We start from the raw sequence: 144179 nt of genomic DNA on the forward strand, positions 1-144179 counted from the left end.
AGAGTAGGGTCCGGCCAAAAGTGTCTACCTTGTTATGGTGGCGACTTAAAAAATCTTTTGGCCAAAACAAAAGCTGCAGCTATATGTGTGATCTGGTGATGGGAACTGTCAATGTGTGATTGGTGAGAAGTGGAGATTTTCCAAGAGAGAGCGGTGGGACTGTGGGCAGTTCGTGGGGTGGAGCCTGGAGGCGGGGCTGGGGTGGAGCCTGGGCGGAGTTTCAAGGGGGCCCCGAAAATTTTGCCAGTATGGGGCCCCAAAAATTTCTAGTGGCAGCCCTGTTTGGGCTCATGTGGTGGACAATTTGGTGTTGTCTCAGGAGGAGGCTCAACGTTTTGCTAACCGTCGTCGGTGTGTTGGTTCCCGGCTTCGGGTTGGGGATCTGGTCTGGTTGTCTTCCCGTCATGTTCCTATGAAGGTTTCTTCCCCTAAGTTTAAGCCTCGGTTTATTGGTCCTTATAGGATTTCTGGGATTATTAATCCGGTGTCTTTTCGATTGGCACTTCTGGCCTCTTTTGCTATCCATAATGTCTTCCATAGATCTTTATTGCGGAAATATGTGGTGCCTGTTGTTCCCTCTGTTGATCCTCCGGCCCCTGTGTTGGTTGATGGGGAGTTGGAGTATGTGGTTGAGAAGATTTTGGATTCTCGTTTTTCGAGGCGGAGGCTTCAGTACCTTGTCAAATGGAAGGGTTATGGCCAGGAGGATAATTCTTGGGTTTTTGCCTCTGATGTCCATGCTGCTGATTTGGTTCGTGCCTTTCATCTGGCTCGTCCTGATCAGCCTGGGGGCTCTGGTGAGGGTTCGGTGACCCCTCCTCAAGGGGGGGGGGTACTGTTGTGAATTCTGCTTTTGGGCTCCCTCCTGTGGTTGTAGGTGGTAATGCAGTTGTCCCTGGATTGCAGTCCTGGTCAGGTGTATCTGCTGATTGCAGTTCTGACTGGGGTATTTAGGTGTGCAGGATTCATTAGTCCTTGCCAGTTGTCCATGGTTGTTGGATCTCTTTCTGGTTCCTCCTGCCTTTCTGCCAAATCAGCAAAGATAAGTGTGGTTTTGTTTCTGTGGCACACATGCTGTGTGCTTTATAATTCAGTGCTATTCCTATTTCCATCTATAGGGGTATTTAGTCTTCCGGCTGTGTCGAGGTGTCTAGGGTTTGTTAGGCACACCCCACGGCTACTTCTAGTTGCGGTGTCAGTTCAGGATTTGCGGTCAGTACAGTTTCCACCTACTCCAGAGAAAGTTTCATGCAGCTCCAAGGTCACCGGATCATAACAATGGTGACTCATATTGTATGTAGGGGCTATGTGGGGACTCATATTGTATGTAGGGGCTATGTGGGGATGCATTGTATGTAGGGGCTATGTTGGGAATCATATTGTATGTAGGGGGCTATGTGGGGACTCATATTGTATGTAGGGGCTATGTTGGGAATCATATTGTATGTAGGGGGCTATGTGGGGACTCATATTGTATGTAGGGGCTATGTGGTGAATCATATTGTATGTAGGGCACTATATGGTGACTCATATTGTATGTAGGGGCTATGTGGGGACTCATATTGTATGTAGGGGCTATGTGGGGAATCATATTGTATGTAGGGCACTATATGGTGACTCATATTGTATTTAGGGCTTTATATGGTGACTCATATTGTATGTAGGGGCTATGTGGGGACTCATATTGTATGTAGGGGCTATGTGAGGAATCATATTGTATTTAGGGGCTATGCGAGAGCTCATAGTGTATGTAGGGGCTATGTAGGGAATCATATTGTATGTAGGGGCTATGTGGGGAATCATATTGTATTTCGGGGCTATAATGTGACTCATTGTATATAGGGAGCTATGTAGTGGGTCATACTTTAAATAGGGGGATGTCCTCATGCAGCGCCCCAGAGTCCTGGCTCGTTGCAGTAATGCTGTTCTTCCACCAGGGGGAGTGATGATACGTCTGAAGGCAATGAAAGAGATCTCCTGTTCAGGTATCACGGTCCACCAGGGGGAGCTAATGGTTCTATCTATTAGGCCACTCCTCACATTGGGTAAAACTGGAGGGTTGGTTAGGAAGTGAGTCAGTTCAGAAGGAGGAGAGGAGAGTTCCTGGCTGGGGACCGACGAGGAAAGGTCTCCCGGTCGAGCTGGCTGGGGTGATCCCTGGTCAGATCCAGACTGAAGTTTCGGGAAGAAGGGAAGAAGGACACGGAGCTGTGCCTGTAGCCCATGCGGCAGCATCCTAAGAAAGGACACGAAAGGAATTGTGCTGTAGTGAGTGAGAAAAGAAGTCATAGCAACAGGAGTGAAACATCAGTGGGAGAACAGCTAGAAGCAGGCTGCCTCCATCTGAAGTGCAGATCCGGTGGCCAGAATACCGAGGGAGTAAACAGCTCTATGCCGTTACTTCAGAGACTGGCAGGGCAGTTAATTCCAAGCTGGCTGTCCGACCTTTATACCCAAGACACAGTGGCAACTTGTGGGGGTCAAGGCGTCTCTAGGGTCCCTATAAACAAGCCTCAGGCCATCAGTCATACGGGTTTTGTCCTATCCGTACCATCTGGGGGACAGAGATGAGTAACAACAGTGAGGACCTTATGGTAGCTTATGCAAGTAGGGACCTACTACATTACTGTGCGCAAGGGGAAGGCTATTGAATTCCTCCTGGACAAGGGGACTCTGGATTTGCCTTCAGACCGGCCGGACTCTGCCTGCCCTGTGGTCCCTACTCTGGACTGTGGATGCTGAACCTTCAGTAAAAGGTAAAGAGACTGCAACCCTGTGCCCTCGTTATTCACTGCGCGTTGCACCATCCACCACCTACACTCTGGGAAACCCTGGGGACATACTTCACCTGTGGGAAGGTATACCATCTAGCTGCCATAACATCACCCCAGCGGACCCCTAAGCAGCGTCGGTCACCCTGACCGAATACCACAGGTGGCGTCACGAACATTATCCCTTTAAAGACCTTTCCCCAATTTACAACGGACGTTCCCCTAGGGCCACGGACCGGGTCAGCCACCGTGACATCCCCACTGAGTACTGAGAACCAAAGGACCCGGTACCGAGTACCCCACGGCCCCTGGGGGCGATCCACTCATACTTAATTCTGCCCAATATTATGTCATACAATTATTAATAATTATTTTTTATATTATATTAATATTAAGCAGAATTCATGTCAGCCTATTGGTTCGGCCTCCACAATAGTCACAGTCTGTCATGTGGCCCCTAAGGAAAATTAATTACCAACCCCTTCTCTATCTTGTATAGTGCTGCACATAAGGTAAAAATTAGCGCTGCTTGCATCTCTATCTCTGTCATTTTCCTTGTACGGATGTGCACTAGATCACCTGTGTGTTACTCGCATGACCTCCTAGCTTCAGGTGTTTTAATTATAGTAGGTCCAATACCCCTCCACATAGAGAGAGAATTTGAGTCCAAGAAGAGGTTTTTACATGTACCCATTCAGATGGAGACGTTTATTCTCATAGAGGTAGGTCAAGCGTAGGACCTCGTATAAGAGAGATGCCTTAACGTGGCTACGAGGTACACATAAAATTGGCCATTTTTGTGCGCTAAAAGCTCTCATTTTTCATATTTCTAGTGCAGTAATGCAGTTCAAATTTCGTTTTTTCAAGTTTGCATGTTTTGGCGCTGCAGTGTGCTGCCCTATTTAACTATATACGAGTTGGCGACTCTGGGTTCAGCACCTGTTCACACTCAGTCTATGTTTGGATGTGCAGGTCAGGTTTTTGAAATGTATTCTCTAGCCTTCTGATCGTGCACTCCCCGCCTCCTAGCTTCAGGTGTTTTAATTATAGTAGGTCCAATACCCCTCCACATAGAGAGAGAATTTGAGTCCAAGAAGAGGTTTTTACATGTACCCATTCAGATGGAGATGTTTATTCTCAGTGAGGTAGGTCAAGCGTAGGACCTCGTATAAGAGAGATGCCTTAACGTGGCTACGAGGTACACATAAAATTGGCCATTTTTGTGCGCTAAAAGCTCTCATTTTTCATATTTCTAGTGCAGTAATGCAGTTCAAATTTCGTTTTTTCAAGTTTGCATGTTTTGGCGCTGCAGTGTGCTGCCCTATTTATTTAACTATATACGAGTTGGCGACTCTGGGTTCAGCACCTGTTCACACTCAGTCTATGTTTGGATGTGCAGGTCAGGTTTTTGAAATGTATTCTCTAGCCTTCTGATCGTGCACTCCCCGCCTCCTAGCTTCAGGTGTTTTAATTATAGTAGGTCCAATACCCCTCCACATAGAGAGAGAATTTGAGTCCAAGAAGAGGTTTTTACATGTACCCATTCAGATGGAGACGTTTATTCTCAGTGAGGTAGGTCAAGCGTAGGACCTCGTATAAGAGAGATGCCTTAACGTGGCTACGAGGTACACATAAAATTGGCCATTTTTGTGCGCTAAAAGCTCTCATTTTTCATATTTCTAGTGCAGTAATGCAGTTCAAATTTCGTTTTTTCAAGTTTGCATGTTTTGGCGCTGCAGTGTGCTGCCCTATTTATTTAACTATATACGAGTTGGCGACTCTGGGTTCAGCACCTGTTCACACTCAGTCTATGTTTGGATGTGCAGGTCAGGTTTTTGAAATGTACTCGCATGACCTATCACATGATCTATTTGGAGGTTATGTGGCATGTCACGTGATACAACGGGTACCTGGGGGGCCCTCATGACTTCTAAACTGCCCGAGGGCCCTGGCTACTCTTAATCCACCCCTGGGTTGGCAATGTATAATGTCTGGACTATCAAAGCCCAGGGTGCACTTTTTAAAGCAGGACCTTTGCGTTGCCAGTGTTTAGTTTAGACTGGTGCGTTTATGTATACCTGAGATATATTGTCACTCAAAGTGTTTCCTCTATTGCCTTCAGGTTGCCTTTTCGGCAGATTAGGGATCCCTGAACAAAGTCGCGCCCGGTTTCAGCTGTCTGCGGTTCCCCTTCTGTTTGCTGGTAATTAAAATAAATGTATTGCAAGATTTATTTTGATGTCTTAAAAGGATTGTCCAGGACTCAACAATTTAAGACTTATCAACAACCCTTAATATTTACATTCCCTGCAGGGGTGGGCTTGTGCCCATGTGGGGTTGGTGGGGGCAGGCTGCTTAGCTCAGCTTGCAGCTGATTGGTTCTTTTGCTGCAGCTTGGATTCAGCCTACTGCTATTGGTCTATTGAGCCGAGCCTCTCAGCTCAGACTTTGCCAATAACTGGAGGAGTGAAGTATGGAGTATTTAAAGCCGACAGCTGTAATGCCAAAGGCGGCTAAGAACCTCGCTACAATGCCGCTCATCTGAGAATTGGATTATTGCTTTGGCTATGCCCTGATGATACAAGGCAGCTATAATGTTAGGATGAAATGCGTAGGGTTATTGGTGAAGACAGATTCATTGTACTGTATTCATGTATCTTTATTCAGCTCTCCTCTATCAGTCTTTTCCTATCTGTGACTTGTCAATAAAAATGGCTGATAATAGCTAGTTAGCGATCACTTGTCAATAGAGAGGAAGAAATGGTGATTTATATATAAGAAGGTGCCATATCTACAGTAACAGACTGCTCTCCAATTACTTTTCACCTTATACATTTCATACATTCTCATCCTGATTAGCTTTTTAGATGATTAATAAAAGTTATATTTTCATGACTTGAGAGACCCCTACGTAACAAATACTGAGCCCCTAGGCAGTACACACATTGCATAGTGCACTTATCTGCCTTATAGTGCAAATATTTGTATGATTATACCTTCAACTTTGTCTTTAGATTTCTGACTCACTATGTACTTACATAAATAATAAGGGGAACCTGTCACCAGAAAAACATTATTGACCTGCAGATATGGGGTTATTCTGCAGGTCAATAGTGTTATTAGCTGGTGATGAGCGAATAATGAAATATTTGGATTCAGGAAAATCGGCTCAAATAATTTCTAATATCTATGTATTCGTACCGAATAACGAATCCAATGCAAGTCAATGGGAAAGCCAAATATTTTTCTGCTCGACTCAACAAAAAGGTCTGGGGGCCGGAGAAAATAGCTGAAATGGATGGGAAAGAGCTAAAACTAAATGAGAACAGCATGGAGAAGATGCCTCCATGCCTTTCTGACTCACATATGGGATCTGGGAATAATGTTGTCTGGGTATTGCATCAGTTTTAGAGATTTTTAAAAAGACCTACCAAACCAAACCTAATTTTTTTTAAAGAAACATTATTTCCTTCATAATTACATGTATATAATGCAAAATTAAAAAAAAAAAATCCCTCCACTTTAGCATATGTTCACACGGATTGTTTTGGCTTTAGTTTTTCCTTTTACATTTGTGAGGGCTCTCACTCCTACATTTGGGAGGTCCCTCCCTCATTCCATATACTGTAGTTAGCAAGATAGTGGAATACATATTCCCCATCCCTTTACAATGCCATTTCAAACATGTGTGGCCCCCCAGGAATCTGGTTGCCAGAGTGGCATTGCCTCCCTCACAGGGAGTAATGTGATGCCTGGAAGCAAGGAGGGGTCCCCTTACCAGGTGTCAGTAGGTGAGAAGTAGAGCAGAACCTGGGGAATGGAGCTGTGATTAAAGTCGTCCCAGAGCTGAGCATAGGAACCGGATACCGGAGTCCGTGGTTGCGTGGGTACTGAAGTTCCAGCAGCTAAATCTGCAGGGCAGGGGACTGCAGGTCTCCTGGCCTGATCTAATACCTGGCGGCACAGCAGCATACCAGAGCCTGGAACCGACACAATGGAGCGGCACCTGTGATAGGCTCGAGCTGCCTGCCATGCGGGCAACAGTTTGTTTTTAAAAACAGAGAGAGACAATTAGCAGCAGGAGGGTGAGCTGTTATGCAGCAAGGAAAAAGGGAGGACAGCGCAGAAGGAAGACCTCCTTACCTACCTGGCCAGGTGTATCTAAAATTGCTTCCAGGCTGCCCGGCTCTCCATCACGATCTGTTACCAGTACCCTGGTGTGTACTATCAAATATCAAGTAAAGGAAAAGAAAACTACAGTCCTTGTGTGATCTCTTGCGCCCTGAGTCCTGCACCACAAGGTACACGAAGCCTGACATAAATGGGACCAGTAGCCCTGAGGCCCTGCTCCACCTGTGGGGAGCAGAACCATCCCAGCTGTGTCACCATCAGCCCCAGCGGTCTCCTTTAGCAGTGTCAGCCATCCGTTGCCGAACACCACAGGTGGCGTCACATTAAATCCCCTTTACATATTCCCCATTTTACGGCACAGCCAGTACCACGGAGTCGGGTCATGGCCCTGTGACTTCCACAAAGAACTGTCTGACCCAGGTCCGAGTATCCTACGGCCCTGGTGGGCGTGTCACATGCCCATTTTAATTTTGGGAATCGCCCACCACTAACACTATGTCCACCGCCAAGTCATTATGCGACTGTCGCTGACAATTAGCAGAGGGCCAGCAGGTGCTGTGAAACCTGAGTTTGGTAAGGGCCTTCAGGTGGTCCTGTATCATAGATTAGGGAGAGCTCTCACTCCTACATTTGGAAGGTCTCTCCCTCATGCCAAATAGTTAGTCAGATAGTGGAATAGATAGTCCCCATCACTGTACAATGCCAGATAAAACATGCCCATTTGAATTTTGTCCTTTTCCCGCCACCACCATGTCCACCGCCATGTCCACCACCATGTCATCATGCAGCCCTCGCTGACAATTAGCAGAGTGCTAGCAGGTGCCATGAAACCTGAGTTTGGTAAGGGCCCTCAGGTGGCCCTGTATCATACATTTGTGAGAGCTCTCACTCCTACATTTGGGAGTTCCCTCCCTCATGCCAAATAGTTAGCCAGATAGTGGAATAGATATTCCCCATCACTTTACAATGCCAGATAAAGTATGCCCATTAGAATTTTAGGCTTTGCCCACCACTACCACCATGTCCACCGCCATGTCATTATGCGGCCCAAGCTGACAATTAGCAGAGGGCCACCAGGTGCTGTGAACCTGGCATTTGTGTACTCTAATGTCTTTGAGGTGGCACCGTACCTTCAGCTGGATTAAGCAGATGACATTTAATGGAGAATTTGTGGTATTCTGACCATGTCATCCGTCATTGGATTTTCTTATGCAAATACTGCAGAGAATAAAGCAAACTGCTGTCCATATGGTCAATGGATCTTAGTGTTGCAAGTTGCTCAATTAGTTCCAGTACTTGGGCTCCCAAATGCTGAATGTGCACTGATGTTATGCACCTTCTATGGCTGGTCAAGGCATACAAGCTGTAGACTTGATGGCACAGACATTGATGGAGCTCATTTTTCTGATAAGAATGGCACAGGTAACAGACAGGAATTCATGCTAAACAATCAATGAACAAATACTCCCTCCTAAATTCCGGGAAAGGCTTATACAAGGTGTACAGGCAGTTTTTTATGGAGATTTTGGAGCAGAAACTGAACTCAAAACTCCTCAGAACTCAGCAAAAAGCTCTGTGCGCAGATAGCGTAAGACTTGTGAACCCACTAGGGTGAACCCACCGAGTCAAGAAGAAGATGCTTTCAGAAATCTTTTGCCCCATTTTCTCAGTCTTGAATATTTTTCTGCCAGTTTGGAGCAAGTGGTGGTTTTTGTGAGCGTTCTCCCATGGCTTTTTCCTGTCTATTTTTACTGTATTTTTCTAGTAATTCTTTTTTCACTCTATATAATAATGAAGAAGCCGCTAGCGTTTTTTTTTTTTTTTTTTTAAACGCATGTCAAACCGAGCACAATCAATAAAAAATATTTCATGTCCAATACAAAGATTTAAGCAATAATCATCGGGAGTGACAAGAGCCAGACACCCATCAATCTAATATCGATCTCGTATACCACCATCCATGTTTACAACCTGATTAATTTAATTAGCGCTGGAAAAATTGGTAAAATACAAGTCAGGAGCCTTTAGAGTGGAAGCAGCATATATTATATTCTATGCATTATAAGTCCACACACATAAATTTATCATACACTTATAGAATAATAAGCACAGCGTGATAATGAGCTCGTCCTACGGCGTATCTGCTACTAAGTTCACTGATAATATAACATCTACATTTTTCAAACACTTTTCACATCTTCCGTATAAACTGTCTGGAACGGTCGTGTATAATGTCAGACACTGCGACAGAAGCGCTGGAATCCTCGTCCTAATCAAGTAGAACATCCGCTGGAGACATCCACTTATTTGTGCCAACATATTCCCTCATTAGTTATTGTTTGCTTTGCTGTTCCACTTGGTCTCTTCTTGCATCAGATAAATCTTTGGGAACTCGAACTGTAATTCCATCAAGGGCTTTGGTCATACATATCTGGCATCCCAGGCGGGACCTGTAACATAACGAAGGGACTTTATTACCAAATGTTAACATTATTTTTCTCAATGAATCGATTATTGAACACATTGATATTATGGCGCCTGTGCCGAGCCTACTGTACTCACACCTAAAAACACCACAAAAATTGTTTAGAAAACGCTCAAGTCATATTCATTTCAATGTTAATCCTCTTTGTTGTTCAAATATAGATTTTTGAGTGTTTTTTCTCTACCTTTAGAGTTTGAAAAATTCTTGATGGGCTGAAAATAAAATGTGCAGGTCTCTTTTTTTTCTTTTTTTTTTTTAACAGGCTCCTAGTAGGCACCGTCCACTCAAAAACCTGCAAAAAAACTTTGGGAATTTTTTTTTTTCAAAAACGCTTTAATACAGCTTCACTAAAAGAAAAACTCCTCCAAAAACTCCACAAAAAGGAGTGCTTGGTGAAGCAGTTTTCACTTGAAATACTCATAGTTTTTTCAATGCCTCAAAAAAAAAAATCCATATTAAGTGTATGTATGCAGGCACATGGAAAACGTGCAAGTACCGTACATCCTACAATTTATAATCATTTATTATCATTGTCTTTGGCCTTCGTTATAGGGTTAAGGCCAGATTGCTTAGAAGCCGTTTTGACCCAAATTTAAAGGGTTTGAGCCATGAATGTTTGATGGATGTGGAACTCATGGTGGGATATCTTGTGGATTCAAGAAGCAAATGAATGGATGAGGTAAGGTCAATGTACGTATTTGTACACCGAATGTTAGAGCCTTCCATCACAAGTACAGCTGTGTTCAAAAGTTTACATACCCCGGCAGAATTTTTGCTTTCTTGGCCTTTTTTCAGAGAATATGAATGATGACACCAAAACTTTTTCTACACTCATGGTTTATGGACGGGTGAAGCCATTTATTGTCAAACTACTGTGTTTTCTCTTTTTAAATTATAATGACAGCCCAAAACATCCAAATGACCCTGATCAAAAGTTCACATACCCCATTTTGCACATCCACCTCCTATTGATTTGGATATGATGTGCAGTACCCGACTGTGGCCACTATAGAGCAGAGGGAGCTGTGCTGTTCACCTCCATAACTGGTCAGGTGCGGCCAATGCCAACACCAAGAACGGAGTGCCGGGTTTCGCACCCCCACTGATCACACATCATTAAAGGGGTCGTCCAAGACTTAGATAATCATCAATATGACAATATAACATTGGTAGGTTTCGACTCTCGCTACCACCACTGATCAGCTGTTTGCCAACTCTACAGCAGCCAGATATATACAGTGATCAGAGCCAGAGCAGCACACTTCTGTATGCTACGTCGTGGTCATTCTTGGTATTGCAGCTCAGCTTCCATTCACTTCAATGGGAGCTAATATGCAGAACCTGACACATGGTAAACTGCTAATCTGTGGAATATAAGGATTGCTCACCAGTATCAAAGTCCTGGACCTTCCCCTTACATATGTCCATTTATTAGCAATAAAATATTTTTTTCTCAATCAAAGAACATGTAGTAATTAACAACTTGCCCAAAGTTTAAACATATTCAGCTGGTCCACATATGACCGCAGGAACATTTTATAATGGTATAGAACCATGGAGTCAGCAGCTGGAGGGAGATCGTGAAGCTGCAAAAGTAGGGAGACATCTGGTAGAGTTGTCTGGATTTCCCATAGAAGGCAGAGATGGTTTATTACCATCTCTACCTTTCTGAATGCTGTATACACAGCACTAATCAAAGCTGTGCGCACACTTTAGGAAGCAGAAACATTTCTCCTCCTATCCTAGTGATGAAATGATCACCTGGCGCCAAGAGTGATCGAGAGCTGCTGGTCATAGCTGGTTTCAATTAGCTCTATGGCGAAAGCAGAGAGCTGAATTTTCCCTGTAACCATGGACCAACCCCAGTTACAGGGGTGATCAGCATTAAAACTAATGTTGTTCTGTCTCCGCCATCTAATTTGTTACCCAGATTATCTGTTTGCATAATTTCAGGTTTCTCAGTATTGATATATTCATACCTTTATTTGTTTGTAGTGCTTTGGTTCCCTTTAGCGGTCAGAGTTATGTTGGCAGTTCCATTTTCTGTTTTTGGTATTTTCCATTTCTCATTCTCCTCCCCCTTTGCAATGCATTATGGTAGCTCAGCCTCCATTTCCCTCCATTTCCCTTTCACTTCCTCCAGTTTGCTTCCAAGGAAAGACGCTTGCACTTCATCCCCCTTGTGATTGCATTGCCGGTATGTCTTTATGCTTTCTGTAGATATTTCTGCTCTATATTAGCCTAGTTTAACCAGTTGTACTCCTAGTTCAGTTACTAGCTTTCTAAATGTTATGCATAATGTACATCATGTGTAGTATGTATCTGTTCTATACCATGCACTGATTCTATGTACTGTATATCATTGTTCACAGTTTCACCGCATCAATATACCACTACGTTTAATAAAGCACAGACTCAACCACAGTCTCCTTATTGGACCCCGGGTATAGCGGTTTAGCTGACTGTATAGCTACGTATGAGCCTGCCTCATCTAGTGAGGACAGAACAAATGTATTTACATTTTGAAATGTGGAATGAAAAGAGAAAGGAAAAGGAGGGTGGATGTAGGGAAGGAGGATGAAAGGAAGGAATGAAGGGACTGAAGGAGGAAGAAAGGCAGTGTGGGAATCGGGAAGGGTAGGAAGGAAGGACTGAGGGAAGGAAAGAAGAGCCAAACCTAACCACAGTTGATAATGCAAAATATCCTCATGTACTATGCTTAAAAACAAATGTAATGGTAAGAGAAACACAATTTTAATTATAATTTAATGGCACTTTGTGATCGGAAAATATAGCAAAATTGTTAAAAATAATATTTAATTTTCTTTAAATTTTTACTAAATCAGCAAAAAAAAAAAAAGAATATAAAAAATACATAAAAATAAGGCCCCACATAACATAGAGGCAAATATGATTTCAATGACAAAGTGATAAAAAAACAAGCAATTCAACTGCGTATATGACAAATAATGAAAACAAGCCTGACTAGTAAGCTGCAAAATTGGTTGTCCGGTCCAAATCAATAAATCTGCAGTCACTCTGTGTGACTACAGACTTATGGATCCCCCCCAGGGCACCCACTGTGCACTGCAAGGATTCGCCTGTTTCAGACCCAGGATCGGAGGGTATGTATGAGTTATACATGCTCCCGGGAAGTGGGCATGGCCTCTCTGTCTCCATACACTTGCACTGAGTGACGCTGTGCCCTGTCTAGTGATGCGGTGGACAAGTGGGTGTGGCAAGCTAGAAGGGTGTGGCCTCGCTCCGTACACTTGCATTGAGTGAGACTGTACCCATTTTAGTGACGTGGTCGGCCAGTGGCCATGGCTGACTAGAGGGCGTGGCCTCACTCCATACAAGTGTATGGAGAGCGAGGCCATGCCCACTGCCTAGGAGCATATATAACTAATACAAAGCCTCCAGTATCGGGTCTTAAACATGCAAATCCCCGCAGACAGAGTGACTGGAGACTTATCAGTTTGGACAACCCCTTTAAGTAGCCTTATATTCATAAATACATGAGTACATACGTTTTAGTCAATCCAAAAGCCAAATCCAACATATCCATCTCCTCATCTGTAATGGGACTGAGCTGGTCAAAGGTCTTCTGATCAAATATGAGGTGACAAGTGGAACAAGCTAAAGTTCCTTCACAGGCACCTAAGAGAACAAAGGATGGAAAGAGTTTAGACAATTTGAGCAATTTATTTGGAGGTCAGCTACAAGATGGTGACTATTCTATTGTCAGTAGCCCCATTATACAATATCTATGAGTCCTGAAGGACTTACCAAACCCATCAATGCTCAGATGGTGCCGGATAACCAGCTCCAGTAGACTCTCCCCTTCTTTAGCTGTGGCTGTCAGGGTCTCGCCATCACGGTTGATGAAATTAACTTTTAAGTTTTCTTCTGAGGTTCTGCAAAAAAGTTGTGAATTATTTCTTTGGAATACAAATCTGCATTATATGGATCAGCACCTGTCAGCAGCTCTAAGGGCTCATACCCATTTGCGAGAAAGAAACGGTCCGTAATCTGGACCGAAAAAAATGGACGAGGGTCATGCGAGTACAATGCGATTTTTCTCACATTATTATTATTTATTGTTATAGCGCCATTTATTCCATGGCGCTTTACATGTAAGGAGGGGTATACATAATAAAAAAAAGTACAATAATCTTAAACAATACAAGTCATAACTGGTACAGGAGGAGTGAGGACCCTGCTCGAGAAGGCTCACAATCTACAAGGGATGGGTGAGAATACAGTAGGTGAGGATAGAGCTGGTCATGCAGCGGTTTGGTCGATCGGTGGTTACTGCAGGTTGTAGGCTTGTCGGAAGAGGTGGGTCTTCAGGTTCTTTTTGAAGGTTTCGATGGTAGGCGAGAGTCTGATGTGTTGTGGTAGAGGGTTCCAGAGTAGGGGTGATACGCGAGAGAAATTTTGTATACGATTGTGGGAAGAGGAGATAAGAGGGGAGTAGAGAAGGAGATCTTGTGAGGATCGGAGGTTGCGTGTAGGTAAGTACCGGGAGACGAGGTTACAGATGTATGGAGGAGACAGGTTGTGGATGGCTTTGTACGTCATGGCTAGGGTTTTGTACTGGAGTCTCTGGGCAATGGGGAGCCAGTGAAGGGATTGACAGTGGGGAGAGGCTGGGGAATAACGGGGGGACAGGTGGATTAGTCGGGCAGCAGAGTTTAGAATAGATTGGAGGGGTGTGAGAGTATTAGAGGGGAGGCCACAGGACAGGAGGTTGCAGTAGTCAAGGCAAGAGATGATGAGGGCATGGACTAGGGTTTTTGCAGAGTCTTGGTTGAGGAATGAACGGATTCGTGAAATATTTTTGAGTTGAAGTCGGCAGGAAGTGGAAAGGGCTTGGATATGAAGTTTGAAGGAGAGATCAGCGTCAAGGATTACCCCGAGGCAGCGAGCTTGTGGGACTAGGGAGAGTGGGCAGCCATTTACAGTAATGGATAGGTTCGTTGGGGGGTCGCGTGAGATGGGGGAAAGATGATGAATTCTGTGTTGTCCATGTTAAGTTTGAGAAATCTAGCGGAGAAGGATGAAATAGTGGACAGACATTGAGGGATTCTGGTTAGTAGGGAGGTGATATCTGGTCCAGAGATGTAGATCTGTGTGTCGTCAGCATAGAGATGATACTGAAAGCCATGAGATTCTATGAGCTGTCCCAGGCCAAAGGTGTAAATGGAGAAGAGCAGAGACCCAAGGACTGAACCTTGTGGGACTCCAACAGATAGGGGACGAGGTGAGGAGGTGGTGTGTGAGTGGGAGACGCTGAATGTCCAGTCTGTTAGGTATGATGAGATCCAGGATAGGGCCAAGTCTGTGATGCCAAGGGATGAGAGGGTCTGTAATAACAGGGAATGGTCCACTGTGTCAAAGGCAGCCGACAGGTTGAGGAGGAGGAGGACAGAGTAGTGTCGCTTGCTCTTGGCAGTTAATAGGTCATTGGTGACCATAGTTAGGGCAGTTTCAGTGGAATGGTGTGACCGGAAGCCAGATTGTAAGCGGTCAAAGAGGGAGCAAGAAAGAGATGGGAGGACAGTTCAAGGTAGACGTGTTGTTCCAGTAGTTTGGAGGCATAAGGGAGAAGTGATATAGGGCGATAGCTAGATACAGAGGATGGGTCAAGAGAGGGCTTTTTGAGGATAGGTGTGATGGAGGCATGTCTTAATGACAGCCAATACGTCTTTTAACTGATATAAGAGAATAGCCTCCCCATACAGATGACAGTCCTGCAGCTGTCAGTTGTGCACTATAGCTGACAACTTGCTGTATCAGCCATGATCAGTATTTGCACCGTCCAAATCTGTTTAACCCCTTAGATGCTGCTGTCAATAGTGACTACATCATTATAAATGGTTAACAGAGTGTGGGGGCTTCCTCTTTATCCAAACTGGTGCCCTCAGATCATGATTTTGTGTTCCTGATGTTTGCCATGGCAATTCACGACCAAATAGCGGGCTAAAGGTACCTTCACACTGACCAACTTAACAACGATATCGCTAGCGATCCGTGACGTTGCAGCGTCCTGGATAGCGATATAGTTGTGTTTGACACGCAGCAGCGATCTGGATCCTGCTGTGACATCGTTGGTCGGAGGAGAAAGGCCAGAACTTTATTTTGTCGCTGAATCTCCCGCAGACATCGCTGAATTGGCGTGTGTGACGCCAATTCAGCGATGTCTTCACTGGTAACCAGGGTAAACATCAGGTTACTAAGCACAGGGCCGCGCTTAGTAACCCGATATTTACCCTGGTTACCAGTGTAAATGTAAAAAAAAACAAACACTACATACTTACATTCCGGTGTCTGTCGCGTCCCTCGGCGTTCTGCTTCTCTGCACTGTCAGCGCCGGCTGGCCGTAAAGCAGAGCACAGCGGTGACATCACCGCTCTGCTTTATGGCCGGCGCTTACAGCGGCCCTGCGCTTAGTAACCCGATGTTTACCCTGGTTACCCGGGGACTTCGGCATCGTTGGTCGCTGGAGAGCTGTCTGTGTGACAGCTCTCCAGCGACCACACAGCGACGCTGCAGCGATCAGTATCTTTGTCTAGATCGCTGCAGCGTCACTAAATGTGACGGTACCTTTAGAGTCTGACGGCTGTTGTAACCTGTTCAGAAGTTAGAGGCATTTAGGTGGTAAAAATACACATTTTCATTTGTCATATGACTTTGCATTAATTCCTGTAAAGCACCTGAAGGGTTAATAAACTACCTGACAGCAGTTTTCGATATGTCAGGGGGTGCTGTTTTTAAAATGGTATCACATTTGGGGGTTTCCCAATATATGGGACCCCTAAAGTCACTTCAAACATGGATAAGTCCCTAAAAACATAAATTTTGTAAATTTCCTTGAAAAAATGAAAAATTGCTGCTACATTTTTAAACCTCCTAAAATGCTAACAAAATAAAATAACATTTTACAAATAGTGCTGATGTATAGCAGACATGTGGGAAATGTTATTTATTAATGGTTTGCTGTGGTATGACCATCTGGATTAAAGGGATAATCATTCAAATTTAGAAAATTGCTAATTTTGTAACATTTTTCTCAAATTTTTGATATTTTTTATAAATAAACACAAAACATATTGACCTAAATTTACCATAATCATAAAATATGTGTCACGAAAAAACAATCTCAAAATCACTGGGATTTGTTGAAGCATTGCAGAGTTATTACCACATAAAGTGACACTGGTCAGATTTAAAAAATTTGGCTCCATCACTAAGGGGTTAAAGCTTGAAGGGAAAACACCAGTTGTTAGTGATAGGTTGAAGAGATGGGTTAGGGTTGGGATGAAGACTGTGGTGAGGTTTGGGATAAGGTGGGATGGGATCGGGTCAAGTGCACAGGTGGTGAGATGCGATCTTGAGAGTAGAGTGGAGAGTTAATCTTCTGTAATGGTGGAGAAGTTGGTTTTGAAGGTGGAGGGCTGGGAAGTCGGGAGGAAGGGTGTTATGACCTGGTGGTTAGGAGCACCCGGCACGACCTGATAGTTAAACTCACGCAGGACAAGCTCTGGGATGTGGGAGCTCTGCTGACCGCAGGCCCTAATCCTATCACAACAACTAGAAATAGCTGTGGAGCGTTCCTGACTCTCCCTAGACGCCTCTTCACAGCCTAAGAGTTAGCTAGCCCTAGAGATAGAAAATAAAGCCTACCTTGCCTCAGAGAAATTCCCCAAAGGAAAAGGCAGCCCCCCACATATATTGACTGTGAGTAAAGATGAAAGTCACAAACGCAGAAATGAAACAGGTTTCAGCAAAGGGAGGCCAGACTTACTAAACAGACAGAGGATAGGAAAGGTATCTTTGCGGTCAGCACAAAAAACTACAAAAGACCACGCAGAGTGGGCAAAAAGACCTCCGCACCGACTCACGGTGCGGAGGTGCCACTCTGCATCCCAGAGCTTCCAGCTAGCAAGACAAAATCATGATAACCAGCTGGACAAGGAAACAATGAACAAATAATAACTATCAGGAACTTAGCTTCTGCTGGAGAAGACAGGTCACCAGAAAGATCCAAGAGCAAACTGAACCAATGCAGGAACATTGACAGCTGGCATGGAGTAACGATCTGAGTGGAGTTAAATAGAGCAGCCAACCAAAGGATAAACCACGTCACCTGTGTAAGGAACCTCAGAAGCAGCAGCTTCACTCACAGCCACCAGAGGGAGCCCATAGACAGAACTCGCCGAAGTACCATTCACGACCACAGGAGGGAGTTCGACAACAGAATTCACAACAGAAGGGCTCTGGTGCTTGTTGACCAAAACTGTCTCTGATGCTATCAATCTTCTGCTTGAAAAATAAGGCAAAGTCTTCAGCGGAGATAAGTGGGGAGGGAGGAGGAGCTGGGGGACGGAGGAGAGAATTGAAGGTATTGAATAACTGTTTAGGGTTGTAAGACAGAGAGGATATGAGAGATGAGAAGTAGGTTTGTTTAGCTGTGGCGAGTGTGGTCTTGAAAGTAGTGAGGGACTGTTTGAATGCGATGAAGTGCTCGTTGGAGTGGGATCTTTTCCATCTGCGCTCAGCAGCCCTGGAAGCTCGCCTCAGTTCTTTGGTCAGGCTGGTGTGCCAGGGCTGTCTGTTGATTTTGCGAGCTTTGGTATGTGTAAGTGGGGCAGCAGATTCCAAAGCTACAACTATTGTGGTGTTATATAGAGCGGCAGCGTCATCCGCATTGTGTATGGAACTTATATCTGTGAGAGGGAGGAGGGATTCAGAGAATGAATGTAGGTCAAGATGTTTAAGATTTCTGCGAGGGTGTGAAAGTTTGTGGGGTGGGGATTGTAGACGTGGAGTGGAGAGAGATTAGAATGTGAGAAGGTTGTGGTCAGAGAGTGGAAGAGGTGAGTTAGAGAGGTTAGATAGGGAGCAGATGCGGGTGAAGATGAGGTCCAGTGTGTGACCATCTTTGTGAGTGGCTGCAGAAGACCACTGAGTGAGGCCGAAGGAGGAAGTGAGAGATAGAAGTTTAGTGGCAGCTGAGAGGGAAGTGTCAATGGGGATGTTGAAGTCGCCCATGATGATAGTGTGGATGTCCGCAGAAAGGAAATGAAGTAGCCAGGTGGTGAAGTGGTCAAAGAAGGTGGTGGCTGGCCGGCTGGGGGGCGGTAAATGACAGCCGGTTGGAGGGGGAGTAGATGCACACAGAGTGCACCTCAAAGGAAGGGAGGGTAACAGAGGGTGGCAGTGGGATTGGGGTGAAGGAGCAGTTATCTGACAGGAGAAAACCAATTCCTCCGCCATGCTTGCTGCTGGGGCGGGGTGTGTGAGAAAGGAGGAAGCCACCGTCAGAGAGTGTAGTAGGGAAGGCTGTGTCAGAAGGGGTGAGCCAGGTATCGGTGATGGCGAGGAAGGAAAGTTTGGTAGTAACAAAAAGATCATGGATGTAGGAAAGCTTGTTACAGACAGAGCGAGCGTTCCACAGAGCTCCTGTTAGTGGGACTGGGGAAACGGGGGCTAGGCAAATGGGTATAAGCTTAGAGAGCATCCATATGACATCCGTATGTAATGCATTTTTTTTCTCTGCTACTATTTTCCTACAATCATTTACAGGACCATTTACAGTGTTCTATGCAGTGGCGGATTATAGTGAGGTCAATCTGGGCAGCAGCCCAGGGCTCAGTGGTTTGGGGGGGGGGCCCAGTGGTGTGGGGGGCCTTGGGCTGCCGCGCAGATTGCCCGCCGCCATCAGGGTATTACTACCCTGACTGGCGTATGGGCCCGGTGGGCAGAGGGGGCCCGCATCAGGTCCCGTCTCATCTGCTCACCGGGCCCCTACCGGTGCTGCGGCAGTTTAACGCTATTGATGTGCGGGCGCGCACCTTCACGTCAATAGTTAACATCAGCTGCAGCATGCACGTCGCCGGCGTCTGATGTCATTGTCAGTCGCCAGCGAGTGCGCGCATCAGCTGCAAGGAGGGAGCTTCGCCAAAGGAGCGAGGACAGGTGAGGAGACACAGGTTTTTTTTTATTGCGAACGGCAATCCCGGGGGCCCGGGCCAGAATGCTGGAGATACTGGGGGCAGAGATGCTGGACACACTGGGGGCAATATGCTGGACAAACTGGGGGCAATATGCTGGACACACTGGGGGCAATATGCTTGATGACACTGCGGCAGATTGCTGGACACACTGGGGGCAATATGCTGGACACACTGAGGCAGAATGCTGGACACACTGGGGGCAATATGCTGGAGACACTGGGGCAGAATGCTGGAGACACTGTGGGCAGGATGCTGGACAAACTGGGGGCAATATGCTGGATACACTGGGGCAGAATGCTGGACACACTGGGGGTAATATGATGGAGACACTGGGGCAGAATGCTGGACACACTGGGGGCAGGATGCTGGACAAACTGGGGGCAATATGCTGGACACACTGGGGCAGAATGCTGGACACACTGGGGGCAATATGCTGGAGACACTGGGGGCAATATGCTGGAGACACTGTGGGCAGAATGCTGGACACACTGGGGGCAATATGCTGGAGACACTGGGGGCAATATGCTGGAGACACTGGGGCAGATTGCTGGACACACTGGGGGCAATATGCTGGACACACTGGGGGCTATATGCTGGACACACTGGGGGCAGGATGCTGGACACACTGGGGGCAGAGATGCTGGACATCGGGGGCAGAGATGCTGGACACATTGGGGGCAGAGATGCTGGACACTGGGGCAGAGATGATAGACACTGGGGCAGAGATGCTGGACACTGGGGGCAGAGATGCTGGACACTGGGGGCAGAGATGCTGGACACTGGGGCCAGAGATGCTGGACACACTGGGGGCAGAGATGCTGGACACACTGGGGGCAGAAATGCTGGACACTGGGGACAGGACTGGAGACATGGGCAGAATGTAGATACGGGGCATGATTGGAGACACGGGGCAGAATGAAAGACATGGGGCAGGATTGGAGACAGATCTGGCTGTATGAAGTGATGGCGGTCTGTGCTGGATGAAAGATGAAGGACTTCACCTAGAGACGTCACTGGTGAGTGAGTGTTACCTATACACTGACACTATACATGGTATACTATATACTGAACTGAAGGGTAAATTGACTAGATCAGTGGATGTTTGACAGGTTATAGTTTCACACAGCAACTATTTTTCTGGAATAATCTGGTTCAGGTATATGATGACCCCGTCACATGACTGGGGGGCCCACAGTGTCTGAACAGCCCGGGGCCTTGGTTACCCTTAATCCACCCCTGGTTCTATGCCACAGAATTGTAAAGTATCTGTAAAAAACGGATGGCATATGGATGGTCCGCATGCCGTGCAATTTTTTATTTTTTTTTCTCACACCCATTGACTTGCATTAGCGAATCTCATCCGAGATACGCAGCAAATCGCAACATGCTGCAATTTTTTTCTCAGTCCGATTTCAGCTGAGAAAGAAAATCGCAGATGAGATGTCACCCATTGAATAACATTGGTCAGAGTGCAATCCGATTTTTTTTTATCGGATTGCACTCATCAGTTTTTCTCACAAATGAGTATGAGCCCTAACCATGCAAAACTGATGGGAGGGATAGGTAGGACAACTAGTGAGCAGTCACCAATCTGGCAAAGAGTGGATAGATTGCGGAGCACTCAGTACAGAAACTGACATGTGATACCGAGCCAAAGCCCACATCCAATGCAACCGTGAGAGCAGAAAAACTTTATATCAAACGTCAGGCTGGCACTAAGTGCTATTTACAGGGGTATTTCTGATCCCCAGTTCTCCCGTCTAACCCGGCCAGGTTCCCTTTAGCAGCATGTTATTTAAAGTAGATACTATATCCTACTATTCTATATCTACAAAAACCACTAGACGAATGGAAAAACTATATCACGGTACCTAGTGCAGAAGTTATTACAGTATCTTCATAAAGCCTAATTTAACCCCTTAGCGACCGCCGATACGCCTTTTAACGGCGGCCGCTAAGGGTACTTAAACCACAGCGCCGTTAATTAACGGCGCTGTGGAAAAAGTACATAGCGCCCCCCAGAGGCCGATTTTCTCCGGGGTCTCGGCTGCCGGGGGTAGCCGAGACCCCAGAGAACATGATTCGGGGGGTTTTTAACCCACCCCGCATTTGCGATCGCCGGTAATTAACCGTTTACCGGCGATCGCAAAAAAAAAAAGCGATCTCTTTTTAATTTCTCTGTCCTCCGATGTGATCGCACATCGGAGGACAGAGAAAAGGGGTCCCAGGTGGCCCCCCAATACTCACCTAGCTCCCCCGATGCTCCTCGTGTCTCCCGGTGGGCGCCGCCATCTTCAAAATGGCGGGCGCATGCGCAGTGCGCCCTTCGGCCGGCACCGGGAGAATCTTTGGGGTCTCGGCTGCTGGGGGTAGCCGAGACCCCAAAGAGCATGATCGGGGTCGGTTTTACCGACCCCTGTTTCGCGATCGCTGGTAATTAACTGTTTACCGGCGACCGCAAAAAAAAAAAAAAAAAGTAAAGTGTAATTCTCTGTCCTCTGATGTGATCGCACATCAGAGGACAGAGAAATAGGGGGATTCGGGGACCCTACAATACTCACCTGTGTCCCTGGATCCTCTTGCTGCTCCTCCTGGCCGCCGGCAGAAGAAAATGGCGGGCGCATGCCCAGTGCGCCCGCCATCTGTCTCCATCTGCCGGCCGGCAGGAGAACAGCAGTTGGGGCTAAAATTAGGGCTAGGGTTAGGGTTAGGGTTAGGGGTAGGGTTAGGGGTAGGGGTAGGGTTAGGGGTAGGGTTAGGGTTAGGGCTAGGGTTAGGGCTAAATTTAGGGTTAGGGTTGGGGCTAAATTTAGGGTTGGGGTTGGGGCTAAATTTAGGGTTAGGCTTCTTTCACACTTACGTCGGTACGGGGCCGTCGCAATGCGTCGGCCCGACATACCGACGCACGTTGTGAAAATTGTGCACAACGTGGGCAGCAGCTGTAGTTTTTCAACGCATCCGCTGCCCAATCTATGTCCTGGGGAGGAGGGGGCGGAGTTACGGCCACGCATGCGCGGTCAGAAATGGCGGATGCGACGTACAAAAAACGTTTCATTGAACGTTTTTTTTGTGCCGACGGTCCGCCAAAACACAACTGATCCAGTGCACGACGGACGCGACATGTGGCCATCCGTCACGATCCGTCGGCAATACAAGTCTATGGGCAAAAAACGCATCCTGCGGGCACATTTGCAGGATCCGTTTCTTGTCCAAAACGACGGATTGCGACGGAATGCCAAACGACGCAAGTGTGAAAGTAGCCTTAGGGCTAGGGTTAGGGTTGGGGCTAAAGTTAGGGCTAGGGTTGGGGCTAAAGTTAGGGTTAGAGCTGGGATTAGGGTTAGGGTTTGGATTAGGGTTGGTATTAGGGTTAGGGTTGGCATTAGGGTTACGCTTGGGATTAGGGTTAGGTTTGGGATTAGGGCTAAGGTTAGGGTTGTGATTAGGGGTGTATTGGGATTAGGGTTAGGTTTGAGGTTAGGGTTGAGATTAGGATTAGGGGTGTGTTGGATTTAGGGTTTTGATTAGGGTTATGGTTAGGATTGACATTAGGGTTGTTTTGGGGTAAGGGTTGTGATTATGGTTAGGGTTAGTGATTAGGATTATGGATCAGGTTGGGATTAGGGTTAGGGTTGGAGCTAGAATTGGGGGGTTTCCACTGTTTAGGTACATCAGGGGGTCTCCAAACACGACAGCCAATTTTGCGCTCAAAAAGTCAAATGGTGCTCCCTCCCTTCTGAGCTCTGCCGTGCGCCCAAACAGTGCGTTACCCCCACATATGGGGCATCAGCGTACTCGGGATAAATTGGACAACAACTTCTGGGGTCCAATTTCTCTTGTTACCCTTGTGAAAATAAAAACTTGGGGGCTACAATATCTTTTTTGTGAAAAAAAAATTTTTTTTTTTTTTCACGACTCTGCATTCCAAACTTCTGTGAAGCACTTGGGCATTCAAAGTTCTCACCACACATCTAGATAAGTTCCTTGGGGGGTCTAATTTCCAAAATGGGGTCACTTGTGGGGGGTTACTACAGTTTAGGTATATCAGGGACTCTGCAATCGCAACATAATGCCCACAGACCATTCTATCAAAGTCTGCATTCCAAAAAGGCGCTCCTTCCCTTCCGAGCTCTGCCGTGCGCCCAAACAGTGGTTTACCCCCACATATGGCGCATCAGCGTACTCGGGATAAATTGGACAACAACTATTGCAGTCCAATTTCTCCTGTTACCCTTGTGAAAATAAAAACTTGGGGGCTACAATATATTTTTTGTGGAAAAAAAAAATATTTTTTATTTTCACGACTCTGCATTCTAAACTTCTGTGAAGCACTTGGGCATTCAAAGTTCTCACCACACATCTAGATAAGTTCCTTGGGGGGTCTAGTTTCCAAAATGGGGTCACTTGTGGGGGGGTTACTACAGTTTAGGTACATCGGGGGCTCTGCAATCGCAACATAATGCCCACAGACCATTCTATCAAAGTCTGCATTCCAAAAAGGAGCTCCTTCCCTTCCGAGCTCTGCCGTGCGCCCAAACAGTGGTTTACCCCCACATATGGCACATCAGCGTACTCGGGATAAATTGGACAACAACTATTGCAGTCCAATTTCTCCTGTTACCCTTGTGAAAATAAAAACTTGGGGGCTACAATATCTTTTTTGTGGAAAAAAAAATATTTTTTATTTTCACGACTCTGCATTCTAAACTTCTGTGAAGCACTTGGGCATTCAAAGTTCTCACCACACATCTAGATAAGTTAATTGGGGGGTATAGTTTCCAAAATGGGGTCACTTGTGGAGGGTTTCTACTGGTTAGGTACATCAGGGGCTCTGCAAACGCAACATAATACCCGCAGACCATTCTATCAAAGTCTGCATTCCAAAACGGCACTCCTTCCTTCCGAGCTCTGCCGTGCGCCCAAACAGTGGTTTACCCCCACATATGGGGTACCAGCATACTCAGGACAAATTGGACAACAACTTTTGGGGTCCAATTTCTCTTGTTACCCTTGTGAAAATAAAAACTTGGGGGCTAAAAAATCTTTTTTGTGGAAAAAAAAAATATTTTTTATTTTCACGGCTCTGCATTATAAACTTCTGTGAAGCACTTGGGCATTCAAGGTTCTCACCACACATCTAGATAAGTTCCATGGGGGGTCTAGTTTCCAAAATGGGGTCACTTGTCGGGGATTTCTACTGTTTAGGCACATCAGGGGCTCTCCAAACGCGACATGGCGTCCGATCTCAATTCCAGCCAATTCTACATTGAAAAAGTAAGACGGCACTCTTTCTCTTCCAAGCTCTGCGGTGCGCCCAAACAGTGGTTTACCCCCACATATTGGGTATCGACATACTCAGGAGAAATTGCACAACAACTTTAGTGGTCTAATTTCTCCTGTTACCCTTGTGAAAATAAAAATTTGTGGGCAAAAAGATCATTTTTGTAGAAAAAATGCAATTTTTTTTTTTCACGGCTCTACGTTATAAACTTCTGTGAAGCACATGGGGGTTCAAAGTGCTCGCCACACATCTAGAGAAGTTCCTTAAGGGGTCTAGTTTCCAAAATAGTGTCACTTGTGGGGGGTTTCCACTGTTTAGGCACATCAGGGGCTCTCCAAACGCGACATGGCGTCCAATCTCAATTCCAGCCAATTCTACATTGAAAAAGTAAAACGGCGCTCCTTCTCTTCCAAGCTCTGCGGTGCGCCCAAACAGTGGTTTACCCTCACATATGGGGTATCGACGTATTCAGGAGAAATCGCACAACAACTTTTGTGGTCTAATTTCTCCTGTTACCCTTGTGAAAATAAGAATTTGTGGGCGAAAAGATCATTTTTGTGTAAACAAAAGCGATTTTTTATTTTCACGGCTCTACGTTATAAACTTCTGTGAAGCACTTGGGGGTTCAAAGTGCTCACCACACATCTAGATAAGTTCCTTTAGGGGTCTAGTTTCCAAAATGGTGTCACTTGTGGGGAGTTTCCACTGTTTAGGCACATCAGGGGCTCTCTAAACGTGACATGGCGTCCGATCTCAATTCCAGCCAATTCTGCATTGAAAAAGTCAAACGGCGCTCCTTCACTTCTAAGTTCTGCGGTGCGCCCAAAAAGTGGTTTACCCCCACATATGGGGTATTGGCGTATTCAGGAGAAATTGCATAACAAAATTTATGGTTACATTTCTGTTTTTACACTTGTGAAAATAAAAAAAATGGTTCTGAATTAAGATGTTTGCAAAAAAAAGTTAAATGTTCATTTTTTCCTTCCACATTGTTTCAGCTCCTGTGAAGCACGTAAAGGGTTAATAAACTTCTTGAATGTGGTTTTGAGAACCTTGAGGGGTGTAGTTTTTAGAATGGTGTCACACTTCATTATTTTCTATCATATAGACCCCTCAAAATGACTTCAAATGTGATGTGGTCCCTAAAAAAAATGGTATTGTAAAAATGAGAAATTGCTGGTCAACTTTTAACCCTTATAACTCCCTAACAAAAAAAAATTTTGTTTCCAAAATTGTGCTGATGTAAAGTAGACATGTGGGAAATGTTATTTATTAACTATTTTTTGTGACATATCTCTCTGATTTAAGGGCATAAAAATACAAAGTTTGAAAATTGCAAAATTTAATATCGAAGAAATGTTACCACTATCATGAAGTACAATATGTCACGAAAAAACAATCTCAGAATCAGTGGGATCCGTTGAAGCGTTCCAGAGTTATAACCTCATAAAGTGACAGTGGTCAGAATTGCAAAAATTGGCCTGGTCATTAAGTACCAAATTGGCTCTGCCACTAAGGGGTTAATATTCTACATGTTTTTAAAAGCAAATAATGTTTTATTTGGTGCTTCCTAAGCAAAAAATCCATCTAAAATAGTTCAGATATTTGAATCAAACTAAACGACCCCTTAAAGGGAACCTGTCACCTGAATTTGGCGGGACTGGTTTTGGGTCATATGGGCGGAGTTTTCGGGTGTTTGATTCACCCTTTCCTTACCCGCTGGCTGCAATATTGGATTGAAGTTCATTCTCTGTCCTCCATAGTACATGGCTGCACAAGGCAAGATTGCTTTGCGCAGGCGTGTACTATGGAGGACAGAGAATGAACTTCAATCCAATATTGCAGCCAGCGGGTAAGGAAAGGGTGAATCAAACACCCGAAAACTCCGCCCATATGACCCAAAACCAGTCCCGCCAAATTCAGGTGACAGAGTCCCTTTAAAGCAACATCGGTCACCCTCATCGAATACCACAGGTGGCGTCACGAACATATCCCTTTAAAGACCTTTCCCCTTCTACGCGGACGTCCCGAGGGCCACGGACCGGGTCAGCCACCGTGACATCCCCCTTGAGAACTGAAGGCCCCTGTACCGAGTACCCCACTGCCCACGGGGGCGATCCAGTTGTATTGTCACATCCACAATTGGGTACGTCCAGCAGACAGCACAACATATAGGTACAACGGGATGATAAAGGGAGAGGAACGCCCCAATGGTAGTGAGAGGGGGGATAGGGCACCTCCTGACACCAACCTGTGCCTGTCCCTAAGCTCTCCTAACACCCTATGCAGGTCTTTCCCTCCTCCACTGCCATCACGTGCCTAGTCCACGACTGTCAGCTCTAACCCTGGCAAGTGCTCTGGCCGATTAGGATGCCAGCCTCCCCACTGCAGATGATATAACACAGGGAATAAGACAAATAAGGGACTGACAAAAATGATGCAACTAGGTCAGAATCTGCTGCTGCGCACCACAGCAGAAGAGTAAATGGCACCTGGGAAACAGGTCTCCAACAGTGACAACAACACGAATGACACAGGAGAGCTCCACACCCCAGCTGATCTGCATAGAAGTATCTCTGTAACCGACGATCAGCTGATGGGTCATGTGACTATTTAAAGGAAGGTGGGAGTGGTTACCAACCAACATCAGCTGACCAGCCTAAAAGAAGCTGCCAGTAAGAGACAGACATTAACTCTTGCTAGACCAAAGGAAAAAAAAAAACATTTTACCCCTTACGTCGGACAGAATATTACATCCGACATCAGTACCCCCGCTTTGAGGTGGGCTCCGGCAGTGAGCCCACCTCAAAGCCGCGACATGTCAGCTGTTTTCAACAGATGACATGTGCCCGCAACAGATGACATGTGCCCACGGGCACAATTGCGATCCGCCATCACCTATTAACTAGTTAAATGCCGCTGTCAAACTCTGACAGCGGCATTTAACAATTGCTTCCGACCATCGGGCTGGAAATACGTGCACTGCTGACCCCCGTCACGTGATCGGGGGTCAGCAGTGCGTTGGCATGACAACCAGAGGTCTCCTGAAGACCTCTATGGTTGTTGATGCCAGATTGCTGTGAGCGCCACCCTCATAGCAATGCTGCAATTATACTACATAGGTGCGATCTGAGCATCGCTCCTATGTAGCAGAGTCAATCGAGTTGTGGCAGCTTCTAGCCTCCCATGGAAGCTATTGAAGCGTGACAAAAGTAAAAAAAAAAATGTTTAAAAATATGAAAAAAATTAAAAAACATAAAATTTCACCTCATCCCCATTTCATCCCTTTCAAAATAAAGCAGTAAAAAAAAAATCAAACCTACACATATTTGGTGTCGCCGCATTCAGAATCGCCCCATCTATCAATAAAAAAAGAATTAACCTGATTGCTAAACGGCGTAGCGACAAAACAATTCAAAACACCAGAATTACATTTTTTTTAGTTGCCACGACATTGTATTAAAATGCAATAACGGGCGATCAAAAGATCATATCTGCACCAAAATGGTATCATTAAAAATATCAGCTCAGCACGCAAAAAATAAAGCCCTCCTGCGACCCGAGATCTTGAAAAATGGAGACGCTATGGGTCTTGGAAAATTGCGCCAAATATTTTTTTTTTAGCAAATTTTTGAATTTTTTTCACCACTTAGATAAAAAATAACCTAGACATGTTTGATGTCTATGATCTCATAATGTGAGAGAAAACACCGTGTGCACAGCTATACTGTGGTGCTTAGACTAGGTTCCCAGACCTTCAATACAAATAGAAAGAAGTCTAGCACTCAACTTAAGCGGCGAAAGATTTGATTTATTTGTAGCACTCGAAACGTTTCAGTCCATAAGGACTTTCATCAGTCACGTGCCGTTAGAAGCCCGTAGGGCTGGGTTCAGAAAGAGCAGGGATGCACAGAATGTGCAAAAAGCGCCGCCACAGCTTGCGTTATAGAGAATTGAGGTAAAATAGAGCTTAGTTAGAGTGCTGTAATGGTGGGGCAATGGCCGCACATCAGGATGTAGCACCCACAAGCTGAAAGCGCTGGTGTTCGGGGTGAGGGGCACTGCCTCCAGACACGGTATCTAGGATACCGTGTCTGGAGGCACCGTGTCTGGAGGCAGTGCCCCTCACCCCGAACACCAGCGCTTTCAGCTTGTGGGTGCTACATCCTGATGTGCGGCCATTGCCCCACCATTACAGCACTCTAACTAAGCTCTATTTTACCTCAATTCTCTATAACGCAAGCTGTGGCGGCGCTTTTTGCACATTCTGTGCATCCCTGCTCTTTCTGAACCCAGCCCTACGGGCTTCTAACGGCACGTGACTGATGAAAGTCCTTATGGACTGAAACGTTTCGAGTCCTACAAATAAATCAAATCTTTCGCCGCTTAAGTTGAGTGCTAGACTTCTTTCTATGATCTCATAATGACCTGGAGAATCATACCGGCATGTCAGTTTTAGCATTTAGTGAACCTAGCAAACAAGCCAAACAAAACACAAGTGTGGGATTGCACTTTTTTTGCAATTTCACCACACTTGGACTTTTTTTTCCTATCTTCTAGTACACGACATGGTAAAACCAATGGTGTCATTCAAAATTACAACTCGTCCCGCAAAAAATAAGCCCTCACATGGCCATATTGATGGAAAAATTAAAAAATTATGACTCTGGGAAGGAGGGGAGCGAAAAACGAAAATGCAAAGCTGAAAAAAGCTCTGGGGGTTAAGGGGTTAAAGTATGTCCCACAAATAAAAAAAATTGTAGGCTCTCCTGAAACAAAAATATATGCTGATGTGAATGAAAGTATTCCCAATTCCCTTCTTAGGACATGGAAAGTGGCAGTACACACAATGGAGAATATAAATTTACACAAGAAGATTTTTCAAAAAGGTCTGCAGTAGAAACTGGTATCTGCGTGCACAGAGTTATGCACTCATCTTGTGGAGTTATGAAAGTAGTGCAGAACAGCCATAAGGATATGATGTAAGAAGGGCTTGCTGCCAAGTTTTTTTTTTATACTGGTAGGTATGGTTGGATAAGGCAAGGCTCACACATACTAGACAACGTTGAGCTCTGCCTTGGGGTTACCATCGGAATCCTCGAATAACCAAATTCCAAGAGTCATTTACTACTAGGAGGCCCACAGGGTCACTATGAACTTGTCTGGCCCAACAGTGTTATAGGTCATGCTGATGTACATGAAACTGAGTCCATGGACAGCAATGCAGAGACTGTCCACTGATCTTCAGACTCATGACTGCATATTCCAAGATGGGACCTCCGAGATACCAGGCTTCTCTTACCCCTTCGATCCTTGTACCCCAGAACTATTACTACCCCTAAATTAAAAACACGACAACTATTTCTTTTGATTAATTTGGCCACAGCGGCCATTTTATTAATAACAAACATAAACAACCATTTATACATTTGTATAAAAAACTGGAGGGGAGGGTTCTTGGAGCTATTAAGTCTGGCACCTAATAGGCAAAAGCCCAAAACCAACATGAAAAACCCTTCTTTACCCTTAGCCGTAACCACCAGCTCGAGGGCACCATGTAACCCGTTTACCGGGCAAACCAACCCCAAAGCTCCCGAGGTAAAATCCCCGTCCGGAGCCAGTAAACCAAAGCCAGATCAGCCCCATGAAACCAACTCCAAGAACCCCGCCCCCCGCCAACCAGCCACTGTGACAACAGTACAACAAAAAAAAACCCCTACAAAGGACAAATTTAGCACCTAATTCCCCTACCATTCCCTCATTACCCCTATAAAGCGCCAAAAGCAAGGACCAAAAACAAGGGAGGGTGGGTGGGCTTCTCAGGTCGGATATCCAAAAGTAATGGCCCCCTTTCCCGCACTTTTCCCATAACCCGCCCCATAACTCTGGACCACCCCCCTAGTCCTCCCCATCCCTTAAACCAATCCCCTCTCCCTGCATTATTATTTAAAAATTGCTCCCCTGCGTTCCCTTGGCAACGCAGTCATGGGGGGCTTTCTTTAACTGCGTTCCTACAGCCCCCCCCTCTAGCTCATCAGCCTCATAGACATATACAAGCTGTCGATTTTCAGTTGGGAATACCCCAGACAGTCTGTGCATTGCAGTCTGTGCTCGGATCGAGTTTGATGGATGTCTGCAGGAACTCTTAGTCTTTTACAGATGTGCACAAAAGCATGGCTTCAGAATAGTGAATGGCTCCAGTTGGGATTTCCTTCAGAATTTTATTTTTTTTTTCATTTCTGATTGGAAACATGATGTAATGCTGAATGGTCAACACTGTATGCGTGGCCTAGCCTTAAAGGTATAAAAAAAATAGGGAAAAACATCAAAAAATATTACCTGTCACCTTCTAATAGTGCTTTCCTTTGAATGCAAAATGGAGTAGATGGATACAGTCGTTAGAGTGGATAAGAGTGTTTTCCCATTGCGTTTAGTTACACATTCATAGGTTCCATTGGGGCTTGTGTCTGAACCCTCCTGCAAAATGGGTTCCGGACACATGCACTGATGGGGCCATAGACCATAATGGTACCGACAGAGTGAACGTGCCGACAGAGCGAACTGGAGGCAGACACTCAAACGCAGTCTACTACATCTGAGTGTCCACCTCTAGTAGGTGGACACAACCGAAAATGATGCATGGCAGGGTGCACCTTCACTCTGCCGACACCATTGTAGTCCATAGCCCCGTGGGCGCATATGTACGAAACCTGTTTTTACGGAGGTTCAGACGCAAGCCAAGATGGGGCTAAACGCAATGTAAAAGCACCCCAAGTCACCAGTATCTAAGCAGGGACAACCCCTTCCATGTTCTTGACGTTGCTTTATGTAGTACATAACGTATCAGGTTTTGAGGCTGAATGAACCTCCGCATCAGACACAATAAGGACAAGTGATGGAAATGTAACACACTTTTTAAAAGTAAAAATAAAATACAGAGAAACCATTGCGGCAGGCTAAAGGCAGGTGTGAGAGACTGAATCTAAAACATTGCATTGAAAGATTTGTACAATGAAGGAGAGAACATTGGCGCTGTGCTGGTGTGATGCATGAAGGGAGCAGCATCCCTGATACATTATATAACCTAGGTACAACCTCCAGACGTCATAAATGATGGAACATTATGTTAGAGTAGAGTTTGTGGAGATATTCAATGTATATTGGATGATTCGATGTAAAATACTAATGCTGAGATCAGTAGGGAGAGAGAAAGGAGGAGTACACAGAGCAGACTGTGGACATGTCCAAACATTGGTGGGTAACCATACTGTATGTAACGCTCATGTACGGAACACAGACATTTACATAAGGCAAAAATGATGCAAACACCAGACAAAAACAGTCACACACTAAAATGAAATTAAAAAAAACCCAATCAATGTAAAATCCCCAACTTATTCAGTCACATCTTTATCCATAGGAGATGACTATCCTTCTGTCCTACCGCCTAGAAGCGATGGCCGGGGGACCACCACGGTGCAGTAAGACTACTGTACACAAGATGAGGTGCAAGCAACAAAGGGTAGATTTATTGGAAGGCAAGGAATGAAGTGGATGAGGAAGATGCAAACAGGGGTATGCAATGGCAAAAGATAATTTACAAGAGTTATATTCTTTAGCTTGTCCGTAAAATAGCACTGTGCTCCAACTGTTACAGACTCAATATATGTTACACAAGTAAATGCAAACAATAAACAAAGAATTATGCTACTCTACGTATAACCTCCCTGGCCTTTACTAAGCAGGCCACACAGCTGCCGTGTTCTGACTATTGAAGTCTACACTAGGCCCTGATATGTGCACAAAACAGGAACAAACTCACGGTGATGCTGGGGATTCAGATACAGTCCCGGGGGCCCCCAGCAGTCTAGTATGGTGGTGCGCACGGCTCTCTGCAAGCTCCGTTAAACGTGGTCTTCTCCTTGCTTCTGGGTCCTGGAGGTGCTCCTGGAAACTGTAAATCCCTTTCTTGGTATCTTCGTGGTTCCTCAAACTAACACAGGACAGCTACCCTCGCTGCACCCGGAAAAGCCTGTCAAATCTCACAAGTCCACTCCGTTACAGGCTGGGGGTCCTCTCTTGCAGCTATATCAGGACACCGTTCTCCTCTCTTGCGGCTATCAGCACAAAGTTCTCTCTGCAGAAGCCTCAGCTCACACAAACTTGATCAGTTAATGAGAACATTTTCCAATGAACGTCGCTTTCATCTAAAGGGAAATGCTGAAGATCAAAACAATAAACTTCTGCCTCTAATCAAAGGTTCCACCTACAGAACCCTCTACATTCCAACTTCATGAGAGTCAAGCCCCTTTCCCCTCAAAGTTTTACCCAATTAGATCTACTGACAAAATAGAGGGGGTTTACTACTGTTAGACAGGGTCATCAGACCTATGTTGAAAAAATTTTAGAAATATTTTTTCATCCAGTTTTACGTGGACACAGCATCTCCAGCACTGCTTCTCTGCCGCTGCCTTCACCCTTTGTTGACAAGCTGCAGCGGTGACATCACAACTATAAAATAGATCATATTTGAAAGCGACTATAAAATGGATAATATTTGAAGGCAAGTAATAATTGGTATCTAAGACGATTTTGATTGCTTCCTTAAATGGTCAAAGTCATCTCAACAAACTTTTGACTTTGGATGTTACCAATATTAATAGTGGAATATTACATTTCATTACCAAAAATATTTTTTAGATTAAAACTTGTTCTGCTGCCTGCTTACAAACTGTTACTATATTGCAACCTACTGACTGCTGCTTGCCTGTCTGCAAAAAGGTACAGTTACCTGTCTTAGGGGATATTCTAGTAGCCTAATACTTATCCCTTATACACAACATATGGGATAGTTATTTGGGCCAGTTCACATGGCAGATCTTGAAGCAGAAGTTTGACGTGGACAGCCACGGCAACATTCTGCTGAATACCCATGATGGCTGCTTCTTTCATGCCTCCCATTCATCTCTATGTGAGATAGCGATGAAGATTATGGAACAGCCAGTTTTAGCCTCAGCCGTGCCGAGAAAACACCTGTCTGCACCAAAATTCTGCTTGAAAATCTGCCTTTTGAGCTGGCCCTTGCAATCGAGTGGTTTAATCAACTGCTCTGCTCATTCAGGCGATGATGAGATTTCAATCCCGAGAACAGGGGCCCCATAAGTCTAACCGCCCCCTGACATGAATGGAGCACTTGGTCAGTCATATGTGCAGTCGCTCAATTCATTTGACTGGGAGTTAAGGAATAAAGAAAAACTGATGGCTATGTGATATGGGAACTGTTAATATGTGATTGGTGAAGACGTGGTTCAGAACTAGAGTTTTTCCAAGAGTGGGCGGTGGGACTGTGGACGGTTCGAGGGGTGGAAGCAGAGCTGGGGTGGAGCCTGAGCGGAATCTCAAGAGGGCCTGAAAATGTTGACAGTATGTGACCCTGAAATTCCTGGCAGCAGCCCTGACCACAAGGTGTCTTCCTTGATAAGCAACTCGATGTCCCCTGCCTGCTGTAAAGATTGATCTATCTATAGGTACAGACTAGCAGAACAGATTAAAGGAGCTGTGCGGTGTCCTTATAAGTCTGAGGCTGCTCTGGAGTCTTAGGCCTCTTTCACACTTCAGTTATTTGGCGTCAGTCTAAAACCACCATTTTCCTCAAATAACGGATCCGTCATTTTTTTGACGGATCCGTTATTTTCCCATAGACTTGCATTAGTGACGGATTGTGACGGATGGTCGTCCGTTCCATCCGCCATGCGACGGATCCGTCGAAATTTGGCGGACGTTTTCTGAAAATAGACGGACATTGGAACGTTTTTTGTCAACGCCGAAATGGCGGATCGCGACGGATCCGTCGCGTCCGCCATTCCATAGAATGGGCGCCTATGGGCGACGGATCCGCCGCAACCGTTTTTTCGGCGGATCCGTCGCCCCAATCCGTTTTTTCAATTGCGCATGCTCCAAAAAGTAGATACTTCTCCCAGACAACCCCCAAGTAACGGATCCGTCAAAAAAATGGATCCGTTAGAACCGTTTTCGCAACAATTGTGAAGGATCCTTCAATCCGTCACTATGTCGGTAGTGACTGACGCCAAAAGACTGAAGTGTGAAAGAGGCCTTACACTGACACAGGACCTCATGGTACAAACAGCCTCAGCACAGATCACAGTAGGAAAGTTGCAACACTTTTATCATGTCTCGGTTTATGGCTAGATCATCAATTAAGAATATGGCAATTAACCACATTTATGACCCCGTCATTTTTTATTCACAATTTTTTGCTCATTAGGGTACGTGTCCACGTTCAGGATGGCCGGCGGTTTGGAAGGATCGGCAAAATCGCTCCGCCCAAAGCTCCGCCCCCTTCTGGAGACGCGATGATGCCGGATGTGTTCATTTCACACATCCGGTATCATCGGACCCCACACATAGGGCCCTGTGTTATACCTGCTGCGCCGCCGCAAGGTAAACGGACATGCTGCGATCTAAAAAGACGCTCTGCATGTCCAAAATCGCAGGGCCACCAGATGCGTGTTACCACGCATAGTGGAGACGGGATTTCATGAAATCCCCTCCACTATGCTGTAACATCTGGACGATGCGTGTTTGACGCTGCGTCTCTATGCAGCGTCAAACACGCAGCGCTTCCTGAACGTGGAAACATACCCTTAGATTGCCAAGGTACCCGCTTTCAAATATATAATATATGTTCATAGCCAAAAATGTTCTTGGAGTGAAAAAAATGGTCAAAAGTTAACTCCTTCATGACATTTGGAGATACATTTATGGTATATAATGTGTCACTGACTTTGATCTGGGCTCAAATGCCAAACCCGCCACTTTCCCCGCAGATGATGGCTGATTTAATCAGCCATCATGTGCCTTTAACAGCTGTGGGTAGATCGGAGCTATCTTGTTAAATTTAGCTGTCAATCTCTGACAGTAGAATTTAGCACACAACGGCAGGGGGCGTATCATTCCTTGCCCCCATTGACGCATGTAACGTGATCGTAGGGTGCTTATGGGTTGCCATGACAGCCAGAGGTCTCCTGAAGACCCCAGTGCTGCTCATGACTATTCTCCAGTGCTTAGCTGGCATTGATAGGAGATCGTGATTTTTGCTATACAAAGCAGTGCTGAAGAACTGCTACATATAGCAGCAGTGATCAGTCGATCGCAGCTTCAAGTCTCCTAAGTGGATTATTAAATACAGTAAAAAGTAAAACTTTTAAAAAATATGAAAAAAGTAAAATAAAGAACAAAAGTTCAAATCACCTCCTTTTTGCCCCATTGAAAATAAAACAATTAAAAATAAAACCACATATTTGGTGTCAATATATTCGTAAAAGTCTGATCGATCAAAATATAAAGTGAATTAATCCAATTGGTAAACAGCGTAACAAAAAAAAAATCAAAATGCAACAATTAAGTTTTTTTGGCCGCTGTAACATTGCAATAAAATGCAACAAGAGGAGAGCAAAACATCAAATGTACCCCAAATGGTACAGTAAAAATGTCAACTCGGCACAAAAAAATATGACCTCACCCAGCCTCTGATCCGAAAATTTAAAGCATTACAGATCTCGGAAAATGGAGACACAAGCAAAATTTTTCCTTTTTTTGTACCACTTAAATTAAGAATACTATGCTTGGTATCTGCGCAATGGTACTGACCTGCAGAATCTTATTGTCAAGTCAGTTTTACCATATAGTGAACATGTTAAATAATTTTTTTTTAAATTTCACTTCTTTTGCAATTTCAACACATTTGGATTTTTTTCCACCTTCCAGAACATCACATGATAAAATGTATGGAATTGTTCAAAAGCACAACTCATCCCACAAAAAAAAAGCTCTCTTGAGTCTATATGGATGGAAAAATAAAAAAGTTATGGCTCTTCGAAGAAGGGGATGAAATAACGAAAACGGAAAATCGCTCAGGGGTTAAAAAGGTTAAAGCACTTGCTGAGCAACTTGATTTACACTCACTATTGCCAAAGCTTTACTTCAATGAGTATTAAATGTGACCAGAACATGATCCTCCAGGTCATTACGATTAGGAAAATGCCAAAGTTATATGTAAAATTCTGAACTTTCAAGAAAAAAAGTTGTTTTTTGCCACTAATTTCTGACACCCAGAATATGTGCCTTTATTATGAGATTGGAAAAATAGAAGCAATTAAATGATTAAAATTTTTATTTTTTTAATATTTAAAAGTTCTTAATGAACTTGAACCTGCAAAAGTTTAATTGATTCTACTTTACCTTATCAGGGCAGTCCCACACGTCCAGATAATTCCGGTACCGGAAAAATCGGTACCGGAAATATCTGTGTCCGTGTCCGTGTGCCCGTGCGTTTCTGTGGCACATCAGTGTGGCACACGTGCGGCACACGTGTGCCGCCCGTGTGCCCACTGGGTACCACACGCACCATGCAGGAGACAGCGCTGTCCCCTGCATCGTGCTGAAGCCTCCATTTATATCTTCTGTGCAGCAGCGTTTGCTGTAGAGAAGATGTGAATAATCCATTTTTTTTGTTGTTTCTCATGTTTAAAATAAAGGTCCATGTCCCCACCCCCTTCCCACCCCCTGTGCTCCCCTCCCCCCCCCCCCCCGCTGTTCTTAAAATATTCACCCGGCTCCCTCGCTGGCTGGCGCTGCTTCCTGTCCTGGCCGCACCTTCTACTGTATGCGGTCACGTGGGGCCGCTCATTTACAGTAATGAATATGCGGCTGCACCCCTATGGGAGGTGGAGCCGCATATTCATGACTGTAATCGGCGGCCCCACGTGACCTTTCATACAGTAGAAGGTGTGGCCAGGACAGGAAGCAGCGCCAGCCAGCGAGGGAGCCGGGTGGGTATTTTAAGAACACAGGGTGGGGGTGGGGTGGGTGGGGACATGGACCTTTATTTTAAACACGAGAAACAACAAAAAAAATGGATTATTCATATCTTCTCTACAGCAAACGCTGCTGAACAGAAGATATGAATCGCAGCTTCAGCACCATGTGGGGGGGACAGCGCTTACTGGAGCTCTGTCTCCTGCACGGCACACGGACTGCACACGGACAACGTCCGTGTGCGGTACGTGTTTTTCACGGACCCATTGACTTTAAGGGGTCCGTGTAATCCGTGCGCTCCCACGAACACTGACATGTCTCCGTATTTGGCACACGGAGACACGGTCCACAAGAATCAATGACATCTGCACAGATGCATTGATTTGAATGTGTCTACGTGTGTCAGTGGCTCCGGTACATGAAGAAACTGTCACCTCACGTACCGGAGCCACTGACGTGTGAAACCGGCCTTATAGGAATAGGATTGCAATTACCAATCTCTCATAAAGCTCAGCATTAACAAGTGGTGATACATGACTATCAGATTAATGCATCAGCAGTGCAGCGCCCCAGAGACCTTGTCGTTGCAGTAATGTCGCTCTGCCACTAAGGGGAGTGATGGTACGTCTGATGGCACTAAAGGAGTTCACCTGACCAGGCATCACAGTCACACACTACATTTCACACTCCGGCCACCAGGGGGAGCAAAAGGTTCTATTTATTAGGCCACTCCTCACACTTTGGTAAAACTGGGGGTTGGATAGGAAGTTAGTCAGAAGCTGGCTGGGTTTTGTCCAGGCAACATCCCGTGGCAGGGGGTGTTGCTGGGAGGATTCAGAGGGGTCCCTGTCAGGTGTGGGAACCTGGCAGTGACTTAGCGACAAGGACAGATCGTTACAGAACCGCGCCTGCACTACCTTGCGGTGGTATCTCAAGAAAGGACACGAAGCAAAGTATATTGTGGAGAAGTGAGAAACGAGATCAAAGCACAAAGGAGAACCAGTAGGAGTCGTGCCCCGAGATCGGCAACATCCTACTGAGGCACATAGCCGGTGGCCAGAACGCCGAGGAAGTAACTGACTCCAAGCATTACTTCAAACAGCGGCAGGAGAGTTGATTTTAGGTTGGCTGTCTAACATACATCACCTAAGAAGACATAGGGGGCAAGTGTGGAGAGGGGCGTCTCTAGGGTCTCAGTATAGCTCCGAGCCTTCCCGTCAAACGGGTGCGTCCTAGCCATAACATACTGGGGGACGAAGCAGAACATCAGAATAGAAACGACAGTTGTGAGGACTATCCCGAATGCTCAGCAGGGAAGGACTGCAACACTCAGGCGCTAGTTGGTAGGCACTGATTTCCACCTGCAAAGGGAACTCTGGATGTGCCTTCGGAGCGGCCGGTCCAAGCCAGCCCTGTGCTCCGGATTGAGGATCCTGAAGTCACCAGTAAAGAGGTAAAGAGACTGCAACCCTGTGTCCTCGTTATTAACTGCGCCTCACACCATCGCCATCTACATCACTCGGAAGCCCTGGGGATTTACTTCACCTGTGGGAAGGTATACCATCTGGCTGCTATCACATCATCCCCAGCGGACCCCAAGCAGCGTCGGTCACCCTGACCAAATACCACAGGTGGCGTCACAAACACCTAACAATTTTCACTACCCTTTCATTGGGCGCCCCTTAGCAGGGTCACGGTCCGGGTCCAGCCACCGTAACAACCCCAGAACTGAGACAGAGTGGACCGGTACTGAGTAACCTGTGGCCCTGTATCTGGGGGCGCTCCAAGCAGCACAACAATTTAAAGGTAAAGTGAGCTCCAAACTGTGCAAAATAAATAAAATAATAAAATAAGCAGGTGCTCAACCTCTCTGGGTCCTGCACTAGCTCGTCACATCAACAATGCGTGTCACCACTATAGCTGGTCTCTGAGCTCAGCAGCTGCACAAGTGTTATGCACCTGTCCCGGATCCGTGCTTTTCTTTCCTCTCTGTCTGCTAAACTCGGTTGTGCTCCCTATTAGGTTTTGCAGATGGCCTGTCGTGATCTCATGTGATCTCATTAGTGATGAGCGAATATACTTGTTACTCGAGATTTCCCAAGCAGGCTCGGGTGACCTCCGAGTATTTTTTAGTGCTCGGAGATTTAGTTTTTATTGCCGCAGCTGAATGATTTACATCTGTTAGCCAGCATAAGAAAATGTGGGGGTTGCCTGGTTGCTAGGCAATCCCCACATGTACTTATGCTGGCTAGCAGATGTAAATCATTCAGCTGCGGCAATAAAAACTAAATCTCCGAGCACTGAAAAATACTCGGAGGTCACCCGAGCGTGCTTGGGAAATCTCGAGTAACGAGTATATTCGCTCATCACTAGATCTCATCTCATGGCCTGAGCCTATATAATACTCACCAAGACACGACACACACCTGTGTCTTAGTATTAAGACTTTAGTGTTTCTGCAACCTGTCTGCGTTCTTCAAGACGTCTTCTCACTACTTGTAGTTTCCAGTCTCTTAATCTCCTGTCTGCCTGCGGCCTTTAGTATCTTTGCAACCTGTATGTGATCTCCAAGATGTCTCCTGGCTGCTTGCAGCTTCCTGCCTCCCAATCTCCTGTCTGCCTGTGGTCTTCAGTATCTCTGCAACCTGTGTGCAGTCTCCAAGACGTCTCTTCTGCCTGTGGCTTATAGTCACACAGCCTCCAGGTTGCTTGTGGCCTTCAGTATCACTTCAATCTGTCTGCGGTCTCCAATTCATCTCCTAGTGTCCTGCAGCTTCCAGTCCCTCAGTCTCACATACACCTTCAGCATTTCTGCAACCTGTCTATGGTTTCCAGGACGTCCCTTGGTTTTCTGTAGCTTCCAGTCCTACAGTCTCTGGTCTAAGTGCAGTCTCTAGTACCACTGGTATCTGTCTCCAGGGTATCTCACCTACCTGCTGCACCAATGTTGGTGGCCTGTTTGCCCACCCAGACCTTGGGCTTGAAAGAACTACCTCACCAGGTGAGACTAACAACAAGCACTGAGCTCAGTGACTGGCTAAAGTGCTGACAATTTCTGTTGATGTGACAGCTTCACTGTAGCTAAAGCACCAGGACTAGAGCAGCGGTAGTGAGATGGTGCTGCACAATGGAGGGTGAACACCTGCAGAGTTTGCTATTTTAGGCATTTTACATAGTTTTGGACCCTTTTTGATGAAAGAGGACAACCCCGTTAAATGCTGCTAATGGAGATTGGCAGTGTTCGGAGCCAGCTCCAGTTTCTGGTGCTAGAGGCAAGTGTTGGCTGAATAACACAGCCAGGACCCACCGAGTATGTATAGCTCATCTTCTGAGTACTTTACACCTGATACAGGACATAGTGGTTTAGATGGTACATACAATACAGATTGAAAATAAGAAATTACAAACGTATCCATTAACTGAGCTGGAGCTTGGGGCAATCTGAGATAAAGCTGTTTAAAGTGCAATGTGCACAGTGTAGGTGAAAGACATACAATCAAGAGAATCCCTTCTGATCAAGTTAATCAATTACACTGGTCTACAAAAAAAAAATAAGTTTCTGGCATGGACTTTAAGAACAGTTTTAGACTAATTTGAGGGTACTGAATTCAAATCTGATCTTATAATTTCTCTATCACATCACATTTTTGCGCTATAGGTATAGCCCATTTTCATGAATTCCATGATAAATATAAGTAGTGTATGAAAAGTGCCGGTTTATACGGTTCACTAAGGTAAATTTAGTTTTCATTTAGTCTCCCAATAAATATGAGAATATCTTTGTTTTATTTGAACATGCATAATTCCCTTGTTTTCTGTGCTACTGGGACAGTAGAGCTACAGCAGAGCATTGGGTGAAAACTGAATGGCCTCAGCGACAGAGTTTGGCATCTGGCGATAAGAATGTCATCCATGATCCTCTAGTGGATAAGAAGGACATTGTCTTTCCTCCCTTACACATAAAACTTGGATTGATGAAGCAGTTCGTCAAAGCTCTCAATCACAGTGGAGAATGCTTTAACTATATATGTTCAACTTTTCCTGGTCTTAGTGAAGAGAAGAAAAAGGCTGGAATATTTGATGGACCTCAAATAAGAACACTTATGAGAGACCCACATTTTATCACATCAATGAATGAGACAGAAGATAGAGCTTGGAATGCATTTTGTAATGTGGTGCAGAATGTTCTAGGGAATAAGAAAGACAACTATGAAGAGATGGTGGAAGAGCTACTAATGAGTCTGCGAAATCTTGCATGTAGAATGAGTATCAAGATTCACTATTTACACAGCCATTTGAATTTTTTTCCAGAGAACCTTGGGGATGTGAGCGAGGAACAAGGGGAGCGTTTTCACCAGGACATTAAAACAATGGAGGAACGGTATCAAGGCCGGTGGGACTCACATATGATGGCTGACTATTGCTGGAGCTTGATGAGAGACAACCCAGAAACTGAACATCACAGATCAGCCAAGAAAAGAAAGTTCAAATAACTGCCATTTGTCATTCATCTGTGTGCCATATATACCGGTATGTGTTTTTATATTTTGTAGTTTAATTCTGTAAGTATATTTGATTTGCTGTACATAGACTTTGTAATCTTTATTCCTTGATTAAAAATATACAAAATGTAGTACTGAAAATCATGTTTTTTATTATAAAACATTAGGAGTAATTTTCATCAAAAATTGAAAATATCTCGGAATCCTGATGTGATAGCCAAAAACAGAGTTCATATTGATAATCAGCATCCAAAATTGACTTAAAATATGTTTTAAAACCTTTTGCCAGAAAAATTGCATTGGCCAGTGTTATCAAACTGTCTATATTTCATTCTCAACATTTGAGGACAAAATGTTTAACAAGTCAGGGAATCTACTATAATGTTTGTTAGGTGTTGAGTTCCCACCGCTGCACAGGGGGAATCTCGAACCATCTCCGCTGCGGTCTCCCATTCTACATCAGCCGCAGTGGAGTCTGCTCAGCGGAGATGTCGGTCCCTTAATCTCGCTCAGCCTGATACTGTGCAAAGGGTTACTGCTGGCTCTGCTTTTGCAGCCAGCACTGGTCAGTGGTGAGCAGGCTTTTCTGGGACTAAGTCCGGCTTTGCACACACTGAGCATGCCCACGGGAGGACCTCTCATTGGAGGTCGGGGGTCACACGCTCTGATCCTGTTGCAAGCCCTTATGGACCACTAGGAAGGTCCTTGTCTGCTGCAGCTATAAAAGGTTCGCATGGCCGCACGGTCATACGCTAGTATTAACCTATGTTATTAGCCTTGTGGTCATGTATGCATGTGGTCAGGGTTGGCTGAAATAAGCCCCTAGAATACTGGCACCTCGGGTGAGGAGTTTTGTGTGTATGGATTCAGGGCTGGCGTATAGCTACCACTAGAATTCCGGCTCCACCGGAGAGGAGTTGTTCATGTGCTAGGCTGACTGCATGACCACTCTTTGCTTTTGCTCAGTTAAGTAGCTGTGATCCTCTGTGGGCTTAACAGGGCACAGCGTTTTCATATCTTTGCGATTCTGTGAAGTAACAGAGTTTGCTTATACCGCCATATAGCACCGCCATTTGCTAACAGCAGGTTTCTGTCCTGCACGGTGGACCCCGAGTTGCGAACGCACCTATTTAACATATATATTTACTCGGTGTGTTCAGCCAGCCCTAACAGTATACTAGCGCCAGGTTCTGGCTAGTAGTGGCGGACAAACAGCGATTGCAGGGGTACATCCAGCAGCTGAAGGGCAGGTTGGCGACTCTCGAGCATGCAACCTCAGCTGTGGATGTAACCGCAATAGCTGTTCAAGCTGCTAGCATGGCTGCAGCAACTATAACCACTGCCACCCCTGTTCCGACCTTATCCCATCTCCCGCTGCCAGAGAAATATTCTGGTGACCGTAAAACCTGTAGGGGTTTCGTGAGCCAGTGCGGTATACACCTCGAGCTTCTGGCTGCATGTTTTCCAACAGAGTGGGCAAAGGTGGGATTCATAATCTCTCTGCTGTCGGACAGGGCGTTGGAGTGGCCTGTGCCGCTGTGGGAGTGCAGCACCCCAGAGTCCTGGTCGTTGCAGTAATGTCGCTCTGCCACTAAGGGGAGTGATGTTATGTCTGATTGCACTAAAGGAGTTCACCGGACCAGGTATCACAGTCACACATTACACTTCACACTCCGGCCACCAGGGGGAGCAAAAGGCACTATGTATTAGGCCACTCCTCACACTCTGGTAAAACTGGGGGTTGGATAGGAAGTTAGTGAGAATGCAGCCTGGGAGAGCTCCAGGGAGGACCTGTCAGGGGTGGGTTCCTGGCAGGTACCTAGCAGAAGGACAGATTGCTACGGAGCCGCACCTGCACTACCTTGTGGCGGCATCCTAAAGAAGGATACGAAGCGAAGGATATTGTGGAGAAGTGAGAAATGAAATCGCAGCACAAGGAGATACCAGTAGGAGTTGTGCCCCGAGAACGGCAACATCCTACTGAGGCGCGTGGCTGGAACGCCGAGGAAGTAACAGACTTCAAGCATTACTTCAAACAGCGGCAGGACAGTTGATTATAGGTTGGCTGTCTACCTTACATCACCTAAGCAGACATAGGGGGCAAGCGTGGAGAGGGGTGTCTCTAGGGTCCCAGAATAGCTCCGAGCCTTCCCATCAAACGGGTCCGTCCTACCCAGATATACTTGGGGGACGGAGAGAGAAAGAACGAATACGAAAGTTGTGAGGACTATCCCGAATGCTCAGCAGGGAAGAACTACAACACACAGGCGCTAGTTGGTAGGCACTGATTTCCACCTGCAAAGGGAACTCTGGATGTGCCTTCGGACCGGCCGGACTCAGCCAGCCCTGTTAGCAGTGCTCTGGATTGCGGATCCCGAAGTCTTCAGTAAAAAGGTAAAGAGACTGCAACCCTTTGTCCTCATTATTAACTGTGCCTCACATCATCGCCACCTACACTACTGGGAAGCCCTGGGGATATACTTCACCTGTGGGAAGGTACACCATCTAGCTGCCATTCCATCACCCCAGCGGACCCCTAAGCAGCGTCGGTCTCCCTGACCGAATACCACAGGTGGCGTCACGAACCTTGACAAACTTACATCACCCTTTCATTGGACGCCCCTTAGCAGGGTCACGGACCGGGTCCAGCCACCTTGACAACCCCAGCACCGAGACAGAGAGGACCGGTACCGAGTACCCCGTGGCCCTGCGTCTGGGGGCGCTCCAGGAGCGTGACGATCATGTGCAGAGTGCTTCTCGGTTCTTGAGCACTCTGAAGCAGGTCTTTTTAGGACCTCAAGTCATCCATGATACGGCGCTCCAACTGCTGGCATTGACTCAGGCGTCGTGCATGGTCAGCCATTTTGCCGTCCGATTCCGGACTCTAGCCTCTGAGCTGGAGTGGCCGGATAAAGCTCTCATCTCAGTATTTTGGAGGGGGCTGGCTGACCATGTGAAGGATGCATTGGCCAATAGGGAGATTCCGCCACACTGGAGGAGCTAATAGCTGTATCCACTCGTATTGACCTCCGATTTAACGAGTGGAGGTTAGAGCAAGCCCAGTGTAAGCAGAAGTTTTGTCTGGCTCCCACCTTTGCTAAACCTTTGGAATCTCCGGTCCAGGCGACCGAGTCACATGAGGCCATGGAGGTGTCACGAGCGGGATCTAAGTCCCGGACCGCTCGTGCACCCAAGGTCTCTCATATCTGCCGTCAGTCAGGACATCTTGCCACCAGATGTCCCCAGCGGTTGGGAAAACGTCAGCGTCTAGTGGTAGTAGGTAGAGGTACACTAGACACGGCGATATTTGCCTCCAAATTGTCCTTTAAAGGGATAATTACAATAGGCACATCCACTCATTCGGTAGAGCTTTGAGTTGATTCTGGGGCGGAGGGCAATTTTATGTCATCTGCCTTCGCCCAACGACACGCAATACCTCTGGCGATGCTCGCCCAACCAGTGACCGTACGAGTGGTGAATGGGTCGACACTGCCCTCACAGATTACACACCAGACCATCCCTTTTACTCTATCCATGTCACCATCTCATCAGGAGATTATATCTCTGCTCGTCATTCCTGAGGGAATTGATGAGGTCCTGTTAGGGATACCTTGACTACGGTATCACCCTCCTCATATGGATTGGTTCTCAGGGAGAATTCTGGGATGGAGTAAATCCTGTGAGGGTAGATGTCAGAGGGAGTGTGTTCAGGTTGCTACAACTCAGGTACCCGCAGATCTTTTCTCTCTTCCCAAACACTGGTCTTACGCAGACGCGTTCTCAAAAAGGGCTGCGGAGACACTTCCGCCTCACTGTCACTTTGATTGTACTATTGACCTCTTGCCTGGTGCAGAGCCTCCCCGGGGTCGAGTCTATCCATTATCTCTTCCGGAGACGGAGGCAATGTCCCAGTATATCCGAGAGAATCTGGCAAGAGGATTTATTAGGAAGTCAGTGTCACCCGCAGAGGCTGGGTTCTTCTTTGTACAGAAGAAGAGTGGATAACTGCATCCATGCATAGACTACAGGGGTCTTAACGCCATCACCGTTAAGAATAACTACCCACTGCCCCTGATATCTGAGCTCTTTGATAGGCTACGGGGAGCAAGGGTATTTACTAAATTAGATCTGCAGAGTGATTACAACCTGATTCGCATCCGTGACGGGGACGAATGGAAGACGGCTTTTAACACCAGGGATGGGCACTATGAATACCTGGTGATGTCCTTCGGGCACTGTAATGCCCCAGCCATTTTCCCAGACTTTGTAAACGACATCTTCTGGGATATGCTCTCCACCTCGGTCGTAGCTTATCTGGATGATATTTTCTACTCTCCAGATATTGACTCCCACCGGAGAGATGTTTGCAAGGTCTTCGACCTCCTACAGGATAAGGCTACGTTCACATTGGCGTTCTGCCAATGTGCGTCGCTGTTGCGCCGGCGACGCGCCGGCGACGCAGCGGCGACGCAGCGGCGACGCGCCCCTATGTTTAACATAGGGGACGCGTGCGTCGTTTTGGTGGCGTTTTTCGCCACGTGCGTCGCTTCCGACGCTAGCGTCGGACGCAAGAAAACGCTACTTGTAGCATTTTCTGTGCGTCCGATTTTCGTCGGAAAACGACGCACGCGTCGCAAAACGCGCGCGTTTTTGCGCGCGTTTGCGCGCGTTTTAGCGTGCGTCACGCGTTGCGTCGCCGACGCACGGCGGCGCAACGCTAATGTGAACGTAGCCTTACTCCCTCTATGCCAAGTTGGAGAAGTGTGTGTTTGAGCAGGAGTCCTTAGCTTTCCTTGGTTACATCATCTCTGCCCAGGGTTTGGCTATGGATCCTGCCAAGCTACAGGCTGTGATGGACTGGCAGGAACCCCATTCTCTCAAAGCGGTGCAGCGCTTTATAGGGTTCATTAATTACTATCGCCAGTTCATTCCCCACTTCTCAACTTTGGTAGCTCCCTTGGTTGCTCTCACCAGAAGGGAGCAAATCCCAAGTGGTCGGAGGAGGTCTCCAAGGCCTTTCTCTCGATTAAGTCACACTTCGCTAGCACTCCCATCCTACATCGCCCCGATGTAGATAAGCCATTTATTATGGTGGTAGATACCTCATCTGTTGGTGCTGGAGCAGTTATCTTCCAAAAGGATGCTCAAGGTCGAAAGCATCCTTGCTTCTTCTTCTCCAAGACCTTTTCACCAGCGGAGAGGAATTATTCCATCAGGGACAGGGAGTTGCTAGCCATGAAGTTGGCTTTCTCAGAGTGGAGACACCTCTTGGAGGGGGCTCGCTTTCCCTTCCAAGTCTTCACAGACCACAAGAACTTGGTGTATTTACAGACAGCCCAGCGGCTAAATTCTCGTCAGGCAAGATGGTCCCTGTTCTTCTCCCAGTTCCATTTCACTCTCCATTTTCTTTCAGGGGAGAAGAAAATTCATGCCGACGCTCTCTCTCGCTCTTTAGTGTCATCAGAGGAGGAGGAGCCTTGGCTTATTGTCCCTTCAGAGAGCCTCTTGGGCTCACTCGTCCAGGGTGGGTGGATATTTTGGGACCAAGAGGACATCTGAGCTTTTGGCGAGGACGTACTGGTGGCCGCATATGACCCGTGACGTCGGGGACTATATTCGGGCGTGTGTCTCCTGCACCAAGAATCGGTCTCCTTGGCAACAGCCTGCTGGGCTACTTTACCCCCTGCCGGTGGCAGACAGGCCCAGTGAGATGGTTGGGATGGACTTCGTGGTAGGCTTATCCAAGTCTCCTAGCTGTACAGTTATCTGGGTTGTCACCGACCATTTTTCTAAGATGGTGCACTTGGTTCCGCTTCCACGGTTACCTTCTGCACAGGCTTAGGGGGCGTTGTTCGTCAAACATGTTTTCCTTCTACATGGCATGCCTGACAAAATTGTCAGTGACCGGGGTCCTCAGTTTGCGCCTCGGTTCTGGAGAGAGCTCTGTCGTTTACTCAGCATTGAGCTGAATCTCTCTTCTGCATACCATCCCGAGACGAATGGGTTGGTAGAGAGGGCCAACCAAACTCTGGTCACATACTTGCGACATTTTGTTTCCGCCAGGCAGGATGACTGGGCATCTTTGCTACCTTGGGCGGAATTTGCTTTGAACAACGCCGTAGCCGACTCTACCGGGCAGACTCTATTTCTCCTTCATTACTGCCAGCATCCACGTGTTCCTGTGCCCATGCCCGTGTCATCCACCGATTCTAGGGTGGCAGACCACTAGGAAGGTCCTTGTCTGCTGCAGCTATAAAAGGTTTGCATGGCCGCATGGCAATGCGCTAGTATCAACCTATGTTATGAGCTTTGCTATCTTGTGGTCATGTATGCATGTGGTCAGGGTTGGCTGAAATAAGCCTCTAGAATACCGGCACCTCCGGTGAGGAGTTTTGTGTGTATGTATTCAGGGCTGGCGTATAGCCACTAGAATTCAGGCTCCACCGGAGAGGAGTTGTTCGTGTACTAGGCTGACTGCATGACCACTCTTTGCTTTTGCTCAGTTAAGTAGCTGTGATCCTCTGTGGGCTTAACAGGGCACAGCGTTTTCAAATCTTTGCGATTCTGTGAAGTAACAGAGTTCGCTTATACCGCCATATAGCGCCGCCATTTGCTACAGCAGGTTTCTCTCCTGCACGGTGGACCCCGGGTTACAAACGCACCTATTTAACATATATATTTACTCGGTGCGTTCCGCCAGCCCTAACAATGTTGAGTCACTACTCACAGGCAAGTGGTGAGACAAGGTAGTCAGGAGGTACAATGTCAGATACCAGAAGGGCTCATTGTACAGAGGGGCAAGACAAAGGTATGGTCAGGAAATAGTCTGTGCCTTATGTTTTTAAAAGCTTTTTTTCCTTTTTACTTGCTTCAATAGTCTCCATGGGAGACTAGAACCTGTGATCATCCGATCGCTTGTGCTACACAGAGCGGAGCTGGTCAAATGCCAGGAGCCTACGTCAAGATCAGGGAGAACAACAAACGGATAGTCAGAGGCCAAGTCCGAAGTCAGATACCTGAAGTCATCATGTCAAAAGCAGAAGGGATAATCCATATGAATAGTCAAAGAAATCTGAGCTCAGCAACAAGATCAAGAAGTCAGACACAGAGCAAGTACACAAACCAAGCAAAGCTACCACAGACACTGGACTGCAGACAGCAACCCAGCTAAATAGTTTGCAAATAATTAAAGACGGGAGGCAGCTGGGGCTGGGCTGTCAATTAAAGTGCCGACTGCCCAGCACGCCCCAGAATCAGATCGCAGAGGTGGCTTAGCTGTTAATCAAGAGGTCCCTAGGCCACAGTCAAATATGAAACCATGACAACTACCATGAGAACGACGGTGGTGCTCAAATACGCTTTTTTTTTTTTTTTTTTATAGATATGTTTGAACAGCAATACATGCTCCATAATGATACTAATACCATGTGATGGAAACATAGATAATTTACTGCAATTACTTGAACACCTCAAAAAATAAGATCCGGAATATCTTATATTCCCAATAAGCTCCTTATATATGATATCTGTGAATATATTATTCACAATGAAACTAGAATTAATTGCTAGATCTATTTTTTCCTTTTCAAATCATCCCATTTATTATCTGACGCAGACAAAAAAATATGAAAAACATTCTTGAAATATCCCATAGGAACTGCCTGAAAAGGCCTGAAAGAAAAGATCCTCACTAAGGCCGAAGTCAGACACAACATATAAAATATTGGTCTGATTTTGTCTGTCGAGAATCGCACAAATGTTCTTTGTATGATCCGTATGTCATCCATGTGCAATGCGAGGATGCGATTTTCTCGCATTGAAGAATCTGTGTGACATCTGTGAGACATTCGTATGGCATCCGTATGGCGAGATTTTCTCGCCGACTTGCAAAATGGACATATAATGGATCCTGGCCCTGAAAATCATGAATAAATAATGTGGAAGCCTATTTATTGGCTCCACAAGTTCCATCCTACAAGCGAAAAAAATTGCGTGGTCTCCGGCTCAATTTTCTTCGCCAGAAAGGGAAAGCCGACGGCTGGGGCCGATATTTGTAGCATGGGAAGGGGTTAATACCCATGTATCTTCCCAAGCTATGAATATCAGCCCACAGCTGTATATTTAGCCTTTACTAGCTATTCTAATAGGGGGACCTCCCCCCAAAAATGACGTGGGGTCCCCCTATAATTTATAGCCAGAAAGGCTATACAGACAGCTGCGGGCTGATATTCATAGCCTAGGAAGAGGCCATGGATATCGACCCATTTGGCTAAAAATACCAGCACCCAGCCGCCCCAAAAAAGGCACATCTATAAGATGCAACAATTCTGGCACTTAGCCTCTCTCTTTCCATTGCCCTCTAGAAGTGGCATATGGGGTAATAAGGGGTTAATGTCACCTTGCTATTGTAAGATGACAATAGTCCCGATTAACAATGAAGAGGTGTCAATAAAACACCTATCCATTATTAATCCAATAGTAGGAAAGGGTTAAAAAAATGCACACACATTAAGAATAAAGTCTTTTAATGATATAATTAAACACACAGGTTTTCCATCTTTATTACACTCTCAATCCAAGCGAAGCCCTCATTCTCCTGTAAAAAATTAAAAATAAAACAGCAACAATATCCCATACCTGTCCGCCGAACAGTCAAGTCCCACGCTACAATCCATCTCAAGGGGTTTACAACCGGGAGCTGTGCTAATGCTACCGCCCCGACTGTAAACGTTTGAGGAGTGAATGAGCAGCTGCCTGCGCAGCCTCCCCGCCTGACTAGACATGAACTCATTAGCGTGGGAATGTTCCTGAACATTTTCCCCCATAAATTAACATTGGGCTGAGTGCTATGAGATTTATTCTCGCATAGCACTCGTCCGTATTACACAGTAGTGTGACTCCAGCCTAATATAAACTTCTGAAATGTCTGGATGTTGTACTGAATTGGTAAAACATGATCGCTTTCTTGCAGAAACCTATCGGCCACATATGGCATTTCAGTCCAGCTCCACTAAAGTGAATAGAGTGAATAGAGCTGAGCTTCAATATCACACAGGACTCATGGACATGTCTAGAACAAAGCAGAAATGCATTTTATGAACTTTATTTTACATGAAAATTAGACATTACCCATAGGAACAGCATTAGGACGGGGTCACACTTACGAGTTCAGTGCGAAAAAACTCACGCAAGTCTCTTGCATCAATACATGCAGCTGCACGCTCCGGTCCTGAGTGCTGGTGGCAGCGCCGAGTATTGATGATAGAGACTCATGCAAGTTTCTCGCATTGAACTCGCAAGTGTGACCCCGGCCTTAGAATCAGAATTTTAATTTAAAAACCTCCCCAAAGCCAAAACTCAAGAAACAGAGGACAGAGATAAGATATAAAAAAAATGAGAAGAGGTCCCACTATATCAAAAGAAACAATCCTCTTAAAAGTTGAGCGGCAGAAATTGCTCTCCAGTCAGGGACTGCATTACTAGATTACATTATGCAACTTACGTGCCATAACTTTTCATGAATTTGATTGGTGAAGTCACCCCCTCTTCTGCCTATGCTCCACTTATATTGGTGCAGGACTGATGTGAAAAAGCCAAAAGTCACAATATTTTTGGACAAATTTAGAGTTGCACAAAAATATTGTTCCTTTTTAAGGTGTTTTACTCCACCATTCTGATGTAATCACCTTAATAAATGGGCCCCCTTAATGCTACTTCTCACTTTATCAGCCTTGGTTGAGACCAGCCCCCCAGTGTGGCTAACCACACATATTGAAGCATCAGCGGGAACTGAGACCATCAATTTTACCTAGATTTTTGTTAATATATTTGACCAGTACTCACTAATAACTACACACTACCATACAGAAGTAAAAGCCACAACTACGATCAGATCCTACAACACTATCCCAAATATTCCAAAATCCACTACAATTATTGGTGTTGTACCTGATGCCTATGATTATCTAGATTGGATTTGTTATGTAACTTTAGCTTTTTACATGTGTTACTATTCTATGTATTGTTTTTATTCTTGGTTGTATTTCTGATCTAAAATCTATTTTCTCTCTGCAAGTCTTCAAACATGAAAATCATTTAATAGTTGCCTCCATGTGAGATACAGCCTTGATGTTGTAAGATTTGATATAACGTCTTTCCGTTTCCTTTAAAATAAATAAGTACAAGATGTTCAGGGCTCTAAGATATGGCAAAGACTGGGCCAAGAAATGTCTAGCCAAGAAGTTTATCTCATCCTTAATCATCCCAGCCAATAGCAGGATCCTACCTTCACCTTGCTGGCGTCTGAGTCAAAGTGGATGTCTGTGCCAGTTACTGATCCAACCACGGGCCCATCCAGTACGTCTAAAGTTACTCTCATCTCATCAATCTGCAGCGCCCTAGAGTCCTGGTCATTGCAGTAATGTTATTCTTCCACCAGGGGGAGTGATGTTACGTCTGAAGGCAATGAAGGAGATCTTCTGTCCAGGTATCACAACCACAAAACACACTTCACACTCCAGTCCGCCAGGGGGAGCCATGCTTCTATCTATTAGGGCACTCCTCACACTTAGGTAAAACTGGTGGGTTGGTTAGGAAGTTAGACAGAAGCTGACTGGAGGGAGTAGGAGATAGTCAGTGAGTCGCGACCGAGTTTGGCAGAAGCTGGTTGGAGTGGGTTCCAGCCAGCTCCAGACTGCGGCCTGCGGAAGACGAGGGTGCATGGAGCTGCGCCTGCATCCCATGCGGCAGCATCCCAGGAAAGAGACATTAAAAGGAATTGTGTTGCAGTGAGTGAGAAACGAAGTCATAGCAACAGGAGAGGAACATCAGCGGAAGACCAGCTAGAAGCAAGCTGCCTCCTTCTGAAGCGCAGTACCGGTAGCCAGAACACCGAGGGAGTAAGGATCTCTATGCCGTTACTTCAGAGACTGGCAGGACAGTTGATTCCACGATGGCTGCCCGACCATATACCCAGGAGGCACGGTAGGAACTTGTGGGGGCCGGGGCGTCTTTAGTGTCCCTATAAAAAGCCTCAGGCCACCAGTCATACAGGTTTTGTCCTATCCATCAGGGGGACAGAGAGGAAGAGATTTAACACCTACAATAGTTGTGAGGACCTCACCGAGTTGCTCAGCAGGGAGGAACTACAACACTCAGGCGCTAGAGGAAGGCTATTGAATTCCACCTGGACAAGGAGACTCTGGATTTGCCTTCAGACCAGCCGGACTCTGCCTGCCCCATGATCTGGTGCTCTGGACTGTGGACCCTGAAGCCTTCAGTAAAGGTAAAGAGACTGCAACCTTGTGTCCTCATTATTCACTGCACCTTACAACATCCACCATTATCCATCTACATTCTGGGAAGTGTTATGATCAGGTGACCTTGGAGCAGCATGAAAACTTTCACTGGAGTAGGTGGTAACTATACTGACCGCAAACCCTGATCTTATCACCGCTACTAGAAGTAGCTATGGGGTGTGCCTAACAAAACCTAGACACCTCGACACAGCCGGAAGACTAAATACCCCTATAGATGGAAATAGGAATACTATCTTGCCTCAGAGCAGAACCCCAAAGGATAGGCAGCCCCCCACAAATAATGACTGTGAGTAGTAGAGGAAAAGACACACGCAGGCAGGAAACAGGATTTAGCAAAAGAGGCCACACTAGCTAAAATAGGAAAGGATAAGACAGGATACTAAGCGGTCAGTATTAAAATCCTTCCAAAAATATCCACAGCAGAAAATACAAAAACTCCACCACCTAACTAAAGATGAGGAGCGTATATCTGCAACTCCAGAGAATCCAACCAGACTGAGAAAACACTGACATAGTCTAAGCTGGACAATAGAAAACAAATGAATAGCACAGAATATAAGCACACAGCATGTGTGCCACAGAAAAAGAAACAGACACTTATCTTTGCTGAATTGGCAGCTAAGCAGGAGAGGCCAGGCAGAGATCCAACACTTCCCAAGAAACATTGACAACTGGCAAGGACTAATGAGTCCTGCAAACCTAAATACCCCAGTCAGAATTGCAATCAGCAGATACACCTGTCCAAGACTGCAGCCCAGGGACAACTGCATTACCACCTACAATCACCGGAGGGAGTCCAAAAGCAGAATTCACAACAGGGAAGCCCTGGGGATACACTTCACCTGTGGGAAGGTATACCATCTAGCTGCCATAACATCACCCCAGCGGACCCCTAAGCAGCGTCGGCCACCCTGACCGAATACCACAGGTGGCGTCACGAACATTATCCCTTTAAAGACCTTTCCCTCATTTTCAACGGACGTTCCCCTAGGGCCACGGACCGGGTCAGCCACCGTGACATCCCCACTAAGTACAGAAGAAGGGCCCGGATCCGACTAACCCCACAGCCCTTGGGGGCGCTCGAAATCCATAAAACCTTTAAAAAAAATCTATCTTTAGATATTTCTTTGCTCAGTCTTGATGTTTGAACCGCTGTGTCTTGCTCAGTAGTCATCGGGCTCAGCCTCCTCACCTTGGCCGTTTCACTGAGCACTGAACACCTTGTACTTCTGTGTCTTGCTCAGTGGTGATCGGGCTCAGCAACCTCACCTGGGCCGTGTCTCTGAGCACTGAATACCTTGTATTTCTGTGTCTTGCTCAGTGGTGATCGGGCTCAGCAACCTTACCTGGGCCGTGTCTCTGAGCACTGAACACCTTGTACTTCTGTGTCTTGCTCAGTGGTGGTCGGGCTCAGCCTCCTCACTTGGGCCATGTCTTTGTGCACTGAACACCTTGTACTTCTGTGTCTTGCGCAGCCTCCTCACCTCAGCTGTAGAATGCCGTATATCAGCCTCGAAAGGTGGTGGCCCTGCTTCATTTTGGCCAAAACTGATGACAGATTTCCTTTAAAGGGTTTGTCCAGGCTTTGGGGCTCAAGCTTGTGAATCCTTACAGAACTCAAAGTATTCTCTAGTGCTGGGGCCGGAAGAAGTCAGCCATGTAACTTCAAGTATGTGATTTGCATGCTCTCTGCCAAATTCCAAATAGAATTGTCCAGTCTCGCTCCATTCATTCATATGGAGCGAGGCTGCACACATCTAGCTAGAACGTGACTGCATGTGTGCAAATCACATACCTCTGGTCACGTGCCCGTCCGCAAATGGGGCAGGTACCTGAGAGCGCTGACAGAGTGCAGACTGCGCGGGGTGAGAATTTACAAGTCTGCAGTCACACAGGGTTCCCTTGGAAAAAAGGGAAGGCAAAAATAAAAACGTAAAAATGAAAAATCACTTGGTGCTTAAGGGGGCTTAATCCCTTAGCTACCATTGTAACGGGGTCTACTGTGCTGTAGTACCTCTTTCAGTACCCCCCGTGTTTCAGGAGGTCCATTCTGCTTGTGCTGGATTCTGAATGAAGGACGCTGGCTGGAATTCCTTGATTACGTGAGAGCATATAAAAGCTGACTGCTACTCCACGTATTTCCAGTCTAAAAGAAGCCACTTTATTCACAGCACACAGAATATATAACACAGATACACAGGGCAGGCCAATAGAAAAAACAGGCCAGACATACATTACAATAGCCGCAGGGGGCCGGAGCCTGCTGATATTTACTGTGGGAATCACAAAGGTGGGGAGGTCAGAAGGAGATTATCTTGTCCCCTCTGACCAGGGGCGCAGCCTGTGGACTGATGCATTTCACATGGAACCTATTATACATAATATATACTGTATAACATATTCTTGGTGCTCGGGGTTCTGTAACACGGCTCCCCTTTTCAGCTACGCGATCGGCATACACAGTCTGATCCTTAACGGATCGGTTTGGGGATGACCAAAGTTTATGGGGTTGGTACAAGTTCCGTTTGTCCACTTAGTCCATCGGCATTACCGTTTTGTTTGCCGGGTCTGTAGTGGATGGTGAAGTCCAGAGGTTGTAGGGCTAAACTCCACCGCAGTAATCTGGCGTTGTCTCCGGAGACCCGATTAAGCCAGACTAGGGGATTATGGTCCATTAGGAGGGAAAACTGTTGTCCATACAAATATGGTTGTAACTTTTTGAGTGCCCATACTATTGCCAGGCACTCCTTCTTGATGGCCGCATAGCTCACTTCACGGGGCAGTAGTTTCCGACTCAGGTAAGCTACCAGGTGTTCCTGGCCGTCCGGCCCGACTTGGCTTAGTACTGCCCCCAATCCAAACATAGAAGCGTCTGTGTGAACCAGGAAACATTTAGTTGGATTGGGTGCGGCCAATACAGGGGTATTGGTGAGGGCGTCCCTTAACTGGCGGAAGGCTTCCTCACACTCTGGGGTCCAGGTTACCTGGCGGGGTTGGTTCTTACGGGTCAGATCAGTGAGGGGCTTGGCTACGCTGCTGTAATTGGGAACGAATTTCCTGTAATACCCCGCTGTCCCTAGAAACGCCATGACCTGGGTTTTAGTGCGTGGGGTGGGCCATTTGGCTATGGCCTCAATCTTGGCTGGTTCTGGTCTCTGTTTCCCACTTCCCACCCAATGCCCTAAATACTGAACCTCTGCTTTGCCCACGTGACACTTGTTTGGGTTCAGGGTGATTCCGGCCTTGTGGATCCTGTCTAATACTGTCTCTAGCTGATTTAGATGCTCTTCCCACGTCGAGCTGTAGATGGCGATGTCATCCAGGTAGGCACACGCATAGTCCTGGAGACCATCCAGAAGCCGGTCAGCCAGCCTCTGGAAGGTTGCCGGGGCAGTCTTCATCTCGAATGGCATAACTCGAAACTGGAATAAGCCAAACGGGGTGACAAATGCCGACTTGGGAATAGCATCAGGACTAAGGGGAATCTGCCAGTAGCCTTTGCATAGATCGATGGTGGTCAAATACTTTGCCCCTGCCAGCCGGTCTAACAAGTCATGCACACGCGGCATGGGATACGCATCCGTCACTGTTTTCTCATTGAGCTTACGATAGTCTACACAAAACCGTGTAGTCCCATCCTTCTTGGGCACTAACACTACGGGGGATGCCCAGGGACTATCTGACTCTTCAATGACCCCTAAACGCAACATCTCTTGTATCTCTTGTTGCATCCCTTCTCGCACAGACTCAGGGACGCGGAAGGGGGGTTGTCGCAGGGGGGTCTGATCCTGGGTCTCAACCTTGTGTTGTGCCAGGTGAGTGTACCCGGGTTTCCCCGAAAACATCCTCTGTCGCTGCCTCAACAACTCCTCCGCCTGCTGTCTCTCCCGGGGACCTAAGTCTTCACCCCAGTGTACCTGGTCCCATGTTTTAGACTGAGTCCTCTCCCCTAAGACATCAGGCAAGGGAAGTCCGGCTAAATCCTCTGCTTCAGGTGCACAGATGGCCACTACCTCTTCAGGGCGCTCCCGATAGGGCTTCAGCATATTCACGTGGAACATGCGGATAACTCTGGGGTCGTCACAATCGGTGACATTATAGGTGGTGTCGGCTATTTTCTCCACTACCTGGTAGGACCCCTGCCATGCAGCTTGGAACTTGTTCTGCCTAGTGGGCTCTAACACCAGGACCTTCTGCCCTATTTCCAAGGTGCGCTCTCTGGCCCTCCGATCGTACCATACGCGCTGGCGCCGCTGGGCCACCTGCATGTTCCCACGTACAGCCTGGGTCAGCTCCTGTAGGCGGTTCCAGAATTCCAGCACATAGGGTACAATAGGTACCCCTTCTATGATGCCCTCCCCTTCCCAGTGTTCTAGCACTAAGTCTAGGGGTCCCCTTACCCATCTCCCGTGTACCAGTTCGAATGGGGAGAACCCCGTGGATTCTTGGGGCACCTCTCGATAGGCAAACAGGAGGTGAGGCAAGAATTTCTCCCAGTCCCTGTAGGTCCTGGTAAAAGTCCCAATGAGTTGTTTTAACGTCCCATTAAAGCGTTCACACAACCCATTGGTTTTCGGGTGGTACGGGGCGCTTATAATGGACTTTACGCCGCACTGCTTCCACAGTTGGTTGGTCACCTCTGCTGTAAACTGGGTACCCTGGTCTGAGATAATCTCCCGGGGAAATCCAACCCGTGAGAAAACCTGGAGCAGGGCAGCCGCCACCGTCTCTGCCAGTATGTTAGGTAATGCAACCGCCTCTGGATACCGTGTGGCATAATCTACCACTGTCAATATATACCTTTTCCTTGACGGACTGGGTTTGGCCAACGGCCCTATCAGATTGACCGCTACTCGGCTAAGTGGTTCCTCCACAATGGGGAGGGGGTGTAATTTGGCCTTGCATCGATCTCCCCTCTTGCCAATGCGCTGGCAACTGTCACAGGTCTGGCAGTATTGACGAACATCATAGGTTACCCCCGGCCAAAAGAAGTTTTGTGTCAGACCATGCCTGGTGCGACTGACGCCGAAGTGCCCGGCCAAGGGTATGTCATGAGAGATTCGCAGTAACTCCTGCCTATACTTCTTGGGAACTACCAGCTGTCGTTTTATAGTGGGGCTCGTCCCTGTGTGGTGCTGCTCTGTGATCCGGTAGAGGAGTCCCTGCTTCCATATAATCTGTTCCCCTTCCAGTACCCCTCTCCCCTCCTGTGCCTTCCCACGATATCCCTCCAATGAAGGATCCTCAAGTAACTCCCTCTTAAATTCATCTGGGGTGGCCCAAGAAATGTGTCTGGCTATGGGAATGTGTGTAGGGCTGGGATGTCTTACCTGGGCCTCCTCTGAGTGTGATTCCACCTCCGCAGCTCGAGCTTGTCTCCGGGTGGTCACAGGATATGTCTCAGCCAGAGGGGCTATAAAGGCACAGATGATTGGCCTCAGGGAGACCAAAACATCCAACACCGCGGAGACACCATCACGTGTTTCTCAACGCAGTGATTCCAGAACACTGCCCCCATCCCTTATGGGAAATATGCAGATGCATGTAAAGAAGCTGCGGAGACACCATCACGTGTTTCTCGACGCAAGCAGTGAATAGCCAGGCCTTTCCCCGGGAAGGAACAACCACGGGAAGGGCAGCATCCTATGAAGGAAAGCCACCTATGCCAAGCATGGTATCCATCCACAGACCGCTGTTTCAGGGTTTTTGCCCCTCATCAGCGTGGAGTAGGAATCTGGCTATTAGGAGCAGTGCCTAGTAAAAAGGCTATAAAGGCACAGATGATTGGCCTCGGGGAGACCAAAACATCCAACACCGCGGAGACACCATCACGTGTTTCTCAACGCAGTCATTCCAGAACACTGCCCCCATCCCTTATGGGAAATATGCAGATGCATGTAAAGAAGCTGCAGAGACACCATCACGTGTTTCTCGACGCAAGCAGTGAATAGCCAGGCCTTTCCCCGGGAAGGAACAACCACGGGAAGGGCAGCATCCTATGAAGGAAAGCCACCTATGCCAAGCATGGTATCCATCCACAGACAGCTGTTTCAGGGTTTTTGCCCCTCATCAGTGTGGAGTAGGAATCTGGCTATTAGGAGCAGTGCCTAGTAAAAAGGCTATAAAGGCACAGATGATTGGCCTCGGGGAGACCAAAACATCCAACACCGCGGAGACACCATCACGTGTTTCTCAACGCAGTGATTCCAGAACACTGCCCCCATCCCTTATGGGAAATATGCAGATGCATGTAAAGAAGCTGCGGAGACACCATCACGTGTTTCTCGACGCAAGCAGTGAATAGCCAGGCCTTTCCCCGGGTGTCTCCGCGGTGTTGGATGTTTTGGTCTCCCCGAGGCCAATCATCTGTGCCTTTATAGCCTTTTTACTAGGCACTGCTCCTAATAGCCAGATTCCTACTCCACACTGATGAGTGGCAAAAACCCTGAAACAGCTGTCTGTGGATGGATACCATGCTTATCATGGTGGCTTTCCTTCATAGGATGCTGCCCTTCCCGTGGTTGTTCCTTCCCGGGGAAAGGCCTGGCTATTCACTGCTTGCGTCGAGAAACACGTGATGGTGTCTCCGCAGCTTCTTTACATGCATCAGCCAGAGGGGCAACCGAGAAGGCAGACAACATGGGTCCCAAGTCATTTCCCCACAAAACGTCTGCAGGCAAATCCTCCATCAAGCCGACCTCAACAAGGCCATCCCCAACTCCCCAGTTCAGGTGAATCCTGGCAGTGTGCAGTCGATGTATGGCTCCCCCTGCTACACGGACTGCCACTGTCCGGTCCGTCTTCTCTTGGTCCCGGACGAGATGAGGCTTCACAAGGGTTAAAGTTGCTCCGGAATCTCTTAGTCCCTGCATGCGTTTCCCATTAACCCACACGACCTGTCGATGCTGTTGTCGATTATCTGCCCGGGCTGCCTGCACGGGGTCTACTTCATGCAGCACTTCCTCCATGTATTCCACCCCTTGGTTAGTTGTAGCCCCCAATGCCGGGTCAGCTACGCCTTGGTAGCAGTGTACAGCGGCCCGGCGGAAGGTAGCTGTTCCCGCCTTTGGCCACTGGGTATGCTGAGTCCGGTTGGGACATTGTCTTTGCAGGTGGCCCAGCTGACAGCAGGTCTGGCATCGCGCCAGGGGAACTGTGGTAGGCCGGGTTTCTAGCTGGTCCCCCTACAATCTTCGGTGGTTTGGGGCCCTCGAGGTCCATGGGCGGACCCCTAGTGACCATCTTTGATCCAGGCAACTGAGGCCTCTTGGTGTCATGATGTTCATCGGCCAGACGAGCGGCTTCCTCAAGAGTTATTGGCCGCCTGTCCCGAAGCCATTCCTGTGTCTCAGGGTTTAGTCCATTAAAGAATCGTTCTAACAAGAAGAGCTGGAGGACGTCCTCCTTAGTGGTTGTTTGGCTCCCTTGTACCCACTGTAGCAGTGACCGCCGTAATTTACAGGCCTATTCAGCGTGGGTATCGGTTACTCGTTTTATAAGTCCGTGGAACTTTTGGTGGTATGCCTCTGGCGCATACCGGGCCAAGATCACTTCTTTGATCCGCTCATAGTCCATACAGTTCTCATCAGGTACCGTGCGATAGGCGTCCGCTGCCCGGCCTGTCAGCTTGCTGGCCAGAATCTGAACCCGTTCCTCCGGCTTCACTTGATGAAGGGCACACTGCCGCTCAAAGTCCTGCAGAAAGCCATCAATGTCTTCCTCTGCCTCCCCCAACTGTCAGAAGGCATTATACTGGATCTTTTTGTGGCTTACTGTTGAAGGTACCTGGGTGGAGGCCAGAGCTCCCCTTGCTCGCTGACTCTCCTCTCTCCGCTCCGCCATCTCCATCTTGGCCAGCTCCACTTTGGTCCGCTCTGCCATCTCCATCTTGGTTAGCTCTATCCTGGTCCACTCGGCCATCTCTTCCTTCAGATCAGTACGCACATCAGCCATCACCTCTCGTATGATCTCTACAGCAGGGTTTGGGCCATAGAACACCAGTCTGTTCTTTACCTCCCTCTGGAATTCAGTCTCCTCCACGTTCACATTGGGGGGCGCTGCACTGTCGTGTTCCATGATGGCTGATATCAAATCCGCTTTTGTTTTGTTGCTGGCGATTAACCCTCGGGCTTCCACCAGATCTTTTAATGTAGCCCTCTTTAACTTCTGGTAGTTGTCTTCCATTCATTCCTTTCCTCCTGTAGAAGGGGTATCACATCCCGCTGTCTGCCACCAGTGTAACGGGGTCTACTGTGCTGTAGTACCTCTTTCAGCACCCCCCGTGTTTCAGGAGGTCCACTCTGCTTTTGCTGGATTCTGAATGAAGGACGCTGGCTGGAATTCCTTGATTACGTGAGAGCATATAAAAGCTGACTGCTACTCCACGTATTTCCAGTCTAAAAGAAGCCACTTTATTCACAGCACACAGAATATATAACACAGATACACAGGGCAGGCCAATAGAAAAAACAGGCCAGACATACATTACAATAGCCGCAGGGGGCCGGAGCCTGCTGATATTTACTGTGGGAATTACAAAGGTGGGGGAGGTCAGAAGGAGATTATCTTGTCCCCTCTGACCAGGGGCGCAGCCTGTGGACTGATGCATTTCACATGGAACCTATTATACATAATATATACTGTATAACATATTCTTGGTGCTGGGGGTTCTGTAACAACCATGTCAACCCATTTCCACCAATGGAGTAATAGAGGAAGTTACTGACCGCAACAATCTATGGGGTTAAACAGCCAAGATCAGCATTATCTCTCATCCAGGCATCACCAGTCTGTGCTTGTGTTTGACAGCTGGTACCTGCTGCAGAAGGCACTGAGCTTGCGTTATGTCCACTTTGTAAGTGTACGTGGAATTTCCCAAATTCAATCATACCCTTGATGTGCAGTTAAATTGTGGTGCGGGAAGGGAATTTAGCCCCTTAATGGCCTATGACATGCAGTGTCCATCATAGGTCACCTCCCCCTCATCGCCAGAGCCTGCACCTTTTCCAACTGACATGTGCCACTAACAGCCACAGGTAGAATTGCGATACACTCACGGCTTTTAACTAGGTAAATGCCGCTGTCAATCTCTGACAGCAGCATTTAATTTGCGCAAACCGGATGCACGTCTTATCTTTGTCCATCAGTGCCAGTGTCACATGATGGCGGTCGCCGATGGGTTGGCATGGTTGGCATGCAGCCCTGCTCTGTGTAGCACAGACTATCAGATGATCACAGCTTCTAGTCTTCCATGGATACTATTGCAGCATGCAAAGAGGAAAAAAAATCTTCTTAAAACATAAAAAAATAAAGTTCAAGTCACCCCCCTTTTGCCCCATTCAAAATAAAACAATTTAAAAAAAACACATATTTGGCATCACCGCTTTCAGAATCGCCCGATCTATCAAGATATAAAAAGAATGAATCCAATTGGTGTACGGCGTAACAAGAAAAAATAAAAACAACAGAATTATGTTTTTTTGGTTGCAGCAACATTGCAATAAAATGCAAAACATCATATCTATCCTAAAATAGTTTCAATAAAACCGTCATCCTAAATAATCCCTCACCCAGCCCCAGATCCTAAAAAATGGAGACGCTACGGAAACATTTTTTTTTAGACAAACTTTGGATTTTTTAATCACCCCTTAAATAAAAAAGAACCTCTACATGTCTGCTGTCTATGAACTTGTAATAACCTGGAGAATCACAATGGCAGGTTAGTTTTAGCATTAAGTGAATATGGTAAAAAAAACAAAAAACAAAAACAATTGTGGAATTGCACTTTTTTTGCAATTTCACTGCACTTAGAATTGTTTTCCCGTTTTCCAGTACACAATATGGTAAAAGCAATGGTGTTGTTGATAAGTACAACTCGTCTCGCAAAAAATAAGCCTCACATGGCCATATTTATAGAGAAATAAGAAAGTTATGGGCCCTGGAAAGAAAGGGAGCTAAAAATGGAAATGCAAAAATGGAAATACCTCTGGTCCTTAAGAGGTTAAACTTTGAAATTGCAGAATTTTAATGAACCCTGTTATTATTTCTAGAGAACCTTGAATCTCCTGACATCGATGTTTTGAGCAGTCTGACCTTGGTGTATTATTGCAACCCTGAATTCTTTATCTGTAATATGCTTGTAATACATTACAGAAGACAAATGCAGTAATAAACAATGTATATCGTACTTAATTGGGTTCTTTACCTGGACTTACTGTACTGGTTCTGTACCTTAAACTTTCTCATAGGCAATCATAAAATAAGCGGGTAATTGTTAGCAAATGTTTACCTGTCAAGCACAAAAACCATTGCTCTAAGAAATGAGCAAAACATCAAATTTGAGGCGAAATTCATGAAATTCAAACATTTTGAGATTCGATTGCTAAAAAAAAGCACATTTCACTGCTGAGCATTAGACAGCAGGATAATGTTATTTTGCGTTCCTGCGCTGGCTTCTCCATAATGCCCTGTCATCTTACAGGTTATCCTACCCTGTACAGTGCTGGCCAGTACTGGGAACATTACAGATCAGTGGTTCTTGTTGGAGCACGGTTTGTATGGCAGTTATTTTCCATCTCCGGAGTCACTGGGCAACTCTCTCTCTCCTGTAGAGTGTAAGCTCTTATGGTCAGTGGGGTCCTCTCTCTCCTGTAGAGTGTAAGCTCTTATGGTCAGTGGGGTCCTCTCTCTCCTGTAGAGTGTAAGCTCTTATGGTCAGTGGAGTCCTCTCTCTCCTGTAGAGTGTAAGCTCTTATGGTCAGTGGGGTCCTCTCTCCTGTAGAGTGTAAGCTCTTATGGTCAGTGGGGTCCTCTCTCTCTACTGTAGGGTGTAAGCTCTTATGGTCAGTGGGGTCCTCTCTCTCCTGTAGAGGGTAAGCTCTTATGGTCAGTGGAGTCCTCTCTCTCCTGTAGAGTGTAAGCTCTTATGGTCAGTGGGGTACTCTCTCCCCTGTAGAGTGTATGCTCTTATGGTCAGTGGGGTCCTCTCCCTCCTGTAGAGTGTAAGCTCTTATGGTCATTGGGGTTCTCTCTCTCCTGTAGAGTGTAAGCTCTTATGGTCAGTGGGGTTCTCTCTCTCCTGTAGAGTGTAAGCTCTTATGGTCAGTGGGGTCCTCTCTCTCCTGTAGAGTGTAAGCTCTTATGGTCAGTGGAGTCCTCTCTCTCCTGTACAGTGTAAGCTCTTATGGTCAGTGGGGTCCTCTCTCTCCTGTAGAGTGTAAGCTCTTATGGTCAGTGGGGTCCTCTCTCTCCTGTAGAGTGTAAGCTCTTATGGTCAGTGGGGTCCTCTCTCTCCTGTAGAGTGTAAGCTCTTATGGTCAGTGGAGTCCTCTCTCTCCTGTACTGTGTAAGCTCTTATGGTCAGTGGGGTCCTCTCTCTTCTGTAGAGTGTAAGCTCTTATGGTCAGTGGGTTCCTCACTCTCCTGTAGAATGTAAACTCTTATGGTCAGTGGAGTCCTCACTCTCCTGTAGAATGTAAACTCTTATGGTCAGTGGAGTCCTCTCTCTCCTGTAGAGTGTAAGCTCTTATGGTCAGTGGGGTCCTCTCTCCTGTAGAGTGTAATCTCTTATGGTCAGTGGGGTCCTCTCTCTCCTGTAGAGTGTAATCTCTTATGGTCAGTGGGATCCTCTCTCTCCTGTAGAGTGTAAGCTCTTATGGTCAGTGGGGTCCTTTCTCTCTCTTGTAAAGTGTAAGCTCTTATGGTCAGTGGGGTTCTCTCTCTCCTATAGAGTGTAAGCACTTATGGTCAGCGGGGTTCTCTCTCTCCTGTAGAGTGTAAGCTCTTATGGTCAGTGGGGTCCTCTCTCTCCTGTAGAGTGTAATATCTTATGGTCAGTGGAGTCCTCACTCTCCTGTAGAATGTAAACTCTTATGGTTAGTGGAGTCCTCTCTCTCCTGTAGAGTGTAATCTCTTATGGTCAGTGGGGTCCTCTCTCTCCTGTAGAGTGTAATCTCTTATGGTCAGTGGGATCCTCTCTCTCCTGTAGAGTGTAAGCTCTTATGGTCAGTGGGGTCCTTTCTCTCTCCTGTACAGTGTAAGCTCTTATGGTCAGTGGGGTTCTCTCTCTCCTGTAGAGTGTAAGATCTTATGGTCAGTGGGGTCCTCTCTCTCCTGTAGAGTGTAAGCTCTTATGGTCAGCGGGGTCCTCTCTTTCCTGTAGAGTGTAAGCTCTTATGGTCAGTGGGGTCCTCTCTCTCCTGTAGAGTGTAAGCTCTTATGGTCAGTGGGGTCCTCTCTCTCCTGTAGAGTGTAAGCTCTTATGGTCAGTGGGGTCCTCTCTCTCCTGTAGAGTGTAAGTTCTTATGGTCAGTGGGGTCCTCTCTCCCCTGTAGAGTGTAAGCTCTTATGGTCAGTGGGGTCCTCTCTCTCCTGTAGAGTCTAAGCTCTTATGGTCAGTGGTGTCCTCTCTCTCCTGTAGAGTGTAAGCTCATATGGTCAGTGGGGTCCTCTCTCTCCTGTAGAGTGTAAGCTCTTATGGTCAGTGGGGTCCTCTCTCTCCTGTAGAGTGTAAGCTCTTATGGTCAGTGGGGTCCTCTCCCTCCTGTAGAGTGTAAGCTCTTATGGTCCGTGGGGTCCTCTCTCTCCTGTACAGTGTAAGATCTTATGGTCAGTGGGGTCCTCTCTCCCCTGTAGAGTGTAAGCTCTTATGGTCAGTGGGGTCCTCTCTCTCCTGTAGAGTGTAAGCTCTTATGGTCAGTGGGGTCCTCTCTCTCCTGTACAGTGTAAGCTCTTATGGTCAGTGGGGTTCTCTCTCCCCTGTAGAGTGTAAGCTCTTATGGTCAGTGGGGTCCTCTCTGTCCTGTAGAGTGTAAGCTCTTATGGTCATTGGGGTCCTCTCTCCTGTAGAGTGTAAGCTCTTATGGTCAGTGGGGTCCTCTCTCTCTCCTGTAGAGTGTAAGCTCTTATGGTCAGTGGGGTCCTCTCTCTCCTGTAGAGTGTAAGCTCTTATGGTCAGTGGGGTCCTTTCTCTCTCTTGTAGAGTGTAAGCTCTTATGGTCAGTGGGGTCCTCTCTCTCCTGTAGAGTGTAAGCTCTTATGGTCAGCGGGGGTTTGTTTGGGGTCCATCATACTGTGGTGCGTCATTATATTGTGTGGAGGGCTGTACTGGGGTCACAGTTGGGGCATAATATGGTTTTGGGATCACCATATTTTGCTGGGTAGCCGGTACAGTAGGGTCATCATGCTGTGCATCTGGAATGTGTTGTGTAGGAATTCACTGTGTGGGTATCATACTGTTTTTGCGGGGCACTTACTGTTTAGTGGCTGCATAGTTCTGTTCTTCTGTTCACCACCGAACATGTGTGTGTGTGTGTGTGTGTGTGTGTGTGTGTGTGTGTGTGTGTGTGTGTGTGTGTGTGTGTGTGTGTGTGTGTGTGTGTGTGGGCATTAGAACTTCTGCTAAGGGGCCCCATGATTTTTATGTACGCCCTGGCTTTTCATGATTTGCACACTAAAATCAATTTTTTACAAAACATAATTTGTATGTGCATCGAGGTATTCTGAGAGCTACACCTTTTTTTTCCACTGATAATGCTATGTGGGTCTGGTTCTTGCGGGATGAGTTGACATTTTTGATTGCTTTTTACGTGAGTTTTTATTTATTTTTTAGTTTTACGGTGTTCACACGTACATGTTAAATATTGTCAGTTTTATAGCTCACATTGCTCTAGATACAAATTATGTACAGTACAGACCAAAAGTTTGGACACACCTTCTCATTTAAAGATTTTTCTGTATTTTCATGACTGTGAAAATTGTACATTCACACTGAAGGCATCAAAACTATGAATTAACACATGTGGAATTATACAGTATACTTAACAAAAAAGTGTGAAACAACTAAAATTATGTCTTATATTCTAGGTTCTTCAAAGTAGCCACCTTTTGCTTTGATGACTGCTTTGCACACTCTTGGCATTCTCTTGATGAGCTTCAAGAGGTAGTCACCGGAAATGGTTTTCACTTCACAGGTGTGCCCTGTCAGGTTTAATAAGTGGGATCTCTTGCCTTAGAAATGGGGTTGGGACCATCAGTTGTGTTGTGCAGAAGTCTGGTGGATACACAGCTGATAGTCCTACTGAATAGACTGTTAAAATTTGTATTATGACAAGATAAAAGCAGCTAAGTAAAGAAAAACGAGTGGCCATCATTATTTTAAGAAATGAAGGTCAGTCAGTCTGAAAAATTGGGAAAACTTTGAAAGTGTCACCAAGTGCAGTTGCAAAAACCATCAAGCGCTACAAAGAAAGTGGCTCACATGAGGACTGCCCCAGGAAAGGAAGACCAAGAGTCACCTCTGATTCTGAGGATAAGTCACCAGCCTCAGAAATCGCAGGTTAACAGCAGCTCAGATTAGAGACCAGGTCAATGCCACACAGAGTTATAGCAACAGACACATCTCTACAACAACTGTTAAGAGGAGACTTTGTGCAGCAGGCCTTCATGGTAAAATAGCTGCTAGGAAACCACTGCTAAGGACAGGCAACAAGCAGATGAGACTTGTTTGGGCTAAAGGACACAAGGAATGGACATTAGACCAGTGGAAATCTGTGCTTTGGACTGATGAGTCCAAATTTGAGATCTTTGGTTCCAACCACCGTGTCTTTGTGCGACGCAGAAAAGGTGAATGGATGGACTCTACATGCCTGGTTCCCACCGTAAAGCATGGAGGAGGAGGTTTGATGGTGTGGGGGTGCTTTGCTGGTGACACTGTTAGGGATTTATTCAAAATTGAAGGCATACTGAACCAGCATGGCTACCACAGCATCTTGCAGCGGCATGCTATTCCATCCAGTTTTCGTTTAGTTGGACCATCATTTATTTTTCAACAGCACAATGACCCCAAACACACCTCCAGGCTGTGTAAGGGCTATTTGACCAAGAAGGAGAGTGATGGGGTGCTACACCAGATGACCTGGCCTCCACAGTCACCAGACCTGAACCCAATCAAGATGGTTTAGGGTGAGCTGGACCGCAGAGTGAAGGCAAAAGGGCCAACAAGTGCTAAGCATCTCTGGGAACTCCTTCAAGATTGTTGGAAAACCATTCCCGGTGACTACCTCTTGAAGCTCATCAAGAGAATGTCAAGAGTGTGCAAAGCAGTGATCAAAGCAAAAGGTGGCTACTTTGAAGAACCTAGAATATAAGACATATTTGTTTCACACTTTTTTGTTAAGTATATAATTCCACATGTGTTAATTCATAGTTTTGATGCCTTCAGTGTGAATTTACAATTTTCATAGTCATGAAAATACAGAAATATCTTTAAATGAGAAGGTGTGTCCAAAATTTTGGACAAAACTGTGTGTCCAAACTGTGGGCGCTATACAGTCTAAGAGTGTTTTTTTGCGAGCAAATTTTCTGTTTGATAGAGAGAGATCGGTTTAGGGAGTCGGAACTAGTTGTAATATCAGCCCTTTTCAGTGTAGGTTACAGCAGTTCATGGCACTTTTTGCCAGGCAGCTCTGTGCCAGTGCTGTGCCATGTTTTGTGTATATTGCGTAGAGTGAATTGTAATGTATAATGTAAGATGTAGATGGTGGACTGTAGCATAGGTAGTGATGCTAAGGTAAAGACAGAGTTAATGTTTCGGACTAGCGCACAGGGGTGGGGTTAGTGTTAGGGAAAGTGACTGCTTCCTGATAGTTGAGGAGTTCAAGTTTGGAGTGCAATGTGAGCAGTGTTGCCTAATGGGTGATCCATAGTAAGAGGGGACCAAAGGTTAGGGATAGCAAGATTCTGAAGAGAAGTTACCGATGAGACAAAGTGGCCTTCTTGAGAAGGGTCCTTGGAGAGTACGTTGAGTCATGAACCCCAGAGCTTGTAATACAGAAGGTAACAGGCCTAAACAGGACTGAGTATGTGGGACTTGAGGGGGTCCCGAGCGGTATATATTCAAGGCACTAGAAGTGGAAAGAATAGGATGCACAACAGCTGAGCAAGTAAGGAGAGTTGCTGATCAGGACTGTAGTGTTAAAGCTGGGTTGTAGGGAAGCAAAATTAGCACACAATGCTAGATTAATTCAAATTCAAATTATCCAGATTCAAAGATGCTCATTGGCGATGTGTAGAAATAAGCGGCAACACTCACCGGTCCTGTGTGGTCTGAGTCCTTTATTCAAAAAGTGCACACAACGGCATCTTCACGGCATCGGGATAAAAAACAAGGAAGGAGGTGAGCAGGATGTGATGACAGCCATTTCGTGCCAACAATAGCGCTTCCACGGACCGTGCAGCATTGTATGAGGCAAATGTTTCTATGGAGCATCTTATAGGGCCATAATCAACCTTAGTGCAGCATTGCATGGGGCTAATGCTTCTATGGAGCATCCTATGGGGCCATAATCAATCTTTGTGCAGCATTGTATGAGGCAAATGTTTCTATGGAGCATCTTATGGGGCCATAATCAACATTTGTGCAGCATTGTATGAGGCAAATGTTTCTATGGAGCATCTTATGGGGCCATAATCAACATTTGTGCAGCATTGTATGAGGCAAATGTTTCCATGGAGCATCTTATGGGGCCATAATCAATCTTTGTGCAGCATTGTATGAGGCAAATGTTTCTATGGAGCATCTTATGGGGCCATAATCAACCTTTGTGCAGCATTGTATGGGGCAAATATTTCTATGGAGCATCTTATGGGACCATAATCAACATTTGTGCAGCATTGTATGAGGCAAATGTTTCTATGGAGCATCTTATGGGGCCATAATCAACATTTGTGCAGCATTGTATGAGGCAAATGTTTCTATGGAGCATCTTATGGGGCCATAACCAACCTTTGTGCACCATCGTATGGGGCAAATGTTTCTATGGAGCATCTTATGGGGCTATAATCAACCTTTATGCAGCATTGTATGGGGCAAATATTTCTATGGAGCATCTTATAGGGCCCATCATAAACTTTATGGAGCATTATATGGGGTGTATTTTGTATAGAGCATTATATGGGGCATATTTTGGTCCTCCTCACCTCCCACAGTCATTTCTACCTCCCATCCATGCTCTATCACGACTTTCCGTCACCTCTCTAACCTTATACCCATTTGCCCAGCCCCCGTTTCCCCAGTCATACTAACAGGAGCTCTGTGGAACACTCACTCTGTCTGCAACAAACTTTCCTACATCCATGATTTTTTCATTACTCACAAACTTTCCTTTCTCGCCATCACCAAAACCTGGCTCACGCCCTCTGACACAGCCTCTCCTGCTGCACTCTCGTATGATGGATTCCACCTTTCCCACACTCCCTGCCCCAGCAGAAAGCATGGTGGAGAAGTTGGTTTTCTCCTGTCAGATAACTGCTCCTTCACCTCAATCCCACTGCCACCCTCTGTTTCCCTCCCTTCCTTTGAGGTGCACTCTGTGCTCATCTATTCCCCTACAACCTCCAATTGGCTGTCATTTACCGCCCCCCAAGGCCAGCCACCACCTTTTTGACCACTTTACCACCTGGCTACTTTATTTCCTTTCCGCGGACATCCCCACTATCATCATGGGCGACTTCAACATTCCCATTGACACTTCCCTCTCAGCTGCCACTAAGCTTCTATCTCTCACTTCCTCCTTCGGCCTCGCTCACTGGTCTTCTGCAGCCACTCACAAAGATGGCCACACACTGGACCTCATCTTCACCCACCTCTGCTCCCTATCTAACTTCTCTAACTCGCCTCTCCCTCTTTCAGACCACAACCTACTCACATTCTTTTCCCTCTTCGCTCCTTGTCCACAATCCCCACCCCACAAACTTGCACACCCTCGCAGAAATCTTAAACACCTCAATCTACACTCACTGTCTGAATCCCTTCTCCCTCTTACAGACATTGTATAATTGCCGCTTTGTATAACATCACAATAGCTGTAGCTCTGGAATCGGTTGTCCCTCTCACACATACCAAAGCTCGCAAAATCAACAGACAGCCCTGGCACACCAGCCTGATCAAAGAACTGAGGCGAGCTTCCAGGGCTGCTGAGCAGAGATGGAAAAGATCCCAGTCCAATGAGCACTTCATCGCATTCAAACAGTCCCTCACTACTTTCAAGGCTCACTCGCTGCAGCAAAACCTACTTCTCATCTCTCATATCCTCCCTGTCTCACAACCCTAAACAGTTATTCAACGCTTTCAATTCTCTCCTCCGTCCTCCAGCACCCCCTCCCTTTCCACTAATTTCAGCTGAAGACTTTGCCTCATTTTTCAAGCAGAAGATTGATAACATCAGAGATAGTTTTGGTCAACAACCCCCAGAGCCCTTTCTACTAACTGCCCAGCCCTCCTCTTCCAAAACCAACTTCTCCATAATTACAGAAGATCCACTCTCCACTCTACTCTCAAGATCGCATCTCACCACCTGTGCACTTGACCCAATCCCATACCACTTCATCCCAAACCTCATCATAGTCTTCATCCCAACCCTAACCCATCTCCAACCTATCACTAACAATTGGTGTCTTCCCCTCAAGCTTTAAACTTGCCTCAATCACACCTATCCTCAAAAAGCCATCTCTTGATCCATCCTCTGTATTTAGCTATCACCCTATATCTCTTCTCCCCTATGCCTCAAAACTACTGGAACACGTCCATCTTGAACTGTCCTCCCACCTCTCTTCTTGCTTCCTCTTTGACCGCTTACAATCTGCCTTCCAGTCACACCACTCTACTGAAATTGCCCTAACTAAGGTCACCAATGACCTATTAACCGCCAAGGCCAAGCAACACTACTCTGTCCTCCTCCTCCTGGACCCGTCCTCTGCTTTTGACACAGTGGACCATTCCCTATTATTACAGACCCTCTCATCCCTTGGCATCACAGAATAGGCCCTATCTTGGATCTCGTCATATCTAACAGACCGGACTTTCAGCATCTCCCACTCGCACACCACCTCCTCACCTCATCCCCTGTCGGAGTTCGGCAAGGTTCAGTCCTAGGGCCCCTGCTCTTCTCCATTTACACCTTTGGCCTGAGACAGCTCATAGAATCTCACGGCTTTCAGTATCATCTCTATGCTGACGACACACAGATCTATATCTCTGGATCAGATATCACCACCCTACTAACCAGAATCCCACAATGTCTGTCTTTAATTTCATCCTTCTTCTCCGCTAGATTTCTAAAACCATCTTTCCCCCATCTTACTTGACTCCCCCAACAGACCTATCCATTAAAGTAAATGGCTGTCCACTCTCCCCAGTCCCACAAGCTCGGTGTACTCCTTGACAATGATCTCTCCTTCAAACCACATATCCAAGCCCTTTCCACTTCCTGACAACTTCAACTCAAAAATATTTCCTGGATCCATACATTCCTCAACCAAGAATCTGCTAAAACCCTAGTCCATGCCCTCATCATCTCCCGCCTTGACTACTGCAACCTCCTGCTCTGTGGCCTCCCCTCTAACACTCTCGAACCCCTCAAATCTATTCTAAGCTCTGCTGCCCGACTAATCCACCTGTCCCCCCGCTATTCCCTGGGCTCTCCCCTCTGTCAATCCCTTCACTGGCTCCCCATTAGCCAAAGACTCCAGTTCAAAACCCTAACCATGACATACAAAGAAATCCACAACCTGTCTCCTCCATATATCTGTGACCTCATCTCCCAGTACTTACCTGCACGCAACCCCCAATGCTCACAAGATCTTCTTCTATATCCCTCTTATCTCCTCTTCCCACAATCGCATACAGGATTTCTCCCGCGCATCCCTCATACTCTTGAACTCTCTACCCCAACATATCAGACGCTCGCCTACCATGGAAACCTTCAAAAAGAAACTGGAGACCTACCTTTTCCGACAAGTCTGCAACCTGCAGTAAACACCGATAGACCAAACCGCTGCACAACCAGCTCCACCCTCACCTACTGTATTCTCACCCATCCCTTGTAGATTGTGAGCCCTCGCAGGCAGGGTCCTCTCTCCTCATGTACCAGTCGTGATTTGTATTGATTAAGATTATTGTACTTGTTTTTTATTATGTATACCCCTTCTCACATGTAAAGCGCTATGAAATAAACGGCGCTATAATAATAATAATAATTTTGTATGGAGCATCTTATGGGGCTCCTGATTCAACTAAATAGCAAAGCCATTAAAGACTCAAGGTCTCCAAAAATTCAATTTAAAACAGCAGAAAAAAATGCTATTTAGTTTAGTGTAGGACTCATAAGCATAAAGACCCTTGGCGTGGGTTACGAGCTTGCGTATTTTGACCAAAATATCAACCAATACCTCACTATTTTTGTATATTTTTTGCACTATATTTTTCGGGGTGCAGCCAAGCCCAAACATGTTTGGTCTCGCATGAGGGGTGCTTGCACTGGGATGCATTGAGAAGTGTACTGGCCAGCCCGCCTAATCGAAAAGTAGGGGCGTGACGAATAGGCTGTGGACCAGACACTGTGCAGTACCCTTGTGTGAACAACGCCATGTGTGGGCCTTCATTGTGCAATTGTATATTGGGAAGTCACCCCCTCCAGGAATGGGTTGCTAATGCTAACACCTTGCTTTATGGGCTGGCTGCACCTGCAGTGCATTTGTTCCAAGACCTGGGCAGGTAAGTGTTGCTGCCTTTTTATGGCTCCTGATTCAATATGGATATTCAAAAACACTTAACCTACTGATGTCTCAATTAATTTTACTTTTATTGGTATCTATTTTTATTTTTGAAATTTACCAGTAGCTGCTGCATTTCCCACCCTAGGCTTATACTCAAGTCATTAAGTTTTCTCAGGTTTTTTTTGGCTTATATGTGGCAACCCAGGAGTTCGGGTACCACAGTAGTGCTGTCTTCCTCACGGGGAGGATAGTGCTATGTCTGGAGACAAGTGAGATTTCCTTTGGTAGGTTTACACACACAACACCTTACACTTCCAGGCCAGGAGGGAGAGCTCCAAGCCCTGTCTTGGGGCAACTTGCCTGGAAAAGATCTTGGTTTGGAGGCGGAGAGAGCTCAGTTTGTAGTAGAAGTCTGTGTGTGAGCACAGACAGGAGTGGAGCACAGAGGAAAGTAAAAGCTCCAAGAGGCCAGGAGCAGGCCTCTGAAGAGTAACAGCGCAAGAATCCGGGTATTGGGAGCCCAAGGCTTTTGTGGATTATAAAATACAGAGCAGAACTGGAGGGTATTGTTCTACAAGGACTTTGCCCATAATTACTTGTGGCACAGCAGCACCTAGGAGCATGGGGTCGCTGAGAACAGACCCAGTTCACACGGCCCGAGCTGCCTGCCATACAGGTACCTGTCCTAGGACAGCAGAACGATTAAAGACCTTGTTGAGACACTTAGTAGCAGCAGGGACTTAGAGCGCAGAGTGGTAGGCTCCCACCTGACTTACCCAGGGGAACTTGCTTGTCTCTGGACTGCCTGGACTTCTCTGCCTGCCCTGTGATCTGGTGCCCTGGACTGTGGATGCTGAAGTCTTCAGTAAAGGTAAAGAGACTGCAACCTTGTGTCCTCGTTCTTCTCTGCACCTCTCATCATATCACTATCTACATACTGGGAATCCCTGGGGATATACTTCACCTGTGGGAAGATATACCATCTAGCTGCCATAACATCACCCCAGCGGCCCCCCTAAAGCAGCGTCGGTCATCCTGACCGAATACCACAGGTAGCGTCACGAGCATAAACTATATCCCTTTAAAGACCTTCCCTTTTTACATGGGCGCCCTGGGCCATGGATCAGGTCGCTGCCATCCTGACATCCCCCTGTGAAGTACCGGACCCGGTACCAAGTAACCCCTGGCCCGTTGGGCGACTCAACTACTCGGGTCGGCTTATACTCGAGTATATACAGTAAGTCCTTGCAGATGATGTCCTTGGTGGGATTTGAATCCAGAACCCCAGTGCTACAATCCTGAAGTGCTAACCACTGAGCCACCCTACAGTGCTAACCACTGAGCCACCATGCTGTACCTTTAGGCTAGGACTACACATGAAATTTATAACGATTGTCGATAGGGTTTCAGTCACCAACCGACCACAGCACAACTTTCACACATAATCCTACCATTTCAGTACTTCAGGTGGCTTTGTCCCTGTAGGCCACCATGAAAAATGAAAGTGCATCTTGTTACTTATTCAATTTTTTTGTTATATCACAGCCATATTGCAGTTCTAAAATATCTGTTTGACAGCAAATTGCAGACATCTTGTACAAATGTTATTTTTTGTGCAAAAGGTTGGCCTCACATTGTCTGTTCAGGAGTGCACTGGTTCCAAGCCATCCATCTTCCAGATTGTGAAAGGGTAGGCCCTCCTGCTTTGTTGACAGTTCAGACAGTGGCAGAGTTGTACTGCTGGCCCAAACTGTGTGCCCTTGAAGCTGGCCACTATGCCTTTAGAGTAACAATGGTGCTGAAGCTGGCCAGAATCAGGAGCTAGCAGTGCGCTCTAGTCATCCATACCATCTTCAGTGCAGTGCTTACAAGTTACTCATGTGCCGTTGGGAAGACCTTGTAAGTGTTACCGGTACTCTGTTCATGGAATCCTGGCAGCTGTTAATAGGTCTTCCACACACAGGCTTCGCACAAGGTACTCCGCTTACCTGATCCCAGCGGCTTCTCTGGATGTCAACCTGTAGCTCTCTACAGGGATCTTGACTTACACATGGACCCAAGTGTAGGGGCCACAAAGTCAACTATTGACCGATGGAGCAAACTAGAGGCAAGAGGTCAAGTCAGGGACAATATCGGAAAGCAAAATACAAGCCGAGGTCAGAAAAGAGAACATACCAAATAGCACACAGGAGCATGGGATCAGCGTGACCAGGTCACAGCTGAACTAAATAGCTGAAGCTTTTCGACTGTCTGCTGGGGTTTATATGGAAGGAGCCCCGCTCATGGCTCCAGCAGAGTGTATTACATACCAGCTCACTGCAGGAAAACACAGGAGAAGAAGAAAGGGACAACTATTCTCAGCAGTCTAAAAGATAAACTGTCACACACTACCGTCGTCTCATGACTAGGACAGGGGGGTGCAGCATATTAAGACACATATGTGACAGTTTGCACTGCTGATGTTTGCCCAGTGCTGTTAGATATAACCCAAAGCAATACAATACATGATAGTAATTATCATGGAGACAGAGGGAAACTTTAACCCTTTCTGATCCAACATCTGACCTCGTCCAACATTATAATTCTCCTGTTCTGTCCTGTTCTGCTTCGACATAGGAAGACATCTGATACTTTTTTGCTGCATTTGTTTTGATTAGTGCTGATTGTGTTGCTTAGCGGAGATTTTACTCTTTTTGTATCTCAGCAGGCCATGTGTTTAGGAAAATCAATAAAAAAGTGGTAAGTTAGTAATGTACTTGTGTTTACAAGCAATTTTCCAACAATATCCATCATAGAAGATGGAAATAACCACTAAATTAAATTACATTTAGCATGACATCCTAAAAACCTCATGGACAGAGATTTTTATGCACTGACATATTTATCCTACATCACTTCCTCGGATCAATTTTTGTCTCTTTCAAAACATCCCATTAGCCCAGTGTGTAAAGAAATAATCTGTATTAGTTAAAAATACAGAAATGTTTGTCTTGGTATACCTTACTAAAAAGCGCACAAAAATATACAGTAGTTATATATAATAACCATAAAAGGCACCACGGTACCACAATATAATTTGTTATTGTACATCAACCATAAAAAGGAAAAGCCAGGGGAGTGATACAAACTCTTCTGCACAGTTTTCCGAGTCATTACAATATTGATTCTTTCACAGTTTTGGATTTTGCATCTTGGCATTCAGCAGAAGTAGTAAAGCTAATAAGCAGAAAAAGACAACACAAAAGGGAATGCATCCGGAAAAGTTTTCCCAGTCATTACAGAACAGTGTCTTACCCAGGGTTGGACTTTGCATCCTGATATTTGGCAGAAGTAGTGAAGCTCCTTGTGTAGTTCTTGGACAGTGCCTGTGTTGATATAAAACTCTTACAACACATAGGGCCAAGAATTCGGCTATAAAAGGTCCTCAAGAGTGTTGAGGCCGAGTGAACCATGATCATAGGGCAGAAATCCTGACTGCAAGGTGTCTCTGCAACGGAATGAGAGCTGAGCTATAAAGACTAGCAGATACTTGTCGGACTGGGTCATCCTACTATGGGTGTGACTTCATATAGGATGCATCCATCTAGCATAGAAACTTACACACAATGGCAGCAGCATGTGCATTATCTCCTTGTACACTTTTCAGAAAAATGCTGAGCTAAAAAAACAAAGTCAATTTTATATATGTATGTACACACACACACACACAAATTATACAGTATATATATATATATATATATATATATATATACAAATTATACAGTATATATATATATATATATATATATATATATATACACACACACATGGTGTACACAGTTATTGGCTAATTAGTATTTTTGATAAGAAATTTTATTTTTAAATAGCACAAAGCCCTCACAACACAAATACAAACACCAACCTAGTACCCACTCTTTCATGTAGCACGCCATGGCGTAAGAGGAGATGAGTGCCTTGCCTGCGGCTACCGCTCCATGCCACGCTACTGTTGACGTATTCTGCAGGATAGAGTCTTGCATCTGCAAAAGCAACGCAATGCAAAGAAGACTTGGGTGACAGGAAAAATGGTCTGGAGGTGACAGTTGGGTCAGGGTGCAAGTGTGCAGTCCTGATGGAGAGAAGTTGGCCCGACAGATGACCCAAGGCACAGTGAGGCATTGTGACTGCATGCAAGGCTTTGGTTTTGTCATGGAGGAGGGAAGCGAACACAAAGTCAACATAAATACAGGTTCCCTTTGTAAGGGACTTAGCTTACAGGAAGAGGAATGCATTCAATTACTCAAAGAAAAAGGACAGAGGGGATTGTTCATGGTCACAGTTTCCCGGATCCAGACCGGGAAAAGAGGAGAGTCGGTGACTATCAAGGCTCGCTAAGAGAAGTCAATATCCAGGATTGCCTTACCACTGAGAACAAGAGCCAGTCCCAGTATGGAAACGGATTCCGACTCTTGTGCAGGATCGGCAGAAGGCAAAATCTCAGGACTACCAAAGATAGAAGGTAACGCAACGGTGATGTATGTGGCCCAGGGAGCTCACTTGGCCGAGTACGTAAGGAGGATTGAGGCCAAAGAGACCTGGATGTGAGCACAGCCACCTGAGGCAAAAGGAAGAGTCGGACGTCTAGCGGACGGAGTTGTGTCATTTGCACCGGTGGGTGTTGGCTCCGAGCTCGAGTGGGTTAGGAGACCCACAGGATTTGGGATGCCCTACTGTTGATGGCTGTGGACAGCCAAGGAAGTTATTTTTTTCCCATTTACCATTTCTGTTGTGCTCGTTACACATCCCCCTGCTGGATTGCAGAGATGCTGCAGCCACTTGAGGGTACTACAGCCTCAGTCAAGGACTGCATTCCAGCTGTCAGGGGGAGGAAACACTTGAGGGAATGTATCCCGTCCTGTGGACTGACGTGTGAACGATGGACTCTGCACCACATAGACTGTGTTCTGGTCAAGAGGAACACTGTTTGGGGGATAAAGGGAATGGATGACCCGAAGTCCCAATCAGGTCAGAAACAATTGGGTTGTGACCCAGGACTGTTGAGGCTAGTGACCGTCACATCCAAACATACGAGTTTGGTGACTCTAGGTTCAGTACCTGCTCACACAGTTTATGTTTGGATGTGACGGTCAGTTTTTTAAAATTTGTATTCATTAGCTTTCTGACTGAGCACTTTTCCACCTCTCAGCCACAGGTATTTTAATCGCAGCAGGTTCATTACCCCTCCACAGAGAGAGAGAAATTTAGTCTAAATCTTAGAGGAGGATTCACAGGCTCCCATTCAGATGAAGACTGAATGGAAAGGAAAGAGGAAAGGAAAGTTTAGGACCTGGTATACGAGAGATGCCCTAATGTGGCTACCAGGTACACATGAATTGGCCAATTTATGCGCTAAACATGTTTCATGTTTGCATGTTTTAGCACCGCAGTGTGCTGCCTTATTTATTTGACTCGAATCACTGACAGACTGAACAGGTTTTACTCAAGAATATCCCTGTATTTCGTGTCATCCATCTTCCCCTCCATTTGGACCATTTTTCCTTTCTCCTGCTGCTGAAAAACCTCCCACAGAATGATGCTGTCACCATCATGTTTCTCTGTCAGGATGGTGTTTGTTGTGAGTTCTGTTTTTGGGCTCCCTCTGGTGGTTACTGATGGTACTGGGTGATTTGTGTTCTGCTGTCTCTGGTGTCCACCTGTTCTATTAGGATTTGGGAGTTTCCTATTTAACCGGGCTTTCTTGTCATTTCCCCGCCGGCTATCAAGGTTATCAGAGTGTTTTGTTACCTCAGCTTCTGGCTTCAGTAATCTTCAGGACAAGCTAAGTTTTTTATTTTCTTGTTCCACGTTTTGATTTATTTTTGTCTTGTCCAGCTTGCATATAATTGTTTCTTTGCTGCTGGTTGCTCTAGCGGGCTGTAATTGCTCCTCATGTTCCATGAGTTGGAACATGAGTTCAAGTAATTACAGGATGGTTTTTTGAAGGGTTTTTTGCTGACCGCGCAGTTTACTTTTGTATCCTCTGCTATCTAGTTTTAGCGGGCCTCATTTTGCTGAATCTGATTTCATACTGTGTATGTGCCTTCCTCTCATTTCACCGTCATTATATGTGGGGGGCTGCTATTTCTGTGGGGGATTTCTCTGGAGGCAAGAGAGGTCTGTGTTTCTTCTAATAGGGGAAGTTAGATCTTCGGCTGGTGCGAGACGTCTAGGATCAACGTAGGCACGTTCCCCGGCTATTGTTATTTGTGTGTTCAGGTTTAGGGTCGCGGTCAGCTCAGGTTCCATCACCCTAGAGCTCGTTGGTGCTTGTCCTTTTGTGATTCCCTGCCATTGGAATCATGACAGTATTTCCGGCCACAAAATGTTTGGGCTGAAGTAGGAGGAAAAGTAGTCTGAGGAAGTTTTTTTTTTTTTTTTTTTACTCCTCTGAGGTTGCTGCCTAGCCCTAATTGCAGCCTGGCTGATTTTTTTTTTTTTTTCCTCCTCTTAATCCTTGAATGGCTCTGACCTTAGCTGTTTATCATGGACGTCCAGAGTTTAGCTTCCAGCTTGAATAATCTTGCTGCTAAGGTTCAAAATATACAAGATTTTGTTGTACATGCTCCTATGTCTGAACCTAGAATTCCTATTCCAGAGTTCTTTGCTGGAGATAGATCTAGTTTTCTGAATTTTAGGAACAATTGCAAGCTGTTCCTTTCTTTGAAATCTCGCTCTTCTGGAGACCCTGCTCAGCAGGTTAAGATTATTATATCTTTCCTGCGGGGTGACCCTCAAAATTGGGCATTTGCATTGGCACCAGGGGATCCTGCGTTGCTTAATGTGGATGCGTTTTTTCTGGCATTGGGTTTGCTCTATGAGGAACCTAACCAAGAGATTCAGGCTGAAAAAGCTTTATTAGCTCTCTCTCAGGGGCAAGATGAAGCAGAAATATATTGTCAAAAATTTCGGAAATGGTCAGTGCTTACTCAGTGGAATGAGTGCGCGCTGGAGGCAAAGTTCAGAGATGGCCTTTCTGAGGCCATTAAAGATGTTATGGTGGGGTTCCCTGCGCCTACGGGTCTGAATGAGTCTATGACTATGGCTATTCAGATTGATCGGCGTTTACGGGAGCGCAAACCTGTGCACCATTTGGCGGTGTCTTCTGAACAGGCACTTGAGACAATGCAATGTGATAGAGTTCAGTCTAGAAGTGAACGGCAAAACTATAGGCGGAAAAATGGGTTGTGCTTTTATTGTGGTGATTCAGCTCATGTTATATCAGCATGCTCTAAACGCACAAAAAAGGTTGATAAGTCTGTTGCCATTAGTACGTTACAGTCTAAGTTCATTCTGTCTGTGACTCTGATTTGCTCATTATCATCCATTTCCGTCGATGCCTATGTAGATTCAGGCGCTGCCCTGAGTCTTATGGATTGGTCATTTGCCAAGCGATGTGGGTTTAGTCTTGAGCCTCTGGAAGTCCCTATTCCTTTGAAGGGAATTGACTCTACACCTTTAGCTATGAATAAACCTCAGTACTGGACACAAGTGACCATGCGTATGACTCCCGTTCATCAGGAGGTGATTCGCTTCCTGGTGTTGTATAATTTACATGATGTTCTAGTACTTGGTCTGCCATGGTTACAAACTCATAATCCAGTCCTTGACTGGAAAACAATGTCTGTGTTAAGCTGGGGATGTCAGGGGGTTCATGATGATGCACCTCCGATTTCTATCGCTTCATCTACTCCTTCTGAGGTTCCTGTATTTTTGTCGGATTATCGGGATGTTTTTGAGGAGCCTAAGCTCAGTTCGCTTCCTCCTCACAGGGATTGCGATTGTGCTATAGATTTAATTCCTGGTAGTAAATTTCCTAAAGGTCGTTTGTTCAATTTGTCAGTGCCAGAGCATACTGCTATGCGGGATTATGTTAAGGAGTCCTTGGAAAAGGGACATATCCGTCCATCTTCGTCCCCTTTGGGAGCAGGTTTTTTTTTCGTGGCCAAGAAAGATGGGTCCTTGAGACCTTGTATAGATTATCGTCTTTTGAATAAGATTACCGTAAAATATCAGTATCCTTTGCCTTTGTTGACTGATTTGTTTGCTCGCATTAAGGGGGCTAAATGGTTCACTAAGATTGATCTCCGGGGTGCGTATAATCTTATACGAATAAAGCAAGGTGATGAGTGGAAAACCGCATTTCATACGCCTGAGGGCCATTTTGAGTATTTGGTAATGCCTTTCGGACTTTCTAATGCTCCTTCAGTCTTCCAGTCCTTTATGCACGATATTTTCCGTGAATATCTGGATAAATTTATGATTGTGTATTTGGATGATATTTTGTTTTTTTCTGATGACTGGGAGTCTCATGTTCGGCAGGTCAGGAAGGTGTTTCAGGTCCTGCGGGCTAATTCCTTGTTTGTAAAGGGCTCAAAGTGTCTCTTTGGAGTCCAGAAGATTTCTTTCTTGGGGTATATTTTTTCCCCTTCTACTAGGGTTGAGCGAAACGGGTCGTTCATTTTCAAAAGTCGCCGACTTTTGGCAAAGTCGGGTTTCATGAAACCCGATCCGACCCCTGTGCGGGGTCGGCCATGCGGTACGCGACTTTCGCGCCAAAGTCGCGTTTCAATGACGCGAAAAGCGCCATTTCTCAGCCAATGAAGGTAAACGCAGAGTGTGGGCAGCGTGATGACATAGGTCCTGGTCCCCACCATCTTAGAGAAGGGCATTGCAGTGATTGGCTTGCTGTCTGCGGCGTCACAGGGGCTATAAAGGGGAGTTCCCGCCGACCGCCATGTTACTGCTGCTGATCTGAGCTTAGGGAGAGGTTGCTGCCGCTTCGTCAGAAGCAGGGATAGCGTTAGGCAGGGTCCATTAACCACCAAACCGCTTGTGCTGTAGCGATTTCCACTGCCCAACACCACCTTCGGTGTGCAGGGACAGTGGAAGCTACATTTTTTTTTTTTCCCCCCTCAGCGCTGTAGCTCATTGGGCTGCCCTAGAAGGCTCCCTGATAGCTGCATTGCTGTGTGTACGCCGCTGTGCAAACCAACTGCTTTTTTCAAAGCACAAATCCTCTTGTTCCTTCCTTTCTGCACAGCTATCTTGTTTGTTTGTCCACACTTTTTATTTAATTTGTGCATCAGTCCACTCCTTATTGCTGCCTGCCATACCTGGCTGAGATTACTGCAGGGAGATAGTAATTGAAGGACACTCCCTGTTTTTTTTTGTTTTTTTTGTGGGAGATTAAGATTGACATTTCTGCTAGAGTGCCATCCCTGTCTGTGTCATCTCTCACTCAGTGGGCCATAGAAAGCCTATTTATTTTTTTGCTTGATTTGGGTTATAAAATCTACCTGAAAAAATCACTACATCAATCAGTGGGAGAAAAATATTGGCCTCAGGGCTTGTGTGCCACTCTTGACTCCTGTGTGCATCATCACTCACTCAGTGGGCCATAGAAAGCCTATTTATTTTTTTGCTTGATTTTGGTTCTAAAATCTACCTGAAAAAATCACTACATCAATCAGTGGGAGAAAAATATTGGCCTCAGGGCTTGTGTGCCACTCCTGACTCCTGTGTGCATCATCACTCACTCAGTGGGCCATAGAAAGCCCTTTTTTTTTTTTTTTGCTTTATTTGGGTTCTAAATTCTACCTGAAAAAAATCAATAAATCAATCAGTGGGAGATTAATATTGGCCTTTGGGCTTGTGTGCCAGTCCTAAGCGTGCCATCTCTCTCTCTCAGATAGTGGGCCATAGAAAGCCTATTTATTTTTTTTTTTTTTATTGGGTTTATAAATTTTCCCTGGAAAAAAAAAAAAAGTGGGAGATTAATATTGGCCTCTGGGCTTGTGTGCCAGTCCTGAGCGTGCCATCTCTCTCACAAATAGTGGGCCATAGAAAGCCTATTTATTTATTTTTTTTTGGTTTTATAAATTCTCCCTTACAAAAAAAAAGGGAGATTAATATTGGCCTTTGGGCTTGTGTGCCAGTCCTAAGCGTGCCATCTCTCTCTGTCTCTCAGATAGTGGGCCATAGAAAGCCTATTTATTATTTTTTTTATTGGGTTTATAAATTTTCCCTGGAACAAAAAAAAAAAAGTGGGAGATAAATATTGGCCTCTGGGCTTGTGTGCCACTCCTGACTCCTGTGTGCGTCATCTCTCACTCAGTGGGCCATAGAAAGCCTTTTTTTGTTTTATTTGTTTTCTAAATTCTCCCTGAAAAAATCATTTTATTTTATTTGGTTTCTAAATTCTTCCTGAAAAAATCATTTTATTCTATTTTTTTTTTCCTAAAGTCTCCCTGAAAAACAAAAAAACAAAAAACAAATCAGTGGGAGATTAATATTGCCCTTTCTGCTTGTGTGCCAGTCTTGACTCCTGGGTGTGCCATCTCTCTCTCTCTCTCCAATTGTGGGCCATAGAAAGCCTATTATTTTTTTAGCTTGATTTGGGTTCCAAAATCTACCTGAAAAAATCACTACATCAATCAGTGGGAGATAAATATTGGCCTCTGGGCTTGTGTGCCACTCCTGACTCCTGTGTGCGTCATCTCTCACTCAGTGGGCCATAGAAAGCCTTTTTTTGTTTTATTTGTTTTCTAAATTCTCCCTGAAAAAATCATTTTATTTTATTTGGTTTCTAAATTCTTCCTGAAAAAATCATTTTATTCTATTTTTTTTTTCCTAAAGTCTCCCTGAAAAAACAAAAACAAAAAACAAATCAGTGGGAGATTAATATTGCCCTTTCTGCTTGTGTGCCAGTCTTGACTCCTGGGTGTGCCATCTCTCTCTCTCTCCAATTGTGGGCCATAGAAAGCCTATTATTTTTTTAGCTTGATTTGGGTTCCAAAATCTACCTGAAAAAATCACTACATCAATCAGTGGGAGATAAATATTGGCCTCTGGGCTTGTGTGCCACTCCTGACTCCTGTGTGCGTCATCTCTCACTCAGTGGGCCATAGAAAGCCTTTTTTTGTTTTATTTGTTTTCTAAATTCTCCCTGAAAAAATCATTTTATTTTATTTGGTTTCTAAATTCTTCCTGAAAAAATCATTTTATTCTATTTTTTTTTTCCTAAAGTCTCCCTGAAAAAAAAACAAAAAAAAAAACAAATCAGTGGGAGATTAATATTGCCCTTTCTGCTTGTGTGCCAGTCTTGACTCCTGGGTGTGCCATCTCTCTCTCTCTCTCCAATTGTGGGCCATAGAAAGCCTATTATTTTTTTAGCTTGATTTGGGTTCCAAAATCTACCTGAAAAAATCACTACATCAATCAGTGGGAGATAAATATTGGCCTCTGGGCTTGTGTGCCACTCCTGACTCCTGTGTGCGTCATCTCTCACTCAGTGGGCCATAGAAAGCCTTTTTTTGTTTTATTTGTTTTCTAAATTCTCCCTGAAAAAATCATTTTATTTTATTTGGTTTCTAAATTCTTCCTGAAAAAATCATTTTATTCTATTTTTTTTTTCCTAAAGTCTCCCTAAAAAAAAAAAAAAAAAATCAGTGTGAGATTAATATTGCCCTTTCTGCTTGTGTGCCAGTCTTGACTCCTGGGTGTGCCATCTCTCTCTCTCTCTCTCTCCAATTGTGGGCCATAGAAAGCCTATTATTTTTTTTAGCTTGATTTGGGTTCCAAAATCTACCTGAAAAAATCACTACATCAATCAGTGGGAGATAAATATTGGCCTCTGGGCTTGTGTGCCACTCCTGACTCCTGTGTGCGTCATCTCTCACTCAGTGGGCCATAGAAAGCCTTTTTTTGTTTTATTTGTTTTCTAAATTCTCCCTGAAAAAATCATTTTATTTTCTTTGGTTTCTAAATTCTTCCTGAAAAAATCATTTTATTCTATTTTTTTTTTCCTAAAGTCTCCCTGAAAAAAAAAAAAAAAATCAAATCAGTGGGAGATTAATATTTACATTTGTGCTTCAGTGACAGTCCTGCGTGTGTGGCATCTCTCTCATTTGTTGCCACCAACAACAGAGTGTGTAACATTGTGCCTGATTTTCGTTGTGGTCTCACTCACCTGTAAAGGGGTAGCTAAATCATACTGAAGTTATAGCTCACCGTGTAATTTGTGTGACAGCAACAAATACCATTAGTTTGTTTACGTTTTTAAAACAATGAGGAAGTATGGTGGAAGAGGTCGTGGCCGGGGGCGTTCATTGTCAGCTGGTAATGAGGGTAGTGGTAGTGGTGGAGCATCAGCTGGTCGTGGGAAAAAAAATATTGCACCTAAGTCTGGAGCTGTGGAGCCAGGTTCGTCGTCTGGCTACACAAGGCCTCGAAAGCTCCCTTTTCTGGGAGTAGGAAAACCGCTTTTAAAGCCGGAGCAGCAAGAGCAAGTTTTGGCTTATCTTGCTGACTCAGCCTCTAGCTCTTTTGCCTCCTCTCGTGAAACTGGTAAATGTCAAAGCAGCGCGTCGTTAGTGGATGTTCACGGTCAGGGACAAGTCGCTTCCTTGTCCTCTTCAGCAAAAACAACAACAGAGAAGAATGCAGCAGGCGACACAACGGGTTACTCCATGGAGCTCTTTACACATACCGTCCCTGGCTTAGAAAGTGAAGCAGTTAACAGTCCATGCCCATTACAAGTTGAATCTGACATGGAGTGCACTGATGCACAGCCACAGCCAGACTACTATGCTGGTCCTTTGACTCAGACCACAACATTGCCCTCGCAGGGTGCTGATCAAGAATCAGACCCTGATGAGACTATGTTGCCCCATCACGAACGCTATACCACCGACCGACACGGTGACACAGACGAAGTTGCACACGAGCTACAAGAAGAGGTAATAGATGACCCAGTTCTTGACCCCGATTGGCAGCCATTGGGGGAACAGGGTGCAGGCGGCAGCAGTTCTGAAGCGGAGGAGGAGGGGCCGCAGCAGGCATCAACATCGCAACAGGTTCCATCTGCCGGGCCCGTATCTTGCCCAAAACGCGTGGCAAAGCTAAAACCTGTTGGAGGACAGCGTGGCCATCCGGTTAAAGCTCAGTCTGCAATGCCTGAAAAGGTATCCGATGCTAGAAAGAGTGCAGTCTGGCATTTTTTTAAACAACATCCAATTGATCAGCGCAAAGTCATCTGTCAAAAATGTTCAACTACCTTAAGCAGAGGACAGAATCTGAAAAGTCTCAATACAAGTTGCATGCATAGACATTTAACCACCATGCATTTGCAAGCCTGGACTAACTACCAAACGTCCCTTAAGGTTGTAGCACCCTCGGCCAATGAAGCTAGTCAGCAACGCAACATCCCTTCCGGCAGTGTAGGGCCACCATTTTCCGCACCACCTGCAGTATCTGTGCAGGTTTCTTTGCCAGGCCAAAGCCGTCAGGGTCAGGGAATCACCAGTTTCGTAGTAGGAAACACTGCATCTAGGGCACCGGTGGCAACAATACCATCTCCCACCGTCTCTCAGTCTGCCATGTCCACCGGCACCCCCGCTAGTTCCACGATCTCCAGCTCTCCAGTCCAGCTCACCCTACATGAGACTATGGTTAGAAAAAGGAAGTACTTAGCCTCGCATCCGCGTACACAGGGTTTGAACGCACACATAGCTAGACTAATCTCGTTAGAGATGATGCCCTACCGGTTAGTTGAAAGCGAAGCTTTCAAAGCCCTGATGGACTACGCTGTACCACGCTACGAGCTACCCAGTCGACACTTTTTTTTCCAGAAAAGCCATCCCAGCCCTCCACCAGCATGTTAAAGAGCGCATCGTCCATGCACTCAGGCAATCTGTGAGCACAAAGGTGCACCTGACAACAGATGCATGGACCAGTAGGCATGGCCAGGGACGTTACGTGTCCATCACGGCACACTGGGTAAATGTGGTGGATGCAGGGTCCACAGGGGACAGCAAGTTTGGGACAGTTCTGCCTAGCCCACGGTCTAGGAAACAATTGGCTGTAGCCGTTCGCACCCCCTCCTCCTCCTCTTCGTCCTCCTGCAGAAGCGAGAGCTCGTCCACAGACCGCAGTCGCACAACCACTCCATCCGCAGCTGCCACTGTTGCACACCAGGTCTCCCATTATGGGGCAGCTACTGGCAAACGTCAGCAGGCTGTATTGGCTATGAAGTGTTTGGGTGACAACAGACACACCGCGGAAGTTCTGTCCGAGTTCTTGCAGAAAGAAACGCAGTCGTGGCTGGGCACTGTAGATCTTGAGGCAGGCAAGGTAGTGAGTGATAACGGAAGGAATTTCATGGCTGCCATCTCCCTTTCCCAACTGAAACACATTCCTTGCCTGGCTCACACCTTAAACCTGGTGGTGCAGTGCTTCCTGAAAAGTTATCCGGGGTTATCCGACCTGCTCCTCAAAGTGCGTGGACTTTGCTCACATATCCGCCGTTCGCCCGTACACTCCAGCCGTATGCAGACCTATCAGCGTTCTTTGAACCTTCCCCAGCATCGCCTAATCATAGACGTTGCAACAAGGTGGAACTCAACACTGCACATGCTTCAGAGACTGTGTGAACAGAGGCGGGCTGTTATGTTTTTGTGGGAGGATACACATACACGGGCAGGCAGTAGGATGGCAGACATGGAGTTGTCAGGTGTGCAGTGGTCGAAGATTCAAGACATGTGTCAAGTCCATCATTGTTTTGAGGAATGCACACGGCTGGTTAGTGCAGACAACGCCATAATAAGCATGAGCATCCCCCTAATGCGTCTGCTGATGCAAAGTTTGACGCACATAAAGGATCAGGCGTCTGCAGCTGAGGAAGAGGAAAGCCTTGATGACAGTCAGCCATTGTCTGGCCAGGGCAGTGTACAGGACGAGGTAGCGGGCGAAGAGGAGGAGGAGGACGAGGAGGATGATGGGGATGATTATATTTTTAATGAGGAAGCTTTTCCGGGGCCAGTGGAAATTGTTGGCGCGGCAAGGCCGGGTTCTGGTTTTTTGAGGGACACAAATGACGTTGATTTGCCTGAAACTGCCCCTCAACCAAGCACAACCGCAGATTTGAGAACTGGAACTTTGGCCCACATGGCGGATTATGCCTTACGTATCCTCAAAAGGGACACACGCATAACTAAAATGATGAATGATGACGATTACTGGTTGGCCTGCCTCCTTGATCCTCGCTATAAAGGCAAATTGCAAAATATAATGCCACATGAGAACTTGGAACTAATATTAGCAACCAAACAATCAACTCTTGTTGACCGTTTGCTTCTGGCATTCCCTGCACACAGCGCCCGTGATCGTTCTCACACGAGCTGCAGGGGCCAGCAGACCAGAGGAGTTAGAGGGGCAGAAATCAGAAGTGACGTTGGCCAGAGGGGTTTTCTGACCAGGTTGTGGAGTGATTTTGCTATGACCGCAGACAGGACAGGTACTGCAGCATCAATTCAAAGTGACAGGAGACAACATTTGTCCAGTATGGTTACAAACTATTTTTCATCCCTTATCGATGTTCTCCCTCAACCGTCATTCCCATTTGATTACTGGGCATCAAAATTAGACACCTGGCCAGAATTGGCAGAATATGCATTGCAGGAGCTTGCTTGCCCGGCAGCTAGTGTCCTATCAGAAAGAGTATTCAGTGCTGCAGGTTCAATACTAACAGAAAAAAGGACTCGTCTGGCTAGCCAAAATGTAGATGATCTAACCTTCATTAAAATGAACCACAACTGGATTTCGAAATCTTTTGCCCCACCTTGCCCAGCTGACACCTAGCTTTCCTATGAAAAGGTCTTGCCTGTGGACTATTCTGAATGCCTTTTCCAATCTCGTAATTTTCTGCACCTGATTGTCCAGCATACGACATGTTTACACCTCACTAAATGGCCAAACTCCCCACACGGGGCCGTGGTATCGACACTTGGCAACAGCACCCGTGAGAGTGCAGTTTGTCTGAAGAGGTGGGTGAGCCCGCTTTTGGTCGACGGCACTGCCACTGGGTCCCTCCTAGTACAATAAAGTGTCTCTGGCGGTGGTGGTGCGCACCCAACGTCAGACACACCGTTGTAATATGAGGGGCCCTGGGCCTGTACCGCCGGCCACAAGACAGTTTCCCCCCACCCCAGCTCAAACAGTGCTCTACCACTTGCAAAATTATCTCACAGCTCCACCAATGTTTAGTCTATGCGCTGACATCCTTCAATGCCTGCCACTGACAATACCATTGTATTGACATTTTTGTTATGTTAGGCCTTCGATGCCTGTCTGTGGTCACTCCTTCCACTAGGCCTCCACTGACCACACCACTGCTGCCCGTGTACCCCTGGAACCAATTTAAAATTGCCTACAGCCATGTGTTATTATTTTAGGCCTTCGATGCCTGTCTGCGGTCACTCCTTCCACTAGGCCTCCACTGACCACACCACTGCTGCCCGTGTACCCCTGTAACCAATTTAGAATTGCCTACAGCCATGTGTTATTATTTTAGGCCTTCGATGCCTGTCTGCGGTCACTCCTTCCACTAGGCCTCCACTGACCACACCACTGCTGCCCGTGTACCCCTGGAACCAATTTAAAATTGCCTACAGCCATGTGTTATTATTTTAGGCCTTCGATGCCTGTCTGCGGTCACTCCTTCCACTAGGCCTCCACTGACCACACCACTGCTGCCCGTGTACCCCTGGAACCAATTTAAAATTGCCTACAGCCATGTGTTATTATTTTAGGCCTTCGATGCCTGTCTGCGGTCACTCCTTCCACTAGGCCTCCACTGACCACACCACTGCTGCCCGTGTACCCCTGGAACCAATTTAAAATTGCCTACAGCCAGCCCAATTTTTTTATTTTAGGCCTTCGATGCCTGTCTGCGGTCCATTCTTTCAACTACAACTACACTGACCAGGGCACTGCTGCCCGTGTACCCCTGGAACCAATTTAAAATTGCCTACAGCCATGTCTTATTATTTTAGGCCTTCGATGCCTGTCTGCGGTCACTCCTTCCACTAGGCCTCCACTGACCACACCACTGCTGCCCGTGTACCCCTGGAACCAATTTAAAATTGCCTACAGCCATGTGTTATTATTTTAGGCCTTCGATGCCTGTCTGCAGTCACTCCTTCCACTAGGCCTCCACTGACCACACCACTGCTGCCCGTGTACCCCTGGAACCAATTTAAAATTGCCTACAGCCAGCCCAATTTTTTTATTTTAGGCCTTCGATGCCTGTCTGCGGTCCATTCTTTCAACTACTACTACACTGACCAGGGCACTGCTGCCCGTGTACCCCTGTAACCAATTTAGAATTGCCTACAGCCATGTGTTATTATTTTAGGCCTTCGATGCCTGTCTGCGGTCTCTCCTTCCACTAGGCCTCCACTGACCACACCACTGCTGCCCGTGTACCCCTGGAACCAATTTAAAATTGCCTACAGCCATGTGTTATTATTTTAGGCCTTCGATGCCTGTCTGCGGTCACTCCTTCCACTAGGCCTCCACTGACCACACCACTGCTGCCCGTGTACCCCTGGAACCAATTTAAAATTGCCTACAGCCAGCCCAATTTTTTTATTTTAGGCCTTCGATGCCTGTCTGCGGTCCATTCTTTCAACTACTACTACACTGACCAGGGCACTGCTGCCCGTGTACCCCTGTAACCAATTTAGAATTGCCTACAGCCATGTGTTATTATTTTAGGCCTTCGATGCCTGTCTGCGGTCACTCCTTCCACTAGGCCTCCACTGACCACACCACTGCTGCCCGTGTACCCCTGGAACCAATTTAAAATTGCCTACAGCCATGTGTTATTATTTTAGGCCTTCGATGCCTGTCTGCGGTCACTCCTTCCACTAGGCCTCCACTGACCACACCACTGCTGCCCGTGTACCCCTGGAACCAACATCAGAAAATATAAAAATAAGTATTTTGCTTATAAAAAAGAAAATACTGGAGAGATATCAAATGCAGACATTTTAACATTAAAAACAAACACATACAACAAAAATCTGGTACAGTACTAAAAATGGCCACCAGCTACAATAACTTTCTCCTGCAAGTAGTTAACTGAAAGGTTTTTTCAATTTTAAACACAGATATGGCATCCACCGAGTGTTGTCCTGTCACGTCTTCTTTATATTATTGCCAAGAAGATGCAAAACAATGAAAATAATAAAATCATTATTTACCAAAAAAATAGAGTAAGTCAAAACCACATTGCAAATAAACATTCATTACAAATAAAGAAGCAGGGCGCGTCCGAGGGTGAGTATATACCTAATAAGAATATAATCACCCTCGGACGCGCCCTGCTTCTTTCCGACAGCCTTCCTTCCTAAGAATCAGCCCTTCCGTGGTGTAGAGAGAGGGTTTGTTACACTCCAAGGTGTTCCCCAGGTTGCCTTTCCTGAGCTTCGATCTTCCGGCTCTCGTTTAGTAGTTGTTGGAAACTACGCTGCATTGAGCCTACAAATTGGGTATGGGGTGTAGAGAGATGGTGTGTTCCACTCCAAGGTGTTCCCGAGGTTGCCTTTCCTGAGCTTCGATCTTCCGGCTCTCGTTTAGTAGTTGTTGGAAACTACGCTGCATTAGGCCTACAAATTGGGTATGGGGTGTAGAGAGATGGTGTGTTCCACTGTAGAGAGATGGTGTGTTCCACTCCAAGGTGTTCCCCAGGTTTCCTCGCCAATGCTTCGATCATCATGCTCTCGTTTAGTAGTTGTTGGAAACTACGCTGCATTAGGCCTACAAATTGGGCATGGGGTGTAGAGAGATGGTGTGTTCCACTCCAAGGTGTTTTCCAGGTTGCCTTTCCTGAGCTTCGATCTTCCGGCTCTCGTTTAGTAGTTCTTGGAAACTACACTGCATTAGGCCTACAAATTGGGTATGGGGTGTAGAGAGATGGTGTGTTCCACTCCAAGGTGTTCCCCAGGTTTCCTCGCCAATGCTTCGATCTTCATGCTCTCGTTTAGTAGTTGTTGGAAACTACACTGCATTAGGCCTACAAATTGGGTATGGGGTGTAGAGAGATGGTGTGTTCCACTCCAAGGTGTTCTCCAGGTTGCCTTTCCTGAGCTTCGATCTTCCGGCTCTCGTTTAGTAGTTCTTGGAAACTACACTGCATTAGGCCTACAAATTGGGTATGGGGTGTAGAGAGATGGTGTGTTTCACTCCAAGGTGTTCTCCAGGTTGCCTTTCCTGAACTTCTATCTTCAGGCTCTCATTAAATTGTGGTTAAACGGAACAACTGCATTTGGCGTACTAGTTGGTTTGGGGCCTACTATCGGTGTCTGCCACTCCTTGCTGTTCTCCTGGTTTCCTGTCCTGAAATTCCGTTTTCAGGCGCTCGTTAAGTAGTTGTTAACCCCTCTGTGACCTTAGACGTACTATCCCGTCGAGGTGCCCTGGGCTTATCTGACCCTGGACGGGATAGTACGTCATAGCCGATCGGGCTTATCGCAGCTGACATCCGGCACTATGTGCCAGGAGCGGTCACGGACCGCCCCCGGCACATTAACCCCTGGCACACCGCGATCAAAGATGATCGCGATGTGCCGGCGGTGCAGGGAAGCACCGCGCAGGGAGGGGGCTCCCTGCGGGCTTCCCTGAGCCCCCCGCAGCAACGCGATGTGATCGCGTTGCTGCGAGGGTCTCCTCACCTCCCTCCCTGCTCGAGCCCCGGATCCAAGATGGCCGCGGATCCGGGTCCTGCAGGGAGGGAGGTGGCTTCACAGAGCCTGCTTAGAGCAGGCACTGTGAAGGCTGCAGCGCTGCATGTCAGATCAGTGATCTGACAGAGTGCTGTGCAAACTGTCAGATCACTGATCTGTGATGTCCCCCCCTGGGACAAAGTAAAAAAGTAAAAAAAAAAATTTCCAAATGTGTAAAAAAAATAAAAAAAAATATTCCAAAATACTGAAAAAAAAAAAAATATATTATTCCCATAAATACATTTCTTCATCTAAATAAAAAAAAAAAACCAATAAAAGTACACATATTTAGTATCGCCGCGTCCGTAACGACCCGACCTATAAAACTGTCCCACTAGTTAACCCCTTCAGTAAACACCGTAAGAAAAAAAAAAAAAAACGAGGCAAAAAACAACGCTTTATTATCATACCGCCGAACAAAAAGTGGAATAACACGCGATCAAAAGGACAGATATAAATAACCATGGTACCGCTGAAAGCGTCATATTGTCCCGCAAAAAAAGAGCCGCCATACAGCATCATCAGCAAAAAAATAAAAAAGTTATAGTCCTGAGAATAAAGCGATGCAAAAATAATTATTTTTTCTGTAAAATAGTTTTTATCGTATAAAAGCACCAAACCATAAAAAAATGATATAAATGAGGTATCGCTGTAATCGTACTGACCCGAAGAATAAAACTGATTTATCAATTTTACCAAACGCGGAACGGTATAAACGCCTCCCCCAATAGAAATTCATGAATAGCTGGCTTTTGGTCATTCTTCCTCACAAAAATCGGAATAAAAAGCGATAAAAAAATGTCACGTGCCCAAAAATGTTTTCAATAAAAACGTCAACTCGTCCCGCAAAAAACAAGACCTCACATGACTCTGTGGACCAAAATATGGAAAAATTATAGCTCTCAAAATGTGGTATTGCAAAAAATATTTTTTGCAATAAAAAGGGTCTTTCAGTGTGTGACGGCTGCCAATCATAAAAATCCGCTAAAAAACTCGCTATAAAAGTAAATCAAACCCCCCTTCATCACCCCCTTAGTTAGGGAAAAATAAAAAAAAAATGTATTTATTTCCATTTTCCCATTAGGGCTAGGGTTAGGGCTAGGGTTAGGGCTAGGGCTAGGGTTAGGGCTAGGGTTAGGGCTAGGGTTAGGGTTAGGGCTAGGGTTAGGGCTAGGGTTAGGGCTAGGGTTAGGGTTAGGGTTAGGGCTAGGGTTAGGGCTAGGGTTAGGGCTAGGGTTAGGGCTAGGGTTAGGGCTAGGGTTAGGGTTAGGGCTAGGGTTAGGGCTAGGGTTAGGGCTAGGGTTAGGGTTAGGGTTTGGGCTACAGTTAGGGTTGGGGCTAAAGTTAGGGTTAGGGTTTAGATTACATTTACAGTTGGGAATAGGGTTGGGATTAGGGTTAGGGGTGTGTCAGGGTTAGAGGTGTGGTTAGGGTTACCGTTGGAATTAGGGTTAGGGGTGTGTTTAGATTAGGGTTTCAGTTATAATTGGGGGGTTTCCACTGTTTCGGCACATCAGGGGCTCTCCAAACACGACATGGCGTCCGATCTCAATTCCAGCCAATTCTGCGTTGAAAAAGTAAAACAGTGCTCCTTCCCTTCCGAGCTCTCCTGTGTGCCCAAACAGGGGTTTACCCCAACATATCGGGTATCAGCGTACTCAGGACAAATTGGACAACTTTTGTGGACCAATTTCTCCTGTTACCCTTGGGAAAATACAAAACTGGGGGCTAAAAAATAATTTTTGTGGGAAAACAAAAAGATTTTTTATTTTCACGGCTCTGCGTTATAAACTGTAGTGAAACACTTGGGGGTTCAAAGTTCTCACAACACATCTAGATAAGTTCATTGAGGGGTCTAGTTTCCAATATGGGGTCACTTGTGGGGGGTTTCTACTGTTTAGGTACATTAGGGGCTCTGCAAACGCAATGTGACGCCTGCAGACCAATCCATCTAAGTCTGCATTCCAAATGATGCTCCTTCCCTTCCGAGCCCTCCCATACGCCCAAACGGTGGTTCCCCCCACATATCGGGTATCAGCGTACTCAGGACAAATTGGACAACAACATTTAGGGTCCAATTTCTCCTGCTAACCTTGGAAAAATACAAAACTGGGGGCTAAAATATAATTTTTGTGGAAAAAAATATATTTTTTATTTGCATGGCTCTGCGTTATAAACTGTAGTGAAATACTTGGGGGTTCAAAGCTCTCACAACACATCAAGATGAGTTCCTTAGGGGGTCTACTTTCCAAAATGGTGTCACTTGTGGGGGGTTTCTACTGTTTAGGTACATTAGGGGCTCTGCAAACGCAATGTGACGCCTGCAGACCATTCCATCTAAGTCTGCATTCCAAATGGCGCTCCTTCCCTTCCGAACCCTCCCATGCGCCCAAACGGTGGTTCCCCCCCACATATGGGGTATCAGCGTACTCAGGACAAATTGGACAACAACTTTTGGGGTCCAATTTCTCCTGTTACCCTAGGGAAAATACAAAACTGGGGGCTAAAAAATAATTTTTGTGGGAAAAAAATTTTGTTTTATTTTTATGGCTCTGCATTATAAACTTCTGTGAAGCCCTTGGTGGGTCAAAGTGCTCACCACACATCCAGATAAGTTCCTTAGGGGGTCTACTTTCCAAAATGGTGTCACTTGTGGGGGGTTTCAATGTTTAGGCACATCAGTGGCTCTCCAAACGCAACATGGCGTCCCATCTCAATTCCTGTCAATTTTGCATTGAAAAGTCAAACGGCGCTCCTTCCCTTCCGAGCTCTCCCATGCGCCCAAACAGTGGTTTACTGCCACATATGGGGTATCAGCGTACTCGGGACAAATTGGACAACAACTTTTGAGGTCCAATTTCTTCTCTTACCCTTGGAAAAATAAAAAATTGGGGGCAAAAATATAATTTTTGTGAAAAAATATGATTTTTTATTTTTACGGTTCTGCATTATAAACTTCTGTGAAGCACTTGGTGGGTCAAAGTGCTCACCACACCTCTAGATAAGTTCCTTAGGGGGTCTACTTTCCAAAATGGTGTCACTTGTGGGGGGTTTCAATGTTTAGGCACATCAGTGGCTCTCCAAACGCAACATGGCGTCCCATCTCAATTCCTGTCAATTTTGCATTGAAAAGTCAAATAGCGCTCCTTTCCGAGCTCTCCCATGCGCCCAAACAGTGGTTTACTGCCACACATGGGGTATCAGCGTACTCAGGACAAATTGGACAACAACTTTTTGGGTCCAATTTCTCCTGTTACCCTTGGTAAAATAAAACAAATTGGAGCTGAAGTAAATTTTTTGTGTAAAAAAGTTAAATGTTCATTTTTATTTAAACATTCCAAAAATTCCTATTAAACACCTGAAGGGTTAATAAACTTCTTGAATGTGGTTTTGAGCACCTTGAGGGGTGCAGTTTTTAGAATGGTGTCACACTTGGGCATTTTCTATCATATAGACCCCTCAAAATGACTTCAAATGAGACGTGGTCCCTAAAAAAAAATGGTGTTGTAAAAATGAGAAATTGCTGGTCAACTTTTAACCCTTATAACTCCCTAACAAAAAAAAAATTGGTTCCAAAATTATGCTGATGTAAAGGAGACATGTGGGAAATGTTACTTATTAAGTATTTTGTGTGACATATCTCTGTGATTTAATTGCATAAAAATTCAAAGTTTGAAAATTGCGAAATTTTCAAAATTTTCGCCAAATTTCCGTTTTTTTCACAAATAAACGCAGGTACTATCAAAGAAATTTTACCACTATCATGAAGTACAATATGTCACGAGAAAACAATGTCAGAATCACCAGGATCCGTTGAAGCGTTTCGGAGTTATAACCTCATAAAGGGACAGTGGTCAGAATTGTAAAAATTGGCCTGGTCATTAACGTGCAAACCACCCTTGGGGGTAAAGGGGTTAATGTTAGACTGCATTTTGCCTACTAGTTGGGTTGGGGCCTACTATCGGTGTCTGCCACTCCTTGCTGTTCTCCTCCACTGAACAAAGCTGTGCCGCCTGTTTACTACGGTTGCCAATTTTGAACTGCATTTCGACTACTTACTGATTTGGGCCTACTCTCTGTGTCAGCCTCTCATTCCAGTTGTCCTCCACTGCAATGCCCCCTGGTTATTCCTGTGTTACCAATTTTGAACTGCATTTAGCCAACTTTATTCTTTGGGCCTATATCTGTGTTTCCTCCTCATCCTGCCCATTGCCCAGCCAGTGATAGATGAGTCTGCTGGTACATTGACCCATAACGCAACATTCCCCGTGCACGCTACACAACAACATTGTGACCCTGCTGAAAGTCAGGTTGCTCTTCCCGCATACCATACCACCTTACACGGGGACAAAGAGGAAGGTGCAGATGAAAGTGCAGGTTCCTTCATCAGGTGGGGGGGAGGAATACTAGTTGGTGACGTCACTGGCAACAGGGCCTCTCACAGTACGCAAAAGTGTTGCTGCCGGTGGGAGGCGCCCCCGCCGTGCAAACACACCGCTGTACTTTGAGGGGCCCTGTGCCAGTGCCAATGCCAACGAGTGGGCCCCCCCTGCTTGCTCAGGTTCACAGCACTTGCAAAGTTGAAATACTTACCTCTCCCTGCTCCACTGCCGTGACGTGGTCCAGATTTCCTGGGCCCACTAATTACTTGAACCAGCCCTACCCACCACAACTTTAGCCAAATGACCCCCAATTTCAAATGCCTTCCAATTATTATAAGGTAAATTACGCTTGACAAGCTTCATTAAGAAGAATGGATGGTTTTGACATTAAAATGGGCACTCTAGGTGTTTTCCTGGCCCCCACTCACTGCCGACTATGCTGCCCCATTGACTTGCATTGGGTTTCGTGTTTCGGTCGATCCTGACTTTACGTCATAATCGGCCGATTTCACTCGACCCGACTTTTGAGATAGTCGGGTTTCGCGAAACCCGGCTCGACTCTAAAAAGGTCAAGGTCGCTCAACTCTACCTTCTACTATTGAGATGGATCCCGTCAAGGTTAGGGCTTTTTGTGACTGGACACAGCCTGCATCTCTTAAGAGTTTGCAGAAGTTCTTGGGCTTTGCTAATTTCTATCGTCGTTTTATAACTAATTTTTCTAGTGTTGTTAAGCCTTTGACGGATTTGACTAAGAAGGGTGCTGATGTTGCTGATTGGTCTCCTGCGGCTGTGGAGGCCTTTCAGGAACTTAAACGCCGGTTTTCTTCTGCTCCTGTGTTGCGTCAGCCTGATGTTTCGCTTCCTTTCCAAGTTGAGGTTGATGCTTCCGAGATTGGAGCGGGGGCGGTTTTGTCACAGAGAAGCTCCGATTGCTCGGTGATGAAGCCATGTGCGTTCTTTTCTAGAAAATTTTCGCCCGCTGAGCGGAATTATGATGTGGGTAATCGGGAACTTTTGGTCATGAAGTGGGCATTTGAGGAGTGGCGTCATTGGCTGGAGGGTGCTAGACATCGTGTGGTGGTCTTGACTGATCACAAAAATCTGATTTACCTTGAGTCTGCCAGGCGTCTGAATCCTAGACAGGCTCGTTGGTCACTGTTTTTCTCTCGTTTCAATTTTGTGGTTTCATACCTGCCAGGTTCAAAGAATGTGAAGGCGGATGCTCTTTCTAGGAGTTTTGTGCCTGACTCCCCTGGAAATTCTGAGCCCACTGGTATCCTTAGGGATGGGGTGATTTTGTCGGCCGTATTCCCAGACTTGCCACGTGCTTTGCAGGAGTTTCAGGCGGGTAAACCTGATCGTTGTCCGCCTGAGAGACTGTTTGTTCCGGATAGCTGGACCAGTAGAGTCATCTCTGAGGTCCATTCTTCTGCGTTGGCATGTCATCCTGGAATATTTGGTACTAGAGACTTGGTGGCCAGGTCTTTTTGGTGGCCTTCCTTGTCTAGGGATGTGCGTTCTTTTGTGCAGTCTTGTGAGGTTTGTGCTCGGGCTAAGCCTTGCTGTTCTCGAGCCAGTGGATTGTTGTCACCTTTGCCTATCCCGAAGAGGCCTTGGATGCACATTTCCATGGACTTTATTTCGGATCTCCCTGTCTCTCAAAAAATGTCCGTCATCTGGGTTGTGTGTGACCGCTTTTCTAAAATGGTTCATCTTGTACCCTTGCCTAAGTTGCCTTCCTCCTCTGAGTTGGTCCCTCTGTTTTTCCAGAACGTGGTTCGTTTGCATGGGATTCCGGAGAACATCGTTTCTGACAGGGGATCCCAGTTTGTGTCTAGATTTTGGCGGACGTTCTGTGCTAAGATGGGCATTGATTTGTCCTTTTCGTCTGCATTCCACCCTCAGACGAATGGCCAGACGGAGCGAACTAATCAGACCTTGGAAACTTATTTGAGGTGTTTTGTTTCTGCTGATCAGGATGACTGGGTTACCTTTTTGCCGCTGGCCGAGTTTGCCCTTAATAATCGGGCTAGTTCTGCTACCTTGGTTTCTCCTTTCTTTTGTAATTCGGGGTTTCATCCTCGTTTTTCCTCTGGTCAGGTGGAGCCTTCTGATTGTCCTGGAGTGGACATGGTGGTGGATAGGTTGCATCAGATTTGGAGTCATGTGGTGGACAATTTGAAGTTGTCCCAGGAGAAGGCTCAGCAGTTTGCTAATCGCCGTCGCCGCGTGGATCCTCGACTTCGTGTTGGGGACTTGGTGTGGTTGTCTTCTCGTTTTGTTCCTATGAAGGTCTCTTCTCCTAAGTTCAAGCCTCGGTTCATCGGTCCTTATAGGATCTTGGAAATTCTTAACCCTGTGTCGTTTCGTTTGGATCTCCCGGCATCGTTTGCTATTCATAATGTGTTCCATCGGTCGTTGTTGCGGAGGTATGAGGTACCTGTTGTTCCTTCGCCTGAGCCTCCTGCTCCGGTGCTGGTGGAGGGAGAATTGGAGTATGTTGTGGAGAAGATCTTGGATTCTCGTGTTTCCAGACGGAAACTCCAATATTTGGTCAAGTGGAAGGGTTATGGTCAGGAGGATAATTCTTGGGTGGTTGCCTCTGATGTTCATGCTGATGATTTGGTCCGCGCTTTTCATAGGGCTCATCCTGGTCGCCCTGGTGGTTCTCGTGAGGGTTCGGTGACCCCTCCTCAAGGGGGGGGTACTGTTGTGAGTTCTGTTTTTGGGCTCCCTCTGGTGGTTACTGATGGTACTGGGTGATTTGTGTTCTGCTGTCTCTGGTGTCCACCTGTTCTATTAGGATTTGGGAGTTTCCTATTTAACCGGGCTTTCTTGTCATTTCCCCGCCAGCTATCAAGGTTATCAGAGTGTTTTGTTACCTCAGCTTCTGGCTTCAGTAATCTTCAGGACAAGCTAAGTTTTTTATTTTCTTGTTCCACGTTTTGATTTATTTTTGTCTTGTCCAGCTTGCATATAATTGTTTCTTTGCTGCTGGTTGCTCTAGCGGGCTGTAATTGCTCCTCATGTTCCATGAGTTGGAACATGAGTTCAAGTAATTACAGGATGTTTTTTTGAAGGGTTTTTTGCTGACCGCGCAGTTTACTTTTGTATCCTCTGCTATCTAGTTTTAGCGGGCCTCATTTTGCTGAATCTGATTTCATACTGTGTATGTGCCTTCCTCTCATTTCACCGTCATTATATGTGGGGGGCTGCTATTTCTGTGGGGGATTTCTCTGGAGGCAAGAGAGGTCTGTGTTTCTTCTAATAGGGGAAGTTAGATCTTCGGCTGGTGCGAGACGTCTAGGATCAACGTAGGCACGTTCCCCGGCTATTGTTATTTGTGTGTGAAGGGTTTAGGGTCGCGGTCAGCTCAGGTTCCATCACCCTAGAGCTCGTTGGTGCTTGTCCTTTTGTGATTCCCTGCCATTGGAATCATGACAGGTGTTCTTGGATTGATGAACTGTGATGGTTGAGAGGACGAGAAAAAGATTCGTGCATACAAGGCGCACACCCAAAATCACAAGACAATGTTGAAATTATGTGCAATATTTATTAGTAGACATAATAAAACCATTAAAAGACAGAACACATAGCCAGAAGTCCCATATGGCTATGACATATCAATATAATGTCAAGGCAAAGTGCAGCATATATATGTGTGCACACATGGATAATTAGCCCTGGAAAACAATATCAATGCCAATAAATCTTAAATCACATGAAGTCTCACACCGGGCGTCCCCAGGGAGACAGAAGAAAAGGGAACTTAATGCAAGATCACAATAAATCCTGATATAGAACTATAGACCCCTCATAGCAAGTAGAAAAGTGAGCAGTTCCCTGGTTGTGTAAGAAATAGAGGAACGCTGAAAACAATTGCAAAAAGAGAGGGAAAAAGAGAAAAAAAAAAGAGGACGCCAGGATGAGAAAGCCTTTCGATTTACCAGATGAATCAGTGAAATGGGCGTCAGGGCATGAAGTTCAGGGGTCAATAGCCAAGGGACCAAAGCGATGTGGGGAGCCCGACGCGTATCGCTGCAACCAGCAGCTTCGTCAGGGGAAGTGTGCTGGGGAAGGGGATCAATCAACCTTAAATAGTGGAGGCATAACATGTGGCTGGTGTGTGGGGAGCAGAGCGGTGAAAAGCCGGAAGACTGTCCTGGCCAGGATAGACGCATGCGCAGAGAGAAAACAAACCCTTTCATGTGTGAGGAATATAGAAATATCAAGTGCACAGAGACCATTGAACAGAGGGCCCATATTTGCTAGTAGACTGGCGCCTATACCATGAGGCAAATGATGCTGATAGAAAGCGCAGCATAAAAAATATATATATGTGGGCAAAGGGTGGCCATTTAAAACAGTCTATGTACCAACAACCCCTATAATAAGGGGAACCATATAACATATAGTGGGTTTTTACCCCCCATATGCTCAAATCTGCCAATAGAAAGCGCAAAAAAAAATATGGGCCCAGGGGGAGAAAAAAAAAACACAATTGAAAGTGCCTATGTGCCAGCAGCCCCTATGATAAAGGGTTTCGTATAATGAGACCCACCATGGTGGGTGGTGCTGAACAGTACACTAGGTAAAATTATAAGTAAAGAAAATGAGAAATATAAGAGAAAAAAAAGGGGGAAAAATAAAAATAAAAATGGACAAGCAAAAAATTAAAAAGTAAAAATAACATAGAAAAAAAGAGCTAAGGTACATAAAAATAAATTGAATGAAAATATGTAATGTAAATGTGCACATATAAATCACACATTACACATGAGCACATTGCGCATAAAGAAAAAAAGACAAAAAAAACAACACAAAAAAAAAACCTATATAGCATACAAAATACAATAAATAACAAGTAAATGAAGACATTATCCCAAAAAGCTTGTGTAAAGGTGCTCCTCATTAAGGCCATTGGGAGCTAGGCTTCGTAGGTTGAAGATCCAGTGTGATTCAGTTTGAAGTAAAAGTTTCTTGAGATTTCCGCCTCTAGTATTCAGGTGAACCCTCTGTAAACCAAAAAATCGAATATTAGTGACCGACCCACCGTGTTTGGTCAAAAAATGGGAGGCCACCGGGGTTAGGGTCTTACCCTTTTTGGCATCAGAGGACGTTAAATGTATTGTGGAAAGGTGCTTCTGTGCTCTTTTCCTGAATTCCTGAGAGGTTTGACCTATAAAGACCCTGCTGCAGGGGCAAATGATAGCATAAATGATGTTAGTGGTCTTGCAGTTAATATACGACCTTAAATGATGAATTTTCTGGTCAGTTGGGATTGGTAAAGAAATCCTTAGTGACCGGAACATAGGGACAGACACTGCAATCCCCACAAGGGAAAGACCCCCTCAAGCGGGTACCCCGATTCAGTCTGATGGAAGGACGGATAAAGTGGCTCCTTGTCAAAATATCCCCCAAATTGGGGGCCCTCTTAGCAGTCATGAGGGGACGAGGGGCTACAAGAGGCAAAGTTTGATCATCCGTAGTAAGTATGTCCCAGTGGGTCGTAAGATTGTTTCTCACCTGACTTCATTGGTCATTATAGTCCAAGATGAAACGGATAAATTTGTCCTTGGAACGTTTGTTGGAAGAAAGTAACGAATCCTGGCTATGCCCCCTGGTCCTTTGAAATGCAGAAGAGATCAATTTCTTGGGGTAGCCACGTTCTCGAAACCTGGTCGTAAGGATTCTAGATTGCACAGAAAAATCTTCATCCAAAGTACAATTATGGCGAATTCGCAAGAATTGGCCGACAGGAATACCCCTTTTGGTGTGGTGGGGGTGGAAGCTATCGTACCTGAGTAAACTGTTTGTTGCTGTGGGTTTATAAATGCTGCACTTTGCCTTGACATTATATTGATATGTCATAGTCATATGAAACTTCTGTCTTTTAACCCCTTCCCGACCTTTGACGCCACGTATGCGTCATTTAAGTCGGTGCCAATCCGACCCATGACGCCTATGTGGCGTCATGGAAAGATCGCGTCCCTGCAGATCGGGTGAAAGGGTTAACTCCCATTTCACCCGATCTGCAGGGACAGGGGGAGTGGTAGTTTAGCCCAGGGGGGGTGGCTTCACCCCCCCGTGGCTACGATCGCTCTGATTGGCTGTTGAAAGTGAAACTGCCAATCAGAGCGATTTGTAATATTTCACCTATTATAACCGGTGAAATATTACAATCCAGCCATGGCCGATGCTGCAATATCATCGGCCATGGCTGGAAACACTAATGTGCCCCCACCCCACCGATCGCCCCCCCAGCCCGGTACACTGCTCCTCCGTCCTGTGCTCCGCTCCCCCCGTGCTCTTGTCCGCTCCCCCCGTGCTCCAATCACCCTCCCCGTGCTCCAATCACCCCCCCTGCACTCCGATCCACCCCCCGTGCTCCGTTCCACCCCCCGTGCTCCGTTCCACCCCCCCGTGCTCCGTTCCACCCCTCCCGCGCTCCGATCCCCCCCCCCCGTGCTCCCCCCCACCCCATCATACTTACCGATCCTGCCGGGGTCCGTCCGTCTTCTCCCCGGGCGCCGCCATCTTCCAAAATGGCGGGCGCATGCGCAGTGCGCCCGCCGAATCTGCCGGCCGGCAGATTCGTTCCAAAGTGAATTTTGATCACTGAGATAGATTATAACTCAGTGATCAAAATAAAAAAAATAATAAATGACCCCCCCCCCCCTTTGTCACCCCCATAGGTAGGGACAATAAAAAAATAAAGAGTTTTTTTTTCCACCAATGTTAGAATAGGGTTAGGGTTAGGGGTAGGGTTAGGGGTGGGGTTAGGGCTAGGGTTAGGGGTAGGGTTAGGGGTAGGGTTAGGGGTAGGGTTAGGGGTAGGGTTAGGGCTAGGAGTAGGGTTAGGGGTAGGGTTAGGGCTAGGGTTAGGGCTAGGGTTAGGGCTAGGGTTAGGGTATGTGCACACGTATTCTGGTCCTCTGCGGATTTTTCAGCTGCGGATTTGATAAATCCGCAGTGCTAAACCACTGCGGATTTATGGCGGATTTACCACGTTTTTTCTGCGCATTTCACTGCGGTTTTACAACTGCGATTTTCTATTGGAGCAGTTGTAAAACTGCTGCGGAATCCGCACAAAGAAGTGACATGCTGCGGAATGTAAACCGCTGCTTTTCCGTACAGTTTTTCTGCAGCATGTGTACAGCGATTTTTGTTTCCCATATGTTTACATTGAACTGTAAACTCATGGGAAACTGCTGCGGATCCGCAGCGTTTTCCGCAGCGTGTGCACATACCTTTAGAATTAGGCTATGTGCACACGGTGCGGATTTGGCTGCGGATCCGTAGCGGATTGGCCGCTGCGGAATCGCAGCAGTGTTCCATTAGGTTTACAGTTCCATGTAAACATATGGAAACCAAATCCGCTGTGCCCATGGTGCGGAAAATACAGCGCGGAAACGCTGCGTTGTATTTTCCGCAGCATGTCAATTCTTTGTGCGGATACCGCAGCGTTTTACACCTGTTCCTCAATAGGAATCCACAGGTGAAATCCGCACAAAAAACACTGGAAATCCACGGAAAATCCGCAGGTAAAACGCAGTGCCTTTTACCCGCGGATTTTTCAAAAATGATGCTGAAAAATCTCACACGAATCCGCAACGTGGGCACATAGCCTTAGGGTTAGGGTTGGAATTAGGGTTGTGTTTAGGGTTCGGGGTGTGTTGGGGTTAGGGTTGTGATTAGGGTTATGGCTACAGTTGGGATTAGAGTTAGGGGTGTGTTGGGGTTAGTGTTGGAGGTAGAATTGAGGGGTTACCACTGTTTAGGCACATCAGGGGTCTCCAAACGCAACATGGCGCCACCATTGATTCCAGCCAATCTCGTATTCAAAAAGTCAAATGGTGCTCCCTCAATTCCGAGCCCTGACGTGTGCCCAAACAGTGGTTTACCCCCACATATGGGGTACCAGCATACTCAGGATAAACTGCGCAACAATTACTGGGGTCCAATTTCTCCTGTTACCTTTGTGAAAATAAAAAAATGCTTGCTAAAACATCATTTTTGAGGAAAGAAAAATGATTTTTTATTTTCACGGCTCTGCATTGTAAACGTCTGTGAAGCACTTGGGGGTTCAAAGTGCTCACCACATATCTAGATAAGTTCCGTTGGGGGTCTAGTTTCTAAAATGGGGTCACTTGTGGGGGGTTTCTACTGTTTAGGCACACCAGGGGCTCTGCAAACGCAACGTGACGCCCGCAGACCATTCCATCAAAGTCTGCATTTCAAAAGTCACTACTTCCCTTCTGAGCCCCGACGTGTGCCCAAACAGTAGTTTACCCCCACATATGGGGTATCAGCGTACTCAGGAGAAACTGAACAACAACTTTTGGGGTCCAATTTCTCCTGTAACCCTTGGGAAAATAATAAATTCTGGGCTAAATAATTATTTTTGAGGAAAGAAAACGTATTTATTATTTTCACGGCTCTGCATTATAAACTTCTATGAAGCACTTGGGGGTTTAAAGTGCTCACCACACATCTAGATAAGTTCCTTTCGGGGTCTAGTTTCCAAAATGGGGTCACTTGTGGGGGGTTTCTACTGTTTAGCCACATCAGGGGCTCTGCAAACGCAATGTGACGCCCGCAGAGCATTCCATCAAAGTCTGCATTTCAAAACGTCACTACTTCAATTCTGAGCCCCGGCATGTGCCCAAACAGTAGTTTACCCCCACATATGGGGTATCACCGTACTCAGGAGAAACTGGACAACAAATATTGGGGTCAAATTTCTCCTGTTACCCTTGGGAAAATTAAAACATTCTGGGCTAAATAATTATTTTTGAGGAAGGAAAACGTATTTATTATTTTCACGGCTCTGCATTATAAACTTCTGTGAAGCACTTGGGGGTTCAAAGTGCTCACCACACATCTAGATAAGTTCCTTTCGGGGTCTAGTTTCCAAAATGGGGTCACTTGTGGGGGGTTTCTACTGTTAAGCCACATCAGGGGCTCTGCAAACGCAACGTGACGCCCGCAGAGCATTCCATCAAAGTCTGCATTTCAAAACAAGTAGACAACATCACAACAACACAGGTGATAAAGACCATACCTAGATGTAATAAGGCGACTAAACACAGACCAATTGGCTCATGGGGTATATGCGCTAGTAATGCCTAGAAAAAAATCAAAAAATCGTGCCATATTTTTTTATTTTTTTTTATTTTTTTTTTATTTTTATTTTATCTTTTTGCAGCCCACATATATATATTGTTTCGCAGCTCATATGCCTTTTTTTTCCCCTCCTCTTTGTGAGGGTGGGTTTTATTATGAGCCCCTTTTTGTATACTGGCACTTATATATACATCGTTGCCACGGACGCATTAGTCCTTACGTCCCTATTCTAGTATATGGCATGTTGCCATATCTGCTATTCCTTTGTGGTCTTTGCGCATGTGCGGTCTATTCTGGGTCGCTACTCATCGGCGCAGGCGCCATGCGCCTTGGTTATTTTTCCTCTGTTATCCCTTTAAGGGCTCTTTGCGCACGCGCGGCTCTCTCCGGCTCGCTAGTCATCGGCGCAGGCGCTTTTGCGCCTTGGTTACCATCTCTTGGACGCTTGCTGACGTTATGCGCTGTGGCGCTCTATGTGAGTCATTTCTGCAGCTTGTTTCCTATGTGCTTATGTTTACCTGCTAATTGCACGCCTGCTGATGTTGAGTGTTGGTGCTCTATCCTTACCTCTCCTGCAACTTGTTTCCCAGTTGTTTATGGTCCTCCTACCTCATGCCGCCGGCCCACACAGGAACTGGATTAGGTTAATCTGTTAATAGTATTTAAGGCTGATAGACAGCTCAACTGGCACCTTCCCTGACGAAGCCTGGTCTGCCAGGCGATACGCGTGGGGACATCGTACCACCAGGTTGTATTATTATGGGGGGTTTCCTCCTATTTATGCTTTAAATATCTAGTGATATTATTGTATATTGGTGGCTTCTCAGCCCTTTCTTTGGCTCATATCTTGCCTATTTTTATTGTTATAGATTAAATCTTTGTGCCTTATTTTCACTATTTTTTAAATGGTTCTTTAGGGACCTATATGGCACGATTTTTTGATTTTTTTCTAGGCATTACTAGCGCATATACCCCATGAGCCAATTGGTCTGTGTTTAGTCGCCTTATTACATCTAGGTATGGTCTTTATCACCTGTGTTGTTGTGATGTTGTCTACTTGTTTTTAATTGTGTTTTTATCGTTTTGTAGTGTGTTTTTTTGATCTGTTAATAAAATCAGTCTATTTATCTTATTTATTTTGTTTGTATTCTTTGATGGAGTGCGTATTTTTGCAGTAATGCTTTTCTTTTTTGTTACATAGTTCATGTTTATTGCTGCTTCCGCACCCTCATAGTTTTGTATCTATTGGCATTTGTTATTAGCAGTGCGCTCGACTCTTTTGCTTATTGCATTTCAAAACGTCACTACTTCACTTCCGAGCCCCGGCATGTGCCCAAACAGTGGTTTACCCCAACATATGGGGTATCAGCATACTCAGGAGAAACTGGACAACAACTTTTGGGGTCAAATTTCTCCTGATACCCTTGGGAAAATAAAAAATTGCAGGCTAAAAGATCATTTTTGAGAAAATAATTTTTTTTTTTATTTTCATGGCCCTGCGTTATAAACTTCTGTGAAGCACTTGGGGGTTCAAAGTCCTCACCACACATCTAGATTAGTTCCTTTGGTGGACTAGTTTCCAAAATGGGGTCATTTCTGGGGGATCTCCAATGTTTAGGCACACAGGGGCTCTCCAAACGTGACATGGTGTTCGCTAATGATTGGAGCCAATTTTCCATTTAAAAAGCCAAATGGCGTGCCTTCCCTTCCGAGCCCTGCCGTGCGCCCAAACAGTGGTTTACCCCCACATATGGGGTATCAGCGTACTCAGGACAAACTGGACAACAACATTTGGGGTCCAATTTCTCCTATTACCCTTTGGCAAAATAGGAAATTCCAGGCTAAAAAATCATTTTTGAGGAAAGAAAAATTATTTTTTATTTTCATGGCTCTGCGTTATAAACTTCTGTGAAGCACCTGGGGGTTTAAAGTGCTCAATATGCATCTAGATAAGTTCCTTGGGGGGTCTAGTTTCCAAAATGGGGTCACTTGTGGGGGAGCTCCAATGTTTAGGCACACAGGGGCTCTCCAAACGCGACATGGTGTCCGCTAACAATTGGAGCTAATTTTCCATTCAAAAAGTCAAATGGCGCGCCTTCCCTTCCGAGCCCTGCCGAGTGCCCAAACAGTGGTTTACCCCCACATATGAGGTATCGGCGTACTCGGGAGAAATTGCCCAACAAATTTTATGATCCATTTTATCCTATTGCCCATGTGAAAATGAAAAAATTGAGGCGAAAAGAATTTTTTTGTGAAAAAAAAGTACTTTTTCATTTTTACAGATCAATTTGTGAAGCACCTGAGGGTTTAAAGTGCTCACTAGGCATCTAAATAAGTTCCTTGGGGGGTCTAGTTTCCAAAATGGGGTCACTTGTGGGGGAGCGCCAATGTTTAGGCACACAGGAGCTCTCCAAACGCGACATGGTGTCCGCTAATGATGGAGATAATTTTTCATTCAAAAAGTCAAATGGCGCTCCTTTCCTTCCGAGCCTTACCATGTGCCCAAACAGTGGTTTACCCCCACATATGAGGTATCAGTGTACTCAGGAGAAATTGCCCAACAAATTTTAGGATCCATTTTATCCTGTTGCCCATGTGAAAATGAAAAAATTGAGGCTAAAAGAATTTTTTTGTGAAAAAAAAGTACTTTTTCATTATTACGGATCAATTTGTGAAGCACCTGGGGGTTCAAAGTGCTCACTATGCATCTCGATAAGTTCCTTGGGGCGTCTAGTTTCCAAAATGGGGTCACTTGTGGGGGAGCTCCAATTTTTAGGCACACGGGGGCTCTCCAAACATGACATGGTGTCTGCTAAAGAGTGGAGCCAATTTTTGATTCAAAAAGTCAAATGGCGCTCCTTCCCTTCCAAGCCCTGCCGTGCGCCCAAACAGTGGTTTACCCCCATATATTAGGTATCAGCGTACTCAGAACAAATTGGACAACAACTTTCATGGTTCAGTTTCTCCTTTTACCATTGGGAAAATAAAAAAATTGTTGCTAAAATATAATTTTTGTGACTAAAAAGTTAAATGTTCATTTTTTCCTTCCATGTTGCTTCTGCTGTTGTGAAGCACCTGAAGGGTTAATTAACTTCTTGAATGTGGTTTTGAGTACCTTGAGCGGTGCAGTTTTTAGAATGGTGTCACTTTTGGGTATTTTCAGCCATATAGACCCCTCAAACTGACTTCAAATGTGAGGTGGTCCCTAAAAAAAATGGTTTTGTAAATTTCGTTGTAAAAATGAGAAATCGCTGGTCAAATTTTAACCCTTATAACTTCCTAGCAAAAAAAATTTTGTTTCCAAAATTGTGCTGATGTAAAGTAAACATGTGGGAAATGTTATTTATTAACTATTTTGTGTCACATAACTCTCTGGTTTAACAGAATACAAATTCAAAATGTGAAAATTGCGAAATTTTAAAAATTTTCGCCAAATTTCCGTTTTTATCACAAATAAACGCAGAATTTATTGACCTAAATTTACCACTAACATGAAGCCCAATATGTCACGAAAAAGCAATCTCAGAACCGCTAGGATCCGTTGAAGCGTTCCTGAGTTATTACCTCATAAAGGGACACTGGTCAGAATTGCAAAAAACGGCAAGGTCTTTAAGGTCAAAATAGGCTGGGTCATGAAGGGGTTAATGGTTTTATTATGTCTACTAATAAATATTGCACATAATTTCAATATTGTCTTGTGATTTTGGGTGTGCGCCTTGTATGCACGGATTTTTTTCTCCTAATCTCCACGTTTAGCCTCTCTGTGCACGAGGCAGCAGCCCCATTCATATTAGTCCTTATTTAGACATGCCCTATAGTTGTGCTCTTTACCTTTTTTTGTTCTTGAACTGTGATGGCTAGGCGCTAGACATAGCTTTTTCCTTGGTGGCCAAAAAGTTCAATTTTTGTGTCATCTGACCACAGCACAAATCCTCGATACATTTGAGGAGTCTACCACATGTCTTATGGCAAACTCAAAACAAGCCTTAAAATTTTTTGTGTGCAAGTAAAGTCTTTTTTCTGCCCACTCCTCGATAAATGAGTATCTTGCTTATTGTGGAAATATGGATAGATACTCCAGTCTCTGCTTGGGAACTTTGCAGCTCCTTCAGGCAGGGCTGCCACTAGGAATTTCAGGGCCCCATGCTGGCAACAGTTTAAGGGCCCCCTTGAGAGTACACCCAGGCCCCAGCCCCGTCTCCTCCCCTCGAACAATGCACAGTCCCACCTCCCTCTCTTGGAAAAACTCCACCTCTGCATCACATCCTCACCAATCACACATTAACAGTTCCCATCACCACATACATAACAAGCAGCTTTTGTTTTGGCCAGAAAATTTTTTAATCCAACACCATGACAAGATAGACTCTTTTGGCCGGGCTCTACTCTACTATAGCTTACTAAACATTTGTTAAAATATCCAATACAATTTCGGTATATTTTTATTTATTTTTAATTTTTTTAAATGACCAATAATATCACAAACAAGGAACAAATACCACTGCACCATGACCAGACCACATATTACCACCATATAGTGATCAAATAATACCACATACAAGTAACAAAAACTGCCACACCATGACCAGACCACAGATTACTACCACATGGTGACTGAAAAATACTACATACAATGAACAAATACTGCCACACCATGTCCAATACATATTACCACCACAGTGACCCAATGATAGCACATACAAAGGCACAAATGCCACCACACCATGGCCACACCACATACTACCACAACATAGTGACTGAATACTACAATACTGATCATTAATAAAAATACACAATACTAATATCACCGTAAGTGCCATTATACACAGGAGATCTATATGTAGTTTAAGTGCACAGGTAATACAGTGATCGCTGGTGACATTATATACAGGAGCTCTGAATATAGTGTCAGTGTACAGGTAATACAGTGATCACCGGTGACATTATACACAGGAGCTCTGTGTATAATGTCAGTGTACAGGTAATACAGTGATCACCAGTTAATAATAATAATAATAATAATCTTTATTTATATAGCGCCAACATATTCCGCAGCGCTTTACAGTTTAACAGTTTCAAACACAACAGTCATAGGTAACAATGTTAACAATTCAGTAATAAAGCAAAATAAGACGACCCTGCTCGTGAGAGCTTACAATCTACAATGAGGTAGGGGAGATACAAAGTACAGGTGTGTATTTACAATGATGTATTTACAATGATGGTCCAGCCATCTTCAGGGGGTGGGGGGTAGATGGAGATAGCGAATGGGCTACACACACACAAACATAAAATGACTGATTAGGGAACGTGATAGGCCGCTCTGAACAAATGAGTTTTGAGCGAGCGCCTAAAACTATGCAAGTTGTGGATGGTCCTAATATCTTGGGGTAGAGCATTCCAGAGGATTGGCGCAGCACGGGAGAAGTCTTGGAGTCGGGAGTAGGAGGTACGGATTAGTGCAGAGGTTAGACGAAAGTCGTTTGCAGAGCGCAGCGGTCGGCTAGGCCGATAGACAGAAATGAGGGAGGAGATGTAAGGGGGTGCCGCACTGTGGAGAGCTTTGTGGGTGAGAACAAGTACTTTGAATTGTATCCTGTAATGAATGGGCAGCCAGTGTAACGACTGGCGAAGAGCGGACACGTCCGAGTAACGATTAGCCAGATGGACAACCCTGGCTGCTGCAGTTACATTATACACAGGAGCTCTGTATATAGTGTCAGTGTACAGGTAATACAGTGATCACCGGTGACATTATATGCAGGAGCTCTGTATATAGTGTCAGTGTACAGGTAATAAAGTGATTACCAGTGACATTATATACAGGAGCCCAAGCCAATTTCTCTAATAATTTGTCTTATTCTTCCGCAGCACATGAAAAAAAAAACCTGATTCTACTCATCTTTCTCCGCTCCCATGCCACGCAGGAGCCGCCAGCTGACTTCGGCATCCCCGCCATCCAGGGCTGCCACTACGAATTTCGGGGCCCCATACTGGCAAAATTTTCGAGGCCCCCTTGAGACTCCGCCCAGGATCCACCCCAGCCACGCCTCCACCCCTTGAACTGTCCACACTGTCAAAAGATTTTTAAAGCCGCCACCACGATAGGGTCGGGCCCTACCCTACTGTAACCTATTAAACATTTGCTAAAGTATCCAATACAATTTAGATATGTTTTTATTTATTTTAAAATTTTTAAAATGACTAATACCACATACAGGGGACAAATACCACCGCACCATGACCAGACCACATATTACCACCATATGATCACCAATAATGCCACACACAGGGGATAAATACCACCGCACCATGACCAGACCACCTATTACCACCACATATTACCACCACATAGTGACCAAATAATAGCACATGTAAGGAACAAATACCGCCACACCATGGCCGGACAACATATTACCACCTCATAGTGACTGAATACTACAATACTGATCAGTAATAAAAAAAACACAACACAATACTAATATCACCATAAGTGCCAGTATTCACAGGAGATCTGTACTTAGTATGCAGTGTCTGTGTACAGGTAATACAGTGATCACTAGTGACATTATACACTGGTGCTCTGTATATAGTGTATAATGTAAAGGTAATTCAGTGATCACTGGTGACATTGTACACAGGACCACTGTATATAGTATTCAGTGTATAGCATCAGTGTATAGCATCAGTGTACAGGTAACACACTGACTCACCAGTGACATCTCTAGGTGAAGTCCTTCATCTTTGCTTTTAATCTTCATCCAGCACAGACCGCCGTCACTTCATTCAGCCAGGGCTCGACTGCAGGAAACAACAGTTATCTAGAGCACCGCTTGCTGAGCACATTACTTATTTTTTCCCAAATTCTAAACTACAACAGATGAAGAAAAAAAGCAACAGTGTTGATCTGCACAGTAACAGGACCGCCCCACCCCATTTAAAACAGTATCCTCAAAAAATAAAATAAATACATTACTGTAGTAATAATATCCCTAATTAGTCCCTATGGTAACAATATTCCCCATCCTGGCCCCTGTGTGTCTCATTCCTGGCTCCAGCCACATGTTCTCCTATCCTGCCCCATATGATCTCCCCATCCCGCCCCATGATCCTGCCCCATCTGTTCCATGATCCTGCCCCATCTGTCTCCATCCTACACCACCTGTCTCCATCCTGCCCCATCTGTCTCCATCCTGCCCCATATTCCTGCCCGATCTGTTTCCATTCTGCCCCGTGTCTGCATTCTGCCCCAGTGTCTGCAGTCTGCCCCTTTGTCTCCAATCTGCCCACTGTCTCCATTCTGCCCCGTGTCACCATTCTGCCCCCGTGTACCCAATCCTGCTCCCGTGCTTGTGTCTCCATCCTGAAACACTGCGGCTTGCTGCTTTCAATTACAATAATAAAAAATAAAGAAAAACTTTCTTCTTACCTGGCTGCGCTCCTGCGGCGAAGAGAAGATCCCTCCCGGCGTTCCAGCGCACACTCGCCCGCGAATGACAATTACATCATACGCCGGCGATGCACGCTGACGTCAGCTGCCAGCCTCCGATTGGCTCGCAGCTTTAACCATTGCCTTGCGGTCCCGCATGGGCAGTAGTGCCCTGATGGCGGCCCAGCCATCATCACTCATGACATCACTGCCATATGCCTCCCAGTCATAGGCACATCGAGGTCAGATGCTGAACGCAAATTGGTCAGGGGTGTGTACTGCAACCCAGGGAGGTGGCTGATCCCCTGCGCTGCAAGAATGTGCATCCAAGGATGCAGATCGAGCTGAAATATTCACTGGTCTCAGTGGCCTCACTCCATCTCTGGGCCTGATGAAGCTGGCAATTTGTCTGTCCCTGAGAAATCTACGTTAAGTGATAATTACCTTTACACACACTGTCTACTGTGTCTCAGGTACTAATATTATACACTGCTTAAAAAGATAAAGGGAACACTAAAATCCCACATTCTAGATATCACTGAATTAAATATACCAGTTGTAAATCTTTATTCATTACATAGTGGAATGTGTTGAGAAGAATAAAACCTAAAAATGATCAATGTACTGTAAATCACAACTAATATCCCATGGAGGTCTGGAGTTGGAATGATGCTCAAAATCAAAGTGGAAAATGAAGTTACAGGCTGATCCAACTTCAGTGGAAATGCCTCAAGACAAGGAAATGATGCTCAGTAGTGTGTGTGGCCTCCACGTGCCTGTATGATCTCTCTACAACGCCTGGGCATGCTCCTGATGAGGCGGTGGATGGTCTCCTGAGGGATCTCCTCCCAGACCTGGACTAAAGTATCTGCCAACTCCTGGACAGTCTGTGGTGCAACGTGATGGTTGGTGGATGGAGTGAGACATGATGTCCCAGATGTGCTCAAGTAGATTCAGGTCTGGGGAATGGATGGGCCACTCCATAGCTTCAATGCCTTCATCTTGCAGGAACTGCTGACACATTCCAGCCACATGAGGTCTGGCATTGTCCTGCATATATGGTCTCAGAAAGGGGTCTGAGGATCTCATCTCGGTACCAAATAGCAGTCAGGCTACCTCTCGCGAGCACAGGTAGGGCTTTCCATCGGTTGTCTATTCCATTTGCACAAAAGCATGTGGAATTGATTGTTAATTAGTGTTGCTTCCTAAGTGGACAGTTTGATTTCACAGAAGTTTGATTTACTTGGAGTTATATTCTGTCGTTTAAATGTTCCCTTTATTTTTTTGAGCAGTCTATCTATCTATCTATCTATCTATCTATCTAAGAAATAGAAAAATAGAGCAGCACATTCAGCATGGAAAGAAGAAAGAATCTGGGTGTAAAAGAGCCAGGGCCAGCGTCAGCCCCCGGCGCACCTGGGCAAGTGTCGGGGCCCTAGTGAGATGGGGGGCCCATTCATGGTACGTTACACTGAGGCTCCGTGCTTAGGGGCAGGGAGCTGCCTAAGGCCCCCACTCCCCCAGGGTCCCTCAGCTATCGCCACATCACACAGCCGCTATATGGGGCCCCTATGAGGCAGAGCAGCCCGCCTCCCGCCAGCGCCGACTCCCCCGCCACCGTATTGAATTATACTGGCGTCTGCCGGTACAGTTCAAAGCAATGATGGAGGAGAGAACATCAGCTAACACTCCCTCTCCCATCATTCCCTGCTCTGCCTTTGACACTGCGGGTGCGTGATGACGTCATCGCGCACTTACTGTGTGCCAGGCAGTGCAGCCGCTGAGACTGGAGCAGGGAGCAGCACGGTGCAGGCATGAGGAGAGGTGGAGGAGTGTGTGTTTTTTTTTTACTATAACAGTGAATACTGGACTGTGGGGCCATTCTCGGGTGGGAAGATGCGGGATGTGCTATATGCTACATGGCTGTGCTATATGCTACTTGGGCTGTGCTCTATGCTACATGGGCTGTGCTATATGCTATGTGGGCTGTGTTATATACTACGTGGGCTGTATTATATGCTACGTTGCTGTGCTATATACTACGTGGGCTGTGTTAAATGCTACGTGGCTGTGCTATATGCTATGTGGGCTGTGTTATATGCTATGTGGGCTGTGCTATATGCTACGTGGGCTCTGTTATATGCTACGTGGCTGTGCTATATGCTACGTGGCTGTGCTATGTACTACGTGGCTGTGCTATATACTACTTGGCTGTGCTATATACTACGTGGGCTGTTCTATATGCTACGTGGGCTGTGCTATATACTACATGGCTGTGTTATATGCTACGTGGGCTGTGCTATATGCTGCGTGGGCTGTGCTATATACTACGTGGGCAGTGCTATATACTACGTGGGCTGTGCTATTTGCTACATGGGCTGTGCTATTTGCTACGTGGGCTGTGTTATATGCTACATGGCTGTGCTATATACTGTGTGGGCTCTGTTACATGCTACGTGGGCTGTGCTATATACTATGTGGCTGTGCTATATACTACATGGCTGCGCTATATGCTACGTGGGCTGTGTTATATACTACGTGGGCTGTGCTATATACTACGTGGCTGTGCTATATACTACGTGGCTGTGCTATATACTACGTGGGCTGTGCTATGTACTACATGACTGCTATATACTACGTGGACTGTGTTATATACTACGTCGGCTGTTCTATATGCTATGTGGGCTGTGCTATATGCTACGTGGCTGTGCTATGTACTACATGGCTGTGCTATATACTACATGGCTGTGCTATATACTACGTGGGATGTTCCATATGCTATGTGGGCTGTGTTATATGCTACATGGCTGTGCTATATACTGCGTGGGCTGTGTTATATACTATGGGGCTGTGCTATATAATACATGGCTGTGCTATATGCTACATGGGCTGTTATATACTACGTGGGATGTGATATATACTACGTGGGCTGTGCTATATACGTGGCTGTGCTATATGCTACGTGGGCTGTGCTATTTGCTACGTGGCTGTGCTATATACTATGTGGGCTGTTATATGCTATGTGGGCTGTGCTAAGTACTACATGGGCTTTGTTATATGCTACATGGCTATGCTATATACTATGTGGGCTGTGTTACATGCTACATGGGCTGTTATATACTATGTGGCTGTGTTACATACTATATGGCTGTGCTATATGCTACATCGGCTTTGTTATATACTACATGGGTTGTGCTATATACTACGTGGCTGTGCTATATGCTACGTGGACTGTACTATGTACTACATGACTGTGCTATATACTACATGGGCTGTGTTATATACTACGTGGGCTGTTCTTTATAATACGTGGCTGTGCTATATGCTACGTGGGCTGTGCTATATACTATATGACTGTGCTATATGCTGCGTGAGCTGTGTTACATACTATGTAGCTGTGCTATATACTACGTGGGCTGTGTTATATACTACGTGGGCTGTGTTATATGCTACGTGGCTGTGCTATACACTACGTTCCTCTTCCTTTTTTTTTTTTTCCCTGTGCCATGTATTTTTTTATATAGATTTATTACTTACTATATATATTTGGCATTTTGGAGTTTCCTTTTCATGCATTTATATTCATGTATTGGCTACATTGCACAGTGTCTGTGTTTTTATAGCCTCTGGTCCCTATTTACCTCTGTCTGTTTTTTATTTATCTTCCTTTGCCGCGCCCTGCAGCTTATATTGTTATGATGTTACAAGCAAACTCTTTGTCACCGCCCTTGTACCTGTGATCCGGAGCGGGCAATGTATGCGCGTTTGTGCGTCCTCCCCCTTTCACCCACGGTGGCGTCTTCATTATGTGGTGAGTCCCCTATCTCCATGGATACCTGTGATCCGTCACCGGTAGCTCATGTGCGCTGGCGCTTCCTCCCCCTCTCATCCACGGCGGCGTCTGCATGTTGCGGTGTGTTTACAGTTTCTATGGGAACTTTCCCAGCACTCCCAGCTTCATGATGCCGGCCTGTATGATTGGGCGATGTGGGCTCCGCCCACATGCGCTCGTCAGACGTGGCCGGGGAGGGGCTTTTTTTTTTTTTCTGGCTCCACACAGGTGCTTAGTTTGGGATTGCACATGGGACTATATAAGGCTCTGGTTTGACACATTATCACACTGCCCCTTGAAAAAGCAGCAGCGAAACGTGCGTTGGGGTATCTGTGCGGTGGGTCACGGCGTCCACGGGTAAGATATGCCTATCATTTCATCCCTATGTACTTTTGGCGTTGCACTGTCAGCTTTATTATAATGTGGCTAAGTAATTACATGTTACTTCCCACTCACATCCTGGTCTGTTTTTGCCTGTGATATGTGGCGTACTCTATCCCCATTTATCTTAGTGGATTTCCATTAGGTTGCTCTGTCCTCCATACATGCCATGTGATATGACATTCTGCCTCTATATTTATTGTGCATTTTTTGGTATGTAGACTTATCATATATTTGTGAGCGCCTCTTTTTTATTGGATTGCCGGCCCCTGCCAGTTTGTATCATCATTCTGTAGACCTGTCCAGTTTTGTTTGTTTTCTTTGTTTTTATGTTTTGTACTTGTGTGTTTGGCTTTAATATTTGTACTTTAATAAAGTTATATATTTTTATACACCTTTTTTTTGCCTTACACTATTTATTTTTTTGTAGCATTTTTGGTTATGTTTTGGAATTTAAAAGCTCTGGTTTTTTCATATGTTCACTACGTGGCTGTGCTGTATACTACGTGGCTGTGCTATGTACTATACCTTCAAAAACCTGGAGCCGGCCCTGAAAAGAGCTTCCAGAGGCATATACCAAACCATGCATGTAGTAGTCCAAAAAAGGAAGCAGCACATCACTGTCTGTGAATAAGGAGCTATTTTATTTAGCCCATGATGGCCATCATGTGCTAAATAAAGTAGTTTTTTTATTCACAGACAGTGATGTGCTGCTTCCTTTTTTGGACTACTATCTATCTATCTATATGTATGTATAAGTCTATTCTAACCTGTCATTGTGATTTTACTGTGCTCAGCAGATGAATTGTGGCTTTTCAAAGGACATCGGTGCGTAAAAATTGGACACAACTCACATGGTCCGTGTGATATCCGAATTGTTCTCAAATCCATAGGTTTGCATTGGCAAATCTCGTGCAATATACTCGGATAATCGCAGCATGTTTACACGTACATCGAATACACCTGAGGAAAAAAAACGCTGATGTGAGCTGCCCTATAAACACTGGGCCGAGGGCTGTGGATGTTTCCTTACATAGCACTTGGCCGTATTCTACGGTAGTGTGACTCCAGCCTTAAACTCTGTGCCGTCTCCAAGTTCAGTGCAGGTGTTACCACCATATCCCTCAACAAACCTTCTTTACAGAGGTATTTGCAAGTCTGGAATGTATCCAATGTCAATGGGACTGGGATAGCTTCCCATCACTAACTGCTGGAACTCCCAATGATCCCTATACCAGAGCTCTAAAGAGTCTGGTGTAACTGGAGCAGTGGTCGATCATGGGATTAGCCACTCCATTCATTCTTAATAGGATCACTGGAGATAGCCAGGCACTATGTTCTGCTGATCTTCATCACTCCCATAAGAACGAATGGACCTCACTGTGCACGATCGACCACCGCTACCATTTACATGAGCCCAAGTTCTCAGGATCATTGGGGTCCAAGCAGACAGACCACTAGTGATTGGGAAGGTATCCACTACGCCTACCTTATGGAACAGGGAAAATTTCCAAACTTGAGAAAACCCCTTTAAAGAGTCACATAACCATAGTCTACCCCATACACAACCAGACTGCTCTTGTTTTGCCTTCTTTGTTCATCTGTTTTTACTACTTTTCATTTGACTTATTAAAGCAAGTAAATTATGCATAGAGTAAAGATGTTTTTTTCACTTTTAAGCAAAGAATATCTAATAGCCAACAAACGACCTCTGCCTCCTATGGGGTTCTGCGGCGCCCCAGGGTCCTGGTCGTCGCAGTGGTATTGCTTTCCTCTCAGGGAGAGTGATGCTACATTTGGAGGCAAAGAAGGATAACTGCATCCAGGTATCACAAACATGCAACACATTTCACACTCCAGGCCAGCAGGGGGAGCTTTTGCTCCTATTTATTAGGTCACTCCCTATCCCTATATATATGTAAAACTGGTAGCCTGTAAGGAAAGTTAGTAAGTTCCAGACAGAAGTCAGTTCCTGGCAGAGCTCCAGACAGGATTTCTGTTAATTCCAGACCAGAGTCTGAGGAGGATGGAAGGTTAGAGGAGCTGTGCATGCCCTCAGAGCTGCAGCTCCCAGAAAGAGACATTGAAAGGCAGAACTGTATTGCAGCGAGCGTGAAGGAAGTCGAAGCAAAGGAGAGGATACCAGAAGGGGACCAGCCCCGCTCAGGCTGCCTCCTTCTGAGGCGCAACATCCCGGTAGCCAGAATACCGAGGGAGTAAGGACCTCTACGCCTTATTTCAGAGACCGGCAGGACAGCTAATTGCAGATTACCTGTCCGCACCTACACCCAGGAGGCACGGTGACACCCACAGAGCCGGGTTATCTAAGAGACCCTATAAACAGGCTCAAGTCACCAGTCTTACGGGTATTGTCCTATCCTATATGGGGGACAGAGAGCGAAACATCGCATCTGTGATACCCTTATGTGAAGCCATAGGCAGTAAGGGACTACACCACTGTAGCGCAAGGGAAGGCTACTGATTTCCACCTGGACAAGGGACCTCTAGACTTGCCTCCAAACCGGCCGGACTCTGCCTACCCTGTGATCTGGTGCCCTGGACTGTGGATGCTGACGTCTTCAGTAAAGTTAAAGAGACTGCAACCTTGTGTCCTCGTTCTTCACTGCGCCATTCACCATTCACCAACTATACACCGGGAAGCCCTTGGGACATACTTCACCTATGGGAAGGTATACCATCTAGCTGCCATAACATCACCCCAGCGGACCCCTTAAAGCAGCGTCGGTCACCCTGACCGAATACCACAGGTGGCATCACGAACATAAACTCTATCCCTTTAAAGACCTTTCCCTTTAATACGGACGTCCCAGGGCCACGGACCAGGTCAGCCACCGTGACATCCCCCTGTGAAGTACCAGACCCGGTAACGAGTACCCTGCTGCCCTGACGGGGCGATCCAGTTCATGCACACAAGGATGATTACAACACAATCTGTTGCGTATACAGCAATACGAGCAAAGAGCCTTGAGCATGACAAGCAGGATATGGATTGAGCAGCTCTTCGAGGACAGACTGTTTTCTGATTCCAATTTCTCAACCAGAAGGGTAAACCATGGTCAGTGTCAGATGGTAGTGACCTCCATCTGCACAGAAGAATGCATGCAGTAATATGTCACAGACATTTTAAGGGAGAATGGGCAGAAAACTGGGGTTTAAAGGGATAGGGTGATTTGAGGTCTCTGTTATGCAAATTGCCTCCTCAGAGCAAAAGAGAACTTAAACTCTATAGCGCCACCCAGGGCCGGCTCCAGGTTTTTGAGGGCCCCGGGCGAAAGAGTCTCAGTGGGCCCCCCCTTTAACACAAACCACGATTCTTGATGCACGTAGTATATAACACAGCCCATGTAGTATATAACACAGGCACCCCACGTAGTATATAGCACAGCCACGTAGTACATAACACAGGCAGCCCACATAGTATATAACACAGCCATGTAGCATATAACACAGCCACGTAGTACATAACACAGGCAGCCCACATAGCATATAGAACAGCCACGTAGTATTTAACACAGCCACGTAGTATATAGCACAGCCACGTAGTGTATAAAACAGCCACATAGTATATAACACAGCCACGTGGTATATAACACAGCCCACGTAGTATATAACACAGGCAGCCCACGTAGTATATAACACAGGCAGCCCACGTAGTATATAGCACACAGCCACATAGTATATAACACAGCCCTGTGACATAGTATAACACAGCCCACATAATATATAACACAGGCAGCCCACGTAATATATAGAACACAGCCATGCAGTATATAACACAGCCCACGTAGTATATACACAGCCACGTAGTATATAACAGCGCCATGACGTAGTATATAACAGGGGTGTCAAACTGCATTCCTCGAGGGCTGCAAACAGGTCATGTTTTCAGGATTTCCTTGTATTGCACAGGTGATAATTTAATCACCTGCACAGAATGATTCCAGCACCTTGTGTGATGCAAAGGAAATCTTGAAAACACGCATGGTCTGAGGCCCTCGAGGAATGCAGTTTGACACCCCTGGTATATAACACAGCCCCATGATGTAGTATATAACACACCCCACATAGTATATATAGCACAGGCAGCCCACGTAGTATATAGCACACAGCCAGCCATGTACAGTCATGGACAAAAATTTTGAGAATGAGACAAATATTAATTTTTCCAAAGTCTACTGCTTCATTTTTTCCTAATGGCAATTTGCATATACTCCTGAATGTCAGAGTGATCAGCTTAACAGCTATTACTGTACTTGCAAAGTCAATATTTGCCCAGAAAATGAACTTTAACCCCCAAAACACATTTCAACATCATTGCAGTCCTGCCTTAAAAGGAGCAGCTAACATCGTTTTAGTGATTGATCCATTAACACAGGTGTGGGTGTTGATGAGGACAGGGCTGGCGATCAGTCAGTCATGATTAAGTAACAATGACATCACTGGACACTTTAAAAGGAGGCTGGTGCTTGGTATCATTGTTTCTCTTCAGTTAACCATGGTTATCTCTAAAGAAACACGTGCAGCCATCATTGCACTGCACAAAAATGGCCTAACAGGGAAGAGTATCGTAGCTACAAAGATTGCACCTCAGTCAACAATCTATCGCATCATCAAGAACTTCAAGGAGAGAGCTTCCATTGTTGTCAAAAAGGCTCCAGGGCGCCCAAGAAAGACCAGCAAGCACCAGGACCGTATCTTAAAACTGTTTCAGCTGCGGAATCGGACTACCAGCAGTGCCGAGCTTGCTCAGGAATGGCAGCAGGCTGGTGTGAGTGCTTCTGCACGCACTGTGAGGCGGAGACTCTTTGAGCAAGGCCTGGTTTCAAGGAGGGCAGCAAAGAAGCCACTTCTCTCCAGAAAAAAACATCAGGGACCGACTGATATTCTGCAAAAGGTACAGGGAGTGGACTGCTGAGGACTGGGGCAAAGTCATTTTCTCTGATGAATCCCCTTGTTTGGGACATCTGGAAAACAGCTTATTCAGAGAAGAGGAGGTGAGCGCTACCACCAGTCTTGTCTCATGCCAACTTTAAAGCATCCTGAAACCATTCATGTGTGGGGTTGCTTCTCAGCCAAGGGAATCGGCTTACTCACAGTCTTGCCTAAAAACACAGCCTTGAATAAAGAATGGTACCAGAATGTCCTCCAAGAGCAACTTCTCCCAACCGTCCAAGAGCAGTTTGGCGCCCAACAATGCCTTTTCCAGCATGATGGAGCACCTTGCCATAAAGCAAAGGTGATAACTAAATGGCTCATGGAACAAAACAAAGATTTTGGGTCCATGGCCTGGAAACTCCCCAGATCTTAATCCCATTGAGAACTTGTGGTCAATCATCAAGAGACGGGTGGACAAACAAAAACCAACAAATCCTGGCAAAATGCAAGCATTGATTATGCAAGAATGGACTGCTATCAGTCAAGATTTGGTCCAGAAGTTGATTGAGAGCATGCCAGGGAGAATTGCAGAGGTCTTGAAGAAGAAGGGTCAACACTGCAAATATTGACTTGCTGCATTAACTCATTCTGTCAATATAACCTATTGGTACTCATAATATGATTGCAATTATATTTCTGTATGTGATATAAACATCAGACAAACACTAATAAAAACCAGAGGGCAGCAGATCATGTGAAAATATAATTTTGGTGTCATTCTCAAAACTTTTGGCCATGACTGTAGTATATAGTCTACAAGTCCCAGCATCACTCAGATGCCATGCTGTAGGTCTGTGTAGTGTAGGACTACCAGTCCCAGGCAGGCTGCATCCCCCCAGCAATGCTTTGGGACCAGGAAGGAAGACTCACTGCTTCACTTTCACAGTCACTCACTACTCACGCCATCGCCCCTGACCGTTGTGGACACAGGGTGCACTGACTGCTGCTCGACTTTCTGCTGCTTGGCGCTGCCACGCTGGACCTGGACGGTGGACCATGTCGCGACGATCTGTGAGCTCTTCACTCTCACCCAGAAGCGACGACCGCCGGCCCGGAAGTGACTCCCCATGGTGAGTATTCCTGCAGCTGCGCAGCGTCAGTCCCCAGAGAGCTCTGTGTGCCGCCTCCTGCTGCCGGGGATGTCATCTCCAGCTCTGCCTCCGAGTCCTGGCTGGGAGTTGACTGTGTAGTCACACAGCACAGGAATGTAGTCCAACTTCGGGGCCCCCCCAGGACCGCATAATGTGCATCAGTGTTGTACCGTTATGGGCCCCCTTGTCTCGCCAGGGCCCGGCACTTGCCCGGGTGCTGGCGCGGGCCCTGGCGCCACCTCTTGGAAGTAGCGATCCTACAAGTCACAATCAACCCTTTAACAAGTCTTGCAATATGACTTAGGATACAAGTCAAATCAGTATCTCAATTTGCAGACAGTGTTTCGGGCTATTGGCCCTCGTCAGTGCAAATATGGCTAGGAGGTCTCGGTTAAGCAGCCATTACGTATTGGAGCATGAAATCTTTTTACAGAAAGGCTTCTTGAACATATATTGCACAGATAGTCATGGCACTGTCATAGAACCATTTTTCTAGAAAATAAAAACTAAATGTAGTTTAACATGACTTCTTGGAGACATTTTAATTACATTTTCATTACGTTTTGTCAGTTAACTATGAGGTATTAGGACTTACAGCTCCTGTCAGGATATACACAGGCATGGCAGATAGGGAGCCTCAATGGGGACAGTGATGACAATGTCTATAAAGCCCGGCGGAATATGTTCATGCTAGATCAGCAAGCATAATAAATAATGAAAAATTATTTTATTTGCAGAAATGTCTGTGACTTTCAGAGGCATCTGTATGGGGCTTGCAGAAATACATGTTTATTCTGACTATAACAACCTAATCGAAGGGCAAGAAATGGATTTTTCCAGTTGCAGTATGATAGATCTGTGTTAACATATCCTTAAAGAAGCACTCCTTTCATTACAGTTTTTATCCTTTTAATATAGTGCAGTCACCATATTATATAGCACTGTGTACTTACAATTGATCATGTTGCATTTCTACCCAGATAATTCTTCTCTTTTCTATTGGGTCTATGCAGGGCAGTTTTAGACAAAGTGGGCACTGGGCAAAAGTTTAAAGTGGGGCCCCAAATGCTCACATAATGCACCATCACATGGAAACATTTTGGTTGAATTTACATGAGCCGAGTTCAGGCCGTTAAACGAGCGTGATCGACAATATTGAAGTCGTTCAACACTTGTTCCCGAGTTTCTTTACACCGTCTGAGGAAGAATGATGGGTACATATAGTCCTCGATACAGTATAATACAGGTCCCATATAGTATAAAGCGCTCCCCATGGTCCTTCATAAAGTGTAATGTAGCCCCCTCTGTGTATAATGCAACCCCCCTCAGAGTATACTGTAATGTAGCCCCCCCTCAGAGTATAATGCAGCCTACCCTCAGAGTATAATGCAGGCCCCCTCAGAGTAAAATGCAACCCCCCTCAGAGTATACTGCAGCTCCCCAGAGTATATTGCAGCCCCCCTCAGACTATAATGCAGCCCACCCTCATAGAGCATAATGCAACCCCCCTCAGAGTAAAATGCATCCCCCTCAGAGTATACTGCAGCCCCCCTCAAGAGTATATTGCAGCCCCCCTCAGAGTATAATGCAGGCCCCTCATAGATCATAATGCACCCACACTGTATAATGCTGCCCCCTCTTCTAGTATAATGCAGCCCCACACAGTATAATGCAGCCCCCTTATAGAGTATACTGCATCCCACAGACAGTATAAAGTAGCCCCCTCAGAGTATAATGCCCCCCCACACAGTATAATGTAGCTCTCTAATGATGCTACCAAAAGCGTTGCCACCCCTTCTCTTCTCTACACCAATTTCACAAAGTTACCTGATGAAGATGTTGAAGCGAAGCGCATGGCTATCTTCAGCCATGTGAAGACCAGTACCCCTCGAGCTTATAGCTTGGGATAGTACCTCTGATGCTGGACATTAATTAAAATTTATCTAGGGGGGAATGTGAAGGAACACATTAAGAAAGATTCTCCATTTTGTGCTTTTCGACTCCATTTTGCTGTTTTAAGATAAATTTTGTTACTAAGCTAAAGTTCACAGCTGTTATGAGACCTTGATTGTTGCAATCTGGACAGGACATGAAACTGAGGGTGTATTGTTCTACGAGACTTTGACGTACAGACTGTTCCTGCATTCTTATAGGTTATAAACTGTGAGCGTATTCTTATGCTGATTGGTTGAAGTATAATGTCTATGAATATGAAAAGTGATACACAATAAACGGGGGCCAGAGATCTGCTCGATCCCCCCAAACAGAGACACACGTCTCCATCTTGTCATTTTCAGTTGCCGGCAACGCCCTGTAGATTAATTTGGAAATCACTGAGTCAACCGTGAAGGATCAATTTAGATCCTCCCTCAACAATACCACAGTAAAACATTAATAAATAACATTTCCCACATGTCTGCTTTACATCAGCACCATTTGTAAAATGTTATTTTATTTTGTTAGCATTTTAGAAAGTTTAAAAATGTAGCAGTAATTTTTATTTTTTTCAAGGAAATTTACAAAAATTTTTTTTTTTTTTTAGGGACTTATCCATGTTTGAAGTGACTTTAGGGGGTCCCATATATTGGGAAACTCCCAAAAGTGATACCATTTTAAAAACAGCACCCCCTCACATATTGAAATCTGCAGTCAGGTAGTTTATTAACCCTTCAGGTGCTTTTCAGGATTTAATGCAAAATGCCATGACAGAAATGAAAGTGTGTATTTTTACCACGTAAATGCCTCTAACTTCTGAACAGATTACTACAGCCATCAGACTCTAAGGCCGCTATTTGTTCATGAATTGCCATGGCAAACATCAGGACCCCACAATCATGATCGGAGGGCACCTTTTTGGAAGTGCATTTGGACAGCAAGGTGGATTGCTGTTAAGGGAACTAGAGAAAAAAGAAAAAAAAATCTATAAATCTTCAGCAGAGCGAGTGTGAGCGAGCTGAGTGTGAGCTGAGCGTAAGTGTGAACGGCGGTAAGTGTGACTTGTGATTCAGTGACTTTGGAGTCAGGGAGTTTCCAAGGGAAGAATTACTGAATTGCTGTGTTTTTTTTTTTTTATTAATACTTTGTATTTATTTTGTATTTTTTTATTTAACGGTTCTGTCTGGTGCAATCCCCATTAGGAAATGTGCTCCACGATTGTTAATGCCATCCAGTGCACATCTTGCCACATGTATGCAGTCCTTGAGCAGCCGGTCGAGGGTGCATACTGCTGTGCGAGATGTGAGCACGTTGTGCATTTGGAAAACCAGATTCTGAATCTAAATGTGCAGCTGGCAACACTGAGATCCATAGACAATATGGAGAGGAGTCTTCTGCTCACAGAGCAGACACTCAATGGGATAGATGAGGGGGGGGATGGTGGGATGGAGCTGCAGGACAATGAAGTAGCAAGCTGGGTGACAGTTAGGAAGCGGGGTAGAGGGAAGAGTGCCAGGGAGGCTAGTCCTGATCTGGAACACCCCAATAAGTTTGCTAAGTTGGCAGATGAGGGGGGTGCCAGTACAGGGGTAGCACTGCTGCAGCCAGGCATGTCCTCTGAAAGCCGGAGGAGTGACTGCTCCAGTAAGGAGGGAAATAGGAGAGCATGGCAGGCCAGACAGGTGCTGGTAGTGGGTGACTGAATTATTAGGGGAACAGATAGGACAATCTGTCACAAAGACAGGGATCGTCGAACGGTGTGCTGCCTACCTGGCGCTCGAGTCCGACACATCGCTGATCGGGTGGACAGATTACTGGGAGGGGCTGGTGAGGACCCAGCGGTCATGGTGCACATTGGCACTAATGACAAAGTTAGAGGTAGGTGGAAGGTCCTTAAAGATGATTTCAGGGAATTAGGCTGCAAGCTGAAAGCAAGGACCTCCAACGTGGTATTTTCCAAAATACTGGCTGTGCCTCGTGCCACGCCAGAGAGGCAACGGGAGATTAGGGAGGTTAATAAGTGGCTCAAGAATTGGTGTAGGAAGGAGGGGTTTGGGTTCCTGCAGAACTGGGCCAACTTCTCAGTTGGCTACAGGCTCTACGCTAGGGACGGGCTGCACCTCAATGGGGAGGGTGCAGCTGTGTTGTGGGAGAAAATGGCTAGAAGGTTGGAGGAGTGTTTAAACTAGGAATTGGGGGGGGGGGGGGGTATTCATTTTATAGGAGGGGAAGATAGTGCAGATAGAGACCTGGGCACAAATAAGGAAGTTGGGGGTGGCGGTGGCATGGGGGGTGGGGTTAGAACAGCTAATAATTTCAGAAAGAATAGAAGTGCAGAGAGATACATAAATTGTATGTATACTAATGCCAGAAGCCTCGCCAACAAAATGGACGAATTAGAACTAATGTTGTTGGAGCATAATTATGACATGGTGGGGATATCTGAGACATGGCTGGATGAGAGCCATGACTGGGCTGTTAACTTGCAGGGCTATAGCCTGTTCAGAAATGTCCGTACAGATAAGCGAGGGGGTGGGGTGTGTCTATATGTAAAATCGTCCTTAAAACCCATCCTGCGTGATAATATAGGTGAATTTAATGAAAATGTAGAATCCCGATGGGTGGACATAAGGGGAGGGGGAAAAAATAATAAATTACTGATAGGGGTTTGTTATAAATCTCCAAAAAATAATGGAAGCAACGGAGAATATCCTCGTAAAGCAAATAGATGAAGCTGCGACTCAAGGAGAAGTCATTATTATGGGGGACTTCAACTACCCTGAAATAGATTGGGGAACAGAAACCTGCAGTTCCAGCAAAGGTAATCGGTTTTTGACAACTATGAGAGACAATTACCTTTCACAACTGGTTCAGGACCCAACAAGAAGGGGGGCACTGCTAGACCGAATATTAACCAACAGGCCAGACCGCATATCAAATATAAGGGTTGGGGGTCACTTGGGTAATAGCGATCACAAAATAATAAGTTTTCATGTATCCTTTAAAAAGATGTGTAATAGAGGGGTTACAAGGACACTAAACTTCAGGAGGCCAAATTTCCAACGGATGAGAGAGGATCTTGGTGCAATTAACTGGGACGATATCCTGAGACACAAAAATACACAAAGAAAATGGGAGACATTTATTAGCATCCTGGATAGGACCTGTGCACAGTATATACCGTATGGGAATAAACATACTAGAAATAGGAGGAAACCAATATGGCTAAATAGAGCTGTAAGGGGCGCAATAAGTGACAAAAAGAAAGCATTTAGAGAATTAAAGGAAGTAGGTAGTGATGAGGCATTAAATAAATACAGAAAATTAAATAAATTCTGTAAAAAGCAAATCAAGGCAGCAAAGATTGAGACAGAGACTCATTGCCAGAGAGAGTAAAAATAACCCCAAAATATTCTTTAACTACATAAATAGTAAGAAACTAAAAAATGATAGTGTTGGCCCCCTTAAAAATAGTCTGGGTGAAATGGTGGATGAGGATGAGGAAAAAGCCAATATGCTAAATGACTTTTTTTCAATCAGTATTTACACAAGAAAATCCCATGGCAGACAAAATGACTAGTGATAAAAATTCCCCATTAAATGTCACCTGCTTAATCCAGCAGGAAGTGCGGCGGCATCTAAAAATCACTAAAATTGACAAATCTCCGGGCCCGGATGGGATACACCCTCGAGTACTGCAGGAATTAAGTACAGTCATTGATAGACCATTATTTTTAATCTTTAAAGACTCCATAATAACAGGGTCTGTACCACAGGACTGGCGTATAGCAAATGTGGTGCCAATATTCAAAAAGGGGACAAAAACTGAACTCGGAAATTATAGGCCAGTAAGCTTAACCTCTACTGTGGGTAAAATCCTGGAGGGCATTCTAAGGGATGCTATACTGGAGTATCTGAAGAGGAATAACCTCATGACCCAGTATCAGCACGGGTTTACTAGGGACCGTTCATGTCAGACTAATTTGATCAGTTTCTATGAAGAGGTAAGTTCCGGAATGGACCAAGGGAACCCAGTGGATGTAGTGTATATGGACTTTTCAAAAGCTTTTGATACGGTGCCACACAAAAGGTTGATACATAAAATGAGAATAATGGGGATAGGGGAAAATATGTGCAAGTGGGTTGAGAGCTGGCTCAGGGATAGGAAACAAAGGGTGTTTATTAATGGAGCATACTCGGACTGGGTAGCGGTTAGCAGTGGGGTACCACAGGGGTCAGTATTGGGCCCTCTTCTTTTTAACATATTTATTAATGACCTTGTAGGGGGCATTCAGAGTAGAATTTCAATATTTGCAGATGACACTAAACTCTGCAGGGTAATCAATACAGAGGAGGACAATTTTATATTACAGGATGATTTATGTAAACTAGAAGCTTGGGCTGATAAATGGCAAATGAGCTTTAATGGGGATAAATGTAAGGTCATGCACTTGGGTAGAACTAATAAGATGTATAATTATGTGCTTAATTCTAAAACTCTGGGCAAAACCGTCAATGAAAAAGACCTGGGTGTATGGGTGGATGACAAACTCATTCAGTGGCCAGTGTCAGGCAGCTGCTACAAAGGCAAATAAAATAATGGGATGCGTTAAAAGAGGCATAGATGCACATGAGGAGAACATAATTTTACCTCTATACAAGTCACTAGTGCGACCACACTTAGAATACTGTGCACAGTTCTGGTCTCCGGTGTATAAGAAAGAAATAGCTGAACTAGAGCGGGTGCAGAGAAGAGCGACCAAGGTTATTAGAGGACTGGGGGGTCTGCAATACCAAGATAGGTTATTACACTTGGGGCTATTTAGTTTGGAAAAACGAAGACTAAGGGGTGATCTTATTTTAATGTATAAATATATTAGGGGACAGTACAAAGACCTTTCTGATGATCTTTTTAATCATAGACCTGAAACCGGGACAAGGGGGCATCCTCTGCGTTTGGAGGAAAAAAGGTTTAAGCATAATAACAGACGCGGATTCTTTGCTGTAAGAGCAGTGAGACTATGGAACTCTCTGCCGTATGATGTTGTAATGAGTGATTCATTACTTAAATTTAAGAGGGGACTGGTTACCTTTCTGGAAAAGTATAATGTTACAGGGTATATACACTAGATTCCTTGATAGGGCGTTGATCCAAGGAACTAGTCTGATTGCCGTATGTGGAGTCGGGAAGGAATTTTTTTCCCCAATGTGGAGCTTACTCTTTGCCACATGGTTTTTTTTTGCCTTCCTCTGGATCAACATGTTAGAGCATGTTAGGTTAGGCTATGGGTTGAACTAGATGGACTTATAGTCTTTCTTCAACCTTAATAACTATGTAAAATGGGATAAAGAGGAAGCCCCCACACTTAACCATTTATATGATGTAGTCACTATTGACAGCAGCATCTAAGGGGTTGAACAGTGCAAACACTGATCGTGGCTGATGCAGCAAGTTGTCAGCTATAGTGTACAGCCGACAGCTGCTGGATTGTCACCTGTATGGGGAGGCTATTCTCTAATATGTAAGGTCAGTTAAAAGACGTATTGGTGGTCATTAAGGGGTTAAATCTATTATTGGGTGGCTCAGCTTTCTTGGTTCTTGTGCAGATTTGTTACTTTCCACCCTCTCATCATATGCTGCCCCTTTGTCGGGTTATCATGCTGGAGGACGGTGTCGGCAGAACGTTCTCCACGGCGTCTCCAGACTGTCACATGCGCTCAGTGTGAACCTGCTCTCATCTGTGAAGAGTAAAAGACACCAATGTCGAATGTGCTAATCTTGGCATTGTCTGGCAAATACCAATTGCACTGCACGGCGTTGAGCTGTAAGTACAACACTCACTTGTGGCCGTCGGGCACTCATACCACCCTCATGGAGTCTGTTTCTGACAGTTTAAGCAGACACATGGATGTTAATGGCCTGCTGGACGTCATTTTGCAGGTCTCTGGCACTGTTCCTCCAGGTAACGGTCCTGCTGCTGGGTTGTTGCCCTCTTACAGCCCCCTCCATATGTCCTGGTGTACTGGCCTGTCTCCATGCTCTGGACATTGTGCTGACAGACACAGCTACTCTTCTTGCCAAAGCTTGCAAAGATGTGCCACTTATGTGGGTTGTAGACACTGCCTCATGATACTGTACCGTACCACTAGAGGTGAGAGCAATGACAAAATGCAGAAGTGACCAAAACAGCAAAAAAGGATGAGAACAGAGAAATGGTCTGTGGCCCCCCCTGCAGAACCGCTCCTTTATAGGGGTTGCCTTGCAAATTGCGGATCATTTCTACATGTTGTCTGTTCCATTTTCAGAACAGGAGAAATGTATTCACAATCTGTGTTGCTTCATAACTGGACAGGTTCATTTCACAGCCATTTTGTTGTTTAACAGTTGTGGAATTGCAATTTTTTTTTTTTTTACAATTTCATGGCGCTTGGATTTTTTTCTGTTTTCCAGTACACTATATTGCAAAATCACAATTATTCAAAAGTAAAACTCGTCCCCAAAGAAAAACAACCCCCCCCCCCCAAAGAAAAAAACAAGCCTCATAGGGTTGACTGGACTGAAAACTAAAAAAAAAAGTTATGGCTTTTGGAAGAAGAGAAGGAAAAAAAATGGCCCTGGGGTGGAGGAGTAAATTAATAATTGTAATACTTGTACAACTTACTGCGCTTGTAAAGAGCTCAGGGAGCTTGAGCGCGTTGTTTTGATAGGTCACTAGAACCACAAGTCAGATCTCTACCCACCTACATGAGAATTTCTTCCTACAACCAGCTATGACTGGGATATAATGAAGGGGAAGGATTTAGGAACCACAGCAGCTCAGCCACAAAGCGGAAACCAGGTAGTTATAGAGCACAGTCCCCCGAGTGCTGAGGTGCATAAATGTCGATGCTCTGCGAACTCAATAACTACAGCATTTAAATCCTTCCCTGGGATTAACATCAGCATAAAAGCTGCTGGGAGCTTCAGGGCATGGGTTTTTCATGGCAGAGCAGCTGCATGCAGCCTTCCATCACCAAGCACAATCCTGAGCATCAGATAGAGTAGTGTAAAACCACCACTGGACTGATGAAGTGGAAACGTGTCTGAATGCTGGGTCTGGATTAGGCGAATGTCAGGACGTCACCTGCATGACTGCATTGTGCCAACTTGTAATATTAATGCTAGCAGGTTGTTTTTCATGGGTTGGCCTGGGCCCTGTGTAAGGAAATCCTAATTACCAGGACATGTTTCTTTGTGAAACCTCATAACTTGCAGTGCAATGAATATTTAGATGCAGAGCTACAGCAGCCCCTATTTGTTATGCACCTGTCCTGACTCTGCTTCCTTCCCCCATGGCTGCTGCCATTTGCTGTGCTCCACGTTGGATTTACAAGCTGCCTGGCATGTCTCTGTGCCTTTTAAGGCCTAGTTTCTTAGTAACGAGACTCTACAGTTCAGCTGATGTTTGGAGTGATCCACCATCCAATGTACAATCATCTTGTAATTCTCCTGCGTTAATCTGGATTAACCCATCGTGTGCAGTAACCCCAACTCCTAATAGTGTACTCATCCTTGCAGGACGCCTGTGGTGCCTCAGCCTTATTTCCCTCGTTTGTCCTCCTGACCTTGTGGTTTCTAGAGTGCCCATGTCCACACTCTCCCATGGACCCTCCAGCTTGCTACACCGACGCCTTGGGTCTGTGCGCCCGCCCTGACCTCCATTTCTGTGGTCCCAGAGGTCAGACCTCCAACCTAGCGCCATATGATAACACTTTATAAGACTCGATCCCATCACTTGGATTATGGGGTGCCGAAACAACGTGCACATTTGACAAGATACTCAGAATAATACGAGCAGAGACTGGTTAGATTGAAATTACTGTATTTTATTGGCACCGGAAGAACAGAACGAGTTCAGATCACAAAGTGGAATCCAAAATTACAAAACAGATTTTCAACAGGGAACCTGCACTAGTTTAGTAAAGAAAGACTAATGCTGTTATAACCCCCATCAATATAAATTACAGCAATAGACTATATTTTAGAAAAAAAAAAATATTAACACTTCTCATGGGTAAATTCCCATACAGCCAAGAATGACGGAATTAACAAGCAAATTATCTGTCATATAAACCCCCCAGAGATGGGTCATTAATACTGAGAGCTCCGAGATTGTACAATACAGTATACAGGGCGGTCTCGCTCCCGGAGGACGCTCCACTTGTCCCGTTGAGATTGACTAAACTGCATAGCTAGAAAAATACTTATAATATCAGAATAAAATATATAATACTGGTAAGGAGTGGATGGGAAGAAGGGGAGGGGATGGCAGCAGGAAACGGTAACCACCAAGGGGAAACCAATGCAGAAACCATGAGCAGCGGGAATGCTAGAACGTCATGGAAATCACAGGTTTATTGGGGTCTGAAGACCACGAAGCAGAGATGTGGTTCACACCTTGGCTACACAGGGCAGAGACAGAGCGACGTGTAAGAACTACACAATCGGAGGCACAATTGGTCATGAAATCTTTAAGGCAGATGTCCCCTATGTAACATCAGTTATTGGCTTTCCACAAATAACTAGGAACGATCCCGGGAACCATGGAGGCTTTTCTCCAACTTGTTCCGGTTCCTCATATACCATTATGGGCAGCAGAAGGGAATGTACTGCGGTCAATGCCGAGTGATGGGACGGCACCGCTCCACGTAACCAGTGCAAGACAGTGACAACAGCAGGTTTAAAATTTGGTCTAAAGAAACAACAACAAAAAATAGAAGAAAAGGCACAAAGCTCCATTGTTAACTATGGCAGAAGCTTGTTAGGTAGAGACACTCTGGGTAATAATACTTTCACAAATGCTGGAGAAAGAGCTTTTTTCTGAGGCCGGCTGCTCCGTATCCTGGGGACGAGCAAGGCCCTTCCCGTATAAGAGGAAGACGGCAGATACTACAGGCCTATGATTGTATACGGCAAACCCTGACTCAAAGTGGTACAGCAGTTCCAGCTTAGCCATTGAAAGGAAGGAGACCATCGTGGGAAATGGAGAAGATAACATTATACGGGCATTACATAGACTCAAACTCATCTATACGCTGCTTGGTGTTGCCCTGGCGGATCTGACGCAGCGTCTTGTACTTGTCTCGTCCAGCGCGAACATTTTCAGCATGCAGAAGATCATTGGCCGTCTTCTTGGTGTCATCTCGGGCTTTTTCTAGCTCTGAGCTTAATAGCTGCAAGAATATTAGAAAGGGAACAGCAATTATGCCTAGAAGAGGACACTTCATCCAATCCACTGACATGTAACGGCAAGCTTTAGTATTTTAGGGTCCCGTGCCCCAACAGAGACCCCCATATAAAAGCACATTACCTGGAGATGTTTCTGGACCCTTTCATTCTTCTCTGCCTCTGTAGTCCGGTCTTCCTCACTCCGGTCCTTGATTGTGGCTTCTGGTTTCAGTTCTGCGCTGGCCTCTGCCCCGTTCTCATCTTGGTCATCGTCGTGTTCATTTTCGGCGAGTGTCGGCTCCTGTACATGAGGAGTGCTCATCACATTCTTCAGTTCCTCCTTGGTCTTCTCCAAGTCGATTTGCACTGCCTGGGCCTGTAGAAAGATTAAGTAATACTCCAGTAAGATGCAAGCAGGACAGTCTTGTCACCTAATAATTCCCTCTAATATCTAGCGTGATTCACGATCAGACCACAGCAGGCTGCATAGGTGATTGTTTCCTCAGTACTCATGGCCCCGTAGAAACCCTCATCCAATGAAGAGTGTGATCTCCTCTGTAGAGAAACAGTGTCGCGTGTCCCGGGATCAGGGCTCCTTCCCTGCCCCTAACCATAGGGACTCCCTAGTTTGCCCTGTTTCCTGGATTACTTCTGATGGTGAAGACGCCAGGGCCACGTACCTTGACATAGCTCCTGAATCCACCCTCAGTCTGTACCCTTCCCCCACCAAGGAAAGAGGGGAGTGGTATTGTACCATAATACACCAGAATAAAAAAGTAATACGAACAGGGGTAACGAAAAATACCAAACATACAAATATACACCAATAAACCCACCAACTGCCTACACTATTAAACCACCAACATCCTCCAGCATAAGCTAGCTCTGGCAATGAATGCTAGCCAGGGCCCAGATTGTATAAGAGATGGGAGTGGCTAACCATGCACAGCTGAGTGCCTTAATGCAGGAAAGCTTCTCAACTGAGCAGATTAACCCCTGCACTGCTAAAAGAAACCTGCACCGTTTAATAAAAAGAGTAAGTGCTTCTAATCCATGCAAGAGTAGGAGACGCTGCGGTCTTCTGGCTTCTCTGTTGCGGTAAACCCGTGATAATCACAAGTATTATTGAGAGGTTTTCAATATCGGCCAGTATTGTCCTGAAGTTATACATGAGCCCCATTGTCTGGCACCATAAGATGACTGATCAATGCCATTATTAGATGGTATAAGGCGGGCAGTACCTTATGCTGCCATTCTTCTGCTTCATTTTCCTTCTTCTTACGGGCAAGTTCCAGTTGGCCAATTGTACTGGTCAGCTCAGCGAGCTCTGCGGCCTACAAAGAGAAATGACAAGTTTACACAAAATCGGAGTATCCCAATAGTTTAGCGGTGTAATAAACATGTTATTGTGTTGTATTTTTCGGCAAGTAAACAATCCCCCTAAAATGACAGAAGCATCAGCTTTGTCCACATCAGCATGAAAAAAAAAAAAAAGAGAATTTTTTTTCCCAATTGTCATCTGTATGGTCTTCGCTTTCATAAATAAGCCATCAATATACTTTACAAGGCCAATGATGGCATTGTATGCATATAAAGGAGATGCTGTACAGTCATGGCCACAAATTTTGAGAATGAGACAAATTAATTTTTCCAAAGTTTACTGCTTCATTTTTTCTAATGGCAATTTGCATATACTCCTGAATGTTAGAGTGATCAGCTTAACAGCAATTACTGTACTTGCAAAGTCAATATTTGCCCAGAAAATGAACTTTAACCCCCAAAACACATTTCAACATCATTGCAGTCCTGCCTTAAAAGGAGCAGCTAACATCGTTTTAGTGATTGATCCATTAACACAGGTGTGGGTGTTGATGAGGACAGGACTGGCGATCAGTCATGATTAAGTAAGAATGACATCACTGGACACTTTAAAAGGAGGCTGGTGCTTGGTATCATTGTTTCTCTTCAGTTAACCATGGTTATCTCTAAAGAAACACGTGCAGCCATCATTGCACTGCGCAAAAATGGCCTAACAGGGAAGAGTATCGCAGCTACAAAGATTGCACCTCAGTCAACAATCTATCGCATCATCAAGAACTTCAAGGAGAGAGCTTCCATTGTTGTCAAAAAGGCTCCAGGGCGCCCAAGAAAGACCAGCAAGCGCCAGGACCGTATCTTAAAACTGTTTCAGCCTGGGGATCGGACTACCAGCAGTGCAGAGCTTGCTCAGGAATGGCAGCAGGCTGGTTTGAGTGCTTCTGCACGCACTGTGAGGCGGAGACTCTTTGAGCAAGGCCTGGTTTCAAGGAGGGCAGCAAAGAAGCCACTTCTCTCCAGAAAAACATCAGGGACCGCCTGATATTCTGCAAAAGGTACAGGGAGTGGACTGCTAAGGACTGGGGCAAAGTCATTTTCTCCGATGAATCCCCTTTTCGATTGTTTGGGACATCTGGAAAACAGCTTATTCGGAGAAGAAGAGGTGAGCGCTACCACCAGTCTTGTCTCATGCCAACTGTAAAGCATCCTGAAACCATTCATGTGTGGGATTTCTTCTCAGCCAAGGGAATCGGCTCACTCACAGTCTTGCCTAACACAGCCATGAATAAAGAATGGTACCAGAATGTCCTCCAAGAGCAACTTCTCCCAACCGTCCAAGAGCAGTTTGGCGCCCAACAATGCCTTTTCCAGCATGATGGAGCACCTTGCCATAAAGCAAAGGTGATAACTAAATGGCTCATGGAACAAAACAAAGATTTTGGGTCCATGGCCTGGAAACTCCCCAGATCTTAATCCCATTGAGAACTTGTGGTCAATCATCAAGAGACGGGTGGACAAACAAAAACCAACAAATCCTGGCAAAATGCAAGCATTGATTATGCAAGAATGGACTGCTATCAGTCAAGATTTGGTCCAGAAGTTGATTGAGAGCATGCCAGGGAGAATTGCAGAGGTCTTGAAGAAGAAGGGTCAACACTGCAAATATTGACTTGCTGCATTAACTCATTTTAACTGTCAATATAACCTATTGGTACTCATAATATGATTGCAATTATATTTCTGTATGTGATATAAACATCAGACAAACACTAATAATAACCAGACGGCAGCAGATCATGTGAAAATATAATTTTGGTGTCATTCTCAAAAATTTTGGCCATGACTGTACGGTGGATCCGATTCTCTTGTGGCGCACCCGTGGATGTGCATGGACGAGTCATGCAGTGACTATTTTCACATTCAGATTTAGTACGTGAAAAAATAGAAGGATGCTCATCTGAACGACCTAGCAGAGTAACATTGATCCTAGTTGGAAAATCAGCTGCATATGTGACACGTGTCCCAGCAGACCGTGCACGCCCTAAAGAGACGGGAAACTGGAGACCGAGTGACCCCCAAACCCAAGGTCCGCTTGTCACCCACCAGCTGCTCCTGGTTCTTCATCTGGTCCTGAGATTCCTTCAGTAGGGCTTCCTTGGCTTCCTCCGCAGCCTGGCGCTCTCTGGCGAGTCTCTCCGCCTCTTCTTGGGACTTTCTACGCTCCTCGTCCAATTCCAAGGCTTTTCGGGTCTGTTCCTCCAATTCTGTGCAAGAAAAGGAAAAGATTTGGATTTCAATGATAAACAATAAAGACGTTTTCTTAAGATATTAAAACATAAAACATGAAATCTCCGTTACATACGTCTCTTACAAGCTTCTATTGGGTCTCATGCTGAAAACAAAATCTAGATGTGTCTTATAAACACCTGGCGCCATTTCCCGGATTGTCTACTGTTGATTTTTACATTGTCGATTTGGTGCTTCTTTAAATGCAGAAAATATCAACCAAAAACAACTACATTAGGCTTGAAATGAGAGAAGTACTCTATGCGGAGGACTCCTGGGAAGGGTGGGGGGGCTAGGTGTTTATACCCCCAAAACTACATTCATATGTGACCTTTCACAATTGCTTTATCTGCAGTGAGAAAAACGGAGCACAAAGGATGAATCGAATATTCGGGCTCCATTTACCCACATTAGTGTCCTGCCACAAATAAGATGAACGCTGACAGATAGAAGGTACGAGACAAGTGTAAGAGTTAATCAGGCTGTAACTCCACAGAAGGACTTCAGGCTTGGAAAGTGACCGTCAATTCATCACCCCCCCCCCCCCCCCCCAATCAACAGTACATGTGAAAATAGCAAATTCTCTAATATATCTTATCAGACAAATATGCTTCTCTCTCCACCTGGACTGATCAGTCAGTCCCAAAAAGTTTAATTCTTGGGTAAAATGTGTGTTCAGAGAACAGATATTCCACAGATAAGTGTGATGGAGATGACAGTTGGTACTCAAACTTCTGGGACTTGCAGTAGAATGCCGATGTCCCCAGCTCCTCCCACCTCAGGAGAACTTGCAGCAGAATTTGTCAGCCACTAGCTCCTCCCACCTCAGGAGAACTTGCAGCAGAATGTGTGTCTCCAGCTCCTCCTACCTCAGGAGAACTTGCAGCGGAATGTGTGTCTCCAGCTCCTCCCACCTCAGGAGAACTTGCAGCGGAATGTGTGTCTCCAGCTCTTCCTACCTCAGGAGAACTTGCAGCGGAATGTCAGTGTCTCCAGCTCCTCCCACCTCAGGAGAACTTGCAGCAGAATTTGTCAGCCACTAGCTCCTCCCACCTCAGGAGAACTTGCAGAGGAATATGTGTCTCCAGCTCCTCCTACCTCAGGAGAACATGCAGCAGAATGTCTGTGTCTCCAGCTCCTCTCACCTCAGGAGAACTTGCAGCAGAATTTGTCAGCCTCTAGCTCCTCCCACCTCAGGAGAACATGCAGCAGAATGTCTATCTCCAGCTCCTCTCACCGCAGGAGAACTTGCATCGGAATGTGTGTCTCCAGCTCCTCTCACCTCAGGAGAACTTGCAACAGAATTTGTCAGCCTCTAGATCCTCCCACCTCAGGAGAACTTGCAGCGGAATGTGTCTCCAGCTCCTCCCACCTCAGGAGAACTTGCAGCAGAATGTCTATTGGCCTCCAGATCCTCCATAGGAGTTTAAAAGCACCAACTGATCTATATCGCAGTAATGTGAAAATCTCGCTTTACTGAACACATTTTACGTGAAAATGGAGAATCAACGATGACGTACAAGAGAGGGGAGCAGATTTTTCTGATAACCTGTATTACAAGGTTTCATATTCTCATATGAACTACTGATTTCTTAAGTAAAAATTACAATGAGTTACCCTTTAACTTGCGTAAAACCCCAGCAATCGATAGTAGCATATGTATTTATATCATTCGCAGTCTCACCCTCTTGGGCTTTCCTAGTCTGCTCCTCGATTTGTTTTAACCTTTCCATCAGTTCTTCCTTCTCACGCTCAATCTTTTCCTTCTCCTTCTCTGCCAGCTCTCGCTTTTTCTTCTCATTTTCCAAAAGGGCTCTGCGTGATTAAAAGGAGAGTTAACCAAAATTCTGAGAGAAAAAAATAGAAAAAGAAATGCGGGCGCTGGTAAGGAGGTAAATGTCAGCGATACCTCTCCATCTGCTTCTGGTGCTTCTCTTCTCTTGCTTGGGCTTTCATCTGCTGGACTTCGATGGTGTCTGGCTTCCTGCGGCGCATGTACAATTCATGATTGCCCATGCACAGGGCCAAGATTCGCTTATTGATCCGTAATCGGGGGGCATAGAATACAAAGTCCTAAAACATGAAAACAGGCAAGTCAACTACCCCCCACAGGCAATGTTCTTCACAGGTCACAGCGTGGCCATAAGAGAGTGCGCGAGTCAAATACTGGACGAGACGGGGCAGCTGCGCCAACATTAGACTATTAATGATGGGATAACGGCTCGGGCACAAGGCATTACTGTTCTGTAAGAACGTATAACAATTAGTAATCGAAACTTCAACTCAAAAAGGTATCGTGTTGGGGTGACCGTGATTGTCGCGGCCTGCGTGATATGAAGACTACACGCCCAACCACATATACTCACTGGAGCCTTCTTATCGATAGGTTTGATCACAAACTTCTTGTCATTAAATGAAATGTTTCTGATCTCACTCCATGGAAACCCAATCTTGGGGGTCAACCTGAAAAAGGAATGTTGTAACTTTACTTATTGTGCAATACGGTTAAAACCACAACAAGGCTTTATGAATGGATTATATCCGATGTGAGCCGATCCACGAATGCTAGAACAGGGAAACAAATGGAAGCCCCAGGGAATCTACACTCTGATGATATGTCAGAACGTATTGTCACTGAAGTGTTCACCAGCCTCGTGGGGGTTTACATCTACCAAAGGGGTCAGAAAACCTCTCCATATATTACATTCCCCAGTGTAAGGTAAGATGAGCACCGGCGCTGGGTCACTCCAGGCTCGGGTGACAACGATGCAGACCTCACAAGGACCACAGTCAGCGGCCACCTGAGGGAAGTGCGAGAACTGCAGACCATCCAGAGTGACATGGTGGTGACTGCACTCACGTGGCAGAAAAATGGCAATTGACACTAAATGGCGCCAGGGCAGGAGGTGCATATAGGGTAATTTTCTTTCACATTAGATAAGACCATATTTAATGAGGCTGTCCAATTGGTGGACAACTCCTGTAACCCATGCACCTTGTATGGGAAAATCCGGTGGCAGGTTCTCCTTGAACCTGACTGCAAATTAACACACACAAAAAAAAAAAAAGCCCAACCCTATAGAACGGATGAGCTAATCTGCCTCCCCAGCTGCCAGATATGGGCTGAGAGGGCCAGAAGTGCGTGATCCCACTGTCCCGCCCTAAGGCTACTTTCACACTAGCGTCGGGCCAAGGTTACCGACGCTAGCAGTGAATGCGCCGCACAACGGGGGCAGCAGATGCATTTTTCCAGCGCATCCGCTGCCCCATAGTGAGGTGCGGGGAGGTGGGGGAGGAGTTCCGGCCGCGCATGCGCGGTCGGAAATGCCGACCGTTGGAAGCAAAAAACGTTACATGTAACGTTTTTTGCTCCCGGCGGTCCGCCACAACACGGCGCAACCGTCGCACGATGGTTGCGACGTGTGTCAATGCGTCACAATGCGTCACTAATGTTAGTCTATGGGGCAAAAACGCATCCTGCAGACAACGTTGCAGGATGCGTTTTTTCCCCTAAACGACGCATTGCGACGTATTGAAAAAAAGCTAGTGTGAAAGTAGCCTAAGTCAACCACTTAAGTGATATCAGAAATAAGGAGGCCAGTGGGAGAGGAGTGGGAAGTGAGGTGGCAGAAAGGCTTGTGTTACAGGGTGGGAGGTGGAGGCGAAAACAGGCAATTACCCAGGTCCCCCCAGCAGTAGCAGAGTAGAGGGGTCAGCTAAACCCGGCCCACCCATATAGACCCATCGGCAGTGACCGCCATTCATAATTATACCCGCAAACTCTGCGGCAGAGCGATACAGTCATCTGCTTTTCCGCTCTGCATTCTGTAAGCTGCAGGTTGCTTTATGCCTTTAGGGTGCAGTACGTCAGGGGCGCACATAGGATGTCAGTGTCCCGCGGCAGGGGGCATGTCACCGTATAACTCTGCCAGCGCTCAGATGGTGGACTCTATCTAGCATTTCTCTCACTGTGGGTCATTCCATATCAAATGATCCAAATATGAATATTTGTTTACCTGATGTTTTTAGATTTTTTTATTTTTTGTTTTTATGAAGTACAACTTTAGTTAATTACAAATTAAAAGTTTAGAATTTTTTTCTTCAGTTAATTTTTTACAGATTTTTAGTTTTTGGCCTGAAATGGCTTTACATTTTTTATCGTATCTCAGGCTAGAATTAAGATAAAGGGGTGGGAGAGGAATCATTGTTCTCAGAACGGTGCCAGCTTTTATTTGATATGTCACAAGACGGTTTCTTGATATTTTGTTTTGGAGAAATCAAATTCAAAATTTTGATGCGCAATTGTGAAAAAAAATACGTTTTAAAATTGTGAAAACTTGCATGTGTGTTACTCGTGTCCTTGTTTATGTTTGTACAGGGATTCAACTTGGGATCTATCAAATTTGTGTGTTTTTTTTTAAAGCCTTGAATCATCTGATTTTATGTTTGTGCGAGTTTCTTCCCTTTTTCTTTTCAAATTACAACTTTTTGAATTCAACATTTATATGCAACAAGAAACACAAAAAACAAATACAAATAAATCCATCTGTCATCATAACACAACTTGCTCAGCATTTTCAACCTGAATTCATTGAACAAGCCAAAAGAAAAAAAAAGGTGATCATATCCTCAAGTGTGATTTTCCAAATACAGTCTCATCCTAATTACGTTAAAAACAAGATTAAAAGAACCAATATTTTTACCACCTATTTATACATGTAACAATTTTTTTCTA

At 45.7% G+C, this 144179-nt stretch overlaps 2 protein-coding genes across 2 annotated transcripts in view; both read right to left on the reverse strand.

The window, feature by feature from the left end:
- Nucleotides 1-8925: 8925 nt before the first annotated feature.
- On the reverse strand, nucleotides 8926-77416 carry LOC138662740 (adrenodoxin-like). Its single transcript, XM_069748635.1, has 4 exons — nucleotides 77195-77416; nucleotides 13177-13304; nucleotides 12918-13047; nucleotides 8926-9352 (listed from the first exon to the last, which is right to left on the reverse strand). The coding sequence occupies exons 1-4, from the start codon at nucleotides 77356-77358 to the stop codon at nucleotides 9235-9237; spliced, it is 540 nt and encodes a 179-aa protein (XP_069604736.1). The 5' UTR covers nucleotides 77359-77416; the 3' UTR covers nucleotides 8926-9234.
- Nucleotides 77417-134478: 57062 nt separating this feature from the next.
- Nucleotides 134479-144179, reverse strand: part of LOC138662742 (moesin) — a 77303-nt gene continuing 67602 nt past the window's right edge. Inside the window, exons 7-13 of the mRNA XM_069748636.1 lie at nucleotides 141811-141907; nucleotides 141354-141517; nucleotides 141129-141259; nucleotides 139262-139422; nucleotides 137083-137175; nucleotides 135984-136217; nucleotides 134479-135846 (exon numbers count right to left, since the gene is read on the reverse strand). Of these exons, the coding sequence (XP_069604737.1) occupies nucleotides 135682-135846; nucleotides 135984-136217; nucleotides 137083-137175; nucleotides 139262-139422; nucleotides 141129-141259; nucleotides 141354-141517; nucleotides 141811-141907 (1045 nt within the window). The 3' untranslated portion in view covers nucleotides 134479-135681. The remainder of the gene's footprint in view (nucleotides 135847-135983; nucleotides 136218-137082; nucleotides 137176-139261; nucleotides 139423-141128; nucleotides 141260-141353; nucleotides 141518-141810; nucleotides 141908-144179) is intronic.

Source organism: Ranitomeya imitator, chromosome 2 (assembly GCF_032444005.1).
Source record: "Ranitomeya imitator isolate aRanImi1 chromosome 2, aRanImi1.pri, whole genome shotgun sequence".
NCBI lineage: Eukaryota > Metazoa > Chordata > Amphibia > Anura > Dendrobatidae > Ranitomeya > Ranitomeya imitator.

What these genes read in the sequence shown, in the direction of transcription:
- LOC138662740 (XM_069748635.1), bottom strand. Translation starts at nt 77,358, where the DNA reads ATGATCATGGTTCACTCGGCCTCAACACTCTTGAGGACCTTTTATAGC. An exon ending in TCTGAGCATTGATGGGTTTG is followed by an intron (nt 13,048 to 13,176) that starts GTAAGTCCTTCA and finishes TTGTTCTCTTAG; the next exon opens with GTGCCTGTGAAGGAACTTTA. An exon ending in GCTTTTGGATTGACTAAAAC is followed by an intron (nt 9,353 to 12,917) that starts GTATGTACTCAT and finishes GTTATGTTACAG; the next exon opens with GTCCCGCCTGGGATGCCAGA.